The 124,103-nt window shown below is 44.5% G+C and overlaps 8 protein-coding genes and 1 long non-coding RNA gene across 17 annotated transcripts in view; 2 read left to right on the top strand and 7 right to left on the bottom strand.

Moving 5' to 3' along the window:
- Positions 1-13,376: 13,376 nt before the first annotated feature.
- On the bottom strand, positions 13,377-18,131 carry TMEM109 (transmembrane protein 109). Of its 4 annotated transcripts, none has more exons than XM_035123989.3 (4): positions 17,789-18,131; positions 16,819-17,078; positions 16,094-16,196; positions 13,377-14,707 (listed from the first exon to the last, which is right to left on the bottom strand). In XM_035123989.3, exons 2-4 carry the CDS (start codon positions 17,044-17,046, stop codon positions 14,325-14,327), a joined length of 714 nt encoding a protein of 237 aa, XP_034979880.2. In that variant the 5' UTR covers positions 17,047-17,078; positions 17,789-18,131; the 3' UTR covers positions 13,377-14,324. The 4 variants fall into 4 exon arrangements, with proteins under 4 accessions (XP_034979880.2, XP_034979898.2, XP_034979889.2 ...); XM_035124007.3 differs by having other exon boundaries at positions 17,805-18,131; XM_035123998.3 differs by having other exon boundaries at positions 17,851-18,131.
- A 1,185-nt stretch (positions 18,132-19,316) lies between these two features.
- Positions 19,317-33,595, top strand: PRPF19 (pre-mRNA processing factor 19). The gene is made up of 16 exons (XM_035124057.3): positions 19,317-19,528; positions 25,480-25,629; positions 26,524-26,600; positions 26,931-27,072; positions 27,180-27,253; positions 27,344-27,406; positions 27,809-27,850; positions 28,006-28,080; positions 29,058-29,133; positions 29,550-29,659; positions 29,949-30,104; positions 30,382-30,451; positions 31,067-31,152; positions 32,482-32,652; positions 32,914-33,019; positions 33,123-33,595. The coding sequence occupies exons 1-16, from the start codon at positions 19,510-19,512 to the stop codon at positions 33,218-33,220; spliced, it is 1,515 nt and encodes a 504-aa protein (XP_034979948.1). The 5' UTR covers positions 19,317-19,509; the 3' UTR covers positions 33,221-33,595.
- A 1,423-nt stretch (positions 33,596-35,018) lies between these two features.
- On the bottom strand, positions 35,019-50,525 carry ZP1 (zona pellucida glycoprotein 1). The gene is made up of 12 exons (XM_088664695.1): positions 50,191-50,525; positions 48,340-48,458; positions 44,228-47,195; positions 43,088-43,231; positions 40,602-40,786; positions 40,416-40,513; positions 38,954-39,081; positions 38,676-38,865; positions 37,888-38,038; positions 37,180-37,264; positions 36,356-36,478; positions 35,019-35,181 (listed from the first exon to the last, which is right to left on the bottom strand). Exons 1-12 carry the CDS (start codon positions 50,429-50,431, stop codon positions 35,060-35,062), a joined length of 4,554 nt encoding a protein of 1,517 aa, XP_088520821.1. The 5' UTR covers positions 50,432-50,525; the 3' UTR covers positions 35,019-35,059.
- A 4,332-nt stretch (positions 50,526-54,857) lies between these two features.
- On the bottom strand, positions 54,858-62,730 carry LOC118089420 (acyl-coenzyme A amino acid N-acyltransferase 1). Of its 2 annotated transcripts, none has more exons than XM_035124068.3 (4): positions 62,437-62,730; positions 61,067-61,547; positions 59,878-60,080; positions 54,858-57,051 (listed from the first exon to the last, which is right to left on the bottom strand). In XM_035124068.3, the coding sequence occupies exons 2-4, from the start codon at positions 61,527-61,529 to the stop codon at positions 56,455-56,457; spliced, it is 1,263 nt and encodes a 420-aa protein (XP_034979959.1). In that variant the 5' UTR covers positions 61,530-61,547; positions 62,437-62,730; the 3' UTR covers positions 54,858-56,454. The 2 variants fall into 2 exon arrangements, with proteins under 2 accessions (XP_034979959.1, XP_060133134.1); XM_060277151.2 differs by having other exon boundaries at positions 61,067-61,538; positions 62,437-62,572.
- Positions 62,731-65,115: 2,385 nt separating this feature from the next.
- On the bottom strand, positions 65,116-70,130 carry CCDC86 (coiled-coil domain containing 86). Its single transcript, XM_035124097.3, has 4 exons — positions 69,824-70,130; positions 68,839-68,968; positions 67,773-67,847; positions 65,116-65,608 (listed from the first exon to the last, which is right to left on the bottom strand). Exons 1-4 carry the CDS (start codon positions 70,054-70,056, stop codon positions 65,489-65,491), a joined length of 558 nt encoding a protein of 185 aa, XP_034979988.1. The 5' UTR covers positions 70,057-70,130; the 3' UTR covers positions 65,116-65,488.
- Positions 70,131-70,726: 596 nt separating this feature from the next.
- LOC118089428 (membrane-spanning 4-domains subfamily A member 15) lies at positions 70,727-82,497 on the bottom strand. Its single transcript, XM_035124081.3, has 7 exons — positions 82,264-82,497; positions 78,689-78,861; positions 78,372-78,491; positions 76,604-76,660; positions 75,410-75,562; positions 73,943-74,062; positions 70,727-73,527 (listed from the first exon to the last, which is right to left on the bottom strand). Exons 2-7 carry the CDS (start codon positions 78,857-78,859, stop codon positions 73,519-73,521), a joined length of 630 nt encoding a protein of 209 aa, XP_034979972.1. The 5' UTR covers positions 78,860-78,861; positions 82,264-82,497; the 3' UTR covers positions 70,727-73,518.
- Positions 82,498-82,999: 502 nt separating this feature from the next.
- LOC148687572 (uncharacterized) lies at positions 83,000-97,072 on the top strand. Its single transcript, XR_015948685.1, has 3 exons — positions 83,000-83,399; positions 90,100-90,225; positions 95,994-97,072. It is a non-coding gene; the product is annotated as an uncharacterized LOC148687572 (long non-coding RNA).
- On the bottom strand, positions 89,310-106,686 carry LOC118079560 (membrane-spanning 4-domains subfamily A member 12-like). Of its 3 annotated transcripts, none has more exons than XM_060277157.2 (8): positions 106,563-106,686; positions 100,081-100,130; positions 98,824-99,102; positions 95,651-95,776; positions 93,809-93,865; positions 91,460-91,597; positions 90,084-90,206; positions 89,310-89,526 (listed from the first exon to the last, which is right to left on the bottom strand). In XM_060277157.2, exons 3-8 carry the CDS (start codon positions 99,028-99,030, stop codon positions 89,413-89,415), a joined length of 765 nt encoding a protein of 254 aa, XP_060133140.2. In that variant the 5' UTR covers positions 99,031-99,102; positions 100,081-100,130; positions 106,563-106,686; the 3' UTR covers positions 89,310-89,412. The 3 variants fall into 3 exon arrangements, with proteins under 3 accessions (XP_060133140.2, XP_088520775.1, XP_088520779.1); XM_088664649.1 differs by having other exon boundaries at positions 98,824-99,062; XM_088664653.1 differs by lacking the exon at positions 93,809-93,865.
- Positions 106,687-118,862: 12,176 nt separating this feature from the next.
- Positions 118,863-124,103, bottom strand: part of LOC118089435 (membrane-spanning 4-domains subfamily A member 4D-like) — a 9,431-nt gene continuing 4,190 nt past the window's right edge. For all 3 annotated transcript variants that reach the window (XM_088664664.1, XM_088664673.1, XM_088664668.1), the window contains 4 exons: positions 123,640-123,696; positions 123,070-123,198; positions 121,326-121,433; positions 118,863-120,566 (listed from right to left, as the gene is read on the bottom strand). In XM_088664664.1, the coding sequence (XP_088520790.1) occupies positions 120,468-120,566; positions 121,326-121,433; positions 123,070-123,198; positions 123,640-123,696 (393 nt within the window). In that variant the 3' untranslated portion in view covers positions 118,863-120,467. The remainder of the gene's footprint in view (positions 120,567-121,325; positions 121,434-123,069; positions 123,199-123,639; positions 123,697-124,103) is intronic.

Genomic DNA, 124,103 nt, shown 5'->3' with positions numbered 1-124,103 from the left:
CTGTTTCCAGTGGTTTCCAATTTTCACCCTTTAAAATATTCGGACAAGAAAGCGGCCACGCATTTTATGTCTTGAGATGATGAGAATTTCACCGTAGTTTTCCTTAAGGTATCCTGGGGGTAAAATAAAAATAAACCCAGCCCATCTGACTGGGTTGCAAAAGAAAAATAAGGTGCTATTTTAATTAAAAAAATTTTTTTTACAAAATACTAATAAATACTTCACACTGGTTAAGTTTCCTTAATGCGGTCTGCCCCTCCAACGTTGTTAATTTTGAGGCCTGAAGTAGATTTAACAGTTAATATAGGGTGGCTTTCCAAGCTTTGTTCTTTTGTACAAAGCCTTATAAGAGGCATGCAAATAGTGTTTGCCCCCCCCCCCCAAAAAAAACCTTTTTAATTTTAATTTTGCAGGTGACATTATTTCCTATTCACATTTGTTGTTGTTGTTGTTTAGTCGTTTAGTCGTGTCCGACTCTTCATGACCCCATGGACCAGAGCACGCCAGGCACTCCTGTCTTCCACTGCCTCCCGCAGTTTGGTCAAACTCATGTTCGTAGCTTCGAGAACACTGTCCAACCATCTCGTCCTCTGTCGTCCCCTTCTCCTAGTGCCCTCAATCTTTCCCAACATCAGGGTCTTTTCCAGGGAGTCTTCTCTTCTCATGAGGTGGCCAAAGTATTGGAGCCTCAGCTTCACAATCTGTCCTTCCAGGGAGCACTCAGGGCTGATTTCCTTAAGAATGGATAGGTTTGATCTTCTTGCAGTCCATGGGACTCTCAAGAGTCTCCTCCAGCACCTTAATTCAAAAGCATCAATTCTTCGGCGATCAGCCTTCTTTATGGTCCAGCTCTCACTTCCATACACCACTACTGGGAAAACCATAGCTTTAACTATACGGACCTTTGTAGGCAAGGTGATGTCTCTGCTTTTTAAGATGCTGTCTAGGTTTGTCATTGCTTTTCTCCCAAGAAGCAGGCGTCTTTTAATTTCGTGACGGCTGTCACCATCTGCAGTGATCAAGGAGCCCAAGAAAGTAAAATCTCACATTAGTTTACAACATTTGGATTTTCTGTACAGGGAAATGGCCTGGAAAAGTAGGATTCAAGCAGCATGTGAGGGACCGTTTAAATTCAAGACTTCATGCAATCCTAAGAAACAGAAAGAACTCTTGTCAGGTTTGATCAAGCCCTCATTTACAGATTTTGACAGCCTGTCAGACAAAAGAGGAAAATCTACCTAAAATAATTCCCCAGTTCACATTAATCTGACTATATGGAACCACCACTGTTGAACACATGAGTAAAAAACAGTCTGAATCCCCCACTGAAGTTCGGTGTAGTTTCAGCCAGCTAATTGAATGCCAGTTCAAAGGGACTAGCTTGCTTCAACTAAAAGATCAGCAGATCCCTCCTCCTTCTACTGGCTGAATCTTCCACAGGATCTCACTTTGTTCTGACCATGGACAGAAGGAGTTATTGCATTGAAGGGAGCCTAGTTAGCCTAGTTAACACCTGATCCACTCCTTCAGTATGCTGAAATCCACACACACCCCGCATGAGATCAGTGGAACTTTTTGCAGAAGGGAATGTGAGGCTGACACTAAGCTGCAGTGTATGATTTGTGGTAGAACAAGGGCTCAGGATTTTGTTTTCAAAACCACTACTGAGTCCTGGAGCAGCCAAAGCAACAATGGAGAAAATACCTCTGAGCATTTGCAGAATGCACCAAGCAACCTCTGCCATTTAGGATTAAGGAGTTTAGAATTAAGGAACGGGATTTCCAGAGTTGCTGAGATGGCTCCCAGGCAGACTTGATCACCATTCCATTTACTGTAGTCTGAAAATCAAAAAGCCTTGGAGATAATATTTTCTCCAAGGCCATCAAGTGAGTTCTGTGGCGTGTAAGTTGACACCTGAATGTCTTTCAGAAGTCAGGCATGCACCAAAATGTGGGAGTCCTTCTGTTCATATTGCCAGCCAGCCATGTGATGCTCTTTGCCAGGAAACACTATTCCATTCCATCTCAATAGGTTTCTGTAAAGTGGCTTTTGTTTTTTGTACTTAGGCAAACCTCAGAGTCTCCATGAACTTGCTAAGGCCTCCCTTTTATGAGTGGGTTGTGCCATTTTGGCTAACTAAAGATAGGCAGTCAGAGAAGGCATTTAGGATGCCTTAATTTGCTCTGGTAATGCTGGCTCACATACCTCTAAAGGTAAAGGTAAAGGGACCCCTGACCATTAGGTCCAGTTGCGGACGACTCTGGGGTTGTGGCACTCATCTCGCTTTATTGGCTGAGGGAGCCGGCATACAGCTTCCAGGTCATGTGGCCAGCATGACTAAGCCGCTTCTGGCAAACCAGAGCAGCCCACGGAAATGCCGTTTACCAGTACCTTCCCACCGGAGCGGTACCTACTGTGTTTCTCATATTTTAAGTCATCCCTACAAAATAAGCCATGGCAGGATTTTCCTGAGTTGAAGAAATATAAGACATACCCCAAAAATAAGCCGTAGTGGTGGGAGCAGGTCTGGATGGCGCCATGGAAGAGGAAGATGCCTGTCAGCGCCCAGAACCGGATGCTGTTGCCCCTCCAAAATGCCCAGCAGCATGCACCGCGCCAAGCGCTGACCCGTCGGCGGGACTGGCAAGAGCCGCAGCACGTGCTGCTCCAAGCTCCAACCCGGCAGCGGGACACAGCAACAACAAAAAAACACCCGGCCAAGCCTTCATTGGCTGCCACGGCTGCCACTCGCTGGTCCCTCCCGGAGCTCCTTTGCGAAGAGGCTGCCCCACCGGAGCTTTGAACTGCTGTGCGCGGAGGCAGCAGCGGCGGTGAGTCTCGCTGGGAGCTCGGCGCCAAGCAGGAGCAAGTGAAAAAAGCCCCGAGCTTGAGCGCGCTGTGGCTCTTGCTGCGTCCCGCCGCCGCATCAGAGCTTGGAGCAGCGCACGCTGCGGGTCTTGCCAGTCCCGCCGCCGGGTTGGCGCTTGGCGCTGGCGCGGCTCCAAGCCCCGACCCGGCGGCGGGACGCAGCAAGACCCGCAGCGCGCGCCGCGTGGAGTCCCGACCCGTCGGGACCCAGCAGCGTGCCCTGCTGAAGCGCCGATAACGCGCCCAGCAGCACAGCAGCAGCCAGTTCCGGGCGCCGAGCCGCGACAGGAAGAGGAGGTACCATACCGTAATTTTTTTTAAAAAAAATAAGACCCCCCCCCCAAAAAATAAGCCATAGGCTTATTTTCTTGAGTACAAATAATTATAAGACGTGTCTTATAATATGAGAAACATGGTATTTATCTACTTGCACTTTGATGTGCTTTCGAACTGCTAGGTTGGCAGAAGCAGGGACTGAGCAACGGGAGCTCACTCCATCGTGGGGATTCGAACCACCAACCTTCTGATCGGCAAGCCCTAGGCTCTGCGGTTTAACCCACAGCACCACCTGCGCTGCTACTACTACTACTAGTCCTTATAAACCAAAATGGAATCTCCTTACTCAGAGACAGTAGACCTCACATCCCCACCTGCAGGGAAGAAACAAAGAGATATAGCGGTCCCCAAAATGGCCTACTTCTGAGTTTCCTTGGGGCAAGAGACGGCCACTGCTGGAACCAGAGTACTACTAGCCACAATTGCTGTGCTTCACCTCCACTGCCACAGGCAGTATGCTTCTGAATACCCATTGCTGGAAACTGCAGGAGGGAAGAGAGCTATTGCACTCAGGATGCTGCTTGTGGGTTTTTCCTAGGTATCTGGTTGGCCACAGTGAGAAGAGAATGCTAGACTAGGGAGGCATGAAGGCTAATGTACTTATTTAGTTGTTGTTGTTTAGTCGTTTAGTCGTGTCTGACTCTTTGTGACCCCATGGATCATAGCATGCCAGGCACTCCTGTCTTCCACTGCCTCCCGCAGTTTGGTCAAACTCATGTTCGTAGCTTCAAGGACACTGTCCAACCATCTCGTCCTCTGTCATCCCCTTCTCCTTCTGCCCTCCATCTTTCCCAGCATCAGGGTCTTTTCCAGGGAGACTTCTCTTCTCATGAGGTGGCCAAAGTATTGGAGCCTCAGCTTCAGGATCTGTCCTTCCAGTGAGCACTCGGGCCTGATTTCCTTCAGAATGGATAGGTTTGATCTTCTTGCAGTCCATGGGACTCTAGTATGCAGCCCCAAATGCAGTTCGCTTTGTAGAATTGTGTTGGTTACCTCAAGGGATGCTCTAGCAAAGAAATGCAGTAAGAATAAAACAGACTTAAGTAGGACACATACGCCGTGTTCCCCCTTTTTTAAGACACCGTCTTATAACTTTTTTCCCTCAAAAAAACACAGAGTGTCTTATTTTCAGGGGATGTCTTATTTTTTAATTAGGTTTTTAATTACCTTACGGCCTCCTCAGCCGGGCCAGGCCGCTGGCTCAGGGTGCTGCTGGGCGCTCCTCCGCTGGGCCAGGCGGAGGTGAGGCTGCTGGTTCGGGTGCTCCGCCCGGGGCTGCTGGGCGCTCCGCGCTACAGCAGCCAGTTCCAGGCGGCAGGGTGGCAGGCCTCCTTGGCTGGGCCAGGCAGAGGCAAGACCGCTGGCTCGGGCGCTCCGCGCGCTCGCCGTTGCAGCAGCAGCCAGTTCCAGGCCCTAAGCTGGCAGGCCTCCTCCTCCTGCTGCTGCAGTCCCGCTGGCTGGCTGGGGCACTCGGCAGTCTTGCTCACGGCATGGAGGTACTGTATGTCTTATTTTCAGGGTATGTCTTATATTTCGCAAATGCTTAAACATCCTGCCATGGCTTATTTTATGACTACGTCTTTAAAAAGGGGGAACACAGTAGTAAGCAAATAGAATGTAAAATAGAGACGTCTGTACAGCAAAACAGATAGGGGTGCAAATCAGTCTCTGATATTAGATGTGAATCAAGCAAATGTTTATTCACTTGGGTATCTGCCAAACCAAGAAGATGAAAAGCCAGGAGTGGGGTAGGAGATTTGCATTAAAAGGAGAATTTCCACCAGTTGCAGCTTCACCTAGTGTTCACACTGCCACACTTACAAAAGCAGTGTCGTGTTAGCCTGTTAGTGTTGCACAAAAACATGTAAGAGAACAGAATGTTGGTACTGTTCAGATTTCTGTTGGGGAGAACACCGAATTGAGCCTTTTATATTTTCCAACTTTGTATAACCTCTATTATAGGATGGGGTTGAGCAGAAGTGGGTTTCATTCTCAAAAGAAAGGCATCCTGATTCAATACATGCTCAGGGACACTGTGCTCTCAAATCCTGTTTTGGAAAATATAAACCTTTGTTGTCAAGACAACGGCACTCAAAAGCTGATTCTCTGTGACACACACACACTATGGAAGATGCCAGATTTTAAAAATCACATCAAAAGTTAGAAACCTGGAGTGAGATCGAAGACTGTATGAACCAAAAGCCACAGAGGAGCTTTTAATGGATTTCAGCATTTAGAGAGTTGAAGAGGGTATTTCCTTTGCCGAGGAGCAGCAGAGGGGTCCTGTTGCAGCTTGTCATGAACACTGAGGTTCCCTAGCACCTCCCTGTGGTATTATCATCACCTCTGGGCTTTCGTACCCAAGTGACAAGTTCCAACTCGCCTGCCCCCAAGAAAATGAGTGAATGTATTTCTGGGCCCAGCAAGAACAATTATCAGCACAATTATATTGCTCTTAGAAAAGTGCTCCGTCCTTTCAGCCCGGAGAAAGGCACTGACTGATATATTTTGGTGGTGGTGGGGCCCTCCCCACCCTCTTTCACGTCCTGCATTCAAAATGGAAATCCAGGTTGCAGAAATGACATCATGGCTGCCATTTTGTTTACACCACCAGCAGCACTGGGTGTTGAGGACTGAGGGAGGTGAGAAGTTCACGATGCAAGATAACTTTAAATCCCAGTTCTCACAATGCAGGCCGAGTGCGAACGGCACCTGCATTCCGGCGACATGCGTTAAACACGCTATGTTAAATGTGGGGTTCCATTTAATGTGCCTGCGTTTTGAAAGGAAGGAAGAAGAAAGTTGCTGAAGGGTAAGGGGGGGAGAGATCAGGATCCGATTGCAGGAGCTTCATTCCTGCAGCAAATACAGCAAATCCTTGAAAATGTGCAATTATTTTTGAGCCCACAATTTCTAGGCAGGCTTCCATTCAAATTTCTAGACTGGTAAATGAATTCCAACCTCTTATTGTGGAAAATAAATGTTTTCTATTTTGCAATAAGCTGTCATTTGCATATCAAGTCGCACAGAGCAGTGGCAGTGTGCAGCTGTTGCTTGTTGGAACTCGCCTGTCTGATCACCGGCTACCGCACTGCAAGTTATTCACTCATTTAATGAACACGGTTGCTGTATTGCGGCCTCGCAAATCCAGGCAGCCTCATTTACATAGGATGTGATTTATTCATGATGAATAGCAACCTTATGGATGTGCATAGTGCACATGCTAAATTAGCATACTTCACTCTTGCTATTTCCAGCAGATGGTTTCTCTCTGTACCAGCTGCAAAACAAGGAGGAGTGAAGGCACATTCAGTGGAAGGACTTATCTGACCATTTCTCAGTGTCAGGGGAGATAAAAAGCCCTGAGTGGAAGCGCAGAAATGCCTGCCCACAACAGGATTGCCTCTTTTACCCGCTCTGTCATTACATCTCCGTCTGTTAAAACACTGGCAACCTTATTCTCACAGTTAACATGCAGAAGATGCCCATTATAGATAGAGGTTCAGTGCTGATTTAGCATGCTTCAGCTCATTGACTTTACAAGGTTGAATTGTCACCATTACAAATTGTACAAACTGGAATATATACTGTACAAGTAGAGCCTGCAACAAAATGTTGCAGCATGGGTGCTTTTCTTCCAGAAATTTTATTCTATTGCCCATCTGCTTTCTGCCCCACCATCCAACAGTTAGCATTCTATGCCCACTGAGGAACCTATGTAGCCCTCAAGATTTTGTGCGTGTACATCTTCTATAAATTTTATTTCCTATTTGAGGTTTTTGAATCACCGTATAAATCAGCAACAGATTGATTAGTACACTTATTCAAAGACAGGAGGCAACATATCTGTATATATGCAGCTGCTCTTGTTTTGTTTCTTGGTGAGCTTCTCCATCAATGCAATTTGCCATGATTTGATGTATCAACAGCCCAAATCTGCCCCTTTCGAGTCTTTCTAGTAATGTGCCATTGCCACTCTTGCTGCTAATAGCTTATGACTGATTAAAGTTTTAAAATGTAACATTTTCATGTTCTTGAGCAAGGAGGTTTTTTTTATTTTATTTTTACAATATGGGTACCAATTATTTTGTCCATTTCCAGAGGGGGGAAAAATCCCAAAATTTTGCTACCGTACCTCACCACAGGTTCTCCAGCACCATGCTGGGGGGGGGGTTGATATATGGCGTTTTCACAAGGGTTTCCCCGAGTCAGCGACATACAGACCAGCCCTGGAATATTTGCGATTGCTATTAGCTTATAAGATGATACTCCAGATATTGCTGGCCTATACCTTCCATCAGCCCCGACTACTGTATCGGCCATGCTGGCTGCAGCTGATGGGCTTCAGGTTCCCCATCTCTTCTCAAAACTGGAAACAAAGAAAGGGAAAGCAAGCAAATGGAGACTGAGAGCACAATCTGTTTTCTGTTCTGTGACCTCAAATACAGGGAATTGTGGGGAAGTTAAATTCTTGTGCATAGCTCAAACAGTTGCAGCATCATAGCCAGAGAGCCACATTTCCCCTTAACGGCTCAGAAAGATTCTCAGTCTGCAGTCCAGGGGTCATTTTTCTCATCTTTAGCTGACCCTGCACTGCACAAGAGACATCTTTGCTTGCTCAAGTACTTTCACGTTGTCCAAAGCAGGTTCAGAGGCAGCCCAAGACATTTTGCTGCCTGAGGCAGTGCAGCAATTCCCTCCTCCAGAGGTCATAGTGCATAAGTAGCAAAGAAAGGTCAAGTTATTTTGACACCTGAGGCAAAGAAAACAAAACAAAATCCCATAAGCATCTCTCCCGCCCATAGCTGCCAAGTTATCCCTTTTTTTAAGGGAAATTCCCTTATGCTGAATAGGCTTCCTCGTGAGAAAAGGGAAAACTTGGCAGCTATGCTCCCGCCTCTTCTTGTAGGTGAAAAGACAAGAAGAATTGTATTTTGCAGCCCTTTGCATAGGCATCTGTTTGGGCAGTGTGAGGAAGCTGGCTCACTAGTTAATGATCTTTCTATTGCTAAATGGGGTACGTTGCCTTTGGGACACAGAAAGTGACCTGCAATTTTTGACATTTTTTTATTGTCCGGTTTTGCAACTTTTTATTGGGCATCAAAACTCTGCCAAATCCGTTTGACCTGAGACTGGTCTTAAAGGTAAAGGTACCCCTGACCGTTAGGTCCAGTCGCGGATGACTCTGGGGTTGCGGTGCTCATCTCGCCCTATTGGCCGAGGGAGCCAGCGTTTGTCCCACGGTTTCCAGGTCATGTGGCCAGCATGACTAAGCTGCTTCTGGCGAACCAGAGCAGCACACGGAAACACTGTTTACCTTCCCGCCAGAGCAGTACCTATTTATCTACTTGGACTTTGACGTGCTTACGAACTACTAGGTTGGCAGGAACTGGGACCGAGCAATGGGATCTCACCCCATCACGGGGATTGAAACTGCTGACCTTCTGATCGGCAAGCCCTAGGCTCTGTGGTTTAGACCACAGCGCCACCTGCGTCCCATGAGACTGGTCTTACTCGATGCCAAAAGCAGAGCACTGCCCCCATGGGCTCTGAGACACTCATAAGAACATAACAGATATGCATAACAGATATGCAGGATCAGGCAGGATCAAGCACCCTGTTCTCAAAGTGGCCAACCAGATGCCCAAGGAAAGTCTGCAATCGGGACCTGAGTGCAACAGTAGTCGCTACAGGTCTGATTCCCCAGCAACTGGAATATTCAGAGGCACACTGGTAGAACATACATAGCTGTCATGGTTAGTAGCCCCTCTTCCCTGTGATATGTCACCTGTTTAACAGCATTCGAAACAGGTCAGCCTGCTAGATGCTTTGAGGGGTGACTGTAAAGTGGGCTGTACTGTACAGTCTTCCTGTCTAATAAGGCACCAGACACAGCTATGTGTTTTTGAAATGGTACAATCAGCTTTGCACCCGATATGTAACAGTCTCAGTGCAGCAAGACGAGATAAGGAGGTGGGGGGGGGGGAGGCAAGGAGACCCTCTAGTCTAGAACTTGCAAGCAAACTGAACACAAGAGGGCAGTGGCTGCGCAGGGAAGCAATTAGAGAGGGATCCGGAAAAGAGAGGAAGATAGAACACAGAGAGGATTAGAACATAAGCATCTTTTAAGATCAGAACATCCCAACCTCTGTCTTCCCAGAGCCTGTCCCTAGCGGATGGGCCATATGAGTGGCAGGAGGATATAGAGGATAGAAAGCTTTTTATCTGTGGGATGCCAGTTTAAACCCAACAAAGGCTAAATCAATATTTGAAGCCATTTGTATATTCAGCACATTTTGCTTGTTTGTTTGTTCTTGCCTCAGTTGCATTTAGAATCCATTTGAAAATGAAATTCACAAGGAGACTGTGACATTTGGCCTCAGCCAGATGTTTCCCAATAGTTATTATTTTGAGTCTTGTTAATTTGCTATTTTCGTATTATGGGATTGCCTCCTCACCATCACAATTCACAAGGCAACCTTTTATTTGATGGATGAATGAATAAATAAGAAGTGTGGGGTGACACGAGACTCTAATGAGCTGAGCTTAAATATTTGACTAATCAAAGGGTTGGTTTTGATTTATTCATTCATACATTAATTCATTTATTAAAAACAGACAAACAAGCATCTGACTTGTTAAAGGTTTGCAGAGCATGCAAGATCAGTTAACATATTGTTAGCTGATTAACAAGTGGAAGCTTAAAAATCCAATCTACGAATGAGAAGACGCTGTAAACCCCAAGGTTGCTAAGTGAACAAAATCAGTTTCTATCTCGCAAACGACCTCCCGCGGCCTCATTATTAAAAGCTGAATTGTTGATACAGCACTGCCTTAGGTATGGGATTTCCAACACTGGCATGAGGGCAAAACTGGTGCTGGGAGCTAAGATCTGAGCTCAGTCCCACCCCTCCACCACAAGCACCAGCAATACATTCTTTGTCAGGAAACAGTAACCAACATGATTGTGGTGCGTCAAAGGTACAATTTATACAGTATGGCAGGGGTCCCCTGTGTGAGGCCCTCCAGATGTTGTTGGACACCAACTCCCATCATTCCTGCCCATTGGTCATGCTAGTTGGGGCTGATGGGAGTTGGAGCCCAACAACATCTGGAGGGCCTCACATTGTCTGCTCCTGCAGCAGGCGATCTGGTGTGCCAGTTGAGGATGGGAAGTCTGGGTCTTCTGGCACCTCATTTAAAAAAAATCAAAATAAAAAATACTGTTATTCTTATTTAAAAAATAACCGCAAACTTTAATTTGAAATCCTCACTCCCCACCCTGGTAACCTGAAATGTCCACCTTATGCAGGATAATAAAAAAAGGCTACTGGATGTGGAGGCAGATTCTGTCCTATTAGGGATAGCGGAACAGGGCAAAGCAAAGATCAGGAAATGGGTGGAGGCTGAAGAGCTTCCTAAACTTCTAATAAGCTAGAGAGTCGCAGATAAAAGTGGGCTTAAGGTCTGACTCGGTAGAAGGCCATTCCCTATGCTCCTAATGTTTGCTGTCTCTTGCTGAGGTTATTCCTGTTTGAACTTGTGGGACTGATTAGGCTTTAAAGAAGCAGCTCACCCCAAGAGCTATTTGCTGGTGCAGATGTGTAAGCAGTTGGGTTGCTGTATGAATTGTGGGGAGGGGAGGGGGAGAGAGAAAAGCTCTGGACTGCTTTTTAATAAGCCCAGGGATGCTGCCCAGAAGTGCCACTGTGCAAATTGCTGTTTGTGGCGTGACAGCTAAAGAGAGGCTTCTGTAGCAGGCTTCGAGCCAAATTCGTATTTATAAAAGGCAGGGATGAGAAAATCATTACATAACAATGAGAGCAGGCACGAGAGGAAACCGTTGAAAACTCTTTGCGTCTTCAGCTTACCCAGGAAGAGCAGAGAATTGCCAGAACTACCAGTAATCTCTCATTAGGTCCTTAGAATATACAGCATCACCCAGAGGAAAGAGCTCGGTTTCTGGGCCAGGAGATTTAAGGCTGGCTGGTGTTACTAACTATATTCACTTTTGCAATTTGTGGATGTGAAGCAGGTTGGCTCAGCTGAATATTTCCTCTTAGCTCCCAGAGAATGGCAAAAACGCTTCCCTTCTGTGAAACTCCATCCCCTGCCCACCTGCACATACACCCCCCCTCTAATCCAGGCAAGCACACAAAAGGCTCCTGTGCAGGATTAAAAGACACAGCATCTCTGCCTTTGACTCTGTTTGGATTCCACATGCAGGGACTCCATGGATTTGGATGGCAAGAAATTGGGCATCCATATATTTACAGTACATTTCTACTGTCACAGGAGGCATCTGGAGAAGGCTTAAGTTGGCAGAGCGGGATATGCATTTCAATGGTCTAATGTGTGCCCTGCACAGCTCCATGTTCAGATCCTGGGAATAACGCGTACACAATCCACCCAAGTGTTATCTGCTTTTAAGTCCCATTTAGCCAACTGCATGCTGTCTGTCCAGATTCATAATCTGGCTTCACACCTGTATGCAGTCGTTTCAGGTATTTGAGGATTCTTGAGCAAAGGAATGCAGTCCCTCCCTTCCACCACCGCTGTCCATTCATCTTTCTCTGCATCTAAGCTATACAGCCACCTGGAGAAAACCCATAAAGTGAGCAGCAACAGCAGCCCCTTCTCATTTATGTTGCTCATTGCTCGTTTATAAAGGACAAGCGAACAGGCAGTGACAGCAAAGCAGTGACAGGAGGGGGACCTGGAGGTTGGCAGTAAAGGGAAAGGTACCCCTGAGCGTTAGGTCCAGTCGCAGGCAACTCTGGGGTTGCAGCGCTCATCTTGCTCTATTGGTTGAGGGAGCCAGCGTTTGTCCCAGTTTCCAGGTCATGTGGCCAGCATGACTAAGCTGCTTCTTGTGAACCAGAGCAGCACATGGAAACACCTTTTACCTTCCTGCCAGAGTGGTACCTATTTATCTACTTGCACTTTGACGTGCTTTCGAACTGCTAGGTTGGCAGGAGTAGGGACCGACCAACGGGAGCTCACCCCGTTGCGGGGATTCGAACCACCGACCTTCTGATCGGCAAGCCCTAGGCTCTTTGGTTTAACCCACAGCGCCACCCGCGTCCCGCGAGGTTGGCAGTAGGCTCCAGCAATTGCCCACTCCTGATACTAGGCCTGTCTCTATGGTTCATGTACCACACCCTTTTTACTGCAGTGTAGTGGGAGTATAGAAAGCACAGCTATCCTACTGCAGAGGCAATGTAGGGTTCCCACAGGAATTTATCTACAGCCGACCACTGCCACTCTAAGTGCAGATACTCAATAAGCAGATACCATGATCCTAAGCCAATTACTCATAAATCAGAGAGCAGGGTTCAGATCCCCACTCAGTCATAAAGCACTGAGCAGACCATGTTTCCTTGAATAGTTAACTTCACTTGTGCCTTGTGATTTATTGCTGACCTGCTCCTGATACCCACTCCCTACAAAGTCTCAAGGTATCAGCATCTGCCAACATTTTAGTGTACAGTCGTACCTCGGGTTACGACCACCTCGGTTTGCGAACAGTTCGGGTTACGAACTGCGCAAACCCGGAAGTGTTTTCGCCACGCGCGCGATCTGCGCATGCGCAAACCGTAAAAATCGTGCTTTGCGCATGCGCAAAATGGCAGAGCCCATCGCGTTCGGGTTATGAACTATTCGGGTTACGAACTGCGATCCGGAACGGATCGCGTTCGTAACCCGAGGTATTACTGTATCATAGACTGGAGAGGAGTCATCCGGGAGAATCCTGGTAAAAATTGACTTGGGGACAGCTGAAATAGTTATTAGACACATTCACTAGAGCAGCCCCAATATTTTCAGCTACATTGCAATTTGGTATGAACTGTGAAAATGCACACCTGTGATAGAATAAGGGTGCAATACTATGCAAACTTAGAAGCTAGGGCCATTGAACATGCATCAGAACATGGGGTTTGATCACTGAACATGATCAGATCACAAGATAGCCCTGCAAACATACACATAGGTGCACCTATTTTTAAAATATTGCCTAGTGCCTGGGTCAAACCAAGAACAGTTCCAGCTCATATTTTTGACATTGGTGCTAAGAGAAGCTTATAGTGGTCTAGCTCAGGGATTTAAGCATCACCTCTGCTTAAAAAATGAAAGGATGACTGAAAACATACACAATAAAAGGAAAGAGAAAATGATTAAATACGTTTTTATTTAGAAGAGTGTAAAAATACCCCATTTGTTTAAAAACTGGCAGTTTAAAAATACATATTGCCAACAGATATGTACCATTGAGTGAGTTATGCCTCCAAGCCAAAACAAGCAGAAAAAGTACTTGAATCTGGGCTTGTGATTCCATTTGCTAGAGGTACAAATTCTGTCTGGAGGGAAGATCTATGAACATTCACTTTTGTCTATGGCTGATTTCTGCCCAGAATAAAGCAGTTGAACGCTACTTGCCATTGGTTCTACATGAGTATCTTTGGCTTATAAGGAACTGGAAATGAAACACGCTTTCCCAGCACATGCATGCACGCACGCACGCACGCACGCACACACACACACACACACACACAAACAACATTGTGGTTTGTTCTGTTGCCATCATAATCATGAAAATCAGCTTTAGCTTTCAAGAAGGCACTTGCCTTTACTGTCCGATATACAAACTGGCATGCTAGTGAAACATACAAGACTGAGATTCTCACAGCAATCTCTTCAACACCCCATTCTTCTATCCCGATATGCAGCACTATAGAGAAGCTGATATTAAAAGTAATAATTGAGTGAACAGCAGCCACACTTCACCAGCAAGCTCATCATCCAAGAGGAAGATGAAAGGTAGAGGTCTAGAAGGAGGAGGTACGAAAGAACCCGAAACAAAACACAAGACAGGGAAGTCAAGAGATGGAGAGAGCTTTTAACAGGTCACTGGAGTGACAATTGGTAAGATAGTATCCCAGAATCATTCATCTCCTATACAGAAGTTCCATTAAGTATTTCCATGTTCTTACTTAGCTATGAGTGAAAGATTCACAAGAGCGCATAAACAGTCTAGGAGGGAATCTTGGAGTAAGTGAAGAAAGCAAGAAAACAGTTGCCTCTTATTGAAGGTACATGGAGATTATAAGCTTCCCAGAACTTCATTCTTCATCCAGGTGCTTGGCAGAGCGCCTCTGCCTGCGCTGCAGCTCTGCCACTTGGCACTTCAAGCTGCGCACTTCGGCTTCTAGTCGGGCCCCTGAGTGGTTTGACCCACTCAGCCAACCAAGCAGGACATACAGCGTAAGTAAACCTGATAGAAGCATAGTTTGCACAGAACGATCAGGCACTGAGGTGACAATAAACATAAAGCAGGCCCCAAAGAGGACAAACTTGAGGCCCCACATGATGCGGCTCAAGATGGCGACCAACACACTCAACAGCAGCGACAACGCCCAATAACCAAGCAGAGCAGCCAGGCCCCAGAGCAGCGCTGTCTGCACCTGTTCAGGGTTTAGCTTCAGGAACTGAGTTGCACGCTCCCCTGGAACACAAAGGAGAAAGGGAAAAGTTTTAATAAAATCATTCAACCCAGTGTGGCACTACACCATTTCATGACTATGGCATCACTACATTCCAGAAAGGAAGCATCCCTCCCACAATGCATCAGTACAGGCTCTAAGATGCTGCTGCTACTACTACTGCTGCTAATAATAATAATAGTTCGTTTGTTTTTGTTTGCTTGTTGCCCATCTGACTAGGTTACCCCAGCTACTCCGGGCGGTTCCAACAAATTAAACACAGAAAGACATCAAACATTAAATTTTTTAAATGTGGGAGTCCACATTTTTGTCTCAATGAAAACAGCTTAAGTGTCAGCATCAAAGGGAGAAATTCCTCTGCCCAAGCAAACCAGTTCTTTCTGGGCATGGCACTGCTCAACTGAACTGTGCAGACAGAGATACAGGGCTGGTTCATACAACAAATTTGTATTTACCATTGCAGATATGCTTGACAGCATGTAATACATCTATTTGTCACAATAGGATACTGACAGACTACTCCTAAAATATATGATGTGGGAAATAGACTTGAGGCTGCAATTTGAGCACACTTGTAAATATTCTACTTTGAACTCAGTGAAGCCTATCTCAAGAGTTCTGAAGCACAAAGTGGGGGGGGGGGTCAAAACACACTTTTGTTGGAAGGATGAAAGACACCAAGATATAAATTTATAAGCACATTATTTCTCAGAAAAAAATGAACTGGGAAACTAGCTAATACCAGATCAAACTATTTAGAAGAAACTATGTGGCGCAAAAATATGTTAAAATTAGATAATAAACGGCTTTGGAAAAATATTTTCTGAACACTTTTTACAAAATCCATTTCACTTTAGGTGTTGTTGTCACCTTTGTCATTTTAAAAAGATCAGATTCAATTTGAAAGCTTTAACCCACTGACCCTGAAAATCAATTTTATACACACAGAGGAAACACGGGGTTGGAATCTAATTAACCACTTCTGGATGCTTAAAGACTTGGATATGCCTAGAGGGATTTAAATCTGTACAACATTATCTGCCACAATCAAAAACACCATTTGGAAAGTCACATCCAGTTCACAAACAGGAAGTGTTAACATCACAAACCTATGCTTTATTTGCTTGGAAGACAGCCCCACTGAGTTGAGTACGGCTGCAGCCTAGGTTGCTCATGCTTTAAAGACAAATAAGCAAGAAGGGGGGACTGAATATGCGACATCCTTTGGGTGGTATTCAGCTAAGCTTGACAGAGAGTAAACCCACGGAAATGAATGAACATGGCTAAGTTATGTTAATTACTGTAATTTTAATGGGTCTTCTCTAAGTAAAATTTAGTTGAACACCACTACCCCGTCTTTCCGTGCAACCTACCTCCTGGTCACTTACCAGCTATTCCAAAGGAAGTAAGGAGCTGCCCTGTAATTTGAGCCACAACAAATAATGCTGAAGAGATCCCAGAGGACACCATCCAGACCAGAGAAGAGATATTCTGCAAGAAGAGAAGATGCACACATGGGTGTTTCCTATTCACTCCATTACCACCCGTCAGAATTCAAAAGGGCTGTCCACACAGTTAGAACCCATCTGCTTGGGTAATGAAATGTAGCGATGGATAGCTCCCTCAGCTGATGAAATGAGTGGGAATTAAATAAAGAGCAACAAGATGACATAAAACTGGTCAAAATCAGTATTGTCATAGATTTAATTTAATCATCTAGAAAAAGCAGATGGTACAACTCTCCTTGGACTCATACCAACACAGAACAAAGCTAAAGGAATTTATGCTGGAAATGTTCCTGCCTGTTCAAAATGCCAACACAAAGTAAACTAGCATGTCAAGGCAATACGCTGACTGGTTTCCCCACCACCACTACATAGCAAAGTGTTCAATCATGTAATCCCCAACTGCATTCTAAAGTGGTTCAATCCAGAAAGAGCTGTTCACTGTGCTTTCCCCCCTAAACATTTAGCTTATTTGTCCACCGGTTAGCTACTTGCCACAGATACATGAAAACCACTAAATATCAACATCATCACCATCATTTTATTGAATTTATATGCCACCCTATACCCCCAGGTATAGGGGCAGTTAACATGAACTTCTTTCTTACCTCATTCAGTATTCTAAAGTTCTCTCGTCCAATCAAATCCTCCATTGTCTGACTCACAGCACGACCCACTTGGGATAGAAAGTCCGGTTCGGCATACTTTGCTCGCTTTGGCTGACTCTGGGCATTGGTTATTCCCACGTTAGTGAGCACAAGCAGTGCTACTACGGCCAAGATTGGTTTTGGCAGGGGCTGGAAGCAGCTCCGTAAAGTGAGGCCCCATTTAGTCATCGCTCCAGCTGTTGTCTTTGCAACCAACTTCTCTGCAAAATAGGAGAGATCCCTAAAGTCATGTTTATCTGGTGCTGCAAGCAATCTAAGGAGTGACAAGGGTGACATATTAGCCATGCAAATGTATGCCGCCTCTTCTCACTACAACACCCACTACATAAAGAGAAATTAAGTAGAAAGGTGAGCAGAGCAGACTACTAACTAGTTAGATGAAACCATTAGTTCCATTGCCCCATGCCAGAGTCAAATGCAAGCAAAATGGATTCTGCATACAAACAAAAAGTCGAACTTCATGCAAGAGGATGACCTGGACTAAGTACATTTTGCATGCAACAAGACAAACTGTGTTGAACAATAGCAGTAACTGGATGAAGCACACACCCCCTGTACAAATACTAAGCCAGGGGTTGGGAACCTATGGCTCTCTAGATTAAGTTGAGCTCCAACTCCCATCAGCCACAGGCTAATACCGGTAGGGAGATCAAGCAGCTCTCTAATGAACGCTAGAGACTATCGTACTCCTGTCTGCTCGGCAGTATTTTTCTAGCAACCTATGCAGAGGGAAACAGGGGATCTACAAAAAGGAAGGTGAAAATCTGTCTTGCAGGTAGGTGCAGGACTGACTTGGTCTTAAGTCACTGGGAGAAAAGTCTAAATAAAGGGCCACGACCCCACACGCCTCTCTCGTTTCTCTTACAGAGATACAACCTCACTCCGCCCCCCAAACACAATTCCCCCTCACCTGTCCTTCTCCTCACTTTTTGAAGCCCCTCCTTAGCTTGACTTATTCTCTTCCCCCAGCACCTGTTTACAGAAGCGCAGGGAATCGTCTGCTCCCGCCTTGAAGTCGTTAATGGCACGAGGGTGCTCTCGCTCCTGGCTGCTCCCGAGAGATCCGCTCTAAGATTCCCACCAGCAGCGCCTACCTGCGCCAGAGGGCGCACGTGCCGAACGGGGGCTGCTGATTGGCCGTCGCCGCTGCGGGGAAAAAGCAGAGCGGGTGCTGCTTACCTGGGTACTTGGCCTAGAGAGGGGAATTCCGGAGCGAGCAGCTTTATCTCACCCCCCTCTCTCCATTCAAATATAGCTCCAGGCCCCGTTGCACTCTGGGAAATGCAGTCCAAAAGGAACGAGCAAGGCGCGCCACGCTCTATCCAGGAGCATGCCGGGAATTGCAGTTCTTCTTTACAGAGACTTTCACACGAGTTAAAGTGTCTGCTTCTCACTTCCCGCAGCAAATAGTGCGTCGGATCCAATCACAATTAGGCTCGGGGGTCGTTACTGGGATTTTACATTGTCATTCGGTGGGTGGTGCCGCCTTCAGGCTCGTAATTATGGAAGATATCTAGGTTCTTATCTCGATATGAAACTCCAGGGCTCCTTAAGGCATTTCTGCTGCCGCTTCTCTTCCCTGGGATGGAACGGGAGATGTGTTTACGAGGTCAGGAGGGAATCTATATTGCAGCGCATGTAGTTGTAATTAACAAGAAGAAATGGCAAAGAAAGCGGCTCCTCTCTAACTTGGGGAGTTTATATTGCGTGAAACCTGTGCGTTTTCAGCACGCTTAAAAAGGGGGGGTTTACGACGCTCCTGCGGTGTATTAACATCACAGGGCGCAGAGGGAGTTGAGACTGGGCTGGATTTTCAGCAAAACAATCTCCTTACCAAACACATATCGGATAGCACTATTAACCTCGTTAAACTGCAGAGGACAGCAAGAACCACTTCTGCTCGCCTGAACGCTGTACAGGAGAGCAGAAGTCTCAACTCCCTCTCCGCCCTGTGATGTTAATACACCGCAGGAGCGTCGTAAACCCCCCTTTTTTAAGCGTGCTGAAAACGCACAGGTTTCACGCAATATAAACTCCCCAAGTTAGAGAGGAGCCGCTTTCTTTGCCATTTCTGTGCCCCGCTGCCTTGACGTGCGAACACGCTGCACTTCCCAATACTTTAAAAACAAATACCCACGAAATAAGAGTTAGGAGGAGGAGCTGCTGCTCCATTTGCTACTGCAACTGGATGGATGCATTACAATTCTTTAGTTCTCCATTGTTTTCTAGAATTTTGCCGCGAGAAAGAGGGGCCCGCGGAGCAGGAGCGAAAAGGCTTCCATATACGGAATAGCACACGCACAGTTTAACGCGGCTATTCCTCGGTCCAAATGCATGCCGGGAGTTGTAGTTGATCGGGAGCACTGGAGCCCTCCGGATCCGGAAGGTGGTTGCCTTTCCTGGTCCGTTTGGCCTCACAGCGATGCCTTGCTTTCCTTCCTTCCGGAAGTGCGGAGGCGGGAGGAAGAAGAAGATTCCGCTTCCGGCCGATTGCTGGAGTCTCCCGCGCGCTGGCGTCTGGCGCGCGGTACGGTTTAAAGAAGCTGGCCCCGGCCACCGGAAGTAGAATCCTCCTCCTCGATCTCGTGGCCCGGAAGCGGCCGTGAGGCAGAGACCGAAGAGGCGCTCGCCATGTCCCTCATCTGCTCCAGTGAGTGACTCGCTTTCGCCTTTTCTCGTGCCCCTTTCGGCCTTCTGGCTCCTCACAGCATGGGGGGGCAGGGGGCAGGGGAGGGAGCAGCCAGTGGTCTACAGTTGGTGGGGAAAGGGAAAGCAGCGGGGGGCGGGGGAGTTGAGGGTTCCAGCCACAGTAATGCTGGTCATGAGGATGTGTTAAATACATTGCTATGGGCGGTTGCATGGCTCTCTCCTGTGTCCACAGAGCTCCACGTGCCCAGTCTACTTGCCCCAGACCTTTAAAATAACCCAGCAGCACAATTCAGCAACAGTGCTGTTCTGTCCCCCGGTTGAGATGCTGAGGCTGAGAGTGTGGTTTCCCCAAGACTGCCTGGCCAGTTCATAAAAGAGATGAGGTTCAAACAGCGGGGCTTCCTGTTTTGCAGCTCTGCCTCTTAACCACCACTCAAATCTCCTCCGCTTGCGCCACTAGGGATGGTGTTTGTGACATTTCCCAGTTTGGTTTTATGCATGTTCACTCAGGAGTAAGTCTCAGGATACCTGAAGTAGCTAAATCTTTAGTAAGTATGTTTAGTTTTGCAGCCTCAACAATGGAACCTCAATCTTGAAGCACAAAACTCTCGGTTGGATCTTTTAAGATTAATCTTAATTGTCTTTCTGAGGGTCCAAAGATGTTGGAATGGCGGGTAAATAACATTCTTATGACCTTGCCTTTCATTTCTGGTAACAAAAACAATGGGTTACTCTGATCTGTCCGCTCAGAGATGAGAATCGACTCATTGGGTCTTATAGACTGATCTCTGCCGGAACATTTTATACGAAAATGCAGTTTCTAATCATGTAAATAAATAAAAAGGTAGCAAAATTTGGGCCACTGTTGTTATGGACAGGTACTTAAAAGATTTGCTTGACAATGGACACTGTTAAATTGTCTTTATTAACCATTTAGTTTTCTTGTAACTTTTAAATTAATTACAAAGTTATTAATTTATGTCACATTAAGGTGGTGGAGTGCTTTACAGAATTTGGTAATGATATCAGAGCAGCTCTGCAGCTGTTCCTATTTTTCAGATGAATGACTGGGAGTAAGTGGGGTGCCCAAAGCTGCTGAGTTATAGTATGAAGCTTGGTTATTATACAATCAATAAGCGAAATAGCCTATGATCATATAGGCATTTCTTTGAACAGGCACCAGCCTCTGACTAATCTTGTTAATCAAACCAGAATGTAAATTCTAGTTTACTATTACTTCATAGCTGTAATGAGAGAACCTTATTTGAGTTATTCTGAGTGCTGGAAATACATTATTATAAAGAGGTGTTAGCACACTTCTGGTTAACACTTTAAAAATACTCTTGGTGGTGGGCTGTTTGTGCCCCCCCCCGGCCCAGGGTTATGCTACAGATGAAATAGTATCTTTAACAAGCTTGTATAGTTCTGCAGAATTAGCAGGTACAACAGAGTAGCACAGATGTCTTGAATATATCACCTCCAGCTGAATGTATCTAGAAAACAGACTTGTTGAGTGGATCTAAGAATTTTCTTTTAATTACTCCTTGGTCTGTTTGAATGCACCTGTAATTGTGCATTCAGTTATGTGGGTGTAATTGGAATTTTGCATCTCGAGGCATTGAAAGAAGTCTGTGGGTGTAATTTGAATGCACAACTTCTCTCTTTCTAAGACTGCAGGCTTTCTCAATCATATTCTATCAGATTCAGAAGCTCTTACTAATTCTCCTAAGAGACTATGACAATCCTAACTGAATGTTAACTAATTGCAACTTTGCGCTTCACAGGTACCACATGCCAAATATTAAAAGAGCATTATGGAATGGCCTCTACCCTCAGCTCTTTAGGTTTAGTTATTTCTATATATTTGGATTCTTTAGGCCAAAATTATTTAGGCTTGACTTGGCTAAGATGGACAAGTTTTCTGACTGTCAATGGGAAAATCTTAATTATGGCTTAAACAGTACTAGATGGGAAGCAGCAGACAGTAAAATTTTGGCAAAGGAGTAACGCTCTCTCAAGGTCTGCATTAATGGGTGGCCCACACTTAGAGTTCTTACACACTTGCAATTTATTGTACATGTAGGTGATTTCTGCCTCTTTTTAATCAATACAACTATCAGCTGCTGGTTCCTTCCCCAGTCACTAGTCTAGTTTAGAATTTACACATTGCTCATCAGGGTACGTGGGCAGGAGAGCCCCATTATGCTAGTGCATTTGCTTCTGCTACAACGCCAGTTAGTTGAATTCAGGGCATTAGTTTTTAATCATTTATTTGTATACCACTATTCCAAAGTTAAAAACATGTTCAAGGCAGCTCACAACAAAAAATACATAGCTACAAACATAACAAAAATAGTCATAAACACAGTGTTCAGATATATAAGGTAGGTGCCAAATAGCTCCTTAAACCAAGGTTGCAGTCGCCAAAATGGAATGTCTAGTTGCCATTTTTGGGCAAGATGGTTCTAAAGTCTTATTTTTCAAATGATGGACTGATTGATTCTCAGTCAAACATCTGGCTTGTTCAAATTACAACCTTGAGCTAGGTTAAGAGGTTTGAGAACTTAAAAGAAGAAAAGTCACTTGATCCAGGGACATACATACATACATTGGCCTACCGTATTCCAACCTCTCTTTTTTTAAATGATGACTACTCCTGCTCAGGCTGCACAGTAAAAGCAATTTGGTTCCAGAAATTCATTCTGACTGTGCAGATAAAATATAACTGATAGAATTCTACAGGTTGGTGTATTCGGTTACAAAAACAGTCCAGATCCAATGATCCCCAGATGATGGAGGTGGCAGGCACCATCCTAGCCTCCAAACATCTTCACTTGGTCACAACTGGTCGAAAGCCAGCTGCAAGATGCGCCTGGCTAATTTCGAACCCCGCATAAACAATAAACACCACATTGAAAAGAAGATAATGGCTCTCAAAGTGAACCATTCACAGTGGGATCAGGTGTGTTATTGCCCTAACTCTATTCATTATTTTCATTACCAGGCATCCCCAAACTGCGGCCCTCCGGATGTTTTGGCGTACAACTCCCATGATCCCTAGCTAAGAGGACCAGTAGTCCGGGATGATGGGAATTGTAGTCCTAAACATCTGGAGGGACGAAGTTTGGGGATGCCTGTCCTACACTTTGTCGAAGGGAAACTCCCCACTGGAGTAGAAATCATATATTGAACAAATGGAAAGCTCTTCAATCTGAGCAGGCTGAAAGCAAAGAGTAAGGTTACTGTAACTTGTGTCATAGAGCTTCAGTATGCTGATGACAATGTAGTGTGCGCACACTCAGAGGATGACCTCCAAACCATCCTAAATATCTTTGCAGAAGCTTACGAAAAGCTTGGCCTATCACTCAACATCCATACACTCAACATCCAAAAAACCAAAGTGCTGTACCAACAAGTACAAAACAACCCCTCTGCAGCACCACAGATCCAACTCAATGGTGCAACATTGGAAAATGTTGATCACTTCTCCTACCTGGGCAGTTACCTTTCCACAAGGGCCAACATTGATGCCGAAATCCAGCATCGCCTGAGCTCTACGGCTTTCTCCCGATTGAAGTGCGGAGTGTTTGAGGACCGGGACATTCGCAGGGAAACCAAAATGCTTGTTTACAAAGCTGTTGCACTACCAACCTTACTGTATGCTTGTGAAACATGGACCACTTATAAACGCCATCTCCAACTCCTCGAAAGATTCCATCAACGGTGTCTCCGAAAAATTTTACACATCACTTGGGAAGACAGGCAAGCTAATATCAGTGTACTGGAAGAAGCAAAGATCACCAGTGTTGAAGCAATGATTCTTCAACATCAACTTTGTTGGACAGGCCATGTTGTGCGGATGCCTGACGATCATCTTCCAAAGCAACTACTCTATTCTGAACTGGAAAGCGTAATCCTGGTGGTCAACAAAAGAGGTTTAAAGACTGTCTCAAGGCAAATCTTAAAAAATGTAGTATAAACACTGACAACTGGGAAACACTGGCCTTCAAGTGCTCCATTTGGAGAACAGCCTTTACCAAAGGTGTCATGGGCTTTGAAGAAATTCGATCTCAGGGCGCAAGGGAGAAACGTGCTAAGAGGAAGGCTGGCTTGGCAAATCCACACCGTCATCAACTCCCGCCCGGAAACCAATGTCCCCACTGTGGAAGGACGTGGGGATCCACAATTGGCCTCCACAGTCACTTACAGACTTATTGTTAAAACCATGTTTATGGAAGACAATCTTACTCGGCTATGTGTGATCGCCGAAGAAGAAGAAACAGTAAACACAACATCGAAAAGAACACGACCAAATCTAACAATTTCCACATAAATCATAAGATACAAAATAAAGCTACAGAAAACAGCAACAAACCCCTCTAAACAATACCCCAGCCCAATATTCTGTTCAGCAGCCTCAGCTTTTGTAGCTGGAGTTATTCAGGGCCCCGCCCTCCTAGGTCAGGTGGAAAAAGGCTTCCAAGGCAGGTCTTCGATGGGTTCACATTATGGTCAGTTTATGAAAAACATTCCTATGTTGAGTTCTCACCAGTAATGTGCAGGAATTGTTATCCATGTTGTAACATTTTCCTGCTCCTGCTCCACATAATTGGCTGTTGCTTGTGGGGTAGGGAAATGTGCAGTGCAGTGATGTCATGAGGCAGGAACAAATAGATCTGTGACATCCAATGTAACCCTTCAGCATCAGGCTGCTAGTTGGCAGGAGTTTCTAATATATGTGCTTCCATGACTGAAATTTAACAAGTGGAAGGGCAAAAATTCAGCTTTGCCCATTGTACATTGATGTCTAACAGTTGTGTATTAGACCTTGGGCTGGATCCATACCAAGTTAGTTCAGCTTGGGTCTCGCTGAAATCAGTGGGACTTGGGTTCAGCTAACTTGATCCCGACACAACCCATAGTATGTGACATACTGTGCATCTTTGGTTGGTAGGCTTTGTGAAGTCGTAGAATCATTTAATTGTAGAGTTGGAAAGGGGCCCTGAGGTCTTCTGATTCTGTGGTTTTGCTTTTGGTGTCAATTTACAAATATGACATGAAGGAATGCAAATATTAAAACAGTTGCATTTGATTTTTTTTATTGCTATTGGGACAGAAGAAGAACCAGAAGAAGAAACTTAAATGTCTTCCTTTTTAAACTTAAATAATTAGTAGGAACACAATCATCGTCAAAGCTTATACATGGTGCAATTTAAAGAGCATATGACTGTGTTTTTCTCAGTGGCAGGATCTGGGCACAGCCCAAATTGAAAGATTGTGTAGTTTAGTGCATTGTGTTATGGCTCAGGTCATCTTAGTCAAGGAAGAGTAAGTTGCACATGAATACATACTGGAAGTTATGCCTGTCAGGAGTTCAGTGGTGGCTGATGCCCATTGAGTTTGGTAGGGCAGAGCAAGAAGTCAGAAGCCAAGGGTAGGTGGAGCCAGAGGCAATGGCTAGCAGACTCAAACAATTAGAGTTTTGTCCCCATTCTCCCTGCCGAGTTCTACAAGGGCAACACAAGAGACTAAAGTGGGGGTGTGTGTGCAGGCAACAAGAGCCACCACCTTGGACCAGATGTAAGAAAGAAGGCATATGTGGTGGGGGAAGCACTGGTTGGGGGCAAACATAGGCTGCTGGTGCAGTTCTCCATTCTCCCTACAAACCAGCCTCCATCGTCACGGTTTGTCCATTTCTTCACACAATGCCTAAACTAGTAATTCTGAAGCTAGATTAATTTTGTAGTTAAGGTGTCATGCTCTTGTTTTTACAAAAGTATAGCTAATCAAAAGGAAACATGATGTGCTACAACATTTTTACTGTAGATTCCATTGGGCTGGGATACTTCATTTCCCCTATTACTTCTGTATCTCTACTTCCTAAAGTGCTATGAAACATATGGATGGTTGAATGACTTGTGCCAATTCTTCCTACTGTCCCTTTTCTTGCAGTTTCAAATGAGGTGCCTGAGCATCCCTGTGTTTCTCCTGTCTCAAACCATGTCTATGAGCGAAGACTGATTGAAAAGTATATTGCAGAGAATGGGACTGATCCGGTGAACAACCAGCCACTTTCTGAAGAGCAACTTATAGATATCAAAGGTGAGGAAGGTCTTCTCCTTTTAAGACCTTGGGTGGCAGGGAATTCTTGAAACCTGGCTGCTGACTGATAAAGGGTGTTGTGCTTGAACAAATGGTCAGAGATGATAGAGTCTGACAATACCTGAAGAGCATGACATTAGTTACCCCTGTTCCAGGCTATGCTGAAACCAGGATGTTATGAGGTACTGGTCTAGCATATTGCACAACAGGAAAAGTTAAATCAAATATGGATAAGGATAGTCTCTCTGCCTTGCTATTTTGTTGTCTAATATGACTGTTCCAAATGCTTCAGGGCCAGGTGAGGTTATAAATGGGTCTAGATAAAGGAAGGGTTGCTAACAAAAGTATTTGGTGGTTTAAACCAGGGGTAGGGAGCTTGTGACCCTCCAAATGCTATTGGACTACTTCTCTTACCATCACTGGCCATGCTGGTTGGGGCTGATGGAGTTGGAATGTAGGACCATCTAGAGGGCCACAGCTTACCCACTTTTGCTTTTAACCCAAGAGTCGTCTGCATACTCGCCTTAGTAACGTCAACATCTATGTCCCCCCACTTGCCTTCCTGCTTCAGCAAAACTCCCTTTACTCCCAGCTCTTTCTTTGCCTTAGCTTGCTTGTGGTTCCTTCCATCTGACCCACAATCCCTGTGGCCTTCTGCTCCCCCCACAGTTCACTTTTTTGGCTTCTCAGTGCATGAATGACATGAGCAATGGATAAAGGCAAATAGGTGGTTGTTGAATTGCAGCAGTTAATAAAGCTTGCAAAAGGCATGTGCCTTTTGAACCATTCTTCCAAGCAGCCTTGATTTTAAAGGTGTGTAAGGCAGGTTTGTAAGGATAATAATGGACGGCTCTTTCTGGAAGTAATGCTTTCTTGTTCCTTTATAATTCCCAGTTGCCCACCCAATTCGGCCAAAGCCACCATCTGCTACTAGCATTCCAGCCATTCTAAAGGCACTTCAAGATGAATGGGTAAGTATATTTAAAACATATATTTGGGGGGGGGGGGCTTCTCCTCTGCTTGCTGAGATGATGGAACTGGAAATGTTCTCCTCTGTGACTTGAGGCATTCCTCCCTGCTTTCAGCCATGCTTAAGAGTGGCAGGAAGCAAGAACGTTCAGGATTGGAAAGTTTTGGGAGGAAGGAGACTTCTAAGCCAGGAGTAGTTTGCTCCTCAGAAAAAAATCAATACAGCACAATGTTTTGGCCAGATATTCAAGAAACTACTCCGGTGTTTAATGCAATATAGCCTAGCTGTTGCTGTGCCATAAATCAGTTACTATGCTGATGTGCTTCCTTAGGATGCTGTCATGCTGCACAGTTTCACGCTACGCCAGCAGCTGCAGACTACACGTCAGGAATTGTCCCATGCGCTATACCAGCATGATGCTGCCTGCCGTGTCATTGCCCGTCTCACCAAAGAGGTCACTGCTGCGAGAGAAGGTAAAGACTCGGAAGATACGTTCTTTGGGTGGTGTCCACTGTCCAGGGAAGCAGTCCACAGTGCCAGCTTTAACCTGCCAAACCACCTTCTCTCTCTCTCTCCCCAGCTTTGGCAACTCTGAAACCCCAGGCTGGCCTCATCGTTCCCCAGGCTGTACCTTCTTCACAACCCAACGCTGTGGTAAGTCAAACACATGTATCGGTCAATAATTCTCTTTGTGCTCTGTCTTTCTTCTCTGTGCTAATCATGCTCTTCGTTGTCTTCCTGCAGGGTGCTGGTGAACCAATGGACTTAGGAGAGCTGGCTGGAATGACCCCAGAGATTATCCAGAAGGTAAGAAATATCCCTGGCTTGCTATTGGCCATCCAGATCATGCTATAGCTATACAGTTAAGACCTCCCAATCTGAGCTCTATAGCTGGTTTTGTAGGAACATGCCACTCCCACACTGTTGTGCCTTCCCTTTCTACATTACGGCTGCAGTGTCTGACAGGTCAATCAGTTGCAGCTTCTTCCGCTCTCCTGCTTTTCGGGAATCACTGATAGCACCCTGGCTGACAGAGCAAGCAGAAAAGGGTGGGCAGACAGATGCAATAACCTCTTCTCTGTCCTGGGACCATTTCCCAGCAGCAACCGGCAAAAAGTAGAGTGGGTCAGCAGCATTGTCCCCTGCTTATTGATGTGCTAGCATACCATGCTTGAAGCTGGCTTCTCCTAATGCTGTTCTGTTTTGCAGCTTCAAGACAAAGCCACGGTGCTGACCACGGAGCGTAAAAAGGTGAGTGCCGCTATTACAATATTTGCTCTGCAGGCGGGGAAACACGGAGTGATCCAGGGGTGCTTGCAGTATGTTTGACTGCTGCTAAGGTGCAGCTCCCTGTCCTGGGATGCTCCTGTTACAAGGAGATTAGTTCTATGTTGTCTTCTTGGCAGAGAGGGAAGACCGTGCCAGAGGAGCTGGTGAAGCCGGAAGAACTCAGCAGGTACCGGCAGGTGGCTTCACATGTGGTGAGTATGGTGATCATAATTGATTGGGAAGGCTACCATGAAGGAATCATCTCATCTAAGCCGAACACTTCCTAGGTTTTATCAAGAATACTTTTGAGCATCCTCTCTCCATCTGAACAACTCTGCACTAGCTATCCATTGATCTAAGCCACCGGTAGAGAACCATGACAGGCTACTTTGACAAATGGGCAGGATTCCACTCACCTGCCAATCACCTGATGTCAGGTGACAAGCAAGACATGAAATCACCACTGACCGGTGCTGACTTGAAATCTGCTTTCTGTAGGGGTCACTCAATGCTGGAGGGCATGCTGTCACCACCTGATTCATGATGACAGCAACTCTTCTTTGCCAATGAAAAATTAGGAGCACACTTTAAGGCTCTCTATTGTGAATTGGAAGCTGCATCTCTGCCTGCCTCACACCTGATCTCTTATATGCCAGACATGGACTGGAGGTTTTCCTTGTCTGCTGGAAGTTTAACCATATTTTGCAATACGCTGGCCTGGAGTGTGAAGGCTCTGAGCTCTTGGACCTCTGCTGTCTCCTCCAGCCTTTCCAAATTAACAATTCTGTGCTGCTTTTGTGGCCGAGACCAAACTGGTGTTGCTCTTTGCTTCCAGCTTCTCTCGATTCTGGAACAGCTTCAAGCTCACTTACCATTTGATTGCACAAGGAAAATAATCGATCTTGCTATTGATACCAGGATCACCACTGTTCTTTCATTACTGTTGCTGTAGGCTTGGAGCCGAGCCTGCAGATTCCTGTCCAATCATGAGGAAAGATTGCTTGTTCTATCAGGGATACAAACTGGGAAAAGTTTGGGATCAAGTCAAGTGTTTGCAGACATTTCTCTTGTATAAGATGAGTCATTTTGCTTGACTCTTGTTGAGATGAAGCAGTAGGCCCTCTCTCTTCCTTCCCTCTCTCTTCCTTTGCACTGAAACATTAATGTCAACAATGTTGCTTTTGCACAGGGACTACACAGTGCCAGTATTCCTGGCATCCTTGCTCTCGACTTGTGTCCTTCTGACACCAACAAGATCCTCACAGGTATGTCAGGACTTCTGTTTCAGTTCCTTTCCTGAGTAAAGTGTTAGGACAGTTTGAGCCATGGGGTCCTTTGCTCTCTTCAAAAAGCCATCTCTTCTCCTTTGGTTCCATGCTTGGGTTTGCATGTAGGTATGGGCAGATCAGCCTATTTTCATTCCGGGTTACTTTTGCTTGTGGTTGATCTTGGGTCTTTCCTGTCTGGGGTTTTGTAGATTAAAATGAAACTACAAAAACATTTCAGATATTATATACATTTGTCCTGTAAAATACTCATTTCTGTATGCTTCCCAATGCATTTCTCCCTAGATTTTTCTATGAATTTTGTTTTTTCAATGCATGCGTCCTTAGACAATATGTGCTGAAGGAGTGTAGGGTGATCACCTTCAATGGGCGTTTGTGGTCTCTTTGTTTTCCAGGTGGAGCTGATAAGAATGTTGTTGTCTTTGACAAGACCTCAGAGCAGATCCTGGCGACACTGAAAGGTCACACCAAGAAGGTCACCAGTGTAGTCTTCCATCCTTCCCAGGTAAAGACTGTCATTTGTTGCCTGCCTCATTCCCTCCACCCCCATGCCCCTTATTTATATTTATTAAAATATTTAATATAACTTTAGCGTGTCGTTGAATTTCCTCTGCAGTTGCCAGAAACAATTGTATGATCTCCCTTGAGGTCCCCTTATAGACAGAGAATGCACTCCATAGGTCGCCTCTTGAGCTGATGATTAAGGACACAACTGTTTTTTCTGCTTCTGAATTCAATAAACAAAGCTCTTGTTTCAGCCTAACTCTTTGGGCTTCATTCGCTCTCCCCTGCAGGAACTGGTGTTCTCGGCTTCGCCAGATGCTACTATCCGGATCTGGTCAGTCCCCAGTGTTTCATGTGTGCAGGTTGTGCGTGCCCATGAGAGTGCCGTGACAGGGCTGAGTCTCCATGCCACAGGCGATTACCTACTGAGCTCCTCTGATGACCAGGTGAGATCGAAACCAGAGATGGTCAGGCCCAGATTGTGTTAACTGTAAAGCTCTTCATTTTTAAACATTTCTATCTCATTTTTTAACATAACAATTCTTCCAAAGTGGTTAGAGATAACAATTAATAAAAACAATCTAGTTCACAATGAAAAGGTACAAACGTTGACATTAAAAAAAAACAAAAACCTAAGCATAAAACAGTAAGGATTAGTCAAAGAAAGCTTTCCAGAAGAGACATTTTGCCATATACAAACCTTCCACCTTTCCTCTATTTCAGTATTGGGCTTTCTCTGACATCCAGACCGGTCGTGTTCTCACCAAGGTCACAGATGAAACTTCTGGCTGTGGTAGGGGCTCTGCATTTGGTATTTTGGTGAAACTTGCTTGGGAGAGGGGAGAATCTGCATGTTTAGTGTGGTCTGGTTTGGCCATAATGTTAAACCATAGTTTAGTGTTCTGAGAACCACCATAGCTTTCCTCCAGCCTTGTGCACTCCCCCTCCAGTACAGCCTCAAGGAGGAATCAAAAAACTGCTGCTTCTGTTTTTTGTGTAACCACAGCTTGCAGTGTTGGCTGAACCTGGACAAACAGAGCTGTCATGACTGTGGTTAATGGAAACAAGTTGATATCAAGTAATAGTTTATTTGCTCATTTCAACTAAGCTTATTTAAGATTAATTGCAGTTTAGCATGTTGCACAAACTAAACTGTGGTTAATCGAAACCAGAAGTGGCAGCTTCTAGTCTCCTGATGATTGCACTGGGGAAGAAGGGAGACTTTAGATGAGCCTTGTGCGGAGGACTAGGCTCATTCTCATAAAGCTGAACCATAGATTAGCATCATTCCCAAGCACAGCTCATGTTTTGATACATGGGTGGGAGAAGGCTGGGTAGGGACTTCATTTTCCCATAGGAATGGCTTTCTCTCAGCTTTGTGATGATTCACTATCTCCTTTCTCTGCAGCTCTGACCTGTGCCCAGTTTCATCCTGATGGGCTTATTTTTGGGACAGGAACAATGGACTCTCAGATTAAGATCTGGGACTTGAAGGTGAGAAAAGGCTTGGAATATTGAGCTCCTTCATGATATCTACCTTAAGGATAGCTGATAATGTTACCCTGTTTCTCATATTTTAAGACATACCCATAAAATAAGCCATAGCAGGATTTTTAAGCATTCAAGGAATATAAGCCATACCCCGAAAATAAGACATAGTGATAGGAGCAGCAGCAATGCCAGCCGCGGCAGGAGGAAGAGGAAAAAAATAAGACATCCCTTGAAAATAAGCCATAGTGTGTTTCTTTGAGGAAAAAATAAATATAAGACATGTCTTATAATATGAGAAACACGGTATGTGACGCATATTGGAATATTCCCAAGTGCTTTATAAATGCTGACTCCTTGTCCATATTATTGAATGAGAAATTGCATGAAAGCTAGGCTTGCAGAGTTATTTGAGATCTCAAAAACCTGCTCTGCAATAACTCAGAATAGGGCTTTTGGCACGACTGTCTCAGTTCTGTGGAAGAACATTCCTGTTGACAGCCACACACTATCTGCACTTTTGGGGGAAAATATTTGAACATTTTTGTTCAAACAGGGTTTCCCAGGAGGATAAATGGGTATTTGCCAGGAGTGTCTACTTGTTAGGGTTTTAGTCTTGTTTTAAATGTATTTGTGGTTTTCGTTGTTTTAACTGCTTTTAATTATATTATGTATAGATTGCCTTGAGACGGTGGTTTAGAAAGTAATTGATAGACATTGATTATAATGGTACTAATATGAGCAAGGAATACTCAAGTGGTGCTACTACTGCCCATTCTAGAGCTGGAACTAGATTTAGAATAGCCAAAGATTCTACTAGTATCTTCCAGGTATCTCCCGTAGTTTTTGTTAAGTGAATGGTGCCACAGACCCCCCAAGTGGGTTACGCAAACCCTCTGGGTGCCACAGACCACCAGTTGGGAACCACTGAGTTAGAGACATCTCACACTGATGTCATGAGAAAGTGGTGCTTATTAACATGCTTAAATTTTCTATACAATTTCAACAAGTCTTCTAGGGCCCCTACTGCAAGTTCTCCCACATCAAGAGATTCGTTTTAGTTTTGCCACTGAAAACACTGGAAGCACTTTTCTTTCAGCGACTCAACCTGTTTGGGGGCCCACTATCTAAAGACCAGTTTTAATTACCTGTCTACCTGAAAGTTGCTATCACTTCCTAAGAGGAGCCACACTCAAAATGCCATGCAGAAAGTATGTCACAAGGAGGATAAGCTCGCTCTTTTATTCACTGTGCAGGCAGGGAAGGTGTAGAAGCTTTGCATCCTTTGGAAAGATAGGATCAGGTCTCTAACATGTACTGACTTGTTTTTCTTAGGAACGGACCAACGTTGCAAACTTCCCAGGACACTCTGGCCCTATTACTAGCATTGCCTTCTCTGAGAATGGGTACTACCTGGCCACGGCTGCTGACGACTCCTCTGTCAAACTCTGGGATCTGCGCAAACTGAAGAACTTTAAGACCCTGCAACTGGACAACAACTTTGAGGTTTGTGTGACCCTCTCTTGCTCTAGTAGGCCTGTATTCCTTCCCCTTCTTTTCTTGACAGCACTTGGAATTTCCTCATGTTCCTCCCATTCATTTTCTCTACCCTTTTGGCAGCTCTCTGAACCTAGCACAGCTGCTTCCTCTAGTTTGGTGCACCTCCTTTAAATGGACAGAGGTTGCTACTGCCCCAGCCTGAGAGGACTGGGCCCAGCTACTTCTGAAGTGGATGTGTTCATCTCAAATACCATTTTTTCTCTTTAGGTGAAGTCCCTCATATTTGACCAGAGTGGCACCTATTTGGCCCTAGGTGGCACTGATGTCCAAGTCTACATCTGTAAGCAATGGACGGAGGTTCTCCACTTCACAGGTAAGGGGGGTCCTGGGTCCTGTGTGCCATTCTTGAAGGGCTTTGAGGTGACAAAACAATGAAATGATTTCTCACTCAACTGTCTTTGTTTCCTTTCCTACAGAGCATAGCGGCCTGACCACCGGAGTGGCCTTTGGGCATCATGCTAAGTTCCTTGCTTCGACAGGCATGGACAGAAGCCTGAAATTCTACAGTGTGTAGTTCCTCCTACCAGGATGCAATGAGAGCAAAGCCTATTCTTCACTGTAGTGTTAAGATAATCGGGGCAACCATGGGGCACATGGGTGGGGGGTGGGAGGGATATGGGGGAAATAGGGTGCATCATAGCTTTTTATCTTGGTTCAGGCTACCTGTAGAATGGAAAGTTGAGCCCAGTACTACATGAACTTGTTTTCCTCTGTTCCTTCAGCTTTGTCTGTGCTGTGATTGTAACAATATTGAGCCAAACCCATCCAGTGTTGACTATCAAATGAGGGTTGGTGGCAAGAATTAAAGCTGAGGAAAGGGATGGGGAGATGTGCAGGTTTTTTTGTATGCAACTCTCTAGTTTCATTAAAAAAGAATATTAAACTATAACCATTGAAGTGTCTAAATAAGCAAATGTGAAGGGAAGCTGTACCTCTCTCTCACACACACTCAAGCATAAAACATTTCAGCCTCACTCACTGGGTGAGGGTTGGTTTTTTTAAAAAGTACTTTCATCTTACTAGAAACTTATGTTAACATACTTATCTACCTGTATCAGCAAATGTGGAGGGCAAGACACTTTAGAGTGTGGTGTACAGCTAGGAAACTCCCCACTCCCAGCTGGAAAGCTAAGATTTGCTCCACATGTAATCAGGTGTACAGGTTCAAAAAATTGAAAATAAATTCCTTGATAGTTGAGATGTACAGTGGTACCTCGGTTTATGAACACAATTGGTTCCGGAAGTCTGTTCATAAACTGAAGCGAACTTTCCCATTGAAAGTAATGGAAAGTGAATTAATCCGTTCCAGTTGGGTTCGTGGTGTTCATAAACTGAAAATTCGTAAACCGAGGTGTTCATAAACCGAGGTTCCACTGTATTTTATAGCCAACACTAGCTCTATGAAGTAAAGACACAATGGAATGAAATATCCGACTCTCACTTTCTCGTCCCTTTTAAGTTTACTTTCTTGTGCATAAAGGGGAATGTATAGTGACAGACCAAAATCTGAAAGTGGGGCAGATGTTCCCCTTGCCATGCTAATGAGCTCCTGGTTTGGATGGGAACTTCTAGATTGTTGTAGCCCCTGATGTTTAACTAACTGGTGGGTAATGGCAAGAATCGTAAGACACTGGAGGGTTGCCCTGCTTTTATTGCAAGCAGTACTGTGGACCAGTTGTGTTATATCTTTGGTTGTCACCAATAAGCTTTTCTCTAAGTAATCCACACAGTGGGGAAATAACTTTTAGGGCTGCAATACAATCCAAGTTCTTGGGAGTAAGCCCTTTGAAACAAGTGGGACTTTATGTATTTTCAGTATACATAGATCAACATGCATGGAATGCACCATTACCCCCACTTGTTGATATTAGTCTACATAAGAAGAAGCCTGCTTGATTTAGACCAATGTCCCATCTAGTCCAGCATCCTGTGCAGGATCTGTGGAAATGTTTTTTTTTATTTCATGTTCTGGATTTGTTCTAGATATTTACTCATGCTTTTATTCAAATCCATTTTGTGGAGAGGCATTTTTGTTTCCTCTTGCAGCAGAATGGAGGAACTGGGAATAACAGTTCTACAGATCAAGTATCCACTATGATAGGCAACATTAAGAACTCAAAACATTGCATTTCCAGGCTTATAAGCGCAAGAAAGGGTCATATGAAGCACTGATTGTTTCACCAGGGATGGTTCCACTAAAATTATGTAGGTGATGGGGAGGAAAGTGGAGATGCCTTTAACCTGTTAGCAAAGAGACAGCATACCTGGTCATTTAAGCAACTGGTATGTCAGAAGAATTACTGGAAACAATGAAAGTTTACAACTTTTTAATTTATGCATTTTCCCATCAGTACTAGAGTTTTGTCACTCTGCTTCTCTTTTTCCAGAGTACGATCACAACAACAAACAAGATTATACCCACTAACGGCAGTGCCACCAAGCATATCAGGGCCAGATCTCCACTGGAGCTCATGTCTGTGGAAAAGAAAAGAGGCTTGCACTTATTTTGCAAGATTTATGTACAACTTAATAAAAAAAGAAATCTTAAGTGGTTTCCATAAAGTGGTATAGATAACTTAAAAATAGCAATTAAAACTCTAAAGACAGTAAACATAATAAAACCAGTAGATTTGAAAAACATACATGATATTACAAGTTCTGAGTAGGCTTGCTCAAACAAAAACATTTTTAGCAGACATAAGCAGTACAACGAAGGGTCTGCCCAATATCAATAGGCAATGAGCACTAGAGAACAGAACAGAACATAACAGAAGAAGCTGCCATACACAAAATCAGACCATTGGTTCATCCAGCTCCATATTGTCTACATTGACTGGCTGCAGCTCCCCAGGGTTTCAGGCAAGGAAGCTCTCCCAACCCTACCTGGAGATGCTAGGGTTTGAACCCAGAACCTCCTGTATGCAAACAAGCTCTGCTACTGAGCTAGGTCCTGCCCCAGCAAGTACTGCTACATGAAAAAGTGTCATGCCAAGTGCAGAATGAACACTATGTGGCACTTGTAAGGGTGATATAGTTACACATCAAAGCTGGCACATTTGGGGCATGGCATTCCTTTGCCCCTCTTGAAACAACATATTGACTTCCCTAGCCAAGGACCCAGGGTATGTTCTATTGGGACAAAGCTAGCAGAGTATACTCTGGATAAAACTGGGTCTGTGAGACAGTTTATTACGCGCATGGTCTCAAGAGCTGCAGTGGTCAGGGTAGGGTGCTCACCTGAGCTCCTGTTGCTGCAGCTTGTCAGGAGAAAGCAGCGTGGTGACAGCAAATGGTGTGAGTGCACTTTGCCATTGCCCCCTGCCCCACTGATAAGCCATGGTGACACTAGTGATGGGAGGGCAGATAAATGCCACAGCGAGCAGTACTCATGAGCTAAAAAGTTGTGATTGTTAGGAGGACATTGGCAGTCATGTTTATGACTTGTGACACACACACCCCAGTGTAGTTGGCTGCTTCAGACATAAATCCATACTGAGTTTGTTTCTTACAAAGGACTATATATAAGATGACTGAAATTTAGTGTTGATGGCGAAACTATGTTAATACCTGTTCAAAAATATACAGCATTTTCATCATCTCAACTCACTCAATGGTCCCATGAATTACTGCAGTGCCAACCACCAATTACCTTTCTTCCATTTGACTTGTTTATCATGAGTCTGGCTGCTTTCTTGAAAGATCACACCTCCATAAGTGCTTACTAGGTCAAAGGATTCTGTCCCATTGCCCGTCTCCAAAAACCGACGACTTCCTAAAAAGGGAGTTGGAGAGAGAAAGCAGGTATAAACTCTACTGGGCCACCTTGTGCCGTATACAATTTTGAAGGTAAGAAGGAAAAGGAGCACAGCATTGATCATATTGTTAGAGCTAGAAGCCTGCAGGAGGGCTAAAGACAGATACAACCCTTTACAAAAAGAGTATTTGCATTCTGAATGCTTGACCCTAGTAAAAAACCATAGCCAGACCCCTACACATCAGGACTGAAGCTTTTGGGGGGCGGGTTGCTGAGCACCAGCATCACATATCAGCAGGCCAGCACTGCTAAGTGGGAAGATTCTGCTGAGAAGGATCATTTGAGGTTAGGAGTCAGAGCACCTGGTTGTTGGAGTGTCCTTGTATATGGGCTGTTAGAATTGGCGGTAAGTGCCAGCAGCCTAGTTTCAAGGTTTGTGATGAGGCAATATGCTGTTAAAAATAGCACATAAGAGCTACTTGAACAGGGAGGGTGTTTATCAGGTACCTATTCATTCATACTTTGTCGCTAGTTGCAGCCCATCAAGCTCTTAGTGCTCTGCATTTATGCCCCCAGTTCCAAGTTCCATACCAAGATCTATTTTTGTTTACTAGTCATGGGCAGCGAGTTCCACTTGTGCATGCTGGAAATACTGGTAGCAGCCTATTTGGATTCAAATAAGCCTTTTACGGTATGACAGCAAAGCCATTTGGACTTACTTGCAGCCACTGGCATTTGACACACTTTCCTGCAGGACTGCAGGTGAGATGGGTGGCAAACAGACACACTGCAGAAGAGGTACACCTAGGAAAGACATTGCATTAGATAAGCTTGCTAGCAGAGGAGTCAACCCAAGTCTTCCAAGATATTTTAATAAAATCCTCAAGGTCATTGAGGTAAACATTTACAAAGTAAATTATCTCCCTACAGTTAAGGCATAATTCTAAATGTGCATTAATGAGAGTGGGAGGGGAACCTCTGGGCCCATGGACCTAATCTTTAAGCTTGCCAAGCTGCCTAGTTTTGCCCCACTGCCATGCCCACCTGACAAGTGAGGGACATGTAAAACATGTTGCAAATGAACATTAAGAGTGTTCTCCTGATGGTTCCTTTGACAGCATGGCTTGCGTTCAAGTAGAATTAAATTCAGCACCATTTAAATTTGGCACCTAATGCAAGCCATGCTGCCTAGGCTCAGATCCACTCGGGGACTCTTGACTGAAGCTTACGGGGGGATCAGATATCTGCCCAGAGCAAGATAGCTTGCATTTTGAGATAAATTTAAACAGCTGAATTCAGCATTCATCCTACTTCTGCTCCTGTGCCACACAGCACCTGACTGAAGCTCATGGACCACTGCAGGTCCGCAGAGCACAATTTCGGAGCCCTTACTCGAGCTCAGCTGCAGTAGGAATTCTGTCTCTTACCAATCCATCCAGCACCATATAAGTGGCAGAATCCACAAATGTAAATGTAGCAATGGTGAAACGCTGGTAATGGTCTGGAAAGTGCAGCTGAGACGTGGCAGGCCCCATAGGAATCATCTGGGTTCTGTAGTTATCACCTTCAAATGGGCACCTGGGGAAAAGAGGCATTGCCATTTGAGCAGAGAACAGTATAGAATCATAGAGCTGGAAGAGACCATAAGGGCCATCCAATCCAACCCCCTGCCAAGCAGGAAACACCATCAAAGTATTCCTGACATATGGCTGTCAAGCCTCTGCTTAAAGACCTCCAAAGGAGAGTCCACCACACTCCTTGTCCTTGGCAGCAAATTCCACTGTCGAACAGCTCTTACTGTCAGGAAGTTCTTCCTTCTTTCTTGTAGTTTGAATCCATTGCTCCATGTCCGCTTCTCTGGAGCAGCAAAAAACAACCTTTCTCCCTCCTCTATATGACATCATTTTATATATTTGAACATGACTATCATATCACCCCTTAATCTTCTCTTCTCCAGGCTAAACATACCCAGCTCCCTAAGCTGTTCCTCATAAGGCATCGTTTCCAGACCTTTGGCCATTTTGGTTGCCCTCCTCTGGTATACGTTCCAGCTTGTCAGTATCCTTCTTGAACTGTGGTGCCCAGAACTGGACACAGTACTCTAGGTGAGGTCTGACCAGAGCAGAATACAGTGGTACTATTACTTCCCTTGATTCTAGAGGATAGCAATCCATAGAGAGAAACCAGCAGAATTCCTCCTTCCTACTTAACTCACCCATCCACCAGAATTGGCCACTGCAGTTGCTCAAGGGGGTTAGGGGTTGGAGTAGCCCAGCATTCATGCAGAACCAGAACCAAGGACGGGTCCATTCTCTGCAGGACGCGAACCTCCACATACACAGGGTCCCTCAGTATCTTCACCACAGGATAGTCTGCATCCGAGTAGTAGGAGCTGTAACTGTAGTCTGGGTACAAGAGGCAAAGCGAAAGTTAGCACCTGTATGGGACTTCAGAGGGAGCACCCTTGGAACCAGAAGGTGAAAGCACACCTACCTGTAGCAATACGCAGTTCAAAGCGGAGAGGCCCCATCTGGATAACTGGAGCAGGTGTGGGAGGAAAGAAGACTTCAACCTGAACTGGCAAGAAGTCGGTGGCATTGTAGATGCAGCGAGTATTGAGGCTGCATATGGAAGACAGGACAGCAGGATGATGCATAGTCTTGCCATGTTCAGTAGCCTTGTCACATATCTGAAGTTCTCAAAAAGATTCTTACATTTTCCTGGCCCATTAGGCAGCAGATCTTTTTTGATGGATACCTGTATATCCCTGTTAATACCCCTCTCAAACAATACTGGATGTGATTTAAATTACTGTCTTCCAAAAGCACTGTTGATTGAAACCACACTTTTCCTCCACATGTCTCATTTTTGAAGCAAGATTCCTCACTTGAGCACCTGAATGATTGTGCTTATGCACCTGAAAAGTAGTTTGCAACCAACAGCTGTTACCCTACTGGAAAATCTAAATTACAGTCGTACCTTGGATCCTGAACACCTTGCAAGTCTAAAGTTTTGGCTCCCGAACACCGCAAACCCAGAAGTGAGTGTTCCAGTTTGCAAACGTTCTTTGGAACCCACATGTCCGACGCAGGAGCTTCCTGCAGCCAATTGGAGGCCACGCCTTGGTTTCAGAATGTTTTGGAAGTCGAATGGACTTCCAGAATACATTCTGTTCGACTTCAACAGATACCACTGTACTTCAGAAGACTGCTATGGTTACCAGACGTCCCCAGGAAACGTGGCAGCGGCAGTCTCAGCAGCCCGGAGCCAGCCTGGTAGCGCAGTTGTCTCCGGCTGGTTTCAGGAGCTGCTCGTTGCCGTCGTCACTGCCGAAGGGGAACCGGGGACATCCGGTGGTACAGATCTTCCCCCTTCCCCCTTTGTTCTGACAGATTGGAGGAGACTCAGGAGTTACGAGTGGGTGGCCGTTGCCCAGGAGCGGCACAAGGCGCACAGTTTCGCTGCCAGGCAAGGTGCAAAGCCCTTCTTTCACACCCTGTGAAACATAAATGCGCAGAGTTTTTAAAAACTGGGCAATGGCCGGCCGCCTGCCCACGACTCCCAAGCCTCCCCCGAACAAAGGGGGAAGGGAGAAGGAAACGAGGGAGGCTTGGGAGTCACAAGTGGGTGGTGCGCTGTTGCCGTTTTTTTATAAAAAAAACTCTGCACATTTATGTTTCACAGGGTGCAAAAGAAGGGCTTTGGACCTTTATACAATATGGATGTGTGCTTGGGCCCAGGGTCTTTTGCTTCACCATCCCCACTACTGGCTCCCTGTTGCTACTCAGCTTCAGAAGAAGAAGAAAAAGTGTCCTCGGATTCATTTAAAAAAAATCTGGTAACCAGTGGTGCTAGGAACAGTAGGCCTGCTCTGGTTAGGACCAGCATGATGCCTCTTAGACATAGTATAGAGAGCAACCACCACCTCAGTAATGCGTGGGAGAGATCAACTTACATGAAGGTGCTGTCCCGGGTAATAAAACCATCTGGCCCTCTTAAGATATCAACGCCTGAAACCAACTGGTTTTCATAGATCAGTCTGCCACCAGTCATCTAGGAAGGAACAGCAGCACATGTATAATTCTTTTTATCAAGCTTCAAGGTCCAGGTGAAGGGACACTTGCCTAAGGTGCATCCTCACCTGAATCGTAGTGCCACAGTGTGTGAGAGGGAAGTGGAAGATCAAGAAAGACTCCGTTTTCCTGACAGGGTCACATCCTCCTTGGGCATAGGACAGCTTGACACTGTCAAGGACGATGGGGTAGTCCAACATATCCCTGGAGACAACCAGAATGAAGTGGCCATCTCGAAGGCATTGGACAGTGACTGCAAAGCACAAACACAACACAAGAGTCATAAGCTGGAATTTGCCATCTTTTGCAGAACCTAAAACTCTTAAGTTTCAAAAGAAACACGAGCTTTCTGTCTTCTCCTTGCACAAACCTGGGGCAGGCTCCATTCAGATTGAGGGGAGGACTTCATTTTTCAGCTGCCCTAAAATGTCAGTAGATAAGTTCTCTATTTGCTGCTAAGTCACACAAGTCCTATTAGGAAATGCTCACAGGACTTGGTTCCTCCATATGAATCAATATACAATTGACAGTGCCAGTAGAGGAAGAACTGGTTTCCTGAGACAGAGAGAGTCCTAACCGTGACAGCTCTAGATACTGTGAACCTGCAGCATGAACCCAGGTTCACAGGTTGCACTGTAGACATGTTAAACTGTCCACTGTGAATTGCAACATCACGTTTCTCCAAATGATGGACATGCAATGCTACACAATTTGTTTTCAGAATTCTATACCTCCAGACATCGCTATATACACCAGCTTGTTAAAGTTATACACACAGCAGTGTTACAATTGCACCATCGCCCACTGAAAAATAAAAATAAAATTGGTCTTTCAAGAAAAAAAAAACAGCAGGTACAGGAGACAAGAAAGAGGAAAGAACAAGAAAAATATTCTTCAAATCCCTTCCCTCAGCATATGGTCTCCATATGGCTATGTGTGGAAGGTACTGTTTTATGTGTTTCTGAGACGGACCATGGCTTTCTGTGTTTGGGAGGCAAGAGGAAGGATAGGATCTGGAATTTGGAGGAAACTCTCCCTCTGCCTGTCTGGCTGTTTTTTGGCGCTGGTGAGATGCTCCTCAGAGGGTTGGTGGTTCTCTGTTTGGTGGGGTATAACATAACACAATTTTTGAAAATATAGTTTTGGCAAAATGGGTTAAAAAACCCACATGCTATTCAATTTTTTAAAAGACCCCACACATTTTGGCCACTGTGAAACATGCTTAAATGTTGGTTTGGTAGAGGTCACAGACAAAATATTTCTTTAAATATCTGCATGCAGGCCCAACAGGACCTGAGATTTCTAGAGCTTCCAGAGAATGAGTGAACGAATCTTTATTTGCATCAGCCATACCACCAGCCATACCAATAAAACACACAATACGATATACAAAGACAGCAGGAAGTAGAAACTGAGGGAACCCCACCCCACAGCACAAATGAATCCCTTCAAGCAGAGTTTAGAACTCTGAAGAGCCTGGAACGGGAAGGTAAAGTAACCCCAGATAGCATGGTATAGAAGCTGTTTCTACCCCACTTAAGGACCAATTCAGATGTTTTTTATTGTGCTTTCATGATTATTTACACTCATGATGCTACTGGAGCAGTCACATGCAGCCCAGCTTTCAATACTATTTGTGCCTAACAAAAATGTGGGGGGGGGGAATGTCATATTATTTCATTTGCAATCATTGCATGTCCTGTAAATTCCTGTTGAAATCCCAGGTCTCTCTTCATACCATAAATGTTATGAGTTTTATTGTTGCTTTACAGGCCCCTCCAGACAGCAATAATGTGGTAGCGTCAGGGAAGCACTACAAAGCAACATGAAACCATCACTAGTGCACTATTATTGTGTCAAGAACATGATACAAAATACACCCATATTAAAACACTAGCCTGGAGGGGCCTTTAAGCAGTACTATATAGTAGGCTATCCTGGTTTGTGCTGCTTTGAACTGTGCTGGATACATATTCATCCTGCTAGCCTCTGGATTCTCAGCAGTAGCCAGCACAGGACAGAATCCCAGTGTGGTTTTTAGTGTCAGGTGTATTGAACTCAGCATGGCTGGGAGTTCATCTGTAGGAGTTTTTAAAACCATGTTACTGGGGGGAGTAGCTAGGGTGCTTTGCTCCTCCCCCAGACAACCTGCTGTGCTACCTGGAGCTAGGCCATGATTTCGCTTAGCATGACATCTAAATGCAGGCTCATGGTTTCCCTTGATCTAGAGAAGACACAAGCTGTAGACAAGGTTTGTCCCTGGCTTGCTGCCTGTGGGTTGGGGCAAACCATGAGCTCTGGTTCAGATGCAATGCTAAGCCAAAAGCCATTATTCAGTAGCAGCAGAACAACTGGGGAAGGAGTGAATTGGCTGCATTCCCCCCCCCCCCCTCTGTGAACAACTGCTTGTACATCCATCATTTGGTTTAGCATTATGTGCAAACCAGGCTATTATTTCCTTAGTACAAGCAATGAATTACCATGGTTGCCAGCCCAATTTACCACCAGCACCCCAGACAGAAAACAAAGACACTGAAAGTATTTTGCCCTTTACCTGTGTTGCCATAGTAACATGGAGTAGTTTGATCCCTCTCATCATAACAGCATCCAGTCTGGTAACATTCAGCTTGTCCTAGTGAGCCTCCACAGGGAATCTTTCCAGATGAAACCTGGCACTGCTCCTGGGTTAGACGAGAACCTAGGAGGGCAAGAAAAGAGCTATGGCATTATCTGGAGCATGGTAAAGTATGCCCTATTAGGACTCTATTGCATGCCACGTTAAGCCAGATTTTAAAATAAGCAATAGCTTGGTGTGAATGAGTAGTGGGTCAGTCCCCACAACGAACAAGTGGGAAGCCAAGAACAAATTTTTTTGTGCCCAATGAATCATTAATGGAAGTAGAATGTTCTATTTAAAGGAACTACGTTTCCGAGCACAGTTCAAAGTGTTGGTGCTGACCTTTAAAGCCCTAAATGGCCTCAGTCCAGTATACCTGAAGGAGCATCTCCACCCCCATCGTTCTGCCCGGACACTGAGGTCCAGTACCGAGGGCCTTCTGGCGGTTCCCTCGTTGCGAGAAGCCAAGTTGCAGGGAACCAGGCAGAGGGCCTTCTCGGTGGTGGTGCCCGCCCTGTGGAACGTCCTCCCATCAGATGTCAAAGAGAAAAACAGCTACCAGATTTTTAGAAGACATCTGAAGGCAGCCCTGTTTAGGGAGGCTTTAAATGTTTAATAGATTATTTTATTTCATTTTTCTGTTAGAAGCTGCCCAGAGTGGCTGGGGAAACCCAGCCAGATGGGCGGGGTATAAATAATAAATTATTTTTATTTATTTATTTATTTATTTATTTATTTATTTATTATTATTATTATTATTATTATTATTATTATTATTATATCAGATATTCAGAGGCAGAAATAGATCACATTCTTCATATACTTGAATCCATTGCTTCATCCTTGCCATGTGGTATAAATACAATAGAGTTTCCCTGACACTCCATATGTGGAATTAGTATGCAACACTAAAACAAAGTCGGTGATCAATAGTCTGAACCTTATGCAGAACAACTACTACTGTATTCACATAATACCCATCAGTATTATTTACTTGGTTCAGAATGCTTCTATTTTACTTAACAGCACAGAACACAGAGTTGTGCTTAATGTTAACATAGCAAAATGATCACATACCTATACTATAGAGGCCAGAAGGGTGCATGAGGCCAGGATGGAGAGAAGGCACTGGCTGCACAAGGCTGGGCCGAGGCAGTGGACGCACTTGGCCGGGTTGCACTAGGCCAGGCTGCGGCTGCGGTCGTACTTCACCAGGCTGAAGCCATGAGTGCACTTGGCCAGGCTGAGGCAGTGGGCGTACTTGGCCGGGCTGAGGCTGCGGCTGAGGCATTGGGCGCACTTGGCCGGGGTGCGGCTGTGGCCATACTTCGCCAGGCTGTGGCTGAGGCCGTGGGCGCACTAGGCCGGGTTGTGGCCGAGGCTGTACTTCACCTGGCTGCGGCTGAGGCATTGGGCGCACTTGGCTGGGCAGCGGCTGTGGCTGAGGCAACGGGTGTATTTGGCCGGGCTGAGGCTGTGGGTGAACTATGCCAGGCTGGGGCTCTGGGCGTATTAGGCCAGGCACTGGACGCTCTAGGCCAGGCTGAGGCTGTGGGCGCACTATCCCAGGCTGGGGCGCTGGGCGTATTAGGCCAGGCACTGGACGCTCTAGGCCAGGCCAAGGCTGGGGCTGAGGGCGCACTATGCCAGGCTGAGGAGGAGGCTGAGGCCATGGGTGCGCTTGGCCAGGCTGAGGGTGTGGGTGCACTAGGCCGGGCTGCGGCCGAGGCCACGGGCGCACTAGGCCAGGCTGGGGCTCTGGGTGTATTAGGCCAGGCACTGGACGCTCTAGGCCAGGCTGGGGCTTAGACTGTGGACGCTCTAGGCCAGGCCAAGGCTGGGTCTGAGGGCGCACTATGCCAGGCTGGGGCTCTGGGCGTATTAGGCCAGGCACTGGACGCTCTAAGCCAGGCTGGGGCTGAGGCTGTGGGCGCACCAAGCCAGGCTGGGGCTCTGGGCGTATTAGGCCAGGAACTGGACGCTCTAAGCCAGGCTGGGGCTGAGGCTGTGGGCGCACCAAGCCAGGCTGGGGCTCTGGGCGTATTAGGCCAGGAACTGGACGCTCTAAGCCAGGCTGGGGCTGAGGCTGTGGGCGCACCAAGCCAGGCTGGGGCTCTGGGCGTATTAGGCCAGGAACTGGACGCTCTAAGCCAGGCTGGGGCTGAGGGCGCACTATGCCAGGTTGGGGCTCTGGGCGTATTAGGCCAGGCACTGGACGCTCTAAGCCAGGCTGAGGCTGTGGGCGCACTATGCCAGGCTGGGGCTCAGGGCGTATTAGGCCAGGCACTGGACGCTCTAAGCCAGGCTGAGGCTGTGGGCGCACTATGCCAGGCTGGGGCTCAGGGCGTATTAGGCCAGGAACTGGACGCTCTAAGCCAGGCTGAGGCTGTGGGCGCACTATGCCAGGCTGGGGCTCAGGGCGTATTAGGCCAGGAACTGGACGCTCTAAGCCAGGCTGAGGCTGTGGGCGCACTATGCCAGGCTGGGGCTCAGGGCGTATTAGGCCAGGAACAGGACGCTCTAAGCCAGGCTGGGGCTGAGGCTGTGGGCGCACCAAGCCAGGCTGGGGCTCTGGGCGTATTAGGCCAGGAACTGGACGCTCTAAGCCAGGCTGGGGCTGGGGCTGTGGGCGCACTATTCCAGGCTGGGGCTCTGGGCGTATTAGGCCAGGAACTGGACGCTCTAAGCCAGGCTGAGGCTGTGGGCGCACTATGCCAGGTTGGGGCTCTGGGCGTATTAGGCCAGGCACTGGATGCTCTAGGCCAGGCTGGGGCTGAGGCTGTGGGCGCACTAAGCCAGGCTGGGGCTCTGGGCGTATTAGGCCAGGAACTGGACGCTCTAAGCCAGGCTGGGGCTGAGGCTGTGGGCGCACCAAACCAGGCTGGGGCTCTGGGCGTATTAGGCCAGGAACTGGACGCTCTAAGCCAGGCTGTGGCTGTGGGCGCACTATGCCAGGTTGGGACTCTGGGCGTATTAGGCCAGGCACTGGATGCTCTAGGCCAGGCTGGGGCTGAGGCTGTGGGCGCACTAAGCCAGGCTGGGGCTCTGGGCGTATTAGGCCAGGAACTGGACGCTCTAAGCCAGGCTGGGGCTGAGGCTGTGGGCGCACCAAACCAGGCTGGGGCTCTGGGCGTATTAGGCCAGGAACTGGACGCTCTAAGCCAGGCTGAGGCTGTGGGCGCACTATGCCAGGTTGGGACTCTGGGCGTATTAGGCCAGGCACTGGACGCTCTAGGCCAGGCTGGGGCTGGGGCTGTGGGCGCACTATGCCAGGCTGGGGCTCTGGGCGTATTAGGCCAGGCACTGGACGCTCTAGGCCAGGCTGGGGCTCTGGGCGTATTAGGCCAGGCACTGGATGCTCTAAACCAGGCCAAGGCTGGGGCTGGGGCTGTGGGCGCACTATGCCAGGTTGGGGCTCTGGGCGTATTAGGCCAGGCACTGGATGCTCTAGGCCAGGCTGGGGCTCTGGGCGTATTAGGCCAGGCACTGGACGCTCTAGGCCAGGCTGGGGCTCTGGGCGTATTAGGCCAGGCACTGGACGCTCTAAACCAGGCCAAGGCTGGGGCTGGGGCTGTGGGCGCACTATGCCAGGTTGGGGCTCTGGGCGTATTAGGCCAGGCACTGGACGCTCTAGGCCAGGCTGGGGTTGGGGCTGGGGGCGCACTATTCCAGGCTGGGGCTCTGGGCGTATTAGGCCAGGCACTGGACGCTCTAGGCCAGGCTGAGGCTGTGGGCGCACTATGCCAGGTTGGGGCTCTGGGCGTATTAGGCCAGGCACTGGACGCTCTAGGCCAGGCTGGGGCTGAGGTCGTGGGTGCACCTGACTGGGCCAAGGCTGAGGCAGCGGGAACTCTAGGCCAGGCTGGGGATGAGGCAGAGGGCGCACCACGTCAGGCTGAGGCTGAGGCACATGACGCATGTTGTCCTCTGGTGCTGGGACATATTCTTGTGGCTTGGGGCATATTATGCTGATATCATGGGAGGCAACAACTCTTCCGTTGCTTGTTAGTTCTTCTACCCGGACTTTCAAGTTATTGCTGTTATCCTGCAGGATACATTGAACCAGAATGTTATAGAGTAGTTGCAAGTTTCTGTCACATTGATGAGTCAGGACAGATAGAGAATACTGTACTGAGGTTTTAGAGTCAAATACCAACGTGCCTGTTACAAGGCATTATCATAGTCTTGCTATGACCTATGAATCTTGTTTTGATTGTAAACTTAAATTTATTTGGCAGAATACTGACTAAGCCAGTGGACTGGATTGCTGGGTGCCAGGTGAGAAGCATCCTCCTAAAACATCTAAAAGCTCATCTTAAATGTCTACACAACAGAACTAATTTTCTTGACAGAGGATTTCTGCTGCCATTAGTTGGCCAAGATCTTGGGCAGAATTCAACTAACCTGTGTGCATGGCATGAGGTCCAATTACTCAACAGGACTTTCCCTGCTCTCCTCCCCCTTGTGGACCTTGTTCCCCTTGGGATTCACGGAGTTCTACATCTTGTTTTTAGGCTGTTCAGTTCTCTACTGCACATGTTGCTATACTTTGGAGAACAATTCTACCCTTTCTTATACTTGGACTTTCTGCATAGCCAGCTATGAACCTGTGCCTCCCAAATGTTGCTAGATTCCGAAGGTAGCTATAAATGTAAAAACTAAACCCAGCCAGCATGTCTGATGGAAATTGGCAGTTGGGTAACAGGTTCCCTACCTCCAAGTTAGGCCTAATACCTGCCTTATAGCAAGGTTTCCTGAAATTATGTGCTTAGAAGAGTGGGAGACTCAAATTCTTGCTCAGTCAAGAAGTTCATGGGCTGACCAATCACTCCCTCTCAACCTAAAGTACCTCACAGGACTGCTGGAAGAACAGATGGAGCTGGGAAGATCCCCAGCAGCCCCTTTCACATGTGAAGGGGACTCATACAGAACAGGGCTACTTCTCTGCCTTTGGAGTCCATCTGCCCAAGCCGAACATCTGCAAGCAAAAGCTTACATTGCTCTTTTCCAGAGTCCTAAAACCCTAAACACGCTCTCAGAAGGGCTGCTTATACAATTCCCTTCAGGTCTTAAGGGCACAATCCAGATGTCTATATAAAATTATATTATGTTATTCAGAATGACAATGTTGGCCATGCAGTATGGGGTTTCTAAGGAAGCCTGCAACACAAAATCCAGAAGAGCCTCACCTTCTTTAGTATGTGACAGCCATCATAGCCAGCAGAGAAAGCAATAGCCCCATCATTAGATGTGATCCAGTGGCGGCAGATTGAGCAATTCGAAACTTCAAAGGCTGTCCCAAACTCATCTGTTGATGTGAGGTTAATGCATTAGCTACCAAGAGATGCAACAGCTCAAGAAAACTTATTTGCAGGAGAAAGCAAACATTGGTTGAGACTCCTAAAGTTCTTCAAATGTGTGTCCCTTATTATCAGTTAGTGCCTGAACTACATAGAGAAAACTTTTCACTTGCTTTGAAATCCAATAATAAGGCCAATTCAAGAGTTATGCCTCCAACAACAGGTGCTAGACCAACATGATCATTATTGCTGGAATTATTTCAGTGAGTATTCTCCATAGGACCAAGGAAAAACATGTGACAACAGTCAGTTAATATGCCTGTTAACTGGAGAGGGGGCTCTGCTGGAATCCATATGTGCCAACAATTGTAGGTTTAATCAGATGCCAGACTAAGGCCACATTCACACCATACATTTAAAGCAGTATCATACCACTTTAAATAGTCATGGCTTCCCATCCTCCAAAGAATACTAGGAACTGCAAATAAGTGTGCTGAGAGTTGCTTGGAGGCCCTTCCAGAGCTACAGTTCACAGAGTAGTTGATCAATCCCTCTTCACAGAGAACTCTGGAAATTTTTAACTCTGGGGGGAGGGCACTAGGGGGTATCTTACCTCTACATGCCCTTAACCTTCAGATCCCAGGATTCTTTGGGGGAAGCCATGGCTGTTTAAAGTGGCATGTTGCTGCTTTAAATGAGAAGTGCAAGTAGAGCCTAAATTATACTGTTGTCTCCTAAAAATTTTTTTAACAAGTAGAACAATTGTCTTAAATCAAGCTTTTTAATAAAGCCTAATTTGGGGAGAATGTTTGCTGTTTTTTGAGTTTCTATTCTTGCCACCACACCCACCAAGCCTTAGCTCTAGCCACACGTACAGAAACTGCAACTCTCCCCGTGGCCTCTCCAGTTTCACAGCTTTGAGCATTTTCTTCAACTAAATCTTCTCATTCTAGATATAGATATCCAAAACCACGCAAGAGAAAAGCTGCTGTTGCCACAAAGCTGTCACAGCCTACCACAAGGGGGGCGGCTGGCAAGGAGCATCACTCCCATTACAAGGAGTGTGGGGTATTCTGAAGTGCTCCACTGAAGCAACACAGCTTTCAATACAGCTGAGCAAGGCAGCTGCTGCAGCATTTTAGAAAAATAGTACAGTACTGTGGGATTTAATGGGAGCTAAAAGCCTGCAGCTTCTATAGCTTGCCAGAAACCCCTTTCCTTGGTTATTTTTTAGACAACCAGAATAAGAGGGCAACTACATACCTCTGCTTCCCTGTGACCTCTCCCTGGTCAGTACTAACAAATAACATACAGAAGCAAGACCTGCTGTTTGGCATCCACCTTCCAAAGAACCATTCTGCCATAGGTTAGCATAAAGCAGGGGTCCTACCACTCCAACCTTTTAAGACCCAGGGACACATTTGAGAAGCCAAGGAACTTTTGTGGGCACCACAAAAAAATGCCCATTTCACAGAGGAAAGACTGACAGCGCTGGAAAAACTCTCCCCAAAGTGGAAGACACCTACACACATCTCAAAACAAATCAGACAAAAATGCAGGCAACCATTCCACCAAATAACCCTTCCAAACCCTCACACTTAAAACACAATAAAAATAAATTGAGAGGGGCAGGAGACTTGGCAGACACCAAGGGAGGCATCGTGGGGCACCGTGGGACACCACTGAGGAGCCCAGATAAAGTCTTATTATTTCTTCAAGAGGAAAGTGAGCCTTCCTTACCCACAACTTTAAAGCGGACATCTCGGCCTGGGCTAGGAAACACAAGCAGCTGCATGCTGTACTCCCCACAGTTGTAATGATATGGTGAGGGTAAGGAGCCCACCCTCCAAAAGTCACCTTGCCCTTGGCACAGCCCCAGAATCACCAAGATGGCTAACCCCCCCAAATCTCTGTAGCCCCAGACCATGGCTGCAGCAGCCAAAGCAAAAACAGAAGCAGAGCCCTGGCAGCCCCTCCCCATAGGAGGAAAGCTGGTAAGGACGCTGGCATTATATAGGGTCAGTGGAGGTGGGCCTCCTGAAGCAAGAACTCATCAACGAGCAGAGCCTGCACCTGGGGATCCATCCGCAGGGAATTGATAGGGGACCGGGTCAAAAGTGCAAAACCCGGCCAAAAGAGAAAACGTCTCTGCTCTCCCAATACAGTACTAATCTCTCTTCCACTATGAATGGACACGAGGCAGCATAAATCGAGGAAGACCTTGTTCTTCCACTTTTTTTTTGGGGGGGGGGGTCATATTTGTACACCACTCTTCATCCAAAAAAGCTCCCAGACCAGCCTTCATACAATCAAAACAAGACAGTCCCTATACGCCGGCTTCCAAGCCCCACCCCCTCCAAAAAAAACAACAACACCCAAAAACAAAACAAAACACGACATGCAAAGAAAAGGAGACAAGGAGGGTCCAAGCCCTATGAACACTTATGTACTTGGGACTCAATCGATCTCACTGAATTTAATGGGTCCTATATCAAGGGTTCCCAGGTCATTAGCTGCCCTTTCTCTCCTAATTTTCCACCCACCTGATTGCCCTTCTGTTTTTATCTCTCCCCCCTTGTTCTTCCTTCACCTCTTTCCTTATGCTTCAACTCTTCTCGTTGAGATTTCATCCTTGCCCTTCCTGGCAGGACTCTTGTGTCTTTAAAGGATATGGGAATGGGGAAGCAGGTGTGTGGGCATGAAATGTGAAGCACCCTGAACTGCTCCCTAACAATACCCTGCTATTAGGTGATGCTAGGAGACATTTTGAAGAACTTTGCCACTTCGTTTGCAAACTCTTTTAATTATTCACATTTTCATAGAATTGTAGAGTTGGAAGGGACCCTGAGAGTCATCTAGTTCAACCCCCTGCAATGCAGGAATCTCGGCTAAAGCATCCATGACAGATGGACATCCAACCTCTGCTTAAAAACCTCTCTACCCATCTTGGCCTTTAAAGGCGATGCCAGTGCATACTTGGGCAGAATACTGATCACCATTAAAATGTGTTTGTGTTGATCACTGTGCTTGGGAAAAGGTTGCATATCGACTAACAACCCCAAGATAAAACATACTGGGGTCAGGCTGTGAGACTTTGAGGTGAGTAGTAACAGTTAGAAATTCTCTTGGAAGAAGGTGCTGCAGAAATAAAAATCCTTTCTGATATGTATCATCTTATTAGGAGGCACATTTTCAGTTCATCTTCTTTCTCCCTATGGCTCCCTTTTCATTTCAGTAACATGAGTAGCAGCGGACATTCTGCGATGATCTGCAATCGCTCGTCACACAATTTCACATTAAAAAGAGCAACCACTCCATATTTCTACAAAGCTATCAAAGGATCTGGGTGGGAAATATACTGTTCTGGTCCTCTAGGGTTATGCTAGTTTTGCACAAAGACACTTCCCAAAGTCAATTAAAGGGTCAGCGCATGAAAGTGTGTGCTTAACCCCATTCACAGGGAATTCAGGGCAGTTTGGTGGAACATTTATGGAAGCTCGCATTGTCCAGAGTCAAGGGGTACTTCCCAACTGCAGCTTTTAGGGCTCCCTCACCCATTATTACTCTTCCTCTGTAAGCTACATGAGAATCTACAATTGACACTTTGTGGGGGAGATTATAGTGCTTTCTGTGTGCATGTACATCAGGCTGCGCTCTAGCTGTGATATAGAATGCAATCAGGGCCTTTTCTTTTCCAGCTGGAACTCACCAGAACTCAGTTCCAGCACCTCTCAGACATGCCCCATTGCCATTCTAAGAGAACAAGGGAGGTGTTCATGGTGAGTTCCAGCACCTCTTTATCTAGAAAAATAGCACTGGATGCAATCATTATTTTAGTGATTATTTCTTAGGATAAAGACCACAGTTTCACAAAACAAAACTGTCATAAAGATTGTCTTTTATTTGAAAAACAAATTTGGAAGGAAGCAGGTGGCACTGTGGTCTAAACCACCGAGCCTCTTGGGCTTGTGAATCGGAAGGTTGGTGGTTCGAATTCCCACAACAGGGTGAGCTCCCGTTGCTCTGTCCCAGCTCCTCCCAACCTAGCAATTCGAAAGCATACCAGTGCAAGCAGATAAATAGATACTGCTGTGGCAGGAAGGTAAACTGTGTTTTCGTGCGCTCTGTTGCACCAGAAGCAGTTTAATCATCTGGCCACATGACCCAAGCAGCTGTCTGTAGACAAACGCCGGCTCCCTCGGCCTGAAAGTGAGATGAGTGTTGCATCCCATGGTCGCCTTTGACTGGACTTAACCGTCCAGGGGTCCTTTACCCTTTTTTTACCTTTTATTTGAATGTTTCAAATCCATCAGCACCAAGACATGTTGTCCTTTTGATCATAAGAAAAGCTAGCAAACAGCATTGCTGCTGCAAAAATCAGCTCCCTGGGGGCATCTAGTGGACAAAAAAGGGAAATGCTAACATTCACTTAAATGCCCAATATTTCTGATATGACTGGGGATGAAAATTCTTTAAAGTACAAATTACTGTAAAGCAGTAGTTGCTAGGCAACAACTATTAATAGTACAATCCTATGCATGTTTACTTAGCATGCAAGTCCCACTAAATTCAATGGGACTGAGGCTATGGTAAACAGGATTAGGACTGCAACCTGGGCATCATAGAATAAAAAAACTGAAGATTTGGAAGGGACCCTGAGGGTCATTTAGTCCAACCCCCTGCAATGCAGGAATCACAGCTCTTAGTAGCTTTCTTTGAAACAATAAATGAAAACTGTATAAATGCAAAACAGCATCCATATAATGGTACCAAAATGACAGCCCTGCTGCCCCATTTAATCTGCAGAAAATCTAAGTTGGGGGCTGGGGAGAAAACCTATTGCCAATGACTTGCTTGCATTTTAAACAGAAGACGTAATCATTATGGGTGCTTTTAGTGTGGGGCTTAATCTTGCATATTCTCACTCTTTGATTTGTTCTCTTTATCCACCATACAGTATCATCTTTCCTATATCCCATAATTCACTGACACTTCAGCAGCACTGCTCTGCATTCCATCTTTGCTTTTTCCCATTGCTAATGCTTGCCTAATATTCTAGTTATCCCTGGGGGAAGCCATTTGTTTGTACGTCTTTGAAAAAACTGTGCAATCTCTGCAAACTGAATTAAATCTGAAAATGGTATGCCTTCGGAGAAAGAACCCTGCATCTTATAAAGACTCAAGCATAATTCATCACTGTTCCATCAGAACCAAATTCCCTTGCAAGCTTGTTCATCACTGGCATGCTAATCACCCTCATTGGGAATATTTTGTAGATGCACATGGCAAATTGGCACATGTACAGTCAACGCAATTGACAGTGCACACAAAATGTATATGCTTCCAACTTTGGACTTAGAGAGGCTGCATGTTGTTATGAATAGGGTCACCAAAGGTGGAATGTTAAAAAATGGGATGTTGCTCTTTGCCACCCACTAGAGGAGGATGGTTTCATGGGGTTTGTTTATCCTTGTTCTTCCTTTATCTACTATAGTTCACTTTAAGGCTCGATAATTACATCACGCCTTAGTTAGTCTATTCTTAGTAGCCTGCAGCAGATATTTGCACATAGATGGCAGCAGTTCATTGTACAATGCCAGCACATGCGGAAAGTAGTTACTCTTTGCAAGTCTTTTTCGCTACTGCCTTGGCGGTTGGTCCCTCCTCCTTGCATGCAACAGGTAGCCACAGATTTGTTCTGGCTTCTGACAATTATCAGGCTTTTCTGGTATTGTTAAGCTCCTAAAAATGGTTAGAAATGGTTCTACTGAGCAAGGCTGAGCTGGAAATTGCTTTTGGGTGGGTTGACTGAAACAAGTAGTGCTTAATTGGGAAGAGAATTTGCCAGAGCCTTGGTAGATACTGTACTTTTTTTTCCATTATTATTCAGCAGAGGTGACCCACCTTTCTGAACCAGTGGGCACATTTGGAATTTAGAGAAAGTGCTATGGGCACCAGTTACAAAAATGCAAGCAAACCTCCACTTCCCATCAATGGCGAGGAGGGTGGAAAGGTACCTCTTTGAACCTGACCTCTGTTCTGAACATCCCGGCATCCAATGAAATGTGCACATGTTTAAGGGAGCGTGTTTAAGGTAGGGGAAGATGAGTCAGTACAAACAATCTCTTGTGCCCTGTTGATTTTTGAGGGGATATTTACTGAGGCATTATTTAATTGCAACTGGTGGGCACTAGTGGAAAGGCTGGTACCTACAGGAGCCCGTGTGGCAACCTTATACCCTCTTCGGACACAGTCAAGTGGGAGATGCTTTTCCATGGGGCCACCTCACATGGTAGAAGGGTGTACATACAGTACTTAAGATATCAATGACTTCCCTTCTTCTCTTCACATAGTTCATTTTACACATCTTATATCCCTGCATATTTTACAAAAACTATACCAATCAGTTTTCCATTATTACATCCATCAAAATTTATTTACACTGTTGATTTTACCTTAATGCTGCCAGCATTTTCAGCTGTACACAATTATTTCCCACATATTCAATAAATGTTTTCCAATCTCCTTTAAACATATGTTCTTCTTGTTCTCTTATTCTATATGTTAAGTCTGCAAGTTGTGCATATTCTGTCAACTTCAGTTGCCATTCTTTGGTTGGGACCTCGCTTGTTTTCCATTTGGGGGCTAGCAAAACACAGGCCACAGTTGTTGCACACATAAACAACCTTTTCTGACACCTGGGAATTTAAGTCTGAATTATCCCCAACAGAAAGGACTCTGGTTTTGGGGGGAAAGCAATTTTAAACATTTTTTTAATTCATTCTAAATGATTTCCCAATACCTGTACAGAAATTATTATATACATAATTTCAGCGGTTTAAGAAAAATACTGTAATTCTTTTAATTTTAAGATGTGTCATCAGGTGCTGTCATATAACTCAGTGCATGATCTGTGATCCAAATCCAGATGTTCACATTCTACAGAAATAGAAGTATGTATGCAAATGTAGAGACACACTTCAGACAGAAAGAGAAACCTCAGCTTTGCTGGTTTCTTTGTATACAGCACAATTTTGAGGAGGCTGCCACAATGCGAAGCATGACATATGGTTTTTCTGTCACTGACACGTTAGTTGTAGCTAAAGGAACCTGTCAGTTATGCTAGTGTGCCCACATACAGGCCTAGGGACCAATCCAAACCCATGATCTACTTAGCTGTCCAATTCAGCCAGCTTCTTATAGTTAGGATTGCTTTGCATGGCTCCATATATTCCCCATGGACGATCTTGGGTGTTACGAGCCCAGAAGAGGCCCTTTTGCTAGTTTCACTGCCCTCAGAAGTTTGGGGAGTGGGTTTGGAGAAGTTTGGGACAGATTGCCCACCTGCCAATCACCTGAAAGAACTTCAAACGAAATAGTCGGGAGTGCGCTTCCAGTTCTTCCTTCCTTCCTTTCTTTGCAGAGGTAGCTTAATTTGAAAATACGTTTGCAAAAGAAAAATGATTCCCCCCCACCCTTTGAATTCAAGACAGGGACTCGAAGGAAGCTTTGGGAGCACACTGTTAAGTGCTGTGCCCATTGTTCCTTTGTAGTCAAAAGTGAGTGCTTTTTTGAATCCGGTGCCTTTTCCTGTCACCTTGATCTTGTCAATCACCTTTTGTGATTTGTAGTTGTGGTTTATTTTATTTCTAATGTGGTAGCTTGGCAGAGCTTGAAATGTCCCTTTCACCCAAGTGCTGAAGATCACACAGAACAGGGGGAGGGGGATTATGGTCCCCATTTGACAGATGAGCAAGTGTAGCAAAGTGGCCCCAATCACCCCCCAAAGAAGCATGAGACAGGCAGAAGGACGGAAGGCAGTTCGCAGAGGCCTAACACTGTCACAGGCTTCTGACCACGCATTTGTCATTCTGACGAGTGCTCTTGAAATACCATGTCACAGGGATATTCTCACTCCGATGGTCTTCCGTGTGTGGGCTGATTCACTGGATCAAGTCTGGAACTAGAATACGTTGCCTGAGCTGGCTTTCCTTCCTTCCGCTATTAGTAATTGCTCTTTCCAACTGGGCCAAGATGAAGCTCAAGGAATTTCTGGATCTCCTTCCAGGAGTGCTCCTGGGCTTTGGCGTGCAGTTCCACTTCACCTCCCCATTGGTTAGGCAAGAGAGTACTCCGGAAAGCAGAGCAGTAGCAAAGCGGGGATCCGGGGGGCTCTAGGAGGTGCCCAGCCCCCGGATACGATAGCAAAGCACAGTTCCTTTTCCCATGCTGCTTTGCTCTGGCTATGGCCGCCTCAGCAAATAACTTGCTGTTTAGGCTTTGGTCGCTTTCTGACACCACAAAGAGCACAGGCCCTTGGGCCTTCTCCAGAGGGATGGCCGAGGTGTGATGTCTTTCATCCAAAGGACCTTCCATGACATGGTAAGAGGACATTGTCCCTATTTCAGTGACGAGAACCTTCTCAACAGCATAAGGGATGGCAGGGATATAGATGTCACGAAAGCGAAGTGATGCGCCTCTCATACCCGTGGCACCGTTGATGCACACAGCAGCCACGATCTGGTCTAAGAAGGTGATCATGGCCAGTGCGATTTCCGATCCTTTGGACAGCCCAACGACTCCAAGTCCCGGGCCTCTGACCTGGCGGGGGAAGAAGGGAGGGAACCACACATACACATAGCTATTTAATCAACAGCATGAGAGGCAGGTGCAAGTACAGTTTTGTAAGAAGGAAGGCTACAAACGGGTTTATATGTAAATAAATTAGCTTAGCCAGAATGCTGTGCTGCTGAGTCTGTTACACAACTGCGCAAGCCTCTGCAGATGTGGAAGGTGTGCTGGTGCTTCATCACACCAGTCACTGTGATGTTTGGGCTGAAGAACGCTCCAGACGCTCCTGAACGATCTCCCAGGAGGGAGGGAACATGCCAGTCGGGTATGTGTCTATGCCATGGCCTTACTCACGAGTAGGCACCCTCCTGGACATGCCGATAGTTCTTAGCTATCTTATTCATAAAAGCCTCTGTCATTCATTAATTTCTTTTCCTTAAACTCTTTCCTGATCTGTCAATTTTTGGGGTTCTCTATATTCTTCACTCCTGCCAACCTAGCAGTTCGAAAGCACGTCAAAATGCAAGTAGATAAATAGGAACCACTACAGCGGGAAGGTAAACGGCGTTTCCGTGCGCTGCTCTGGTTTGCCAGAAGCGGCTTAGTCATGCTGGCCACATGACCTGGAAGCTATACGCCGGCTCCCTCGGCCAATAATGCGAGATGAGTGCGCAATCCCAGAGTCGGTCACGACTGGACCTAATGGTCAGGGGTCCCTTTACCTTTACCTTTTTATATTCTTCACAAGGTTAATCTAGACACAACCAAATTTTTGTACTTGAGCCCTGTTTGCACAAATATTCATTCAAGCACTCCCATTGTTTCTGAATTATAGTCTTTGGTTTATGCCTTATTAAGTCCGTCAGTTTCGCTAACTCCAGGTACTTGCATAATTTACTTAACCATTCCCCCTTTGTTGGAATATAATTTCCTTTCCAATGGCTTGCTACTAACATTTTTGCTGCCGTTGTTGCATACATAAAGATATTAATTTTATCTCTGGGGATATCATTATTCAAAATTCCTAATAAATATGCTTCTGCCCTTTTGGTATATGATGTTTTTATCAATTTTTTTAATCTCTTCATGGATCATATGCTCAAAATTTCTTGATTTCTGGACAGGTCCACCACATATGATATAGTGTACCAGTCGTTCTATTGCAGGGGTAGGCAGCCTCAGGCCCGTGGGCCGGATGTGGCCCAATCACCGTCTCAATCCGGCCCACAGATGGCCCGGGAATCAGCGTGTTTTTATATGAGTAGAATGTGTCCTTTTATTTAAAATGCATCTCTGGGTTATTTGTGGGGCCTGCCAGGCTGAAAAAGGTTGCTGACCCCTGCTCTATTGCATCTCCAGCATTTGTTACTAATTGATTTATTTATTTTTGCCAGTCTATCTGGTGCTAAATACCACCTGTGATGCATCTTCATATAATTCTCTCTTAATAGGTAACAGGCCGTGAAATTTATATTTTTTGTCCATAATTTTTTCCAGTCTTTATATTCAATTGTGTAACCTAAATCTCGTTCCCACTTTTGTATATTCTTTCCTTTAACTTCTTGTTCTGAATCAACATTATCTAATAATCTATACATTTTGGAGAGTGTTTTTTGATTATTCTGAAGAACTTCTTTTTCTAGTTTTGATATTTTATTCCCAAACCCCCTGGTCTTTATATCTTTCTCGTATGTAGCTTTAAGTTTTAAAATATTCTAGCCAGTTTATTCCCATTATTTTAAGTTCTTCATATTCTTTTAATGTTTCCATTCGTTCCTTTTACCAAATCTCTGTAAATTGGCCAGATAGTTTTCGTGTTATTTTTTTAATGTCGAGGTTGCCTCTATTGGGGAAGTCCACCATGGAGTTCTTTCTATAATTCTCTCTTTCGTTCTCTCCCATACCTCAAATAAGGCCTTTCTCACTAGATGATTCGTGAATCCTTTATGCATTTGCATTTTTCCGTAAAATAGATATCCATGCCAACCGTAAATTTTGTCCCTTCCCTCCAATTCCAAGAATTCGGTATTTTTTAATAGCATCCACTCTTTCAGCCAACTCCAGCACACCGCTAGTGGCATATTATCTAGTGGTGCCCTTCCTTACAGGCAAGCTCTTTCTAAATGGTTTATACACAACTGAGTCCTGCTCAGCAGGGATCTCCTGCCAGGCTAATGAACAGCTTCCTCTCTGTAGCTCCTTCCCCTTGTATGTATTGCTTCCTCTTCAGCAGGGCTGGGGAATTAGAGATGAATTACCCCTTCAATCTAACCTGAGCTCCAGCTCACGTCCTACCTGATCATTGGCTGTGCTGGCTGGGGCTGATGGGAGACCGAGTCTGGACCACAGGTGTGCCACCTCTGCCATATAAAGTCAGCTTCTGCTCCCACAAAATGTGTGTGTGTGTGTGTGTGTGTGTGTGATGTCTTGGGCGTGTCCGTTTTCAGCTGGATCAATTCCATACAAAGACAAAATGATGCTTGGGAGATCCTACTGTACTGTACAAAACCTGGGGACTACCTAGCGATGCCTGTGTTAGACTAGCTTTGTCTGATCAAGTGCATGTCACTATATACTCCAGAATCCTGTTTGGTGCCATTTCGGCAGCGCATTCCTTGTGGGGACCCAGGCTTCTCCTGCACCCTCGTGGGTCAGTTTTGACATTTGGGTGGGACCACACACCCACAAATCATTTAAGATCGTTATCATGTCAGATGATTGAGAGGTGGCTCGCCTGTCAAAGTTGGCCTGCCAGGCCAAAAATGTTCCTCACTCCTGATCTATTTTAATCTCTATTGCCCCACTACAGAGTGCCCTTGGAATGAGATAGAAGAAAATATACCCTCTCAGACATACCTTGGGATGTTTTAAGAGTAGTATGGATGCTTCCTCAAAATATTCCAGGTCCACTTCTTCCAGGCTCTGTGGGAGGTCATCATATCCAAAGAAAGCCAGAGCTAGAACAGCAAAGCCTTTATTGGCCAGCAGGATGGCTCGAAACTCAATGAGACCTCCAGACCCACCAAATAGGTCAATCACCCCCGGAAATGGCCCAGGCCCTGCAGAGAGTCCAAGAAAGGGAGAGCAACTATGAGCGAAGGTACTTGTAATTGTCTGGAATAAGAACCTCCCTCCCGCCCTGTCTTTGGAGGTCTCTGAGACCATGCAGGGTGGGGAGGAGGAAGGGGGTGACCTTGGAGAGGGCAATAAAAGCAACCTGGGCATGTGAGCAATGTGTGTCCCACAATGAGGGAAGAGAAGGACTGCACGATTGTAGGGAAGGTTCAGAAACAAATGGGAAAGTTGCATACAGACGTACAGGACAGGGGGCACTTCTCTTTATTCTTATAACCCAGAATGTATTACAGTGGTACCTCTACTTACGAATTTAATGCGTTGCGAACACACATTTGTAAGTCGGAAAAAATTGTAAGTCGAAGCAACCCTATCTAAAAATTCGTAAGTAGAAAAAATCCTATCTAAACCACATCCAAGATGGCGGACGGAGCTCCATTCGTAAGTAGAAACATTTGTAAGTAGAGTTATTCGTAAGTAGAGGCACCACTGTATATTGACTCTCTCATCCAGGTACTGATGAAGCCCCAGGCCTCATAGGTTCATCTATGCATTAAGTGCTTGCAGACCATCTACTGAGCCCACTAGGCCAGAGCAGGCCCACTGATGGGGTGGTGTGAAGCATCTGCCTCACCCTGCCTGCCCCACTGCTGGTGGAATGCCCCCCCCCTGTTGCTAGTGAGAGGGAGGCGTTATGGCATGTGGTGTTGCCGTTCATCTTCTCTGCCCCGGAGGCAGGAAAGACGAGGGGCAATGCCTTGAGGAACGTGCCGGCGCTCGCTGGGTTTGGCAGGCGGCGGTGGGGATGTTCTGACGACAGCGGAAGTAGGGTGGGATGCAGCAGCAAGGGTAGCCCATTCCCGTTTTACCACAAGTTGCAAAAGAGGGGTGGGCTGCCCCTGCACTAGGCCATTCCTCGTTGTAGTTAATCACCCGGGAGGGGAGAGAAAGCACAAATCAGTTTTCTTACCTGGTGGCAAGAAAAGGGAGCCCCGAACTTTGCCTTCTTTTACCTGGACACGTTCCACTCCATGGGCCGCGTACCATCTCTCCACAGTGCAAGTGGCCAGTGGTACCTCATTGGGCGAAGGAATTAATACCACAGAGGCAAAGAGGTTGACCTGGACGAGGAAAGGGCTGCCTGTCACGTTGCGTTTCATCAGCCTGCGGAACTTTTTATCTGCCTTCAGGGAGGAGAAGAGGCCCATGGGCCAAACGCCTACATAGTCCCCGCCTAGAGCAGCCGCCTGCTTCACGTCCACCTCCCCAGACAGATTTGCTCGGAAGTAGGCTCTGGATTGAAACTTCTCTCCCATGTCATCTGTGAGCAATGCATGCAGTGTTACCAGCTGGGAAGGGTCCAGGCCAGAGGCGCGAATCCACACCGGTGAGTCGGCTAGTGAGCTTTTCGGGGTGACAGTGAGGCAGGCCATGGCAGCAACCTGAGGAAACTGAATAAGTGACATTTCCAATAAGTTAGGGAACTGTAAGAATGAATGAAGGAGGTGCTCAGCTTCCCTACTTCCCCAAGAGCAATTCTTGCCCTTAACCTCTGATTGAAGCTTTCTCCTTTCCTCTTTTACACAAACACTTTTATCCTCTGATGAACTTAGTGAAGTAGATTGGTATGAGCAGTAGCAACTGGCTGAAGATCATTCAGTGAGCTTTATGGCTGAGCGGAGAAAATTAAAACTCCACTCTGTCCTAGTTCAAGGTTGGTAGTCGACCAAGTTTTACACCAGAGCTTTCCAAACTGTGTGTTGCAACACATGAGTGCTTTGTCAGCTACAGTGTGTGGGTGTGTCCTTTAAAACGCTCCCCACACTCCTCCTGGGGCTGGTAAAGGGTGCAGGAAGCCCACTTGATTGCTAGTTGAACTGAATTACCGTGCTGCAAAATGATGCATGTCTAAAAAGGGTGTCACCAACATGAAAAGTTTGGAAAGCTGTTTTACACAGAGCAGGCCCATTGAATTTAATTGACATGGCTAAGTTAGCTTGATTAATTTCAGTGCATTTACTTTGAGTAAAACTCAGCCGACACAAGCTTTTAACCAAGTCCTTTTCCTCCTTGGAGGTGAAACTCCTCCATGCACTAAACGGTTTGCTCACTTGCGCGCTAGAAGAAGCCCGCCTGCCCGCGCTTGCAATCGAAGCTGCACTTGGCCTTCGCTTCCCGCTACCGCTATGGCCGTGCTGGCTGGGGCTGGAAGGTCGCCGCTTCCCACTCCGCCCGCCAGCCAAAGGAGCGCGGCGAGCAGATCTTCCTTTCCCTCCAGGCGTCCACAAATCCTACGCGCCTTTCCCCACGCGCCCGGGCGACGATGGGTTCTGCACTCACCGCGACTTGAATGGCTCAGGACCCGGAGGGGTTGCAGCCGCCAGCTCCTCTCTCTCTCTCTCTCGGTGCTCCGCAGGTGCCCAGTACAGGACCTTGTCGGATCCTCGCCAGGGTAGCGCCTCCCCGGGCAGGGCACGATTCCGTGGACGGGCGCCAAGCGGGGAGTTGCGCCCGCGTCACGTGACTTGGCGCGGCTGCCTCTGGAGCAAAGGGAGGTTAGATAAGGCGAGGCAAGTCGGTGCGAGAAGAAGTGAAACATCATCCCACACCCGCGCTGGTGTTGCTCAAGGAGAGGATTCAGGGCGTATTGGGAGTGGGTGGGGAGGTAGCTGCCCCTCCTCACCGCCAGATGAGCCGCCCTCCCCCACTGTTCCAGCTTCGATGGCCTTTGACTCAAAAATGTGTAAAGTTATTTCCTTTAGTTTTCCAGCTTGCTGTTTCTGGCATGGTATGCATTAGCTCACATTCCTGCATGGCAGGGGGTTGGACTAGATGACCCTGGAGGTTCCTTCCTACTCTGCACTGATTCAGCATCTCATCTGGTTGTTTCAGTCCCTCCCCTGGCCTTTGAGAGAACTCCAAACAAATGTACAGGGTGAGTCCTTTAAAAGAGGCCCCTTGGATACAGAGTACACATGTTCCACTGGGCCTCTTTTAAAAGACTCACCCTGTATATCCCAGTGTGAGGAATGATTCTGTGCTTGGAATAAAGTGTGAACTGCCGGTGCTTTTTAAATGGGTGGCTTCGCTTTGTCATATTTATCAGTTAGCAAGATGGCATTTTAAAAGTATTTAACCCCCATTCTATAAGCTGCCTTGAAAGGTCAGCTAGCTCAGGGAGACAGCACAGAAATTGATTTAAATAAATAAAATACAGCTAGCACCAATAGAGAGGTGGTATGTGATTGACATTATTCACTCTGATTTAGAAAACTTACCTTGCTGGATAAGAAATATATAGCTCACATGTAACATTAACTCTGCCCCTCTCCAATATTGTTCTTTGGTAAGATAGTTCATTCTGAATAGAAATAATATTCTAGCAAACTGTAAGATGTATTGGATGAGGAAATCATTCCCTCCAGTAGCAAACTCAAGGAGGGATGTTTGATACTGTCTTCAACTGTTTTAAGGCATCAGACAAAGACTTTTCTCTTTTCCTGGGTTTTTGGACCTTAGTTTGAAGTGCGACACTGTGGCCTTTTTGAGTGGGGATGGGCTCTGTACATCCTCATTTTTATTTGTATAGCTGTGTTTTTATATTTTATCAGATGCTCTTAATAATGTAAGTTGCTTTGAGACGTCACTCTGTGAGAAAAGTGACATATTTTTTATTACTATTATTCTCAGCAGAGGGCTTTGTAAGGCTTCTGGGAAACAAAGAGAATCCCAAGGTTCACAGAAGTTACATTTGGGGGGGGGGCGGTTATCTATGGGGGGAAGGAACACCCCCCTCCAAAAAATGAAAACCAGGGAGGGGGGAGGGAATGAAGAATCTTGGGAAGGGGCATGGCTGGCTGGAGCCTTCAAACAAGAGCACTCCATGCTACGTTTAGCTGTGCTTCTGTTGTGATATTTCACACTTGATGAAGATAAAGTTGTTTTCCCCTACAAAGGGCTGTAAATGGTTTTTGCTCTAGTTTCTGCTCAGGAGCTGCTGCTTTGGACAACTCTGGGTCTGTTGCAAAAAGGTCCCTTCAGGAGGTAGGGGAAATTGCGCATTGTGGAACCTCTGCTGTTTGTCCCTCAGAACCCAATATTTTCAGTAGTGGAGGGGGCTGCCCATTTCCGCCCTGCTCCACACGAATTCTCCATGAGACCTAACTCATGTCAATATTCAAAGCCTCAGATCAGTAAAAAAAAATATGAGACTTTGCTCTCTGCAACTAATTTGCAACCTTTCATGTTGGGCAGCCAAGTATGGGATAATCATTGACAGGTGAATGCAGCTTAGTTTTTCATCAGGAAAGATCAGGATCATGTTATACAATGTACAAAAACTGAACCACTCCCCTCCCTTATTTTTTGAAAACAGCAGAATCATACAACAAGCTCTTTCTGAAACCGGAGGCTTGTACAACAGCTCTTGTTCACAACCCTTTCTGTGCTCATATGGAGATTTGCTAGATTGGAGTCTTAGCCTGGTTGAATGTATGCCAAAAATATGCCAAAGCTTAAAAATGTTCCCAGCTAATCAGAACCCACCCCACCCCCCACCAACAAAAGGACCACTGCCTACTTCAGAAGCTTACAGAAAAAGTTTCTGGATTTGAGCCAGTGTGGTGCAATGGCTAGACAAGACCAGGAGACTGAGGTTACCCTTTGCTCTGCTGAAACCCATTTACTGGTAGTCATGAAACTCATTTGGTGACAATGGGCCATCTTTCAGCCATTCTGCCCAATGAAATGCTTTGTTGTAAGGAGAAAAGTTCCATGTAAGCTGTCTTGATCTCCTTCAAGGAAAGTTTAAGATAGCAATGTAATAAAATAAAAACAAAGCGTGTTTTTAGGGTGACTTGTGCCATTAATAAAAAATGCTGAAGCCTGAGGGCTTTCATGGAAGACAAGCCCCCCCCCCAATACAGAGAGGAGACTTTCATCACTAACCTTGACAGTCAAGCCCCAGACATTAGCAGTCGCCTGACACCACAAAGCTAAAATATCACACAGGTGCATAAATCCAGAAAGCAATGATTTTAATAAATGCAGAACCAGTCAAATGTCCCATTCCATCCCTAACCCAGAAGAATACCTTTACAACAGCAACCAGGTTATTTATGATCTTTCATATATAACCCTACAGTCTGGAAGTTTGCCCCAAAAAAGATGTCTCAGCACTTCATTCTGGAGGATTTTGCTTTGCCATCTCCACAGAAAAGCAAATGGGAGGCTTCAGCTAAGGGGCATCTGGATGCAATGTAGCCTTCTCTGGAAGAATCTGATCTCCGGGGCCAAGAGAAGCCAGGGAGCAAACCAGCAGTGCACCTGGCCAGTGCATCTCAAGAAGTCATTTTCAATGCACAGAGAGTGGGGAGGGAGACCCGCCTCGGCCTCATTCCTTGGCTGCTTTGCGCTGCGTTTGGCGTTTCTGCAGCAATGCCAGTGTGTCCCGCTTCTCAATGCGACGCAATTGCTTCTTCTTTGCACGCTTCAGTTTTGCTGGATTCCGAATCTGAAGGAAGGAGCAGAAAAGAAATGTCAATGGGGCTGCCAGCACTTTTGCATATGAGACTTAAGAACTCTTAGGAAGAACAAGTCTCCTACTCCTCACCAGAGGCTTCAGAACAGGGATAGACAAGAATTTGGACTTGGGGGTACTGGATTTTTACTGGATCCAGAGATCCACCAACCAGAATATCAAGGGCAAAAGATATAGTAAACTTTGAATGAAAGGATTACGAGTGCAGGAGATTTATCTTGAGTACCAGAACTGAATTCACACTTCTCCCATGCACCTGCCCTCCTCCAATACACACTCTTCATTTCATCAGTATAATTTAGGAAGGATGGAGGGTTTTTTTTTAATTTATGTGTGATACGACTAAACAATTGGGAGTCATGCATCTTTGGAGACATTCTTCAAATTATCCAGAGATCTGCAAAAGCATCTTGATCTATAATTTGGCACGCACCATATTATGTCCAATATTGTTTTACAACATGAGACTGAAGGTTTTGTGAACACACCATTATTCTTACTAATAAAAGGTAGGTAAAGGACCCCTGGACAGTTAAGTCCAGTCAAAGGCGACTATGGGTTGCGGCGCTCATCTCGCTTTCAGGCCAAGGGAGCCAGCATTTGTCCACAGACAGCTCTCCGGGTCATGTTGCCAGCATGACTAAACCACTTCTGGCGCAATGGAACACCATTGACGGAACATTACCATTTTTAATATAGATCAATTATAACTGGTATGCATGAGACAATGACAAGTGAATCTTTGGAAAGCAGCTCTGCAATGGTGCCAGCCAGGAAAAGCGAAATATAGTGGGCCAACAGCTGTAAACGGGACTCTGTTTTAACCAAAGCATCAGAACAAGGAAAAATGACATCTCGAGAGATGAAACTGCATGTCCAGAAAAGCTGTGCCCATTTGCCTAGGCATGAAAGGCTCCATGGTAAGGAAACAGATTATGACGTTTGAGCCACACAGCCAGAAAAGGCCTTGCAATCCTGAGACCTAGAGCTATGCAGATGGGCATCTGAAAGATGATGGAAGTGCCTTGCAAGCCCAGAAACTTTCCATGTCAGTCTTGCAATCCACAGATTATAAGAACTGTGGAGATGGTCCATTCTTGAAACAAAGTCCTTTCAGCACCCCAAGGATAGGAGCTGTAGTCATCTGGAGGGCACCACGTTGGCTACTCCTGGATTAGACACTATTCTTGCAAGATTTTGGCTCCACCCCATTCTTGCATTGATAACTAGGATTATAGATTTTCAGCTACGTTCACATGGTATTAGTCTGGCTGGAGTCTCACCCATTTTGCTATACAGCATCGTATCTCCATGACTACATTGGGCAAAAAAATCCTTCATGCTCCCTTCCAACTCTACAGTTCTATGATTTTTTGACTTGGAAAACTCTCAGGGCTAGACACTCATGGCTTGACAGCATGTTGCCATCAAACAATTACATGCAAGGGCTGGTCTGAAAGAGCTTGTAGGGCAGTTACTGTTTCACACAGCCTCACCCCTGCTCCAGGCCATTGCTTCCTATCCTGCAAGATAGTGCTGTGCTGCCATAACTCAATGGAACCCACAAAACATTAGCAGCTCAAGCGGTGGTGTTTTCTGTAATAATTGGCTTGGTGCCGTGGGAACTGAAAGGTCTGGGCCAGTGTCAACAGCATCCACTGGCTTCCAGCACACTTGGCTCAATAAGTTGTGGACATATAGTAATTGTAAGGTGAAATAAGCAGCCTCTCCATCACCCATCCTACCACCAGAAAGACAAGCTTGAAGCTTCTGTACTAATAACTGAAAACAATTTCTAGCCTACACCTCTCTTGGCTCACTCTCACGGGAAACAAAAATGGTGCCCTAGTTTAAGCAGATTTATACGTAAAACGAGTGTTAGGCTAAACTCAACCTAGGGTAAGTGAGGGTTTGGATAAACTTTGCATATTTGTTAGATTAAAACAGGCTCACACCTCCCCTAAACACTCCTCCTCAATTAGCAACTAGGAAGCATGGTCTAACATGTCATTTCTATCAAGCTAAGCACAACACAGAGAGAACAGATGATCTGTGTTATTGCAACAGTGCTTCTCTTCTCACAGAAGGCAAGTTTCTTCTTCAAGAGAAAACTAAGGACTTAAAAGGGGAGACTCACCACTTGCACAACCTCTGCTTTCCGCTCATTCTCCAGTCTTCTTCTTAAATTTTCTTCCCTTCGTAGTTTTTTCTCCTAAAGGGAGAAGACAGTAAAACCTGTTATACACATTATTTTAGAGCCACAGCAGTGGAAATTTGAATCCTGATCTCCCAGGTCCTAGTCTAATCCCTCGAATTACTACAGCACACTGGCTTCCTAGAGTACTTATGCTATGGGGCAGCTATATATATATTAAGTATATTATTCTGGATTCTTTTATTTGATGTTTTAATGTGTTGGGGGAAAATCCCAAAGCAGTTTATTTTAAGATAAAAGGCAGTACAGAAATGAATAATAATAATAATAAAGTTCATTGGTGCCTAGACATTCTGTTGTGGCGACTGTAACCCAGGTTTAAGGTGGCATTTGGAAATCAGCTTATATATCTGAGTTTCTAACACTGCCCAGAAGAGAGGACATGTGTCACAGCAAAGAAAACCCTCTAACTTAGTACTGCATAACAGATAGTCCTTGAACATGAAGGGCTTATCCAAATATCTTAACCTGTCGCCAGGACAATACTGGGGTGTGGAGGTGATCTTTAAAGTATTTAGGTCCCAGGTTTTATAAGATATCAATAAAACTTTTGAGTTCAGATTAGTAATATTTTGAAAGACAGTGCAAGTCTTTCAGTACATGTATGGCTTCAGCCAGCTACTGCACTTAATAACCAGGGAGTTGCATTGTATGCTAACTGTAGCTTCCATGTTGTCTTCAAGGGCAGCACCACGTGCAACACCCTGCAGTAATCCAAGAGAGGTTATCAGAACATGTATTACCATGAAAAGTCTATCCCAGGTCCAGGAATGGTAGTACCTGGCGATCTAGTCAGAGCTGGCACTCCTAGCTACTTAAGACACAAGCATGGATCTCCAGCAACAAAGAGGAATCTAGGCACATCCTTGGATTACACACCTGTTCCTTCAAAGGGGACCCAACTCTATTCAGAACAGGCCATCTTGCCTGCTTCCAGACCTAGCAGCCACTATTCAACAGACCACTTTATATCACAATTCTCTCTCACCTCACGCTCCTTTCGCTTTTCTTCCACCAACTGCCGTGCAAAATCTTTGACTAGTTTCTTTTCCTGACGTTCCTTCATCTTGCGTTCCCAGGAGGTACGCAAAGGCTTATCCAGAGTCATGTGAGAAAACCTAGCAAGGAGAAAACGGAGCCATTATCAACCACTGCCATGAGCGTAATTCCATACAAAAGCTTTAAACTTTTGCTTTAAATGTGTATAGGCTTTTGCTTTAAACATATATACTACTTTTTGCTCTTAACTCTTTTTAGTTATTTTTAATGTACATCACCTTGATATGGTTGTTTAGGTAAAAGGTAAAGGGACGCCTGACTGTTAAGTCCAGTCACAGATGACTCTGGGGTTGTGGCGCTCATCTCGCTTTACAGGCCGAGGGAGCCAGTGTTTGTCTGCAGACAGCTTCCAGGTCATGTGGCCAGCATGACTAAGCTGCTTCTGGCGAACCAGAGCAGCACACAGAAACGCTGTAGCGGTACCTATTTATCTACCTGCACTTTGATGTGCTTTCAAACTGCTAGGTTGGCAGGAGCTGGGACCGAGCAACGGGAGCTCACCCCGTTGCGGGGATTCGAACTGCCGACCTTCTGATCGGCAAGCCCTAGGCTCTGTGGTTTAGGCCACAGCGCCACCCGCGTCCTATGGTTTTTTAGAAGGTGCTTAATAAATCAATGACGATAACAAGTGAAGCTTGTTTCTAAGTTCCTACGGGTATTCATCAGACCAGGCTGCACACTTCGCAGGCCATGCTCTCCACAGACTGGCAAAGACACTGGAGAACAAGTGGAAACGATTGGAGAGGGCTTATTTAAGCATAGCAAACCACCTGTGAGTCTAATTGGTTTCAAAATCAGAGCAAAAATTAACTGCACGCGACTTGCTTGTTAACCTTCATTTTGCACCATACGCAAACGCAGTAAGCGCCGCAAAACAAGGTCCCGCCACCTAAAGGCGAAGATCAAACTCTCACCGCTTCTTGCCGGTGTCTTTCCATACCCGCCCCGATTTAGGCTTTCCTCTGGGGATGGCGGGCGCCTCCTTCCGCTTCGTGCCCGGGGAAGCTGCTGGCGGTTTCCCTGGTCCAGCTTCTACCGCGGCGGCCGTTTCTTCGCCGTTCCCGGGCTGCCGGACCTGCTCACTTCGGTCAGTGTCTGAAGGGGGCTGCTCACTCAGCGGCTCCGCTTCAGAAACAAGCGCCGCCATAGCCCGCTCGCCGGTTCCCCCGGAAACTGCTGCTCTGCCTCCCTCCACGTGGGAGAGATACAGGGACGTCCCCCTCGGATGACGTTTCGTCCTCGAGTATATGCGTAGAGCAACGCGAGTGGCCTGTTACGCCCAGGCGCGTGAGGGAAACATGGGCGGAGACAGCCCTTTGACCGCAATTGGCCAATTGCCCTTGCTGCGAAGAGTTGCGGTCTTACCCGTTCCGTAACAAAACTTCCGGTATTTGGTGTGATTCTTCACATGCGGGGCAACAGCAGCGGAAATACATGAAACTCAAAAGGGTTGAAAGTTCACCTTGCAGCGCGTTGAAATGACAGACAGACAGACAGACAGACAGACAGACAAGCAAGCAAGCCCTTGATGACTGGCACACACTCACATCCGCCAGTGCATTGCAGGGGTTGGACTAGATAACCCTTGTATGCATACTGTCTTAAAGGGACTGTTGTGATTTATTTATTAAAAGGAAATTTGGCTGCAATCTACAAGTTGTTTTATTTTAGGATAAAAAGGAGTGGAGACTGTAAGCTAAAGTTTTCACTGTAGCTCTCAGCAGCACTAATTTTAATCATAAACATTTCATTTATAGGTCTGAACACCACAGAAGGAAGTAGCAGAACCTGCACACGAGCATCCATAAAAGAACAAATCACGGAGAAGCATTGAAATTTATTAGCAAACCACTTCACACACCAAATGACAAATATATTTTAGTCTGAATGCAGAAGGCACATGGCAGGTGATGTATAACAACATTCAATTCGATAATCAGACCTGAGATATATAAAAACTATATATAAAAAATTAGAAAGTTGATTTGGACTAGGCACAAAAAGATTCTGATAAACACACAATGCCAGCAATATATTTATCCAAAAATATATATGTGCAGTAGTTTAGAAGAGGAGCTTATTTCCATACATATTTTAAATGAATGCAACAGTTCATCTTTATATACCTGGTTACATTTTCTGTTAAAACAAGTGTGTGCTCTTTAGTTTCACTGCTATAAAAAAATGATAACAATAGAAAAACTAATGCATGGGCTGTTTTAATTTTGATCATATATTTTGTGGTTTTATATTTTGATTTTGTTCTGTGAACTGCCCTGAGATCTCCGGGTATAGGGCAGTATATAAATTCAATAAATAAAAATAATAATGCCTCCTAAAGTGTGTACAGTCATTATATGGACTCTGGGCTCTTTTTTCAATAACAATAATATGTCTGAGAGGATGGCCTGCCTATATCCAGCACTGTGAATTCATTGAGAAATCAAGTAATAAAGCCTACCCTGGTAGGTAAAAAAGGTAAAGGACCCCTGGACAGCTACCAGTAAGTCCAGTCAAATGTGACTATAGGGTGTGGCACTCTTCTTGCTTTCAGGCCGAGGGAGCCAGTGTTTGTCTATAGACAGCTTTCCAGGTCATGTGGCAAGCACAACTATACCTCTACAATGACGGAAGCTAGAGAGCACAGAAACGCCATATACCTTCTAGTCACAGAGGTATCTATTTATCTACTTCCACTGGTGTGCTTTTGAACTGCTAGGTTGGCAGGAGCTAGGACAGCGCAACAAGAGCTCACCCTGTTGCAGGGATTTGAACCGCCAACCTTCCGATCAGCAACCTGAAGAGGCTCAGTGGTTTAGACCACAGCGCTACGTGTTCCCTACCTGGTAGGTATGCTTTTAGGATGTCGAGTGGTGATAGCACTGGCGTTCTCAAATGCTCCCCAAGTTGAACAATTCCTTGCAACTACAAAACTAGCACCTTAGGAAGAACTATTCAAGCTTGTCCCCCAGAAACAGGCTTTTTGCTTCATTCTGCTGATTGCCCAAACTGGCCCACAAAGGTTTAAACATTTTTTTCTGCCTCTGGAAATTATACTGTATGATATCACAATGTGGACAAGCTTTGACAAACTTGTTTGCTTGCTATGAATATGGAATCTGTCACACTGTCCTACCTATTACACTTTGGTCAACATCTCAGTTGTTACAAATGCAACACATCATCAATGCATCTTACTACTCTTTGATCCCATCCCTTTTTATAGTGTAACAAAAGTAAACAAATTTAAGCAGATCTCTCTCTCTTTCAAATACCAACCTTTAAGCCTCCAGATGAGGTTTCTGCATAACATTTTTTAACAGCATCTCCTTCAAGTACTTTCATGAAGTAACTGTCTCCAAGTTACAGTAGAGCTGAGCTATCGTAATCTTACCTCTAGTGAATTTTCTCAGGCAGATTTTCAGCTGTCTAAGAAACATCGCTATGGGAACCAAGGGGAACCAACATGTAGGAAGACTGGAAGCTTTTTCATACCAGTCAGAATGTTGACCTTTCCAGCTCAGTACTGTCTAAAGCGACTGAGAGCAGATTATCAAGGTTTCGGACAGTAGTCTCTGTCTGGAGATGCCAGGGACTGAGCCATTTGCATGCAGTGGCTTAGAAGCCCATCAGAAAGTCTGATTGTGCTCTGGAGAGGTAAAAGAGAACACTGTGTTCTTCCCTTAAATGCCCCCAATTCTATACACTCAGAAAGAAGTCACATTCTTCATTGGTATTTATTCTGAGATTAAGTGTCCATAAGATTGCAGCATTAAGTGCAATTGTATGCATTTAGAGGTAAGATCAATTGGGTTCAACGTGATGTATTCCCAGGTGTGTACAAGATTGCTGCATTAGGGTACCAGGGCAACCTGAAGAGTGGAAGGGATAGACTTAATCTACCTTTCTTCCCTGGTTGCAGACAGGCTAAGATGCTGATGAAATGTTTTCCAGTATGAGAATGCTTGATTTAATGTGAACTGTTCCTGTGGAAGAATATGTGTTGTGCATTCATTAAAAACCCACATCAGTTTTCCCTGCAGAAAGATCCACAAGCAGTTTTTTAACTGGCTCAAAGAGCTAGATATTTTCTTGAAAAATTTACAGCACTTTCCCTTCCAATATAGTGTGTATTTATATGAGTCTCATCAGCATCACAGTGTCCATTTCATTACCACAAACCTAAATTTCATGTTGGAATAAGCACAGGCAATCTGTTTGGGCTCTCTCATCACCAAACCCAGGAGAATTTAGAGATCAGACTGTGGTCTTCCAGGAACAGACAGGAAAGGCCCAAAATGTAAACTTTTAAAAAGGTACAGGGATTTCCCTTTCTTGATAATGCACAAAAGTGAAGAAGAGAAGTCTTGGATTTGGAAAAGCTTCTTTTCAGCTTATGTGGCAGGACCCATAGAGGAGAGTCACAAGCAAGTTTATAGTTTGTTTTCTCTTTCTAAAGAAAGCCAGGCAAGAGATTAGCAGGATTCCTGCAGTCCATCTTGGAAAAGGTGAAGTATCTGAAAGAAGTTCATAGCTGTGTAGCTCTAAGCAAGAGAGACCTCTATAATTGCTGCAAATGGTGTGACAAGAAGTGCCAGGAGAAGCCTTATCACAATGCCTGGAAAAAACAAGCAGAAGAGCAAAGCTGGTAATTGTTCTCTGCAAGCTTGACCCATCCTCTACCCAGACACAACTTTTGCCTCCTTCCATTATTCTAAGAGAAATGTAGGAGCCAGCCCTTTCAGGCGAGAGCCAGGTACCACTGAAATCCCTGCAAAGAGGGAAAGTGAGGATCACAAAAAAATGAAATTATTTCATTGAGATCAGATTCTGTTCAGTTTTTGATGGGGAAAGGGCATGACTCAAAGCCATGTCAGGGAGAGGGGAGAGAACACATTTGAAATTTGCAGGCTACTACCAAGCTTATGGTTTTCTTTTCACATAGCTGAGTGAAGAACGCTGTTGATTTAGGGCTGGGTTTGTCCCAGCCACAGCAAACCTGTGATGGAAAAAGGGCAGGGATTCATCCTCACCATCTGCCGATAGAGTTGTTGTTGTGAAGATCTGAATCCAACTACCAGGGCAGCGACAGCTATGGACAGTTCAAGGACTGAAAAGATGATAAACACCGCATTCAGACCATATATCAGCGTCTGTGGGAAAAGGCAATAAACAGTTGCACGGGTTGCTATTTATACAGCTCCAGAATTGAAAGCGCAATATAAAAAAAAACCCATCGCTTGGACGTACAAGAGTTAACCTTCCAAAGCAGCTAAGTCCTGCGATGTCTCTTTCAGTAACACCACTTTGAAAGATTCTGAAGAAGGTACATGAAATCCTCCAGGGGCAGCAAGGTGAACAAATCTAAAGAGGGTCTTCATGCTGAAGCCTAACAGTTGAAAGGTTGACTTAGGCTGTGTACACATGACTAGTTTAAAACACCGCCAGGTTGTCCTTTTTCTCAATTGAAGCTGGTTTGCGGTGAAAAATGCATACAAAGTGCATCATAAGAAAGGACGGGATAGATAATGGATTGCGCCTAGTGTTGTGTGCACACTGTTTTTCATTACTTTCCATTAAATGTTTGTTCTAGACAAACCTCAAACTCGGCCCTCCAGATGTTTTGAGACTACAATTCCCATCATCCCTGGCCACTGGTCCTGCTAGCTAGGGATCATGGGAGTTGTAGGCCAAAAAGTTACAGGGAACCAGGCAGAGGGCCTTCTCAGTAGTGGCACCCCCCTTTGGAACGCCCTCCCACCAGATGTCAAAGAGAAAAACAACTACCAAACTTTCAGAAGACATCTTAAGGCAGCCCTGTTTCGGGAAGGTTTTAATGTTTAATAGATTATTGCATTTTAATGTTCTGTTCTGTTGGAAGCCGCCTAGAGTGACTAGGGAAATAAAATACAAAATAAATTTTGATCCACTGGGAGTTTTTAGCACGATTCAAGCCCTTCCGTTATTTTGTCTTAAATTGCACCACAGATTCCCAGTCTAGAGTCTATCTCTCTCCCTTCTTATTTTTCTCTTTCACAAAAGTATCTCACATACATTTGTAAACATCAGAGGGAAAGGGGATATCACATTATCCCCACTCTTGAATGGCAGAGACACCATACAGGATGTCTTTATGCTCCTTGTTGGTCACTGACAATGTCTTGTGAGGGTTAGTAGAGCCTCTCAATTGTGAATTGGCTATTTTTGTCTTCCTATAAGCCAATGGTTCTCGAAGCTACGAACATGAGCTTGACCAAACTGCGGGAGGCAGTGCAAGACAGGAGTGCCTGGCGTGCTATGGTCCATGGGGTCACGAAGAGTCGGACACGACTAAACGACTAAACAACAACAAAGCCAATGGTAAGGCAGAATTATTTCATTTAGGCATAAAACAGTTCTGAAGAGTCTCTAGATGCCTGAAGCCTTTGCTGAATCAGACCACTTTAAGCAAATTATAGACTGCTGCTACATGCACATGAAGACATAGGGGGAAAGCTTACCTGAATAGAATTGGAGCAATAACCATAACGCATATCAGAATCATGACACAAGTCTCCTTGTTGATGGGTTTGTGCAATCTCAGTACTATGGAGGATTACAGCAACCAATGCAGCAACACAAACTAGCAAGTTGGCAGCAGAGCAAGCTTTCACCTATACATTGAAACAAAATAAATTAAGAGTTGCTCTATTACATTACTTCCATGTCTCTGACAAGTAATCATCTATAGTTGGTCTCAGAATTTACAGTCTTGATTTCTTTGGAGCCCTACATATGCATTCCTGAGCGATCCCTTTGCTCTAGAACAGGCATCCCCAAACTCGCCCCTCCAGATGTTTTGGGACTACAACTCCCATCATCCCTAGCTAACAGGGACGATGGGAATTGTAGTCCCAAAACATCTGGAGGGCCAGATTTGGGGATGCTTGCTCTAGACGTTTGCTTTCTTGGTTGCCAATATTCACAAGTTTCTTTTAGACCACAGGTGGAGAAGCTGTGGCCCTCCAGATGTCGTTACTCCCATCAGCCCCAGCCCAAACGGCCAATGGTCAGGGATGTTGGGAGTTGTAGTCCAAGAACATTTGCAGGACTACAGCTTCCTCACCCTGGTGCGAGGCAGATTGCCTATGATAGATTGCAGTGAATGTCCCAAATCTGGCCTTTCTCACAACAATGTAGACATTATGATTGTACAGTGGTACCTTGGATTACAGACACTTCAGATTACAGATGCTTCAGGTTACAGACTCCGCTAACCCAGAAATAGTACCTCGGGTTAAGAACTTTGCTTAAGGATGAGAACAGAAATTGTACAGTGGTGGCATGGCGGCAGCGGGAGGCCCCATTAGCTAAAGTGATACCTCAGGTTAAGAACAGTTTCAGGTTAAGAACGGACCTCCAGAACGAATTAAATTCTTAATCCGAGGTACCACTGTATTAGAGAATTATTAAACTGACTCACATATCCTACGAAAATAACCTGACCATCTCTCAGCAACTTCACCTTGCTTCCATTACAACAATTTGTCTTTATTTGAGCTTTGTCTTCTCAAGGCCTTGGCCAGAACAAACCAGGGATCTGTATGGTTGTACAGTACAGCTGAGCAAACAACCCTGAAGACGTATTGGCAACAGCTTTAGACACACCTTTATTATGTCAATTTTTTGAAAAAGATACTTGGGAGAAATTTTACCAGCCATTGAAGATCTCTTTTCTCCATTTCCACCAACAATGACCCAGAGACCAGGAGCTGCACAGGGAAGGAAAAACCAAGAACAATCAGCAGGCTGAGTCTCATTCCATACAGAAACTAGAGCACAGAGACTCACAAGTCAGGTTGCATTGGTCAGAAAGGCCAAAACCTTCTCTAACCCCACCACCTCCTAAGCTCACTCCAACCAGAGGCTTTCTTACATTACCAACTGAGGTTAGTAAGATGTGAACCAACTCAAAAGCCACCTCTGTAAAGAGTCCCAAACTTGAGTACTAAACAAACACATTGTTGTATGTGAAGAAGATGCAAGTACCTATTAGACAGAATGGCATCTCCCCAAATAGATTTGCAGCAGAACAAACACTTGGGCAGACCACAGGCAGGGGTGTTGAATTTTCTTCTTTGGCAATCACTCGTAGTCAAGTAAGATTGTCTTGCATCATGGGCGTACCCAGCGCGGGGCAGGGGGGCAGCTGCCCCCTAGAAGCAAAAGGGGGGTGGTATAAAACAGCTCGTGGCGCACGCTGTTGTCAAGGCAGTTCACCGTCTCGGTCAGGTACACGATCTTGCCGCAGCAGGCAGGGTCATCTTAACTATACCAGCCGCCATGGTCCGGCGCCCTGCCAGGCAGGGCCAGGCACAGCGGGCAGCTGGAGAGCACGGCACGACAGGCAGGGACGCTGCCAGCTGTGCTCCGCCTTGGCCTGCTCAGCTAAAGCGAAGTGGCAGCAGCGGCAGCAAAGCTGCCTCCGCCGAGGGAAACCTGGACCTGGACCTGGGCTAACTTCAGCTCACACTCCTTCAAGTCACAGCGAGCACAGCTGCCTTGTTTTAGTCACCGCTGCCGGTAAAGGAGCGGGCGAGGCAGAAGTGCAAGTGCAGGTGGCTCTGGCTGGAAACAGCCCCCTCCCCTCGGGGGGGCGTGGATGTTGACCACGCCTCCTGGGGGATCCTGGCCACGTCATCGCCAGCCAGCCAGCCAATCGGGGGGGGCGTGGTTGGCGTTGCCTCCCCCCCTAGTTTTGATCCTGGGTACGCCCATGTCTTGCATGAAAATGGTCTTAACAGTGAGTCTGTGTGGAGGCCAATTCTGGATCCACATGTCCTTCCACAGTGGATACATAAGTTTCTGGGCAGGATTTGATCACAGTGAGGGTTTGCCAAACATGCCTTCCTCTTAGCCTGTTTCTCCTTTTCGCCCTGAGTTCATGCTTTTTCAAAGTCCACTACACCTTTGGTAAAGGCTGTTCTCCAATTGGAGTGCTCGCAGGCCCGTGTTTCCCAGTTATCAGTGCTTATACTACATTTTTAAAGATTTGCCTTGAGAGCGTCTTTAAACCTCTTTTGTTGTCCACCAGTATTTCACTTTCCATTCTTTAGTTGGGAATAGAGTACAGTAGTTGCTTTGGAAGACGATAATCAGGCAGGCCACAGGCAGGGGTGTTGAGTACCTCATGCCTTGTTTCCCCTCAAGGACCAACAATTTATTATGGCAGAAGCTTTTGTGGATTGTAACCCACAAAAGCTTCTGCCACAATATTTCTGTTAGCCTTTTAAGGTACTGCACTATTCGTTGTTGTTTTCGCTACAACACACCAATATGGATACCCCAATGGGAAATGGTTACCTTGATTTAGGATTCAACCTCTTTGTGGCTCTAGGCCTCTGTGTCTAAAATTAGAGAGGCCTTCCCAGAAGCTTTGGTAGGTGAATGAGCCTCCAAGCCTCCCAGCCAAAGTCTGCTTACCAAGATCCCGAACCAGAAGTAGACCCCACTCTTCACAGTCAGGGTCTTTGAATCTTCTTGTGCTGCTGTCAGGGCAACTCCAAAACATATCTCTATAGCCCCCACAACGATCTGCACAGTCTGGGGAGAAAGAACAATGATATTGTGGACAAATGCTATAACCCTTGCCAGCTTCACCACCACCCTTCTTCTCCACATTGTTCTGTTTCCAATCACCTCCCTCATCACTATCAGGAACATAGAAAGCTACCTTATAGAGACAGAACATTGGGTCCGTCCAGGATTTGGGCTAGTTTGACAAGCCTACAGAACCTTACCCCAAGGGCCTTGGGAAGCATATTCTTGGTGGTTTTGCTATAGGTTGGTGCACCGTGCGATACAGTGACAGTAGTTCCTGACGTATTTGCTGTGCCTGCTTCCTGCTGGCCTGGCTGAACGACTTTTGAGATGATCCTCACATTTCCGCATTCTGTCACAGTGGTGGACATTTCTGGACAAAAGAGAGGATAATGAACTTAGTAAGCAGGGGATGAACAGAACAAGCTGGACCCAGAGGCTGGTCATGACATGCACATATGTGCTCTCTACAGAACGACGCCATGCCCCTTCTCTCCTGGCACCACCAGTCTGCAGTGGGAGCTACGTTCCATACATATTAGGCAACTCATTCTCCAAGTTCCTATACTTAAGTGGCCTAGATGGTACTATTCACAAAAAAGCTGGAGGCTTAAGGGAACCTCGAGGTTTGCAGAAGCACAAAAAACTCTAATAAGGACCCCTTGCTCCCCCATGCCCCCAAAATGACCAGCCAAAGGAGGACTAAGCAGACCCAGTGGACACAGAATGTTACCTGGGTGTCGGCAGGTGAGACAGAATGCAGCATCCTGAAAAAGGGTGTGGCTGGCACCTTGACTACGAGCACTCTGCACTGCGACATTTTGTCGCAGGATGCACTGGTAGCACTCACGAGTGGAGGGCTACTCTTTACCTAAAAGGAGGCAGTATCTTCCCGGCTCTGTTCATTAATACCTGCAAACTCTCAAACTGATTAAAGCCCTGAGCTATATGGCTCCACCGCTGTCACTCTGGAGAGCATCATTTTATATACAAGAATTGTGACGAGTTTCCTATGTTGTCTCCTCTCCAAGATGCGCTAAAAACTTAAGAAGCCTCCCTTCTCACCAGTATTAGCAAGAGCAGTTCCTGCTTAGCATTTTAACAAAGGCTGAATAGGCTCCAGTTTTATTCTCACTTCTCAGCTTCGGACACTGTTTCCAGGATCTCTTCCAACCAAAGGGTCCATGAAATGATATCCTTCAAAGGAAGACCTCCTGCCAGTATACTTGGAAGCCCCTTCTCTGGCCAAATATGGGCTGCAAGTTTGGATTTGATATCCCCTTTATCACTACCCTAAGGAGTCTCAAAGCGGCTAACATTCTCCTTTCCCTTCCTCCCCCACAACAAACACCCTGTGAGGTGAGTGGGGCTGAGAGACTTCAAAGAAGTGTGACTAGCCCAAGGTCACCCAGCAGCTGCGTGTGGAGGAGCGGGGACACGAACCCGGTTCACCAGATTATGAGTCCACTGCTCTTAACCACTACACCACACTGGCTGACTGGTGCTCTCTCTCCCTGCTAACCCCATGAACATTCTCTGGTTTCACTGAAAACCACAATGGTGGTCAAAAACTATCAAGATAACTAATTCCTCCCTATTGCCTCATATTCTACATGGGATTGCTCAATTTGTTCCAGAGGGGATGGTAACATATTATTTAAGAACAACAAGTTAGGAAAGAGAAAAAGAGCAGCGTCATCACACCAAGGGCCTAGCCCTAGCCGACAGAGGAGCCATTTGCACACGTTGGCAATTGCATGAGTGGCATTAAAGAAATAATGCTGATGGAGCAAGCAGACTCCTGTGACATCTTAAGGGGACCAATTTATAGATTTCTTCCTGCCATTGTTGCTGCCACAAAAGCCTTCTTCGTAAGGACAACTTCCACAGTAATGCGCATGCATGAAACATTGTGCATCAGCTACCTTCAGTGATATCTATGCAGCACCAATATTGCAGCTATGGTATCAAAAGGCAGTTGAGAGATGGGTTGTGGGAACAACAGGGTCACACTCCCTGACTCTCTCCCACCAAGGTCATCCCTCAGGGCGACCAAGAAAGAGTGGCCAGGATGGGGGTGGGGGTCAGAAGCGCACACCTGGCCAGGGTGCTTATCTGGCGCCGTGGTGCACGGATCCCTCCAGCACCCCCACCCCACCCCCATGTTTCCCTCCAGGCGGGCAGCAGCTGGAGGGCAGCTTCTCCGGCGGGATGGAGGCTCCGGGCGCCGCGCAGCGAGGCATGGCGGGTGAGGCGGGGCTGGAGGGCGGCTCCTCTGGCAGGGAGGAGGCTCCGGGCATGGCAGAGGCGGACAAGGGTGGCAAGCTGATGCCGGGAGGCGCCGCGTCCAGCCTCCACCTCCCCCCTGCACCTGGCTTCTTGTTGGATATGCTGATCTTCCGCCTGAATATTCAGCTTTCATTTGTTTTAAAAAGTCTGTTACCCTTTCACTTATGGTGATAAAAGCAAAATGTGCAGGTCTACAGAGAACTTTAAGACTGTGTGCACACTGCATCCAGTATATACCACCCCTGCTGATTTGGAAAGTGACAGGCACACAACATTAACCAAAGTCCACAGCTATCCTGCCCTTTGTTAAATGAAATATTTACATTTTGATGCATTTCCCCTCAAACCTGCTTAGATCAGAATTGGGGGAAGGGAAAACCACCTAAAGAAGGATGTTGTTTTAAGCTGGTAATGTGTACACAGCCTAAATGCACAACGCTAAAATTCTGGTACAAAATGCTGACACTCTTGAGTCGCTCTTCTACTCTCTCCGTCTTCCTCTGTGTTTTAAGCAACATTTTAAAAAGGCATTGATCTCTTTGGCGCAGACCTCCTCAGACTGAGGTTATAGGTTATGACAACAACCCACCTGTCAAAGACCCATGCTCCAAATTATATGAGGTCACTAAGACATGGCATAAAAGGAGGGTGATTTGACAAGGGGTCTGTTAGGAAACTGGACAAAAGCAAACAGAGAATCAGCACAGAAGCAAATACCCTTTTGCATTCTGCATAAGACAAACAGGCCAGTCTCCAAGCAAAAGAACACACAGTTCTGACATCAGTAGTGGCAATATCTAAAAACTGGGGTTGGGGTTGGGCATTTCAACCATTTTGTAACTGATTTTAAAGTGTCCGTCCTTGAACAAAGGAATTGCAGAGGGAGGCAACAGGTCATTTAGAGGTTTAATGCTGTTTAATATTGCTTTTTTTCATTAAAACAACTGCCTGTGATTAATTAGTTTGTCCATGTCGAGATAATGCATTAACATCAACAACTGTTTTGTGAATGGCCACGGTTAACAACGTAATTATCCCTGTTTGGACTGCCAGCCTCGCATTTCTCTGTGACCTCACTGTTATAATCTTCCCCCATGTACTACGCAGAACACTTCACGAATCCGATGAATGGACTCTAGCCCACGAAAGATTCTGCCAGAATACATTTGTTACTAGTCTTTAAGCTGCCGCAACCCCTTTGGCTGCTTCGGAAGCAAATGTGGAGCAGCCTTTTTTTTTAAAAAAAAGGCAACGTTGATCAAAGACGGAAATTGATTCTCTCACGAGCTGTCAAATTCTCCTGTGGGTTTTCTTCTTTTAGGGCGGGGGACGTTTCCTCAACTGTATCTGATGCACACGTTTCCCTCCTGCCTTGGGGTTTCCACTAAGCTGCAGATTTACCCCCCACCTGCCACTCTTTCCTCCCCCAACCCCAAAAAGCACGCTCATGTTGGAGCAGGGGATGCAAACAGGAGGACAAGCTCACCAGCGATGAAGTCGTGCTCGCCTGCAAAATGCGGGGTTTGCAAAGGTTGGTCTCGCCCTTTTGGAAGGCGCGTCAGTGGAAGCCAGGATCCGTGTCTGGATAATGTTTACCGCCTCTGCTTCTCTCTTGGTGTCTCTCGTGCAAATGGTCGCGAGGGATCCTCCTAGAGATCTAGACTAGAGAGCTTAGCTTGCGCCTCCTGCCTGGAAACGAATGGCCAGGATCCAGCAGGGGGCAGAATGGAGCTGATAGATGGCGTTCGTGAACTGTCTTTCTGCTCCCGGAGTTCTTCTTGTGCAGTAAACACATTCTTGCCTACCTGCCAGAACCGTTACAATTACAGCATTGTCAAAATCGGGGGCTTGGAGAGGGATAAAGTGAGGAAAAAGAGAGGGACGCAACCTTACCGGTAGCAGGCAACATTATTAGCATTGATAAAGGTGCGCAAATGGTGTTTTTAGGGTGTTCAAAATGCTTTTCGTACATTATTAAAGTCAATTTATTCATTTTAAATGTTGCTGTATACATATATATGTGTGTATTGTTCCTGCTGCGTAAATTTTAGTGTATTATCTTTGTGTTTTATGATTTTTTATGATTCTTCTGATTTTGTAAGCTGGTCTGTGACCGAAAGAATAAATTCTTTATGCTTTATGTCATGTAAGGATTGCTCAAGCCATGGAAAAAAGGAAAGAGACGCCCTAGAAATTCAGAGGAAGGCAAAAATGAAGCGGGGGGGGGGGGAGAGAGAAAACACAGCAAAAATGGCGAATGATTCAGTGCTACTTAAGGGCTCAAGTAGAGGATAGGAGGACCACTTAAAGATCACCAAAGAAGAGGACAAAATAAGATATATTTATTTACAGCTTAGGGGGTAGAGCATGAGACTCTTAATTTCAGGGTTGTGGGTTCAAGCCCCACGTTTGCAAAAGATTCCTGCATTGCAGGGGGTTGGGCTAGACGACCCTCGTGAGTATCTTCCAAGGGACAATTCTATGATTCTATGATATGTGCAAGTGCTCATTTTTAGGAACAGTTGGAGTCAATATTGCCTCTCTTTATATAAAGAAAATTCTGGTCAGTTATTGTGATGACTGAATCCATTATGTTCCATGTTTCCAGTACACAAGAATATGGTATGTAAATTTATTGTTTAATGTTTATGTTATGTTACTTAGTTTTGTATAAAATTATATTACATTATGTTCGTTTATATAATCCAGAGTATGCACGGCTGACGAAGCCTGGTTGGGCGGAACAAGGAATTATCCTGGAATCCTTGTCTTATTTTCTGCATGTGCCATACTTTCAAGTTTTTCATCTGATACCTACTTACAAGGAACGCTAGAATTCTCAAAAACATCAACACGTGGAACACTACAAGACTGATTTAAGCATTCCACATCGTGGTTATTGCTAATACAGTGGTACCTCTGGTTAAGAACTTAATTCGTTCCGGAGGTCCGTTCTTAACCTGAAACTGTTCTTAACCTGAGGTACCACTTTAGCTACTGGAGTCTCCCGCTGCCACCGCACCGCTGCCGTGCGATTTCTGTTCTCATCCTGAAGCAAAGTTCTTAACCTGAGGTACTACTTCCAGGTTAGCGGAGTCTGTAACCTGAAGCGTTTGTAACCAGAGGTACCACTGTATAAGAACTGAATAAGACTCTATCTCCTGATCAATCTGCCGGACTTTAATCTCTCAGAATATGTTCCGCTCATACGATAATTTGGTCTATGGAATTACATATTGTGACATGATATGTTGAATTGTCTTTTGAAATAGAAGTTACACTGTTACACACAGCCTGTTACATCGTGTGTGTCGTTACCAGAGGCAAAATCTAGCAATAATCATTAAAGTTTAAAAAGAAATATAATTAATCTGTTTAATGGAATATATCCTAACTACACTTACTAGGGTGTAAGCCCTACAGGAGAAAGTAAGGACTTACTTGGGAGTAAAACATGCCTAGATTTATGTTCTCACATGGTTGCATATGTGTGCAGGCACCTGCACGCAGCCACATCAATATGGCAGATAGTGCAACAAAAGAGGAGAGTTGGAAAGGAATAGTCATTAAGAGGGAAGTCAGGGTTAAATTCAGCGATTTTGTAAGAAATGTACAAAAAGAAGGAGTGAGAAGGGAGAGAGAGGGGAAGTGAAACAATAAGCAAGTTTCTGATCCTCATTCTGAAAAAGACGCAAGGCGTTCAGCTTGCTAAGTGTGTTTCCCAGAATCCTTTGCAACGTTCTTTAAATCCACTGTTACTGTGTTCCTCTTGTGGCTGCTAATTCTGATGGGTTGTCCTTGATTTGTGGCCTTCTTTCTGCTGCAACCTTTTCCCCAATATCCAGGTGTCAGGACATGGACAGGGATACAGGACAGGGATACAGGTGTCAGGACATGGACGTAGCCAGGGAAGCCCCCACTAAATCAAGTAAATAAATAAAAATACTTAACTGGCCAATTGCCTGCTCTCCCCCCCCCAATATATCCATGTGTCAGGAGAAGGGAAAGGAGGACTGTCTTGCCAAGCAGCAGTTCTCTCTGCTGGATTACTGAGTACACATTGCAAAGTTGATTCTTGCAAAACTGTCCCAGGCGGAAGTGAAGGGCTTCAAATCACTTGCTTTCCTTTGCACTTCTTTTCTTAGAAATCATTAGATGTAATTCAGATGGGGGCAGGATGGTGAAACTTACGGAAGAAACCACAAGAAAGGAGAAGATGGTTACTTCTTCCCAGTATTTAGTGACAATGGGAAAAGTTTGTACTGAACAAACACTGAATTGTTTTCAGGTTCATGTAGAGTGCTTCTTCAGATGACCTGTTTGTTGAGCATTTGTACTGATTTCTTTTCCTTTATTTTATTTAACAAGATTGTTGATCGTCAAAATAAACAGGAAAATATGCTGTAGAAAAACACCCCTCTAAGCAGTTTGCTTACATAAAGATAAGGCAGAGGCTATAGTGGATACATAAATATATTAGGTATCAGGTAAAAACATTTCTCTTTACCCAGGCCTTCAGCCATTAAATAATCTATGGCCTAAATGTGGGGGGCTGTTATGATTGTGCTGTGTATTATTAAGCTGAGTAAGTTTTATTCTTTTTTTAAAAATATATATATTGAGTTTTACATTGCAAATTTAAATTCAAACATTAAACATCATCATCATTTAGGATTCCCTGAATCCTTTGACTCCCCTCCACCCTTCCATGGTTACCATTTTCAATCTTTTCCCACTACTTCACTAATTTTCTCTATTTTTCTTATTTAATTCCCTTTTACCTTAGTTTTTAGTACATTACAAACATTACTTGTTCTCTTAAGTACAATATAATTCCCCCCCCATTCCTTCTTAAAGTTCTTCTCTTCCTGGTTTCTGATTTTCCTGGTCAATTTCACCATTTCGGCGTAGTCCATCATTTTCATCAGCCATTCATCTCTGGTCACATATATAAATAATCGTCTCTGCTCCTTTGGTATCTCCGCACCTAAAATTCCTATTTAAAAAGTGTCTGGTTTTTCCACAAATGTTGTTTTAAACATTTTCCCCCAACTCATATATCATTTCCCAGAATGCTTTTGTTATATTGCATGTCCACCACATGTGGTAGAATGTGCCTGCTTTCTCCTTACATTTCCAGCATACATTAGAAGCAGTTCTATACATCTTAGCTAATTTTGTAGGTGTTAAATACCACCGATAAATCATTTTCATATAGTTTTCCTTCAACACACAGCATGCTGGAAATTCTAAGTCATCCCTCCATAACTTTTCCCAAGATGAAAATTGGGTGTTGTGCCCAATATCTTGTGCCCATTGTATCGTTACTGATTTAACTTCTTCATCCTTAGTATGCTACCCTAGTAACAATTTATATATTTTAGCAATAAAACCCCAGCAAGTTGTTGCAGAAAGGCAGCTTTGTTTTTTGCAGGGACAGAAATGTGAATCAAAATGTTCTGGTCCTCAATAGGGCAGACAGAAATCCTTATGGTTTCCAATTGTTTCTGTAAACTTATTTACTAAATTATAACCTATGGCCAAAACTCATAAAAAATTATGGTGATGGTGAAAGTCATTGGTGCTGAGATATATATTACCATGGGCACAGCACCACAGTCTACACTCAGAGTAAGCAGACTTACCTGTAGGAAGCACCATTTATTCTCCTGCTAGGTCCATTTGGATAGGCTTAGAAAGGTGGCTTATATTGAATGCCTCCCCACCCCCCATTCCAGAAACAATTAGAACGGTTTTTTCTTGTTGTTAATTTGCTATGGGAATAAGGATGCAAAACTATTTTCTCTCTCTCTCTCTCACTAGAGTATCTCACATTAAAGAGAGAGAGAACACCACCCCTACTCAGACTGTGAGTTCTCCATGTAAACAACCACTAACAGCTGCAGTCGTTCTATCATGGGGCATCACAATGCTCAGTTGGGTATAATGTTTGTTTTGAAACCATTTTTCTGATGATGTCTGCCCTGGTGGGCACCTTTTTTTTAAAAAAAATCCTCCAGGAGTCCAATTGCAGGACCAAGAAGCCAGAGAGCTGTGTGCTTGAGAACTCTGGGGGTGGCTTGCAACCAACTCCTCTTCGTTTTGTGCATTTGAAACTCTGCTTGCCATGCTCTGGGCTTTGTGCTAAAGCACAGTGACTTGGTCTACTGATTATGGTTTCCACTTTCTGCTGTGGTGTTCCATTCCTCTTGCACTGTTCCAACCACCCTGACGAACGTGATTTATGTAGCTGTTGAGTTCACTTGCTTCTAGCTTTCAGCTTCCTGTTCCAAAAATAGCGTTTCAAAATTCACAGAAGCAAAACTATTGGATGGGTTGCGGTTAAACAGCGAAACAGGTTTTTCTCTCTTTGTAAAGTTTATTTATTTCAAAGCACCACCTGTTTGAAAGCAGCAGGACCATCCCTGCATGCAATGAAGCACTAACCATGCTCTGGACCCTACTAGATCCCCACTGCTAGATTTCAGAAGCCAGGAAAGGCAAGATTTAAGAGGGCACCTGACTGTTTCAGCTGAAACTGATCCCACATCACATCATTGCTTCTTGCACTGGGTATTCTACCAGAGCTGCAACAACTGCATCAAGATCACTCCAAAGTCAAGCAACTTTATCCTCAAAATGTAGCTAATCCTTCCACCATATCTAAAGGTTTGGTATCTGTTATATACAAGGTGTTAATTTAATAGGGTTGCCAGACTCAATAGAGGACAGGACTTCTGTGCCTTTAATTGCCCTGCTCTCTTGAGTCTGGAAACCTTAAAGAGAAACCAGCAGACCCTTTGCTTGGAAATTAAACAATGGGTCTGCTGGTTTCTCTTTAAGGTTTCCAGACTCAAAAGAGCAGGGCAATTAAAGGCACAGAGGTCCTGCCCTCTATTGAGTCTGGCAACCCTATAATTGAAACTGAGTTTGGTAATCTCACAGCTGCAAAAATCCCAGGGGAAGCAGATGTCCCTATGGAACATCCCAATGCCAAATGAAATGCACTCTGGTCCAAAATACCTTTGAAATTGGTGTTTGCCCAGCTGAGAGTGTCATCATTAAAATTATTACATAGATGACACCTTACTCTTGTTCAAATTTCTTACATATAAGCCCAGGCACCTCAGCTGATTGGTGGTCAGGATGTGGGGGAAGCTGGGTCATATTTCCACATGTGGTGCTCATGCAAAGCAGTTCAACCCTTTTGGTCCTCAATTTACTGGGGAGTTGAATTCAGTATTAATTTCCAGATGTCCGCCGATCTCGTCCTACTTGGAATTTTTGATGCTTCAGATTCACAGCTTCACTGCAAGGAATGTTGGCCTTTCTTTTAGTTGCAGCACACATGGAGGGAGCCTGGTATTGGTGCACAATGGAGCACCTGAACATTGATTCATGGTACATGAGGATCTGGCCAAGCGGAATTTTAAGCCCTTTAATCTCTACAATACCTGGCAAGCATTCCTTGACTTCACACAAGAGCGCCATGTTCGGAACCCACCTTTGAGAAATGGTGGCAACCTGTGGGGAGATCTACTAAGCTAACCTCAGAAATGAGACATGGATATGACACTGTGGTTATTCTGAAGTTCCTAGTGTTGCTGCTCTGTTGTTGTCACCACAAGAAATGGAAAATAATAATAATAATAATAATAATAATAATAATAATAATAATAATAATAATAACAAATGCTCCAGAGATCCCACCCCCCACAGTAGGAATCAGTAACTGCTGGGCCATCTGAAGTGCAGGTTAGCAAATGTACTCATCAAAAGCCAGGAAAACCATTTCATGATTTTATTGAAAAAGCTGCATGGGTAAACATTTTGGATGGGCACATAAGAACTTAAGAAGAGGCTTCTGGATCAGGACAATGGTCCATCTGGTGTAGCATCCCGAGCGAAATAGTATGGCTGACCCCCTATTATGGTGTTGTGTTCAGCCATTCATATATCTGCACATATTTGCATATGAATAAAACAATAGTTCTTGAAAGAGAACATTCTTCACTTTTAGTTGACGCAAAAAAACAAGCAACAGCTTAGAGCATGTATTGTATACAATGTAGCAGAAGGAGGGAGATCTCTTTTTTTAAACATGGTATCAGCAGCCACCCACAGTTGTTTGTTTTTTATGTGCTCATATTAAAACTGTATAAAAGTGTCAGGGTTCAATCCTACACATGTTTGGTTGATTTGATTGACATCCTATGCCCTTTTAAAATGTGGGGTTTCTTTTGGGGTGGGGGTTATTTGGTGGTTGTTGCTGTTTTAATTTTGATTATGGATTTTGTGGTTTTATATTTTGATTTTATTTTGTAAACCGCCCTGAGACCTGTGGGTACAAAGTGGTATATAAATTCAACAAATAATAATAATAATAATAATAATAATAATAATAATAACAACAACAACAACAACCAGGTGTGCAACCCCCACTCCAACATGTGTGGTAATTCCATACCTTAACATTTTAGACTATTAATCAAATTGGGTAATCTACTAAAAATTGCAGTGACAGCACATAGCCTGGGTTGATAGATATATTTGCAAAAAAAGTCAATACATCAATAATATTTCACTTCCTGGATTCTTGGAAGTGATATCTTTGATCACTTTTCTCTGGGGTTCTTTAGTAAGCCTCTTCCTTGGAAGAAAGTGCAGCACTGGAGGCTGGAGGAGCAGGGTTGTCTTCACCAGGATTCACACCACCTCGAAAGGTGGTGTACTGCATGAAAGTAATGGCCTGAAACACACACAAACATACATTGTTATGATGGTGTCCTTTTTTCCATGCCACCATTATCTAAACCAGGCACCCCCAAACTCGGCCCGCCAGATGTTTTGGGACTACTATTCCCATCATCCCTGACCACTGGTCCTGTTAGCTAGGGATGATGGGAGTTGTAGTCCCAAAACATTTGGAGGGCCAAGTTTGGGGATGCCTGAGCTAAACAATTGCTCTAAATTCTTAAATCCCTCTGTAGCTGAACTCTACCAGTGCAGCCGATACCACACTGATAAGGAATAGGGTCATTCAAGCCTTTTACAGACATATCAAATGCTATTGCTGTACATGGGGGATGCATGAATAAGGAAGAGAAGACTTCCTAGGCTGCATCAGACTCGTGGTCCAGAACCATGGTCCTCTACTGTAGATAACAGCTGGCGATGCCAAGAGAGCTGAAAAGGATCCCATTGGGAGCCTGAAGGCATTTCTAAAATCCACGCATCAATATCTCCTCCATACCATATTTTCAATACAATCTGCTTAATTTCTGAGCGAGGCTTTCCAATGCTTACCCTCTCATTGTTACAGCAGACGGCCAGGCACCCAAAATGTGCTGTGAAAACTGCAATGCAGAACTCCAGGGCGGTGAACAGGAAGAGGAGGACTCCGAGACCAGTGCCTATTTGGTAGCTTAACTGCAAAGCAGAGAAGCAGGTGACATGACAACAGCTCTGTGTACCAGAAAATCATCTCAGTGGTTTCAATGCAGCTCATAAGAAAAATTCTGACCTGACAACAGTGAAAAATTCATGTGGAGAAGAGCTGGAGGCAGTGGTGATGACTATTTAGAATCATTTGGGCAAGAGGTCATACTGACTTACATCTGCCTCTTTGGATATAACACAGTAAGACACATGGCTGTGCAGCTGGGACCTTCTTAGCATGTTTGCATTTTGCAGCATCACAAAGCAAATCTCCAGGCATTCAGTGAATAGGATTTAGAAGGCCCTGATACATGTAGTGCACACATAAGGCGAAAAACCTCATCTGAGCCTTGCCACCTGCATGAAGGCTGCTAATATACGACAGGACACACAAGAACTATCCAATGTACATTCTGATCGATATAATATCAGGTTGCATGGCAGGTGAATCAGAAAAAAACCCATTTAAGCCACACATATTAGTTTTGCTATTGACCCTTCTATGTCGTTGGGAGCTACTGTGTCAAAAGGGACCCAGGTGGCGCTGTGGGTTAAACCACTGAGCCTAGGGCTTGCTGATCAGAAGGTTGGCGGTTCGAATCCCTGCGACGGGGTGAGCTCCCGTTGCTCGGTCCCAGCTCCTGCCAACCTAGCAGTTCGAAAGCACGTCAAAATGCAAGTAGATAAATAGGAACAGCGGGAAGGTAAACGGCGTTTCCGTGTGCTGCTCTGGTTCGCCAGAAGCGGCTTTGTCATGCTGGCCACATGACCTGGAAGCTATACGCCGGCTCCCTCGGCCAATAATGTGAGATGAGCACGCAACCTCAGAGTCGGTCACGACTGGACCTAATGGTTACCTTTACTGTGTCAAAAAACAAAGACGCTATCAGCACTATACATTTAAAGCAGCAGCATCCTACTTTAAACCATCACAACTTACCCAAAGCATAGCTGCCAAGTTTTCCCTTTTCTCGCGAGGAAGCCTATTCAGCATAAGGGAAAATCCCTTTAAAAAAGGGATAACTTGGCAGCTATGACCCAAAGAATCCCAGGAAGTTTTTTTAAGGGTGCTGAGAGTTGTTTGTCTTCCCAAAGAGCTACAATTCCCAGAATTCCCAGAGGCTGGTCTCTTGGAAGTGGCAACTGCTTGCAGTGCAAGCAAAGCTCAAGGTGGGTCTGGGTTTATCTCCCTTTCTTCAGATTTTGCCCACAATGTCAACATTTTTTGGAACTTGTTCACTTACCTCATGAGAATACTTGTCCTGATTAGGATAATAACGATCTTTCCGAACAGCATTTAGACACAGCTCCATCAAATAGAGCACGATGCCAATTAATGCCATTATAGAACTGGTGATGTTCATTCCCACGCAGCATTTCACCTGAAAGATGAAAAACAGAGGTCCATCTTCAAAGGCAAATAGTCTAATGAAGAGAGTCATACCCAAACAATGTGAAGCGAAATGCCTGAGTTCAAGCTATACTGAGGTTTTCATCAGAGGAAATAGAAAACTAAAGACCAGTCTGAAGCAGTGTGAAGGATCTGTCATCCACACAAAACTGTGCAGGCTTCCTATTATTTGTACTGATGTTTGGAATGAACTAGTTCAGTCGAATGAAGTTCACGGAATTAGTTCAAAAATCTCTAAACTTCACGTGAAAGTAGTTCCTATAATTGCTAGGTGAACAGAACATGAACTAAGTTCAAACTGGAGGTGCAAGGGAAGGAAGCCAGTCCCCGGGCACACATGGAGTGTAATATAACTGAGGACTCAGCTACACTGGCAAAGAAAAAAATGCTTTATATGCGTTGTTTGTGCATTCTAACACTAGATGGGGCTGTGGAGTCCCGCTTTTGCTAACCCGATTTCTCATACAAAATTTGCAATGTGTTTAACTGAAACGCTTCTTTGATGTGCCTAGATCCAGTCTGAGTCTATGAAACTGGATTTGATGTGCCTGGATAGCTCAGTTAGTTAGAGATCATGGTGCTGATAACACCAAGGTTGCAGGTTCAATCCCTGTATGGGCCAGCTGCATATTCATACATTGTAGGAGGTTGAACTAGATGGTTCAACTGCTTGTGCTGTCTGCATAGTTCTCAGGTATGAGAACTTGCAAAGCGATGTCTGCAAAAGTGTTTGAGAAAACCCTCAAACAGCAGTACTTCAAGGACTGAGGTCTAACCAAAATTTTCGTGTCTGTTGTGAGTTATTTTAAGGGTAATTTCTGGTAAGCCTCAACAGACAAAACCCTCAAACAGCAGTACTTCGAGGACTGAGGTCTGTGTGTGTAGCTAGGCAAGCAAGGAGGGCATGTGTTCTACATAACAAATTGCCACTTCCTGCTGCCCTCTACTGTGTAGCCAGCAAGCAACGGTTGACATTCTTAGCCTCTGTAAACTCTACCAGACTTTTATGCTCCCCAGCAACATAATGCTCCCCCCCGGTGATTACCACCTGATTTACTTTACTTCTGTTGGATGCATTTAGGATTTAGAACCCCACATATCTGGAAGCAAGTCCAGTTGAATTCAGTAGGGCTTACTTCTAAGTAGATGTGGTTGGGTTTGCACTGCAATCCAGATTGATGAATGGAAAAAGCATGCTGAGGGTGCATAAGGGCGCTTTTAAAAAGTTGGGTAACCAAAAGCAGGAGAGAAGTGACAGAGAAGCTATCCCTCAATGGGCCGCCACCTTTTCTGGGATTTCCTAGGGAGCTGCAGTACCGAACGGCAGTGCACTAAAGATCAAGCCACAGACTCTTCTTCCTAAGAGCTGCTCTAGTATGCAGGCAGCAAGGGCCCTGGGCCCTGGAACAAGACCCCCACTTTGAATCTCATGGTAGCACCTTCCAGCCAGGGTGGGGATCAAGAGGTGTTACTTGAAGGAGCTTTGGCTACCCTCTGTTCTAGGTTGGCTGCGGATCTTGAGCACCTGTCTTACAGGCTGCTTTGATTTACGATAGTGTATGAAGACAGTTACTATAGTGCCCCTCCAGATATCCTTTCAATTGCACATTCGTTATTATTTGTTCTCATGATGCTGTTGGGACAGTCACATGGGATCCTGCTTTCACATGTTTGCACTTGCAAACGTTTTGAGGAAGTCAGACTGTATTGTTTCTGATCAGTGCATATCTTGTAATAATAATAATAATAATAATAATAATAATAATAATAATAATAATATTTATTTGTACCCCACCCATCTGGCTGGGTTTCCCCAGACACTCTGGGCGGCTTCCAACAAAGATTAAAAATACATTAAAATATCACACATTAAAAACTTCCCTGAACAGCGCTGCCTTCAGATGTCTTCTAAATGTCAGGTAGTTATTTATCTCTTTGACATCTGATGAGACTTCCTGCTGACATCCTACAACTTTTTATACTGCAAGTGTTCTGGTTTACTTTTGTCCTGCTTTTGCTATGCTATAGCCATTCAGGCAGCAATTGTGGCAATGCTGCAGAACCACCTGCAATAAAACATCAGTCTGCAGGGGCCCATATACCCAGACATGTAACAAGAAGGCTAAGTTATTTGTTTGTTTATCCAGCAATGCAAACGAGGAGGGAATGGTGTGTATCTCACCATGCTTGTATTAAGATATTTCTCAACTGACACAGCCAGGGATCCAGAAATAATGAACTATTCAGGAGAAGAAAAAGAAAAGATCATATGGGTTGTTCCCTAAAAAATGACATAACATTTTCCTTAGTCCCAACATGTCAGTACTTTGGGATTGATGTCAGATAACAGCATTATTTTCTTCTTTTACCAAAGAACAGTCAACTATTGGCTTTCTGAATATCACTCCAACATAAATGCATTGAAAACTGACAAGGAAATTTGTTTGTTTGTTTTAATTAAAATGTTTTTGAACATGTGAATATAAGCTCCCCCCTTCCTGTTGAACCATGTGTGCCAGTCCATTGCAGTCCTATGAGCACCACTGCTGCAAAGGCTTTGCCCAAGTTTTCCTGGATGGGGCAGGATGACTTAACTGTCTCAACCAAAAGCATTGCTTTTGGTAAACAAATGGAACTAAAAAACTTTCTACATTTCTTGGGGAAGCCCTTCTGGGATACTACAACTTGGTTTCAATCTGCACTATATATTTAAAGATGTGTTATAGTCACTTTAAATAGTCATGTCCCTCCCTCCCTCAAAGAATCCGAGAACTGCAGCTTGTCAAGGGAGCTGGGAGTTAAGGGTGCGGTGCACAGAGCTACAATTCTCCGAGTGGTTTAACAATCAGTTCCTCTTCCCATGGAACAGTGGGAACTATAGGTCTGTGAAGGGAATAGGGGTCTCGGAGCCGGCCTTAGCAAAGCATTTATGCTTGCCAGACAGAACAACCCCTCCTCTCTTGCTCCAACTGCACTGTTCAGGGGGTTATTGTCACCTTTCTGAGCAAATTTGGGGAGGGTGGGGGCATAGGAGGTGAAGAGCGGAGGAAGTCTCATTATGCCAGTAGGAATCCTGACACTGGCTTCCACTAGTGCAACAACTTAGTTGACTCCAGCCTACAGACTTCACTTCTACATAAAAGAGTAAATGCTTTGGGGGACACCACTGGGGTGGAGGTAAGGAGGTTTCCTGCATGAGCACATTTCCTTCAGCTATGTCTATTCCATTTCACAGAAGTGTGTGTGTGTGTGTGTGTGTGTGTGTGTGTGTGTGAGAGAGAGAGAGAGAGAGAGAGAGAGAGAGAGAGAGAGAGAGATTATGACTTGTCTACTAGCTACTAGCTATAGGGATGTGGGTGGCGCTGTGGGTTAAACCACAGAGCCTAGGGCTTGCTGATCAGAAGGTCAGCAGTTCAAATCGCCGCGATGGGGTGAGCTCCCGTTGCTCGGTCCCAGCTCCTGCCAACCTAGCAGTTCGAAAGCACGTCAAAGTGCAAGTAGATAAATAGGCACCGCTCCTGCAGGAAGGTAAACAGCGTTTCCGTGTGCTGCTCTGGTTCACCAGAAGTGGCTTTGTCATGCTGGCCACATGACCTGGAAGCTGTACGCCGGCTCCCTCGGCCAATAATGCGAGATGAGCGCCGCAACCCAAGAGTCAGTCACGACTGGACCTAATGGTCAGGGGTCCCTTTACCTTTACTAGCTATTAGTTCTCAATACAAAGGAAGTCAGCAATTGAATAGGAACATAATGGAGACTTCCCCTCCAAGATAAAATCTGTGTACATACATCATACACTTAAAACACACACACACACCACGGCCAATAAAAATGGGAAATGTAGTTTATCCTGTACAGAGCTACAATTCCTAGCACCCTTAAACTACACTTTAGGATGGTTGAGCGTGTGTGGAGGATGTGCTTTAAATGTGCATTAAATGAATGCTATGTATGCAGCCCTAAATTTTATGACCACAGACAATGAAATAGATTGGTCCTCAAAGACAAATAACCAACTACTTACAAAAAGTCCAGCCCAGAATGGATAACCTCCAAAAGCAGCAAAAATCATATACTGGTAGTAACTTATAAGAACAAGGGAGACAGCCCCAAAGCCAATGTGTACCAATCCAATCATGATCTGGATAACCTGGGAGAGAAAATTACACAAACAAGATCAAACAGTTTCCTGAGCCCCGATAAGAGGGAAGAAGAAGAAAAAAAACCTGAATAATGACTTCAAACTGCCCCCACAGAAAAATAGTAAAGAGCATCTCAGGTCCCTAGATTGTGTGAGGAATATCCTCCTCTAAGTCCTTGTAATGGTGTCTGATAATTTGAACCTTTCCTATGTTTTATTCCTGTAGCTCGTGGCATCAATGAATGTGGCATAATTTGATATAAAGAGACCCCCCACCATGGAACTACCTTTGACCCTGGTACTTGTCGTTCCCTTAAACGTGCCCTGGAAGGTATGAGTAGATATCCTGACCTTGTAACACTTAATGTAAATATCAGCACACAAATTCTGTGTCTTGCTTTTTCTTTTCTTCATAGTATGGATACCATGGCAAATTGTCATAGGGTGATGACTTTTTCGTTTTTTCCCCTCAAAAATTATTTTCTGTAGCACAAATGGATGAACGTTTGCCTATTAATGACTAAAATGAGGTATATTCCACTGAAATATTTAAAAAGGTTACGCACAAACCGTTTTTAATTTTTTTGTATGCCGTTTTACCATTTCATAAAATTGTATTAACAATTCTATATATATTTCGTATCAAATTTGGACACAACACCACATTCCACAATGGGGAGTGTTCTTAGCAACATAGGGTATACAAATGTCACACCTGCGCAAGGTAAAAGCCCCCTTTTGGGACCTCAAAACTCAGCCAGCAGACCCTGCCAGGCATGCTGGAAAAAGGACCTACAGGAGAGGTAGCAAAACATCGTCCTCTAGCGGCGTCTATACTGTTACTGCAACTAAAAAAAAACTTCCTTGTGTGTTTGATGACCCTATATAAAAAAACCTCCTTGTGTGTTTGATGACCCACATACATATGTGACTCTAAAGCTTGGGTTCAGTTTTATATCTGCTTACAGTGACTTCAAAAATGGTCAAAAACTGATAAATAAAAATTTTAAAATCATTTTGTGCATGAGGTGTTTTTTTAATCAAATCTCTTTGAAAGTAAGATTTTATCTAATCTTTAATGAAAGCTCATCAAATTATGATACAGGGAAATGAGGTTGTAAAAAAGTCATCACCCTAATGCCCACTCTTGAGGTTTTGGAGATAGTTAGGGATCCTATTTGCTCTCAAGATCAAGATGCATATGCTGTGTGATTTGCTGCCCACTTATTGTGCAACTTTGCTGCCTGAAAGCAGCACCCATATACTCTGTCACATTAATTTAAATTAATAAACCAATCTTTGTTTATTTCCTGGTGTATGAACTTCTTTATGGTGCATAAGGTTAAGGGTAAACACATTTATAGCAGAAAAACATTTCATCCCAACAAAAGTTCCTAAACCTCTTGGGGAATACATATGAGTGCTGGACACAAATGTGGGTTCAAATACACCCCACATAACACCCTGTTTTTCCACTGGCTGACAACATTATTTATATTCTTCTCCTTTAAAGCCAATGAGTCGTGTCATCACTTTGCGAATTAAGGCTTGTGGTTGCCAGAGCAGGCTATTGAAACTGCCTCTTGTCATGTCCCTAACAGCTCCACGATTCTGAAACAAATGGGTTCATTAACTGTGGCACCAGAAATGTGATTAATTTAATCGAATGCTCTTGTCAGTTGATATACATTGATGCCACCACCTGCCCTGTTAAGACTCGTATGTTAGAACACTGATCGCGCATTAGAGGCAAAATCAGAGGACACTGGTTGAACACTTTATTGAACAAAACCACCCTTGCGATGTCTTTCACTTTTTTGTTGTAAAGCACATATCTTCAACTCACTCCACTGGAGTTCATGTGTCCAGATTACTTTCCCAGATGGAGTCCAAGTATATGAACTCAATACACTAGTTCCACATGGATTAAATTCAACATTAGAATTTGCAGGATTCATGTAATTACATGCAGCTGTGTTTGTGGGCTTTCGGCCGCTATGTCTTTAAATTTGTGAGCCCTACCCATGTTTCCTGAGGAGGTTTAACCAACTGAAGGATATTGTGCTCTTTCTATGCTCCTTCCAATGGAAACATGCAGATGGGGACAGGTAAGTTTCTATAGATATTTTTTGTATTAGTGGGACTGGGGGTATTAACTATGTATGTGTGAATAGACTACTTATTATCTCACCTTTATTCTTGTAGATATACCCCTGCTTTAAGTCGTTTACATACTGTCTTCTCCTCTGATTTGGAGAGGAGTATTGTCTTCTTGTAAACTGAACACTTTGCATTGCCATTTGCCAGTCATCAGTAATACTTAACTAAGTCACCCACCCAACCAGCCCAAGCTAACACATCTAACACATCCACATTGGGTAAGAGAATAATTTAGACCATCCTTTGCATTACCCTCTTAGAATCATAGAGTTGGAAGAGACCACAAGGGCCATCCAGTCCAACCCCCTGCCAAGCAGGAAACACCATCAAAGCATTCTTGACATATGCCTGTCAAGCCTCTGCTTAAAGACCTCCAAAGAAGGAGACTCCACCACACTCCTTGGCAGCAAATTCCACTGTCGAACAGCTCTTACTGTCAGGAAGTTCTTCCTAATGTTTAGGTGGAATCTTCTTTCTTGTAGCTTGAATCCATTGCTCCATGTCCGCTTCTCTGGAGCAGCAGAAAACAACCTTTCTCCCTCCTCTATATGGCATCCTTTAATATGTTTGAACATGGCTATCATATCACCCCTTAACCTTCTCTTCTCCAGGCTAAACATGCCCAGCTCCCTAAGCCGTTCCTCATAAGGCATTGTTTCCAGGCCTTTGACTATTTTGGATGCCCTCCTCTGAACATGTTCCAGCTTGTCAGTATCCTTCTTTAACTGTGGTGCCCAGAACTGGACACAGTACTCCAGGTGAGGTCTGACCAGAGCAGAATACAGTGGTACTATTTGAACCTGTTGATAAGATTAGTCTTTTCTGCACTGACATCACTCTTGCAGGGAAACCACTGAACATAAGCCTGAACATGAACAAATCTCAATTTCACTTACCCCCAGAGTTTTGGTCTCTACATAGCGGATTTTCTCCATGCCTCCCACCTGCCCGTTCCGCTGAGGCTGGTTATCAGGGCCTTCGAGCTGCTGACCTCCATAGAGAACTGTCTCTGGTAGTTGGAGAACAGTATTTGGGGCCCCCTGGCCTGCCTGGTTTATGTTGTCACAATTTGGGGGAAGGAACACTATGGTTCTGTTAGCCATTGCTGCTGGATCTGTTGCCTTCGCTGAGATGTCTGTAAAAACAACCCTTATCAACCAATAAATGAGCTGAGGCTGTAAAATGGAGGGGTGGAAATGGAAGTAAAAGGAGGATGTGAACAACCAGGTGTGAAAGACGACAGAGTGTGAAAGAAGGAAGACAAAGAACTTGGAGGAAGCATGAAGGACTGAATGGTCTGAGGAAGAGGAAATAGTAATGTTCCTGTGGCTGCTATTCTACCATCTTATCTCTCTGTTTCATTTAATTTCATTGTACGCAGGTTGTACAATGACAAGGAAGGTATTATTATTACACACAGCCAAAGGTGTCAAGTTGTGCCCAACATTGGAAGGTAAGAGAGAGGAGGATGGAGGTGATGGGCAGGGGAGGAAGGGCTCAGCCTCTTCTGCCCCCTCAAGGTTGGGGTTACCCAGCCCCAGCCCAAAGACTTTTTTGGGGGGAGACTGAAGATGCCCTGGCCCTATAGGAGCTTGTGCCTTTGCATTCAACACTCCCACCCCCAGTTCTCCTTTCCCACCAGGTCTGCTGTTGAGCCAGGAAGACTCATTGAAAGAGAATCACCCAGCACGGAAGCTATAACTGCTTAGAAACTTGAACCCCTACTCAAGTAAGCACAACTGTTGTGGATGCATTCACTTGAGAGTAGCCCTTTTTCCTGGTGCCAGAGGAACTAGTAGGGATGCCACCTGAGACAGAATCGTAAGGTGCATCACAATATCTTTCTCTGCCTATATAGGCCGTTCCCATTTTGGTTGGCCATTACCTCCCCAAACTGAGATTCTGGAGAGTGATCACACTTGCCCAGTGGATGAATTCTTAGATAAAAGACTCAACCCTTCTACATGCTCTGCTTTGGTTGAACTAGTAACTTCTGTTCCCTAGAGGGGTCCTGGCTGTTCAGTAGTGAGGAGAAAGACCTCTGCATGTTATCACAAACACCCTGTTAATCCTTCAAGCTTTTCAGAGCTGAGCCCTGAATCAAATCAAGCCCATGCCCCCAAATTCATTTAACTCAGTCAAACTGTACTCACGCAACACTTCTTGATGAGCTTCTTCTCAGCCTGCCAGGGTGAATGTGATGCTGAGAGTAAAAGGGAAGTGGGGTGGTATTTATTCAATTTCAGGCAGAACCTATTCAAGATGTGGTCACATCATCTACCAGCACAAACCACACTGGAAGCATTGCAGCCATCCATTGCTAACCAAGTTATTGTAAGTGAAGTCATAACTGTTAATATCTTCAAAGTAAGTTTCCAATTTTTCTTCCTCCCTGCAGAAGAATTGTTAGCACAATAAGATCCTTTCTTCAACTGTCACTTTACATGCTTCATTGAAGGCTTCAGGTGTAAATATGTGTAAAATAAACCATATTTCTTAAAGACACTCATCTCCGCTGTGCCTCATGCCAAAGGAACACAAGCTCTAAAGTGCCAAGACTTCTGGAATCTCTTTTAACAATATAGTTCATGCAATATCTTGCAAAAGTAGATAATCAGGAACCTTGTTATTTTTTCTACTTCTTTCTTTTCCCTTTGTTGGAATTGTATAATTTCAAATGTTATTTACTGTCTCTGTTATGACAGTACTGTATGCTATTGTGCATTTTTATTGGTTATTTTCTTATCTTGTAATAATTGAGAGTAGGGCAGGTGGAAGTGAGATAATCCTCACCCATTAGTTGATACGTTGAATTGATTTTTCCTCACACTCAGACAGGAGCAGGTAGCTTCTGTTCTATAGAAGATAGAGGCTTCTAAATGTGGTCAAAAAACCCCTGTTATTCAAACCTTGCAGAGCTGTGCCCTAGATGAAAATTAATTTGACTTCTTCTGAAAGCACTGATGTTACATTTCTTGGTGTTTGTTCTCAGCCTCCAAGCATATGTACAATCTCACCAAGAAATAATAAGAAGTGAAAGCAGTGCTTCAGGTGGTACTAAAGTGGAAGCAGGATGGCTTTTAAAAATATGTGCAGGAACCACAATTACCACACCTGACATTTTCTAGAAAATGCCCTACAGGAAAAACACTAGAAACTTAGAGTAGGCTCAGCCAGGTGAAGGCTTAAGATCACAAGCAGGTTATTTAAATATCATAAATGTGTTGTTGGCAACAGGGTTCCCCTCCCCAAAGGGTAAATCTGGATTAGATGGGTTAAAAATACAGGCTAACTGATGGTGTCATGTGAGTGCTGTGAAAAGCTTGCATAAGGGGCTCTGATCTCACCATAAGCACCCATCTAGAAGCACCCTTAGACTGAAGGGTGGGGTTGGGGAACCAAGTACACCTTAACAAAAATTGCCATATTCTAGTTCCCCAAATCTGGGCGGACTAATTTGCATGACTTGCAAATTTGCTAATTATACAAATCATGTGTTGGGCTAGGGAATGTTTAAACAGCCACTCTTAGCTCCCAAATTCCAATGCCAAACCATTTCTTGAAACGGATGGTTCAGTTTTCTTTGACACTTTTGGGTGCGACGTGTATTTGAAGTGTGGTTTGGGGGGCTTGGCCCCTGATGTGTGCCTGCCAGGTGCTCTGATTCGCCAGCCTCCCAGGGCAGTGAGTCTTTGAAACTAGGAGCCTCAGTGTGTCTCTTGGGATGTCAAGTACCCTTTCGTCCCCAATCTGTGCTCAAGCCAGCAACTGAGTGCTGCTGTGGTGTCCAATTCAACCACGCTTAAAAGAAAACTAGTGGCCCTTCAATTTTACGCATGTATAGCGAGAGATGCATAAAGTCCTAGTCCCATTTTTGCTCCAGTATGTGTGTTGGTGAGGGGTGGAACCAGGCGGTGGAATCACACTCCTCTTCAACATGTTCACTCCTCATCTCAGCCGTATACTCATGTTTGCTTCATGCTTATAATCAGCTGAGATCCAGCTTCTTTGACATCTTTTAGAAGTTGTGGTTCACTTGACTGGTTTTTGTTGTCCTTGATTTTGCTTCTACGAGCCATATTTTCATGTCTATCCTACCTAGTGGAGGTAGGATAGGCAGACACTTGGAAACACAACTTCTAAGTTTTTCAGCTGAAGTGCCATGCACAGGGGAGCCTATTAAACGGGAGCTGGATTTGTGGTCCTTGGAAGAAGATGAAGCTGTCTTCCCACATGGCTGCCTCACAGCTCTGCACTGGAACAGTCTGGGCAAGAGCCTGCAGTATTTACATCTAGCCTTGTCTATAGCCTCTTGTGAAGCTGGGAGAGAGGCTAGCAATGGAGAGACAGCTTGATTTCCCACCAGCGATTAAGGCCCCAAATACAGGAGAGTCTGTGTCCATCAGAACTTGTCCAGGGAGGTGCAGGCATCTAAGCATCTTTAGCAGCTTTTTGCGATACTAGCGGCATTATGCTCTGTGTAACCAAGTAAGGTGGTTTTATGTTTACTGAAAATAGGTGGAATAGTTTTAGACCCTCCTTAATGAAGTAGGAGGACATCTTACTCTATCCCAGCTCTATTTGAGCACTGATTCTTTGCTTAATCAGAGATATTCTTTTTTCATCTCACCATACAATGGTGCCTCGGTTGAAGAACAGTCCTGTTTACGGACGATTCGGTTTACGAACTCCACAAAACCGGAAGTAGTGAGGTCTGAGAACGGAATCCGAATGGTGGAAGGGCACCGGCGGCAGGAGGCCTCATATGGGAAAGCGTGCCTTGGTTTAAGAATGGTTTTGGTTTAAGAACGGACTTCCAGAACGTCTTAAGATTGTAAACCGAGGTACCACTGTATTTATTTTCCATTTAAGTGCTCACTTTCCCCTTTTCTACTTGTAGACTAAGATGAGATAAATAAACTAATGGTGGGGGATAGAAGGACCTGGCAATTTCTGTTCCCTCAGTTTCTCTTTATCCCAATCTGAAATTCATTTCTCCACATTTCTGCAGCAATTTGCATTAAGAAAATCCTCAGGAACATTCTTTAGTATTCTAGTGTGAATTTCTCCTAATAAACATGTTTATTGTACTTTTTTGAGTAGTGTTTATATTTTTGCATGCAGTTGCTCCAAATATAATGCATTTTTATTTGATTTTCACAAATATATCCATTATGACCAATGTTTCCCCCCCCCCCCGGGGGTACTCAAGGGTACACAGTACTGACACCTCTTTTTGTTGTTAAAAAGTGTGGTGCTTACTGTAACAACTTCGTGGTGTGTACCGGAACCTATTTTTCTAGAAAAAAAGCACTGATTATAATGTACTTTCCCCTAAAATATGCAGTTTTGTAAGCATTCATTAGCTGGAGAACTGCATCACAAATTTCGTATAAGTGAGAATTTCAAAGGATATATGTGTGTTGGTCAGGTGCACTGAGTTCTGCTCAACATTGTGGGCGCCTGATGCAGCCCCGCTGCAGCGCATGACACATTGGTTCACCCAGCCAGGCACCTACAGCGAAAATTTTGTGGGTGCCTCAGCCTCCCCCCCCCAGCCCTCCAGAGATGGTGCCTATGGTTTCGGTCATTTTTATCTGATTCTCACAAGCAGAAGACAGGGGCAGTAAATCTGTACCATAAAATGGCATATGGGATTTCAAATTTTTGAACATTTGCCCATACACAAAATTCCACGTCGCTGGCTGCAGTCATGTGCATGAACAGCAGCATACTGTACAGTACAGGGAAACTAGGGAAGATGGGAACTACACTTTCAAGCTTTCATTGCATCCCTTGATGCTGCTACATGGTGGGGAGAGTTACGTAGGTAGCAGAGCATTCATTAGATCCTTTCTGAGCAAGTGCAGCAAAGTCTAGGGGTGGTAGATGTGGAACTACATTTTCCACTGTGGCCTTGAATATACTGTAGAATCAGCAGCAAATTAGGGACTATGAAAGGCCACAGGATCTGGAGAATCTGAGAAGTCAGGGAATGAGAAAGAAGCTACAGTAGAGGAACCCAAAATGGAACCATTAGAGATTGTTCTGGTATTTGGAGGAATCTGGGTTTGAGTTTAAATGGATACCACCCCACCCCCACACCATTTTCCAGCCTTGGTGCATCCCTGCTAGATTTGGAAGGCAGTTATAGACATAATTGCAGGTATTGAGCAGAATCAATATTATTTTATTTCTGGAATTTTATTTCAGCTGAATTTCTGGTGAAGCACCTCCCATAACCTGTCTCTTTAATAGCCCTCAACACTTGGGGAAAGCACTATATCAGAATAGGCTGGTGGAGCTGGATTGTTTTCAGCAGGGGCCAGAACATCTCCAACGATAACAATGGGCACAAGGTCCATGTCCTGAAACACAGGTGAGGTAGATCATTGCAAAAAATTATTTTCATCACTGGCACCATCATGGTGACTGTCTTCAGTACCAAGACCTTTATATTCATTAAATAAAGTAATTATCCCAAATTATTACAAAGCAGAACTCTAACTGCATGGCTGATGCCACACATCTTCATTTGTAGGTATCTCCCTCCACACCAGTCATTCTCAAAAATGCACATGATTCTTATTATGTATTTAAGTGATTGTCGGAGCTTCTAAGCAGTGTACATAACAATGTAAAAAGCATACAGCAGATAAAAACAATCTGTGAAGAGGGTTTCCAGCTATGTCACCAGTCAATACGGTAGTTGTCACTCCTTACTGCCCTCGCTGCCTCTGTGGGCAGTGAGGAGGTTCAGGCATAGGAAAGCCAGGATTTAAGAGGCAGAAATCCTGGCAATGTTCCCCAGTGGGGTTTGGGGAGCTCACGGCATCCCACTGTGCCACTCAAGACCATATCTACCAACTTGAAAGACAAAGTGGGTGTGACCTGGGAGGGTGTCCCTGCCATGGACGAGCCTCTGTCTCCAGCATGATTTGTGGTTGGTTTCTCCATAATTCGGACAATTGGCATTAATCAAGAGGTGCTCCTGGACCAACATATGCTAATGGGCTGCAATCAGTCAGCTGCTAGAAGGAGTGGGCTTGGGTCTTTGAAGGTATCTGCATGTTTTCTTTGAAGTTTGAGAATCCTTACAACAGCCAGAATAGGAAGGGGGAGGACAAGGTGCTTTGTGCTTTCTTGTGGTTTTCAAATGGTCTCCTTTTTTCCTGTCCTCTGCTACATAATGAAAAGGATGTGTGTAGCCGCTGCTATGTTATTCTGTTTGTTACTTCCGAGGGGGGGGGCTTTTAATTTATGCTCAACAGGAAATTTAACAAGGTTTTACTATGCCCTTCCCCCTCAACAGAGGCTGAATGGACTTTATTTAAAATTATTCCTGGACTGGACTAGGAGTGTTGTTGGAGGAATGCAGTGGGTGGGAGGGTGGGGGGAGAATGAACTGCTGCCAAACTGATGTGGTAAAGAGGCTGAATGTGAGAAAAGATCTTGTTTTTAACTATGTGCCGAGGAAGAACTCCAGAGTGGAATTTTAATGGCAGAGTTTAGATATGCCGTGAGTTATTTATGGCTGCAGCTCATACGCTAGTTAGGAATGGAATGTGACCCTGTACAATCCAGATAAATATTGCACAGAACTGAACAATGGAACTGAACAATGGAATATAGTAATTAACTATTCCAGCACACCAGGTCTGAAACAACAATGTATATGAAGGGCACATGAAATGGATTATTTATTCATAAGATGTAACAGAGATGCTGTTTGTAAGGTGAAATAAGTGACCGGCTGGAAGAATGGTTTAACAGCAAGTGAAGGGTGTCAATTGGCCTCTAAATAAGAAATGATGCGACTATGTGAAGAAATGATGATGATCATATGTTTGGAACAGGAGTGGGAAACCTGTTTTTAAGAAATTGTATTAAATTAGATTAATTTGGTTTGATTTGTAATAATTTGGAAAATGAATAAAAAATAATTTGAAAAACAACAACAATCCATGCAGAAATCAGGCTTGATGAGCCCACAGCTGATGGTGTGTGTATGACTTCAATCATATACAGTAACTGACCCCCAAGGAAAGCAGGTTTGAAGTTACTGCCCACCAGCTGATAGGTGATTACTTCAAGCCTGCTTATCAGCAGCACTTCAAAGCATGGTGAAGGGCTTTGAAGTCCAGATGATCATCACCTGACATCAATGTGACATCAGGTGATTGACTGGTTGACACTTTCATCTACCTGTCAGTTTTGGCCCACAAGAAGTATGGGAGATAAGGATCTGGTGTACTGGCCAGATCAGTTTCCCCATGCCTGATTCAGTAAGTATGAAACACCAGGAGCCACAGACGTAGAAATGGAAGTGAGTCTCCTAGTGGATATATCCCCTCTTTCCCATTCCCCCTTTAAGCTAGTATCACACCACAGATACCAGCTGAAGTTTATGAGGAAGCTACAAATGCCTGATACTAGCATAGCAGCATTTTTCATTCAGGTTCATTTGTTTTCATAGCTCAGGTGTGGCTTCCTCTAGACGCTGTTGGGCTGCAGTTCCCATCCACCCCAGCCAGCATGACCAACAGTCAGGAATCATGAGATTTGTAGATCAACAGCATCATATTGTCTAACCCTGGCATTTTCATCTTACCAGCTTTCTAGAACAAACGCTTACCATCTCCTTGTTACAGCAGGTTGCCTGACACCCAAAATGCGCTGTCGGAATGGTGATGCAGAACTCCAGCAAGCAGAACAAGAGATGCACAGCACAAAACCCGTTACCTACTTTGTTGAAAACCTGCAGAACAGAGAAGCAGGTGAAATGACAACTCTTAAATGGTTCTCTATATTGGTAAATCTAGTGCTCCCCCCCAAAAAAAATGTTTCAGGGTACTCTCATTTTGACTCAAGAAAATCACCATTTTATAGGCCAAACTTTCATCAGTAAAGCACCCACACATCCACATTCCTCACTGCTTCACACATTAAACACTCGCTTCCGTCTGAGACTCAGGAAACACCAGGAAAGGAAATGAAGCCGCAGGTAGGTAGGTAGCAACAGAACTGACGATTCACTGTACTAGAGAAAGAACTAAAAATATATATTAAGATTTAGTTTCTTCTTCCATTAGATTCACAAAATGTTTAGGAGTATGCGTACCCCTGTGCCCCCCTGAAAAAACCCCACTGAATAAATCATGAAGCCTCTCCTCCCTGCCAAGGAAGAAGGGGCAAGTGAAGATCTAGATAAGGAGCAAAAATCTAGATCAGGATCTGCTGCCCACATGGATTCTGCTGCCTGAGGCGTTTGCCTCACACACCTCATTAGTGGGCCAGCCCTTCTTGTCCACACAAGGACAGCTAGGGCCGCCTTTGAAAGGGGATCAATGTTGGCCTCAATCTTGCGTTTCTTTCTGCATTTATTTATTTTAATAGCATATCTCATGTTCCACCACAGCTTACAGAGTAAAATAACACAGCATCCACAATGAATATAATAGCAAGCTAAATTAAAAGCACATCAGCGTTAAAATATGCAAGATAATATAGCAATTATCCATTAAATGCCTTCTAGAATAACTAAAAGTGTTCATAGGTTATCTAGAGAGATGGTAAGAAAGGAGGCTTGGTGGACTTTGCCATTGAGTTGCCAGAGAACAATCACTGATATCCAGTTTTTAGGTCGTTTAGAGCTTTGAAGGTGAATCCCAGTATTTAAACTGAGCTCTGGTTTCTGAGTTCAGTTGGTAATACGGTGTCTTAAGCGTATGTGGCGCCGGGGTGCAAAGATGCTCCTGGCGCCCCGCCCCCCCAGGTTGCCCAGTCCCAGGCGCGCGGGAGGGCGGAGCTGGCTGGCCGCCTCAGTGTCTTGTTGGCTCAATCGCCCCCAAACTTGTGGCACAGAGCCACCCACAGCAGAAGAGCTCACCAAGGTGCTCTGACCGACGGGTGGGCTCTTCCCCGGCCTCAACTCTCAGGCCCTGGACTCTCGGCCTGGCGCCCCTGAGAGCCCAGCTCCCGGGTGCCCCGCACCCCTAGCACCTATGGGTAAGACGGCCCTGATCAATGCATTATGTACTGGCAGTCATGCTCCTACCAGCATTCTGGCAACCCAATATTGAACTTATAGTTTCTGAATTCCAACCAAATGTTACAGGGTGGATTGCTCCTGTTCACTGTTCTAGGCTGCATACACACCATAAAGTTAATGTACACATGGAACTACAGATCCAAATTTTTCTGTGTTTGCTTTTGTGCACATGAACACTTTGAGTTGAACTCATATCTCAGTGTTTCCCAATTCACATTGGAGGGCAGTGATGAATGGGGTGTATTCACTCCAATCAGTATCATCTCTGTGTTACAGAAACTTGAGGTCCATCGTGATCAAACACACAGTTATTTGTTTACCTTTTTATTTTTGAGATTCAAGTTTTCCATTATACCAGACTTGCACAAAACAGTAAGTTAAAAAACCAAAATGTATTTTTTAGAAAAACATAAATGATGATGATGATGATGATGAAACTTGTATGCCATGTCTGGCCCCATCAGCTGCCCACCATGGAGTGCCTTGCCAAAGGAAGTAGGGGTGTGTGGTGACAGATGTCACCGAGCAAACTGTCAACACACACACAAAAAACAAAAACCCACCTACGCAATGTTCTTCAGTACATCCACAGCAGGAGAGCATGTGGTTTTATGTTGGATTTCCCACCCCACCCCACCCTTCATACCCATGGCCTGGAAAAAATTGAAACAAATGGGGGGAAAGTGCGGATGATGCCCCAAAACATGCATGCATGGGATGCATCAAATCCACTTTAAACTGCCATGTGTACACAGCCCCAGGCAGTCCTGTTGATCCTCCATGACATTTTGCTTCCTGTCCTATGTGGTTTCCTGTTGTTTCCCCCCAACAGTCATTCAACATTCTGCAATTACTCAGCATGCTTAGTCTGCTCAGCTGCAAACTTTGGGGTTTCAGTAAGCCTGATAACTCCACCTTGTGAATGGATGGTTCCACTTCCCTACACACAGTAGAATCAAAGAATCATAGAATCATAGAGGAAGAGACCACAAGGGTCATCCAGTCCAACCCCCTGCCAAGCAGGAAACACCATAACATAGGAATCTGCTATATGCTACCTCAGTAGGAACATAGGAACTGCTTTGGTTGCAGAAGATCCCAGATTCCAGTCTCAGCATCTCTAAGTATGACTGGAGATGTCCCCTGCCTGAAATCCTGGGGAACTGCTGCCAGTAGACAATTCTGAACTAAATGAAAAGTGCTTCTCTCTATGCTATCCCTGCCTCTCCATCTTCTCCCCACAACAACCCTGTCAAGAAGTTTAGAATATAGGTAAGTAGCCGTGTTGGTCTGCCGTAGTCAAAACAAAATAAAAAAAATCCTTCCAGTAGCACCTTACAGACCAACTAAGACAAACTTAGTTGGTCTCTAAGGTGCTACTGGAAGGGATTTTTTTAAAGTAGTTTAGGCTGAGAAATGGTGACTGAACTCTATTGCCAAGTGAGGGGGTTCAATCTGGGGCTCCCTAGCTTTAGTCCAATGCTCTAACCACTACACCACACTGGCTCATGATATGAGAGCTCTGCCTGTTGTGTATTGGAAGCGTTGAAGTGACAATTGCTCCTGTTGGTAAACCACTGAAATCACCAGGGACAGAAACACGAGCAGATGACACCTGTACTTACCCCCAAAGTCTTAGCCTCTACTTTTACATTCTTATCCAATTCCCTCACCCAACGCTTCCGCTCAGGTTGGTTGCTTCCAAGCTGCTCATCTATATATTGTGCCACTCCTGGTGGTTGCCCAACAGTAGCATGGATCCCCTGGACTGCCTGAATTATGTCGGCTCCATTTGGAAGAATGAACGCTATTATTCCATTTTGTCTTCTCACTGGATCTGTTGTCATAGCTGAATTGTCTGCAAAAACCAACCAACCAACAAAAACAAATCAAAATAGCAAACAACCTCCTCTCAGATTTGGACAAATATAACAAACTTTCCCCTACACACAGAAAGAGGAAGTTCCACTGAGCTATGGCCCTTCCATCTGTTCACACGAATCCCTCAAATGTTTGATAAAAACCATGGCTTGCTTGGCATCTGAAAAGACAGTCCCTGTCCTCAGGCCCACAATCTGAGAGACACAACCCAAAAATGAAAAGGGCCGAAAAACCACAAATTATTTGTTATAGAGGTCTTATATATATATGAGCTGATCGTTGCTGGTCTTTCAGCAGAGCCAGTGGAGACTGTAATAGTTTTAAGAGAGTCCCTTGTACATTGACTCAAGCAGTGTCACACTTCCCCGTTCCCCGTGCACCAGGAGAACCACCAAATAGTTGCTTCATTAAGCAGATGATAAACAGGACAAGATCTGAGGCCAGATGAAACACGTACGCCAGAAATCCCATGCACTGAGTCATAGAAGTAGCAACAGTTGCAATCAATCTTTCTTTACATGCTGTGAACAAGATCCCCTTTCTCAACCCAAACATTTCCCAGTAATAAACCAACAAGTCAATGGACCCAGGCTCTGAATATTGTGGAGTCAGATATTACAAGCGCTGAACTCACTGAAGGGGGGGTTAAGCCTTTACCACCAACCCATCATGAAGTCATGATACTTTGCTGGCATATGTACGGTCCAGCTCAGAGTCTGTGTGGTCCTTTGCTTTTCCTCTAGTTCAGGCAGAGGCCCCTCCTGCTGAGATTGTCAGGGTGATGTTCCATTGAAGGCTCTCATGAGGAGTAGTTAGGCTGCGGCACAGCTGAAGCATGAGTTCTCCTCAGGTGCCTAAGGTTCCTTCAGTAGATAGTTCCTTCCATAGGCTTTGCATTGTAAGAACATGGCTTAGTTCTTTTGCACATCACCGTTGCAGGGACCCATTCCTTCTCTGCTTGCATCCAGATCTGTCCCCGTTCCTCAAGGAAGGCATAAAGCATTGGTATAATAATGTTGCTTATGGCAGCCTCCAGCTGCTCATGGGCTCCAGTAATCAATAAAAATAACATGACATAAAGTAATCCAATGACACAAATACAATATAAATCATATAGAATGATTAACAAATAATCAGTGAAACAATTACAATTTATAAAACTCTGTTAACAAAGCAACAACTAAAAAAAGCTAAAGATCACAAGTCCTATTATATGATTAACGAATCAAGGCAGCATTTATAATCTAATATTGTAAGCAATATTAACCACATTAACAAAATAGCAACTAAAAAAATAAACTGCCGTGTTTCCCCGAAAATAAGCCATACCCTGAAAATAAGCCATAGTGATAGGCAGTTTAACCTTGTAGGTTAAACTGTACCATACTTAATAATAATAATAATAATAATAATAATAATAATAATAATAATAATAAAGACATCCCCTGAAAATAAGCCACCGTTTGTTTTTTTGAGGAAAAATAAATATAAGACGGTGTCTTATTTTTGGAGAAACACGGCGAGCACTCTTAAGTTCATACACACACTCTCCCCATGATTCATAGTTATTTGCTCTCTTCAGTTCCATAAAATGCACATAATGCCTGTTGCAAAGTCAGCTCAGCCAGGTGCCATGATGGATGGGGTCCTCTGGTAGTGGTCCCTGGTGGAGGTGGGGTTCTTGGGCCTACCACCAGTGGTAAGGTGCTGGTTGATTCTGGGTGGCCTGTCCAGGCACCACTGATGAGAAACTCACCCACATCGCTCCCAATAATCAGGTTGTCCTGATTATCAGGATAATACCGATAATCAGGAGGTTGATTCCCAGTCAAGTAAGACGTAGGTAAGCCTGACACTCCAGAGTAGCGAGAAAGGGAATAGAAAGCCAGGTGGCACTTCCTTATGTAAAAGATTCAGGATTCCCATGCCACCTGCCCTTAAAACGGGTTCTGGTTATTCAAAAGTAAGGGGGAAACCCCCTGGGACTCTTTGAGAGGACAACAGTATCCTTTACAAAGATGTGTCTTGGATCAATTAAGCACCAACCCCAAATAAAGTTAAATACCTCTAAATCAGGCATGTCAAACCTGCGGCCCTCCAGATGTTTTGGCCTACAACTCCCATGATCCCTAGCTAGCAGGACCAGTGGTTGGGGAAGATGGGAATTGTAGTCCAAAACATCTGGAGGGCCGCAGGTTTGACATGCCTGCTCTAAATGTACTTTACGTCGCCCTGCTTCATTCACTCTTTCTCAGTCTCTCAGTGTGTCAGAAATCTCACCAGGAAGTAATCAGCACCAGACTTAACCAGCAGATGTCCCAGTATATTGAGCTCCCTTTGATAGACCGAACAAATGGAGGGTAATATCTTTGTAGGTGGGAGGAGACATCACACTTTGCCAAGGGGACAGCGTAGTTTATTTCTGAGACTATATTATAGCATAGCTGAAAGACAGGTTAACCCATTGCTGCCCTAAACAAAATCTGGAAAAAAAAGGTGAAGCTGCCTCGGCTATAGTATCATCGTTGCAAAATATGCTTGGAAGTGATGAGGTAGAGATAGAAATGTAGTTCACTTTACTTATATAGGCAAATCTACCTAATTTGTCTTTTCCAAAAGAGCATGCATTCTGAAACAGGTGAGCCTTTGAAATGTGTGCATCTCTGAATTTTGTAATGCAGTCCTCCAGTCACGTAATGTGTACAAAATGCATGTACTGGGGTAAGGCATGCAAAAAATTCATAAATTAGTTAAAGCATAGCCTTGTATTTGGGGAAGTTGTCCTTTGCAAAAATGTGTAAATTGGGCAAAATTGAATACCCAGAAATTCATGCCAAATGCTGCTGAATTTTCTTAAGCACTTGGTTTTTTTGGGGGGGGGGAACCCACCCCTGTCTTCGCTTGGAGTATTTGTGTGCTTGAATAAAAACTTGAACATGCCTATTACTCAATGTTCTGTGTTCAGAGTTGCTCTTTGATGGAAAATGTTTCAGCTGACTGCTTTGTATAACTTGTACAGTAAAATCGCAATTTCAACTTTACACAATTGAAGGCTGTCCGGTTGAAATCACACAAATTAAAGGCATAATCACAAAAATTAAATTAAATTAATCACACAGGTTGAATTAAATCATACAAATTAAATTAAATCAATCACACAAATTAAAGCTATTTTGTTTTTCCTGGCATGGTAAGAGCTTTTAAACTCTTTGCCTTGCTTACCAGGTTCTGGGATGCTCTCGCAAGATCTCACAGGAACTTGAATGACCCCACAAAATCTCAAAGAGCACCCCAGAGCCTGATAAGCTTGGGGGTGGGGGCAAGGCCTGTTTGGTGCATGGCTCCAAAAAGGTAAGGCTACTTGTGCTGGGTTGATTTGAATATACATGTTTCTGCCTATACAAACCATCCCCAGAACATAACACATGTGATTGTATTGTATCGGTTAATTGTTCATTCAGTCGTAGAAAGAGAAACAGTTCCTAGGATACCTTTGAAAAAAAGCAGATTGTGTAATGTGCTTGCCTCCTAATTTGAACATTTGTGTTTGTTTCTCAGTTTCACAGATAACCCACAAATAACAGAACATCCTGCTGCTTATACGTGTTTTCAGCCCAGAACAGGAAGACAGTATGCAGACACTTTATTATTCACTGGCTGGAGAAAGCTGAAGAGTGAAAACAAACAATTCAGGAAATACACCAATTTCCTGTGGAAAACCCCCAGTCTAGGGGTAGGAGTTGGAGTTTAGATTTTGACCCAAGGTGACCTTCATTTTTATCAAGGGATGGGGATGAGGGAGAGACAAGCTATGCAGTGTACTGTATATACTTTGTACAATATTGCGACATAAGGAAGTTCTTTTACTGCTTCCAGACATCTGCTGCTATTCATATCATATCTAGTAATGTTTGCTTCTGGCGTTAAATTTGCCTTCTGTAGTTGACCTTTGTGATGTTTTATTTTGAAGTCTTTATGATAGCATTTTAGGTTCCTGTTAATTATGTTACTTCAAATGTATACTCATATTTGACTTTTTTCTTCAATGCTTTATTCGGGATTGTTTTAGTTGTTTTAATACAGGTTGTAAAGCACTTTGAGATCCCCCCCCCTAAAAATATAAAGCAGATTAGAAATGGAATGACTAAAAATAATTATTGTAGCTTTAAGTAAACAGCTCTAAAGAGTATTAGCTGCTGTCTTCAATAGCATATCCTCTTTTGTTCTTATGCACTTCACAGGTTCTGGAAGAGATTGTTCCCTAAAAACAGAAAAGAAGGTTTTACATGTCACTATGAGGTATACATCTGAACCCACATGTGTGTCCACCACATTTCCAAGCAGCTTAGAATCTTTTGCTGGAGTTAAAATGTGTGTGCATTATGAATATGTATTTCTGCCCTTGATCTTATGCCTAATAAGGCGTTCACACATCACAGCCATGAGCATTGTTCTGATGGCAAATAATACTTACAAATATCCCACCCCAGAATAGATAGCCCACAAGAAGAGGCAAAATACTGTATTGTAACCTGGAGCACAAGCAAAAAATGAGATAACCCCCCAAGCCAATGAAGATCACTCCAATTAAGATCTGGATTGCCTGTGAGAAAAAAGTGCAGACAAAAATCAAATGGCACCCTCAGTCCTGATACAGGTGAAAAAACAAAAGACATGCAAAAAAGAAATAGCCACAGACACCTCAAGTCCTTAGGTTGTGTGCCTATCCCTTCCCCTGGCTGTTACCTCATTGAACAAACAGTTGATAAACAACTTACACACATTTAACAGGTGTGATTTTAACTTTACATGCTTGAAGGCTGGCTGGTTGAAATTGCACAAATTAAATACACACAAGACAGAGAGCTTAAAAGCTTTAAAGCTCTCAGACTGGCTTAACAAGTCTGGGAAGCTCTTGTGAGATCTTTCCATAAGATTTCTCTGACTGTCTCTTCCCCCTTCATTGTTTATCTCCATTTATATCTTTTATATAGTAATCCTATGCACATCCTACTAGGGGTGAATGAATAGGACAATGTCGGTTTCTATCAGTTTCTCTCTATTAAGACTAGAATAATGAGAAACTGAGAGAGTCACATTTGTTCATCCCTAGATCAATTTGCCAAATATTTATTTATTTATTATTAAATTCTGTCAGGATTTTGGCATGGCTTTCTCCTATTATGTGTTATGTTATTTGTATATTCTCTTCACTGATAGATGTATTTTATGTGCCCTTTCCCCTAATATGCATATTCTCTACACTTTTTTCATTCGAAAACTGTATCACAAAATTCAGAGAAGCGTGACTTTATAAGGACAGAGGTGTTTTGGTTCTTATATTGTTTCGGAAAATGCAAATTAGGTAGGTTTGCAGCAAAGTGCAAACAAAATATACCTTCTCCCCCATTTGTTTAATTTCCTCCAAGGCTGCTTATATAGGAGTATATCAATTGTTGGAGAACAAAACAACACCCCTGAAACTCCAGAGTATTCTATTTTTTTAAAAAAAAATCTATGAAACAGAGGAGGCTAAATTGTGACCCTTCAGATATTGATGGACCCACCCCACCTCCCATCAGCCCCAGCCACCATGGGCAATGGGCCGATTTGATGGGAGTTGGAGTCTAGCAGCATCCAGAGAGCCACAAGTCAGCCACTCCTGCTATAAAACTTAAAAAAGGAGTAAAAAGAATCCCCCACAGCTGAATAACATTGCCTATCTTAAAACCACCTAAAGCAACTTTCCAAGAAAAGATGGGATTCTGGTGGACTTGATGATGCCAAAAGTTAAGGAGTTCCAGAAACCTGGGGCGACCACTGGAAATCTCTACTGCCTAGTCAGAAGTACCAGTAAGTCTCATTGTATTAATTGAAACGTATTTCAAAGTGTCCATTGGATTGAAGCATTAGTGACCCTCTACTCCTCCCCACTACTGAATCAGTGTTAAGCAATGTGAACATTCAGGAGAAGCCAGCTGCTCTTAATTACTGTCTAATCCATCTCTTTCTGTCTATTCATGGGGAACATTTTAGAAAACTAAACATTCACATCTTTGACGTGTTGAGTGCAATGGGTGCCTTGCACTATATCAGAGACCAACATCATCAGGAAGAACCCTGAATATTTCAGTGTTCCTGTGCATTAGGGTGTCAGCTGGCCAGTCAGATATGTCAAAAGCCTTGGAATATCACCAACAAATCTGGATGATCCTTTGCTGGGTAGTAACCTGTTAAGAAAACCCTGTGGATCAGTTTAGTCTTTCCTACACTGACATTTCTCTCATGGCAGGAAATGCACCACCACGCAATGGACCTAAACATATCAAACACACTTCCCCCAGAGGCTTGGTCTCGGCTTTACGAAGCTTATTCAACAACCCGCCTTGATTTTCTTGGTTGTTGGGACTTCCATGCTGTTGTCCTGCATATTGTACATGGTGCACCATTCCAGCTGGTTGGGGACCAGGGAAATATTACACATATTACACATGACATATCTTCAAAAATGCTTTTTATGATATTCTCTGTATGCTGTTGATGTTGTGGTTGTTAGATCCATTACCTACCCTTCTGCAGCAGGTCCAGGGTGGGTTCTAACAATTAAAAAAATCAATGTTAAAAACAGTGAAAAGAAATTACTGTCACAGGAGAAAGGAGGGTCCTATTGTGTGTAATTCCTCAGTGGATATGTGTAAATCCTCAGTACAGGAAGAAACAGGAAGTGCTGTCAGCATGGCAATGTCCCTTTCTCAACTGCCATTTTACAAAATCTTCTTGCTCAACCTGTAGTGGAGGGCCAACGAAGGTGCTGAAACTCACACTAGATGATTCTAGAAATACTGAGTTCCTCTTATGAGACATGAATGCATGTTCATATTCTACCACTGATATGCTCAAAATAGTAGCATGTGTATTGAGCACTTGAAGGTTCTTTGTTTTGCGTGTTTAGACTCTATCTATTGCGTGTTTAGACTCTATACCTTGCAAGTTGTGATGATTTGCTACGCAGCAGGCGAAACCCAAATGGCACCAGCCAATCAGCCAAGTGGGGAAAATTCCTGCCATGCCCATCCCAACGACAGGCAACACATGATGGAATAGCAAGGTCAAGCGCGCAAGCCCTAAATATAGGGAGAGGTGGGCGGGTGTTCCAATGCACTGACCAAGAGAGAAAGCTCAGGGTCAAATGCATTGGCAAATATAGGTCCCTTGATCCATTTGGCTAGCGTCCCATTGGTCAGATTAAACCCAGCAACAAGGGACCTACCAATCGGGTGTTGTGGCTATCTAATCGTACCTGCCCACAACACAAGGGTTTGGTCGCCAGGTCTCACTGCAACTCTTTGAGGGAGGACACGATTAATCATCAGTCAACGCTTATCACATACTCTTAAAAGTCATATACCGATGTACCCACCATTGTTTAACGCTTTAGACAACCCTCAGGCTTGTACTGAAACGTGTTATATCAAAAACTCTCATGTACCACTTCAATGTTTGACTGTGCGTTATGTGCTTTTGTTGAAAGAATATGGGAAATGCATATCAGAAACCTATCAACAAAAGCTATGATAATTCCCCAGTATTCATACCCTCAAAGTGTCCAGGGGCAGTGCTGGAATTATGAAAGCTATCCGAGCTTCTGATTTGATCCTAGAATGTCCCTCTTTTCCCCACCAGCATTGCCAACACCGAGCTCAGGGACGGAGGATGAGCCGACGCTTTTACTGAGTGATGGCAATGGCAGTCGTGGCAGCTGTGAGGCAGCATCCTCTTGCCTCTCCATGGGCTGTCCATGGCTGCTGCTGTGAGCCTCCTCCCTGCTGGAGAGTTGTGGGGAGGACAGGCTGCTGCCATCGAGGCTCAGCCCCACATGACACTCCAGCTCTGAGGAGCAGGCAGAGGGCAGGGCCGCCCTCGGTGGGAAGAAAGGTGTAGAGGAGCATAAGGAGCCTTGATTATATGTATGTACGTGTGTACACACACACACACACACAGCTTTGTTTAATCCTATCCACCCCCATCGTTCAGCCCGGACACTGAGATCCAGCGCCGAGGGCCTTCTGGCGGTTCCCTCACTGTGAGAAGCAAAGCTACAGGGAACTGGGCAGAGGGCCTTCTCGGTAGTGCCACCCGCCCTGTGGAACACCCTCCCATCAGAGGTCAGAGAGATAAACAACTACCTGACATTTAGAAAATACCTAAAGGCAGCCCTGTTTAGGGAAGTTTTTAATCTGTGATATTTGATGTATTTTAATGTTTGTTGGAAGCCACCCAGAGTGGCAGGGGAAGCCCAGCCAGATGGACGGGGTATAATAATAATAATAATAATAATAATAATAATAATAATAATAATAATTTAATCTTGCCCCTTTCTAAAATTTATTTATTAGTGTGTGTTTTTCTTTTTGTCAATCTACTGAAGAATCAAATAAAATAAAATCAGGATTAAGGGGTTTCCTCAGGACAGCAGGGTGTGTGTGTGCTGTGTCTCATTGGTGTAGTGGTGGCACTTCTCCTTCTTCTGATAGGAAATGCGCTGTGGAGGGGGGAATGGGGGTTGAGGAGGGTCCGTTGGTGGGGAATGAGAAATGTCCCCATTTTCGTCTGTGTTCCTCATGTGCTTCACAGTGTCATATAGGGCTAGCTTCATTCCCAGCGAAGCTTTAAGTCACAACCCTGGAGTCCCCCTGTTTTAACATTTCAGTGTCAGGCATTTCTTATTGAACCTTATCTGAAGAATGATCTCCCACCATCTGCAGGATCTTTAAGGCCCCAGCTTCTTCAAAAGGATGTTTGTGAAAATACTTATTCACATTTCTCAAGAAAAGGAACTGACAGACAGTAAAAAAAACACCAAACCACAGTTTTTCATAACAGTTCTCCCAAAGAGTTGAAGAAGAGCCTTTTTACTCTTCTTTCTTAACATTCTTCGTATTTTGCCCTAGAGACAAAGAGGCAACTACATATAAGGATTCCAGTCTCTGACACTGGACAAATAGTGGTTGAGGCTGGAGTGATAATTTATTTATTCATGTGATCTTTGACATTAGCTTATTTAACTTCCATGTTCAGCACAAACCTCAGTATGGTATGTGGGAGCAAATAACTACACATAGGCACGAGGTGATGTTTAAAATGGCCAAATATTAATAATTACAGCTTACAGAGATCAGCATGGTAGGGAACAGAGTTCCGTTCATTAAGCAGTTTGCTCACTGGCGGATATCCCCTTCCAAACCTACCATATGTCCTGGAATAACTTCAAAGGGAATTGCACGATCATTTCCCCCACCCCGTGACGCTAAGGACTCACCTTGGTTTTGTGACTGTAAATTGTTTTAAAATGTTATAATATTGTGCTTTAATTGTTGCAACCCTCTCTGTGTCCTTTACATCAAGTATTAGGACATCATGATATTTACTCATGTCTGCCAGGTCACATTTAAGATTAAGACTCCTACCTGAGTCAAGATAGTTCATAATATTGGTTAATAATATATATATGATAAGAATAATATTGGAGAAAACTGGATATTGAAACTTGCTTAACCTAAATCATATATCCCAGTTTTCAGTGGCCCTTTAAAGTATGCTTCACGCATACGCAGTCAGCAGTTGACCTGGTTAAGAAAACACCACCAAGAGCGCAGGGTATTATCTCCCTTATATGAAACCCCTTACTAGCTGCACACTTGAAAAAGTATGCAGATGAAAATACAAACAGTTGGGTTTCTTTAACTAAAAAACAAACTGACTCTAAAGAGACTTTAAACTAAAGATAAATGCTTTCTCTCTTAGCAATGTTATCTACCCACATTCAAAACCTCCCACAAACCTCCCATTAAACTACCCAAGAATTAACAGCATTCTAGCATTATAACTAAGCAATCATACTAAGATTCAACTAAGGAATCCCTTAAACTGAGAACAACTGAGAGAGTGATCTACTTAGAGATGAATCAAACTGAAAGATCTAACTAAGAGATACAGAAGGCTTTCTGGCAGAGCCTTATATACAAGAAGCAGAGCCCACGCCTGTGGGCAATTAACAGAAATCACCTGCACCTGTTTCTCTTAAACAGACAGTATTTACATTAGACCGGCTCTAAAGTAACTTGACTATTCAAAAAAATCCAACACATAATGGGGGACTTTTTGGGTATCAGGTTTTGCCAACTTCATTGATGCCATGAGCCACAGAAATAAACCACACAAAAAGTTCAGATTGGGACCCATCGTTACAATGTATATTGAGACACATGCCCTGAGCAAGCATGGTAAGATGCTACTATATGATAAGGAAGGCTCCAGAGCCTAATGAAAAAGAGTTTTTCTTCTTCAAGTCCCTAGAATATGAGAAGCCCATTCCACAGAAATTCAGAGCAAGGCTTTCAATGTGGTTGCCACTTCAGATTCGTTTATTTCATTCTATTGTTTTATTTCTGCATTTTTATACCGCCCGATTAACTATGTTCTCCAAGCAGTTGACAAAAGTTGTAGCCACAGATTGCAAAAAATGTTGGGAAACTGGTCATGTTTTAATTTTGAGGCTGCTTGATTCTTCGTGAGAGATCACCAAAAACCTCCATCTTAGGCTCTTTACTAAGCTTTTAAATTGTGGGAAGAATATGTACCATCATAGACCACAGGCTCAGGGTTGTCTTCAGCAGGACTTCCATTTTGTGGCAATACAGTTGTGGCCTGAAAGACAAACAAAATTAATCTACTATATAAAATATGGCAATTGTCGATGGACTAGGAATTTCTACAAAGCAAGGAGGCCTTGGGAAGAAAGGAGAGAAACTTCATCTTCAGCATATTGCGTTTGAGACAACAATGAAAGCAGAAACATCTGGAGATGTGAAGGGCCAGAGGTCTTCTTGAATTTTGCTGCCTTTTATAAAATTATATAAAGAATGGGGGACTTTCTAGAACAGTGCTCATCAAACTTAGATTCCCAGTTGTTGTTGGTCTACACAACACACCATCCCCAGCCAGCTTAGCCAGTAGTCATTGCTGATGGGACAGAGCCGTAGCTAAGGGGACAGGATGGGACTTGTTGGGTTCTTTGCCCCAGGTGAAGCTTTCAGAGGGGCACCATTGAGGCTCCCAGCCTGTGTGTGTGTGTGTGTGTGTGTGTGTGTGTGTGTGTGTGTGTGTACACACAAATGTGCATAGGGGTATGTGCCAAACTGGGTCTTTGACTTGGGTGAAATAAAGCCTAGTTTCGCCCCTGGATGGGAGATGGAGTTCAACAACACCTGGGGGCCCAGTGTTGAAGAAAGCTGTTCTAGGCTGCATCAGACTCAGGATCCAGACCCAGCATCTATGATGGAATACCCCTAAAGATTGAAGGAGGCTAGTTATATCCACAAATAAATATATTCTCTGTACCATCTTCTCCTTGGGCTTTTAAGAATGTTCCTCTTAAAACTTGAAAAAAGATTTTGAAATACTTACCATGTCGTTGCTGGCTGCCTTCAACCCAAGATGTGCTAAGGAAACAGTGATGGCAAACTCCAGCATGCTGAGCAAGAGGAGAAGAACAGCGAGAGCAGTACCTGCAGACTACGCAGCAGAGAACCATGAATTGCATTAAGTACTTGTTCCTCCTACAAATTTGTCCAGTTGTAGCATTGAATTACATCCTGCCCTACAACCTACTCTTAAAAAGCAGCTTGGGAAGAGTTGGGGACAGTGCAGTGGTGACAACTCTGATCCATTTGATTAAAGTGCCAAACGCACACCTGGCAAGATTTGATAGTCTGCTATACTTGGAACACACACATGAAGCTAAAAATAGGTGAAGGCTCTTAATTTGGCATAGAACACATTCTTGTTAATTCATCACATTGTATTACATTGTACTATATTGTTAAATCAGCTGTACAGTCAAACCTCGGATCCCGAACACCTCTGTTTTGGAACATTTCAGCTACTGAATGCTGAAAACCCAGAAATAAAAACTCCAGTTTTTGAACGTTTTTTGGAAGCTGAATGTCTGATGTGGCTTTCGCTTGAGTGCAGGAAGCTCCTGCAACCAATCGGAAGCCGCGCCTTCATTACGGAACATTTCGGAAGCTGAACTGGATTCCAGAACGGATTACTGTACATTTGACAACCGAGGTTTGACTGTATTATGGATCAGCTAAAGGCAAGAGCAATCTAAGGTGCCCATGTGAGAGTACCCTCACATAGCAACCCTCCCTTGGCATTTGCCTCAAGTCCTTTTAGAACCCTGGGATCTGCAGATGACAGTGTAGCAAAGGACACATGTCACACCATTATTTCAGAACCAGATTAAATGGAAGGAGTCCATCATAGCCTTGGAGGACAAGCACAATTGCATTCTCTGTTGAAATGGCATGTGAACACCAGTGTACATTATTCTTTCCTTCACCCCCTACCAACAATGTTGGTAGTAGTCTTCATTGTGTACATCTTTGCCATCCTTCAGCTGTATCGGGTTGGCTAACCTTTGGGTCCACTGGATGTTGCTGGACGACACCTCCCCTCACAGCTTTACTGTTGGGCATGCAGAGTGGGGCTGCTGGGAGGAGTCCAAGGACATCTGGAAGGCCACACCTTGGCCACACCTGTCCCACATCCCTTGCCCAAAGTGACAAATGCCTGAGCAGTGGCCCATTCAAGAGGTGCCCATGGATCCCACTACAATAGTTGGTTTGGAGATCTATGCTCCACCAAACACAGTTGGGGTTGCACTGAAAAGTATCAGGTGTTATAGACTAATAAACACAATATAACATGGCTTTAATATACCCAGGCACCCAACATTGGCATTCAACCATGTATTGTTAGGATGGTTCTGAGAACTGGAGTTGTATTCACTGAACGAGGCACTGAAGTGCCAAATAATTTCTCCTAGACTCACAAGTTTGCCAGAATCCCACATTTCTAAAGGCACAACCCAAAATGAAAAGAAAGGACATGCATGGTCAAAAGAACCACACGGGCAATTTCAGCTTTACTTGCTGTTTTCTCCACAGTATTCCCCACTGCCTCAGAGACAAGCTGCCTTTGCAGTGGCTGGTCTCTTTTGCTGTGGGAACTTGTGCTTTGAAAACAGGAAGCTAAGCTCAAAGTAGGTGCATGATTCTTTCCCATCGACACACGTTCTCATTCTTGGGTGTTGCCTATAAAGTCAATGCTTTTCATACTTGCTTGTATATGCTTGTTCACTTACCTGCAGAAGAAAGCCTTCAGAATCACTATAATCTCTTCTATCATTCATAGCTATCTCCATTGCATATAGAATGATGCCAATTGTGGCCATTATAGCACTTATGATGTTCATTCTCACACTGGATATAACCTGAGAGAGAGAGAGAGAGAATGAGGCTACCAACAAAAAACTCGTTATCTGAAGAAGTGTGCATGCACATGAAAGCTCATACCTATGACAAACTTAGTTGGTCTCTAAGGTGCTGCTGGAAGGAATTTTTTTTATTTTGTTTCAACAAAAAACTTAACTGCCTTAAATTCACCACCCCCTCTACCCTTGATTCCTAACCTGATTTGCTGGTGAGATGTACTATTCATTTGTAGACATTATCTAGGCACTGCAGGGCAGTAAAGGCCAAACCAATAGACCCTTCTGTCTCATAGGTAACCTAGTGCCCAGGGAATAAAGTGTCTGTCCCATGTTGAAAGTTCCCAATACCCTACCCCCCACCCCTTGGGATAAAGGTTCATGGAATCAAGAGTTAGGATGGAGAAGAAGGAAAGAAGCAAGTGAAAACATTCTACATCTCACCAAGGCTTTGCTTGGGTATTTCTCAGCTGCCACAGACAGTGATCCTGAAAAAATGAACTATCCAAAAGAAAAAGAAGAAAATTCATTTTGCAACAGTTCACTTAAAAATACAGGAAAATCAATCTACTTTCAACTACATAGCACTATGGCATAACGGGAGTGGTGTCAGGTGATGACATAATCTTTTCCCTTATGGGCAAATTGTTAACTGAATCACCTATGAAGACAGATTCGAACTTGTATATAACGTATACATGCATTTCTGTCATTATTATTTTTTAGAATTCAGGGCATGACACATTATTTCATTTCATTTCACTTTCATTTCCTTTCACTTCATAATAATTATATGACAATTCCATTTTACAGAAATAAAGCAAAGGGTGAGAGCGGCTTATTTCCCCCACTGTTAGGTATCTGCACCCAAAAAGCTAAACACTGAATAGCCATTCTAATGTAGATCT

Source organism: Zootoca vivipara, chromosome 1 (assembly GCF_965207765.1).
Source record: "Zootoca vivipara chromosome 1, rZooViv2.hap1.1, whole genome shotgun sequence".
In the NCBI taxonomy this organism is placed as follows: domain Eukaryota; kingdom Metazoa; phylum Chordata; class Lepidosauria; order Squamata; family Lacertidae; genus Zootoca; species Zootoca vivipara.
Note: the sequence above shows the minus strand (reverse complement) of the source record. Positions and strands in the feature narration are given on the sequence as shown.

Bases quoted from the DNA above. Each gene is read 5' to 3' on its own strand.
- ZP1 (XM_088664695.1), bottom strand. From the start codon at position 50,431: ATGGGGAGGGGCTGCCAGGGCTCTGCTTCTGTTTTTGCTTTGGCTGCT. The intron at 48,459-50,190 runs GTAAGGAAGGCT...TCACATCAACAG, and splicing joins TGTCCGCTTTAAAGTTGTGG to ATGAGTTTGGGACAGCCTTT. The intron at 40,514-40,601 runs GTGAGGATGCAC...GTTCCTTCCTAG, and splicing joins ACTGTGGCACTACGATTCAG to ATGACTGGTGGCAGACTGAT.
- LOC118089428 (XM_035124081.3), bottom strand. From the start codon at position 78,859: ATGTCCACCACTGTGACAGAATGCGGAAATGTGAGGATCATCTCAAAA. The intron at 76,661-78,371 runs GTAAGCAGACTT...TTCCCTGTGCAG, and splicing joins ACTTCTGGTTCGGGATCTTG to CTCCTGGTCTCTGGGTCATT. The intron at 74,063-75,409 runs GTAAGCTTTCCC...CTTTTCCCACAG, and splicing joins ATTGCTCCAATTCTATTCAG to ACGCTGATATATGGTCTGAA.
- TMEM109 (XM_035123989.3), bottom strand. From the start codon at position 17,046: ATGACTAAATGGGGCCTCACTTTACGGAGCTGCTTCCAGCCCCTGCCA. The intron at 16,197-16,818 runs GTAAGAAAGAAG...CTCTTCTTGCAG, and splicing joins ACTTTAGAATACTGAATGAG to AATATCTCTTCTCTGGTCTG. The intron at 14,708-16,093 runs GTAAGTGACCAG...TTTGTGTTCCAG, and splicing joins TACTTCCTTTGGAATAGCTG to GGGAGCGTGCAACTCAGTTC.
- CCDC86 (XM_035124097.3), bottom strand. From the start codon at position 70,056: ATGGCGGCGCTTGTTTCTGAAGCGGAGCCGCTGAGTGAGCAGCCCCCT. The intron at 68,969-69,823 runs GTGAGAGTTTGA...TCTCCTTGCTAG, and splicing joins AAAGACACCGGCAAGAAGCG to GTTTTCTCACATGACTCTGG. The intron at 65,609-67,772 runs GTGAGTCTCCCC...TCCTTCCTTCAG, and splicing joins AAGCAGAGGTTGTGCAAGTG to ATTCGGAATCCAGCAAAACT.
- LOC118089420 (XM_035124068.3), bottom strand. From the start codon at position 61,529: ATGGCCTGCCTCACTGTCACCCCGAAAAGCTCACTAGCCGACTCACCG. The intron at 60,081-61,066 runs GTAAGAAAACTG...GACTCTCTGCAG, and splicing joins CTCCCTTTTCTTGCCACCAG to GGCCTGGGCCATTTCCGGGG. The intron at 57,052-59,877 runs GTATGTCTGAGA...TTCCCCCGCCAG, and splicing joins TACTCTTAAAACATCCCAAG to GTCAGAGGCCCGGGACTTGG.
- LOC118079560 (XM_060277157.2), bottom strand. From the start codon at position 99,030: ATGGCTAACAGAACCATAGTGTTCCTTCCCCCAAATTGTGACAACATA. The intron at 95,777-98,823 runs GTAAGTGAAATT...TTTCTCTCCCAG, and splicing joins TAGAGACCAAAACTCTGGGG to GTTATCCAGATCATGATTGG. The intron at 91,598-93,808 runs GTGAGATACACA...TTCATCTTTCAG, and splicing joins AATATCTTAATACAAGCATG to GTGAAATGCTGCGTGGGAAT.
- PRPF19 (XM_035124057.3), top strand. The intron at 29,660-29,948 runs GTAAAGACTGTC...TCTCCCCTGCAG, and splicing joins TAGTCTTCCATCCTTCCCAG to GAACTGGTGTTCTCGGCTTC. The intron at 30,105-30,381 runs GTGAGATCGAAA...CCTCTATTTCAG, and splicing joins TGAGCTCCTCTGATGACCAG to TATTGGGCTTTCTCTGACAT.